Source organism: Bombina bombina, chromosome 2 (assembly GCF_027579735.1).
Source record: "Bombina bombina isolate aBomBom1 chromosome 2, aBomBom1.pri, whole genome shotgun sequence".
NCBI classification, from domain to species: domain Eukaryota; kingdom Metazoa; phylum Chordata; class Amphibia; order Anura; family Bombinatoridae; genus Bombina; species Bombina bombina.
The window spans coordinates 799,969,588-800,113,766 of record NC_069500.1 but is presented as its reverse complement, the minus strand read 5'-3'; the positions used below and the strand labels follow the sequence as shown (position 1 = coordinate 800,113,766).

Below are 144,179 nucleotides of genomic sequence, written 5' to 3'. Positions count from 1 at the left end.
GGCGTGAAGTTTTTGAAGCGCTATACGCGGTTTGCCCACCTTCCACACAAAGCGGGTTATAGCTCTTGTGAGCATCCGCAAGTCCGTTTTGGTCATGAGGAACGGTAGCATGAGCAGCGGGTAAAGTAATTTCGGCAAGATAGTCATTTTTACCAGGCCGACACGTCCCGATAGTCCCAGGGGTAGTTTAATCCAACTCGAGAGTTGAGATGCAAGCTGAGTACATTTGTCAGATATGTTCAATTTATATATTTTTAAGGGATCTCTATGGAGATGAATTCCCAAGTATGTGAGGTGTCCCCTCGCCTCTACGAAGGGGTAATCATGTCTGGTGTTTGGGTGTTTGTGTAACCACAGCACCTCCGACTTAGTGGTGTTAATTTTGTAGCCAGAGAAGCTACTGAAGTCTGCGATGGTACGAAGTATTTGCGGTATGTGTGTCTGTGGAGAATCCACAAACAGCAGCATATCATCCGCGTAAAGAGCCAAGTGAAGAGGACTATTCCCCACACGGATACCAGGGAAAACTTGTCGAAGTTTCAACGCTAGCGGTTCCAGCGCTAGGTTGAATAATAGAGGCGAGAGGGGACAACCTTGTCTGGTTCCCCTCTGCAAGCGGAAGTCTTCTGAGAAGAGTCCGCCAACTAGAACCCGAGCAATCGGGCCTGTGTATATCTTACCGATAGCTTCCAGGAAAGGGCCCTCGAAACCAAATCTCTGCATGGTGTCCCGTAAGTGTGCCCACTCCACTCTATCGAAGGCCTTCTCTGCGTCTAACGACAGCAGGAAGGCCTCCGACTTGTCCTGTGGAGCCCCGTCTTCTCCCTGGGACCAGTAATGGTCAATAACCTGAAGTACTCTCCGCAGGTTTACCACGGAGGTGCGTTTGAAGACAAAGCCCGTTTGGTCCGGGTGCAGTAGATCCGGGAGTATCAATTTCAGCCGGTTCGCCATAATCTTAGTGAATAACTTGTAATCGACGTTTAGCAACGATATTGGTCTATAGGACTCTGGCATGGAATGATCCTTGCCTGTTTTGGGGATAAGGGTGATGTGGGCTGAGGTGAAATTTTCCGAGGGGGTCGCTGCAGTGAAAAGCAAGTTATTGTACAATCTAGTAAGAGTAGTAGTGATTTGTGGTTGCATTGCTTTATAAAATTCGGCAGGTAAGCCGTCAGGGCCTGGGGCTTTACCCGCCGGTAGGCTCTGCAGTGTGTGCGTGAGTTCCTCTACAGTGATGGGGGTGTTTAGACTATCCAGGTGGTCTGAGGAGAGTTGAGGTAAATTAACTCCATGCCAGAATGTTGCCTGGATGTCCATGGAGGACTGGGCCTGTCGGGTATATAAGTGCTCATAAAACTGGGCAAATCCCTTCACGATGGCTTCCGGATCAGTGTGAGTCTTATTATTCCATTTTAGTGCTGCGGGTTTTGTTTTCACTGTCTGAGGCTTTGTCAAGGTTGCCAGCATTCTGCCAGCTCTGTCCCCGTATCTATAGAATTTGCCTGCAGATTTCAGCAAACCCGCAGCAGCTTGTTGTTTTGCAAAGGCCTCTATCTCCAATTTAGCGGCTATATAAGCGTCATAGTAGGGTTTCGATTTGTTCGAGAGATACAGTTGATAAGTTTGGCCTAATTGCTTTTGTAATGTCCTCTGTCTACTTTGCGTGTTGTGTTTCTCTTTGGCAGTGTATGAAATTATGTGGCCCGCTAACACTGTTTTCGCCGTCTCCCATAAAAGTTGGGGATTATCCGTGTGTGTTGCATTGTCTGTCATGAAGTCTGTCCAAGAGTGTTGTAAGAATTTGACGAATGTTTCTGATTTGATAAGATATGTAGGAAATCTGAGTATGTTTCTATTCAATCTTGGTCCAACTGTGCCTATCACTAATTCGACTGGAGAGTGATCCGATATTATTATGTCATGTATTATACTGCGGCTGATTTGATTTAACAGAGTCCCGGCTACCAGAAACAGGTCTATTCTAGACAGCGTGTGTTTAGCTTTAGAGAGGCAGGTGTAGTCCCTATCTTCTGGGTGAAGAAGTCTCCAAATGTCACATACACCCAAGTCACTATCAAACATGTCAAAGATCTTTGTCTCGTATCTGGCTTTATAGTTTCGTCTGGGGTCTTTAATCTTAAACGTCTCCAGCCATTGTCTATCTAGGTGGTGCGTGGGGGAGATATTGAAGTCACCTCCAATAATTAGTTTCGCGCCAATGTATGGGGCCAGGTTCTTTATCAAGTCCCTCCAGAATCCTAGATTTCTATGATTGGGGGCATAAAGGTTGCAGAAGACATAGTCGGTCGAGTCTACTTTAGCGCAGGCTATCATGTATCTATGTTCGGGATCCAGATATGTATGGCCCATTGGGACCTTAATTCTTTTTCCAAACGCTATAGCCAGTCCACGACTAGCACTAGTGTGTGAAAGGTAGGTCACCTGTCCCACCCAGTCCCTCTGTAGCTTTTGATGTTCGGTGTCAAGTAAGTGTGTCTCTTGAAGGAGCGCGATGTCTGTGCCTAGTTTTCTCAAATGGGTGAGGACAGTCTTACGTTTTATGGGGGAGTTAAGCCCTCCCACATTCCATGTCACTATCTTTAATGCCATGTCTATCTAGTATGCTCTATTTGTAGCACCATATGAAAGAAAAGAAAAAAAAAAAAAAAAGGGGGGGGGGGAAGAGGGAAGTGGGAGGGAGGGTATGAAAGAACCCTTGATATGAAACATATCCCAGCTGCTGTAGTTTGAGAGCAGTTAGATGTAGTAACCAAATTCTATTACTTAACCATACATTGAGCATTGTCTCGCTTGCCCTCTGTGACCTTACACCCTTGGATGTGTGTGTCAGTAATAAAAAAACATGTAACATGTCAAAATATAACTTTTTCCTTTGTCTCTTTTTTGTTTGGACTATCCCTTGGTGCGGGGCTAGCTCTATTAGTAGTAGTTTAAGAGCAGAAATTTGCATTAACCAAATCATAATGACTAACAATACTTTTAACATCACCCTGTTTGTCATCTGTAATCATACATCTTTGGATAAGTGTGGCAGTAATAAGAAAAAAAAAACAAAAAAAAAAAAACATAAAAACATAACATTTCAAATTATAACTTTGCAACATAAATACATAACAATTTAACATTACCCTGGAGGTCTGGATCGACCTCCACCTCCATTCTCTCCAAGTCCAGGCATTTCCACTGTCTTTAAGAGTGTCAATAGACATGGGGCACCCAGCCATCAATGACTGCGTTTGTTGATTTAATAGTCACAGGGTCAAAAGTGAAGCCTGTCGGCCTCTATCAAGGAGAAGATGACACTGGTCATGATGGATGTTGTTTCTGTTCCGTGGCCAGATAGCTCGTTAATGCTTGTGGGGAATGGAAGAATTTGACTCCATACGGTGTTTGCAGTCGAAGCTTCGCTGGGTACAATAAGGCAACTTGTCTTCCCTGTTCATGCAATTGGGAGCACATTGGGGCAAATTCTTTCCTTTGTTTGGATATCTCCATGGAGAAATCTTGGAAGAGTAGAAGCTTTCCGCCTTCATATAGGATCTCTTTGCGTGCCCTATAGGCTCTCAGGATCTTCATCTTCTCCTGAAAGTTCAGGCATTTAAATATGACCTGTCTGGGTCTAGCCCTGGCCTGATCTAGATTTCTTTCGGGCCCCACACGATGTGCCCTTTCAACGTCGATTGGGAGGATGTCAGGGTGCAGCCCCAAGAGTTTGGGGAATGTCAATGCTGTGAATTCTAATAGATCCTTGCCTTTGATGCTTTCAGGCACCCCTACTATGCGCAAATTGTTGCGTCGACTTCGATTCTCCAAGTCGTCGATGCGGTCCTGAAGAATCTGTGTTTTTTTGACCAGTTGCTTGACCGTGGTGTCTGTCATAGATTGTCTGTCCTCTATCTCCGAGATGCGGTTTTCTGCTGTTGTCATACGTGAGGAAAACTGTCTGACCTCACAGGTCAGGGTGTCAACTCCCGCTTGTAGTGAATCCATTTTGGGGAGAAAGAAAGTTTTCAATTCGTGGAGTAAAGCTGAGTGATCCACATTCTGGGCCGGAGTCTGATCTGGGGGGGATGAAGGTTCTATGTGTATCTCCGCTGCACGTTTTTGTTGTTTTTTATTGTCCGCATTCCTAGATCTATATGGCATGTCTGCAGCGGAGGCAGGAGAGAGTTTATAGAGAAATTTATCCAATTTCATGAGCCGGAATAGGGCCAGTCCACTTATTGAGATTTGAGTGCAACAGTCCGTAGGAGGTTATAAGATAGCAACCACGTGGGGGGGGGGGGCGCCTTTCAAAGTGCTTAATTAAGGCCAGCTAAGTTGGAAGGTTATGGAGAGAATTATGCAATCAAAAAGTTATGGAGGCCGGGCTGCAGTGCATTGAATCGTTTCCTAGCCTCTCCTTCCTCTTTCTTTTTATTGTGCTTTGAAAGTATTAGCTCACTCTCATAGATAGGGAGACAGCCCTCCTCCACTTATCCCTTCTATGTTAACACTCTGCTATCAGCATCAAAATGGAGTATGCCACGTGGTGGTGTGTATGTCAAAGCCGTTGTCAGGGCACACACGGCTGGAGTAACAAAACTATCTCCAGGTGGGGTACACTTTATCTCGGTTATCCTTGTGCAGTATGAGGGTATAGAGGTATTCAGGGTTTAGCGTGTAGATAGGTATTGATTCTTATTACCCTTATGTGTTTCACCCGAACCCCAGCAGGCCTTTGAATGTTTTTCTCCTTTTTCCCCTCTTTTCCTCCCCCAAGTTTAGCAGCTGTGCCCAATATTATGTGTGTTGTTTAGGGGATGTAATCAAAAGAGGCCCCAGCTAGGCAACTACGTGTATTTGCAGGCCCGTGTGCAGGCAAGATATCACTAGGGCGACTGTACTATTAGAGACGGTGGTCCCCTTATACCTGGCCTCCTTCGGCTCACCCTGTCAGGTGCAGTTGATTGCGGAATCCGCGGCTCTCCCCGGAGCGTGATGTGGGCACTACGGGTGTAGCTTCTGTGCCCCTCTGCTGTTGCGGGCCTTTACCCAGCGTTTAGTGCACTTTAGGCAGGTTTGTATAAGCCCGTATCTCCAGGCCCGTTGTGTTGCGCGGTCTGATCGTTCCGGCGGCCAGGACGAAAGGTGTAAATCCTGCACACTTCGTTAGACAGCCAGCGAGGGATATGTTCTCCTGGCAAGTCAGTTGTGTGGGGTTGAGCAGGGTTTTTCTGAAGTTTTTACCCCGAATTCTCTCCAAGGTACGGAGCTCTAGTGAGATGCGACTGCTCACTTCCTCCGCCTACCGGAACTCTCGAATTTTATAGAATATTCGTTCTTACCGACATTCGAATTTATAATTCGAATTTCGATAATAACATTCGTTCTATTTTATTTTCGAAATTCGAAATTTTACACATTCGCCCATCCCTAACCTCTACCATTGACATACAAAAATATAATCTTAGTTTCAAATTATTTCATATATGTTAATCCAATATAAGAAGAAGAAACCGCTGGGAGTATTCCAGTAATTATGATTCTTTTATATTTGCCCAGAGTACTGATATAAGACGTGATTTGGGATTACTATTGAACTAGAAAGAATAAATTGAACTATTTACATGTAAAATTTGAAATTTAACTCTTTAAAGTAGTATAAATTTGTTGTAATTATAAAATACTAAACATTTTCCTTTTACTAATGTTATGATATTCATTTAATCACAGAGGAAGGATTTTACTTTTATTTTTTTAAATCATTTATGCATACAGCAAATTATTGCAATTTGTTATTCTTATCAATATTGACTTCCTGCTCTTCCTTTTACCCATTTTTAAAAACGTTTTCATTGTATGATACTTGTTTTAAGAAGAAAGGCACTGCTGAGATTCAAACTCAGGATCTCCTATTTACTAGACAGGCGCTTAAATCAACTAAGCCACAGCACCTGCTAGAATGCTGTGCTGTTTTCGTCTTAGAGGCTGATATTGAACAAGATATTTAGTTAAAAAAACATACCTTGTTATTTGTGTTTTTACTTCATTTTGTATAACCCTAACAACTTATATTACACTGCTAATCAGTATAAATTTATTTTTTGTTATAATTTCTGAGAAAGAGTCAGCAGCTTTTTTTCTTCTCTAATCAGAAGTACATTTCTGGAAAGGCTTAGGGTGAAATCTTATACATTTAAGAATAAAGCAATAATGAAAATGTTGTCCACGGGATTACAATCAGATTTTTATGAAGATTTTTAGTTGTTTACTACATACATTAAAAAAAATAAATTTAAATGTTACTCTAAGCAATTCATATGTGTATACATTAAAATCTCAAACTTTACAAAATCATCTTGTTCCAGTGAGTACTAATGTCAATAATGATTCAACTTTTATCAAAATGTGCTTGAGTAACATTTATCGAAGTGGGTCAGATTTTTATGAAGATTTTTAGTTGTTTACTACATACATTAAAAAACTAAATTTAAATGTTACTCTAAGCAATTCATATGTGTATACATTAAAATCTCAAACTTTACAAAATCGTCTTGTTCCAATAAGTACTAATGTCAATAATGATTCAACTTTTATCAAAATGTGCTTGAGTAACATTTATCGAAGTGGGTCAAATGAACGTGACATTTTTAAACCTCTACCATTGACATACAAAAATATAATCTTAGTTTCAAATTATTTCATCTATGTTAATCCAATATAAGAAGAAGAAACTTCTGGGAATATTCCTGTTATTAGGATTCTTTTATATTTGCCCAGAGTATTGATATAAGACATGATTTGGGATTACTATTGAACTAGAAAAAATAAGTTGAACTATTTACATGTAAAATTTGATAGGTAACTCTTTAAAGTAGTATAAATTTGTTGTAATTACAATATACTAAACATTTTCCTTTTACTAATGTTATGATATTCATTTAATCACCGAGGAAGGATTTTACTTTTATTTTTTTAAAGTATTTATGCATACAGCAACTTATCGCAATTTGTTGCTCTTATCAATATTGACTTCCTGCTCTTCCTTTTACCTATTTTTAAAAACGTTTTCATCGTATGATACTTGTTTTAAGAAGAAAGGCACTGCTAAGATTTGAATTCAGGATCTCCTGTTTATTAGACAGGCCCTTTAACCAACTAAGCCACAGCACCTGTTAGTACTAGTTGCTGTTTTGGTCTTAGAGGCTGATATTGTACAAGATATTAAGTAAAAAAAAAACATACTTTGTCGTTTGTGTTTTGACTACATTTTGTATAACCCTAACAACTTATATTATCATGTAATTTAAAAGACGCTATATTTATCCTCAGATGTGATTTAGAGAAGTTTTCAAATAAGTTAAATTGATCGAAGGTGCTGCTGAGATTCGAACTCAGGATCTCCTGTTTACAAGACAGGCGCCTTAACCAACTAAGCCACAGCACCCCATAAAAAAGAAATCCTTGAATGTTTTTGAAGGAGTGGTTTTAGACCTCTAAATAAAAATACATTAGATGTTTTTTTGTGTGTCCAGGACTTTAGTACGTTTGTTAAGTTTACAAATGAATGATATATCAGATTGTTTGTTTTTTCTGTAAAAATAGCATGTGATATTTTCTTTAAAAAAAGTTTGTAGTTTAGTGGATTTTCTTTAAACCATGTTTTACAAATTAACAATAAATCAGATGGTTTGTATTTTCTGTAATAACTGCAGATAATACTTTTTGGTAAAAGATATTTGATTGTTAGAGGCTACGATTTGAACCAAGTTTTTATTGTGTTTAGAATCACCTAAAAGTTTTTATTTCTAGACACTGCTAATCAGTATAAATTTATTTTTTGTTATAATTTCTGAGAAAGAGTCAGCAGCTTTTTTTCTTCTCTAATCAGAAGTAAATGTCTGGAAAGGCTTAGGATGAAATCTTATACATTTAAGAATAAAGCAATAATGAAAATGTTGTCCACGGGATTACAATCAGATTTTTATGAAGATTTTTAGTTGTTTACTACATACATTAAAAAATTAAATTTAAATGTTACTCTAAGCAATTCATATGTGTATACATTAAAATCTCAAACTTTACAAAATCGTCTTGTCCCAGTGAGTACTAATGTCAATAATGATTCAACTTTTATCAAAATGTGCTTGAGTAACATTTATCGAAGTGGGTCAGATTTTTATGAAGATTTTTAGTTGTTTACTACATACATTACAAAATTAAATTTAGATGTTACTCTAAGCAATTCATATGTGTATACATTAAAATCTCCAACTTTAAAAAAGTTGTCTTGTTCCAGTGAGTACTAATGTCAATAATGATTCAACTTTTATCAAAACGTGCTTGAGTAACATTTATCGAAGTGGGTCAGATGAACATGACATTTTAAACCTCTACCATTGACATGCAAAAATATAATCTTAGTTTCAAATTATTTCGTCTATGTTAATCCAATATAAGAAGAAACTTCTGAGAATATTCCAGTTATTATGATTCTTTTATATTTGCCCAGAGTATTGATATAAGACATGATTTGGGATTACTATTGAACTAGAAAGAATAAGTTGAACTATTTACATGTAAAATTTGAAAGGTAACTCTTTAAAGTAGTATAAATTTGTTGTAATTACAATAAACTAAACATTTTCCTTTTACAAATGTTATGACATTCATTTAATCACCGAAGAAGGATTGTACTTTTATTTTGTTAAAGTATTTATGCATACAGCAACTTATCGCAATTTGTTACTCTTATCAATATTGACTTCCTGCTCTTCCTTTTACCTATTTTTAAAAACGTTTTCATTGTATGATACTTGTTTTAAGAAGAAAGGCACTGCTAAGATTTGAGTTCAGGATCTCCTATTTACTAGACAGGCACTTTAACCAACTAAGCCACAGCACCTGCTTGTACTATGCGCTGCTTTGGTCTTAGAGGCTGATATTGTACAAGATATTAAGTTAAAAAAAAACATATCTTGTTGTTTGTGTTTCTACTACATTTTGTATAACCCTAACAACTTATATTATCATGTAATTTAAAAGACGCTATATTTATCCTCAGATATGAGTGAGAGAATAAGTTAAATTGATTAAAGGTGATGCTGAGATTAGAACTCAGGATCTCCTGTTTACGAGACAGGCGATTTAACCAACTAAGCTACAGCACCCCGTAATAAAGCAGTCCTTTTTGAATGTTTTTGAAGGAGTGGTTTTAGACCTCTAAATAAAAATACATTAGAGGTTTTTTGTGTGTACAGGACTTTGGTACATTTGTCTATTTAAATTTAAATGTTACTCTAAGCAATTCATATGTGTATACGTTAAAATCTCAAACTTTAAAAATCGTCTTGTTCCAGTGAGTACTAATGTCAATAATGATTCAACTTTTATCAAAATGTGCTTGAGTAACATTTATCGAAGTGGGTCAGATGAATGTGACATTTTTAAACCTCTACCAAGATATTAAATTAAAAAAAACATACCTTGGGGGCGTGTCCGGGCGGCGGCCCTGATAGGACGCAAAAACTAGTAGCTCCGAAATCAAGATAGATAAACTGCCAATTATCTCCAATTATACCAGCAATCCGTTGTTATATATGCCAGTAAAGCAAGTAAGAGAAGTCTGGATATCGAACAACACTTTTATTTTTGCTTTTTACACAAGTAGGAGCCCTAGTCTGGACCGTTAGAAACTAAAGTGGCGGCCTAGTTATACAGATTTCTAAACCCCCCCCCCCCGGTTATCCTGGTTGTGCAGTTCATTGGAAACTGCTATCACTGTGCTGCTCTACAATTTACAACATCAATCACCTAACTCCTTCTCTACTCAGGCAGGAATCCCCGGTTTGGTCAGCGACAGAGATCGCATCATGGCGGAGGCTGTGGAGGCCTGTGGGGCTAAAGTCCAAGCACTACTAACAGAACACTTCCAGAGTCTAGAACGGAATCTAAATGTAATATTGACTCTGGCATACCAGAAGAGTGACCGAACTATATACTACAAAAGGAGACACATGGAGGAACCTGCTATTGCACCTGATGGAGTGGTTTCAGGGGAAATTAACCGTTTGCCGACACCTGCAGATAACCCCCCACTGACTATACAACAGATGCATGGTTTCTTCCCACATGGAGAGCAGAGACCTAAGGTTGTTGGTCCCAGGGCATACGGGATGTATGCAAACTAGAAGACAGCTAAAAGTTCTGATCCTCCTGATCGTCTGTTTGAGGAAACTGCTTAAATCCTAGTTGAGCCATCGACTCTCAAAGAGACACTATCAAACCAAAGGGGATCCTGGCGATGTATTCGCCACTTACATCATGGGACTGATAAGGTAAAAGATGAGCAGTTCCTCACTTTACTAGCAAGCGTCTCCAATATAAGAAGCAAAGAGGATTATAACACAGAGATCACCAAACTTACAATTGCTTCTCTGAACTCCCCGAACTCCCAAGCCTCATGGAATTCTACTATCCTCCCTGATTAGCAAACTGTCATGCCTCCGGTAATTTATATGGTATGCCTTAGACGTTCTGGAATAGGATAGCTGTATTGAATCCTGTTTGCTCACCCTATAATGTTTAGCTTATACTTTGTTTCATGTTGGACGTTTGTGACTTTTTTTCAATCATAATTTAGCCAGCTCTTTTTGATGCCAATGTGTTCCCTGGGGCACTGTATATCTGGGACATTCTGCACCACCTGATACATAAAAGGAATAAACCCTCTGTGACGAACCAAGGTTATCCAACCCTGCGCCAGTCACTTATTTGGCACAGAAAGGGTTTTCAGCCCCCTTTTCAGGTCACAATCTAGCCACACCAGGCAAGCTTGTGATTCAGTTTAGTGGGTGCAAGAGTTAACCGCACTCCCTTAATCTGTACTAGACGTAAGAGAAATGCCCAACACTCCCTTTTAATGCCACCCACAATAAACTATAAATCCTATAGCTCCAATACTGCCACAACTTAACATTTATTAAAGGCAAAATCCTAAGGAAAAACCCAGACTTTACACATTAACTCTAGAAATACAATTTAGCAGAAAATAACCTAAATTATACAGTTCTAATATTCCAGTCTCTTTCAGTAACGTGGTTCAATTATTAGACAAAGGCCAAACTTAATAAAGGAATTATTTATTATGCCAAAAATATTATGCACAATGCATTATTAATAAAAAGTTGTTACAAATAAAATTACACACGCAAACAGTGTTTTAAAATAAAAGGAGAAAAACAGAATTGAATACTTTCCTAGTCTTCAAGATCTGCGCCAGGGGCTGGCATGAAAATGATGGCTCCTTACTTCTGTACAGCAGCTCCACTTGTAAGAATGACAATCTTATTGTTAACAAATAAGATTCTTAAACCTATTTTTCAGAGATCAGGTTGCTTAACTACACCCTCCTGGGCGGGCTAAGAAACCCCCCTGTCTTTATGACCTTCAATAGACTAATTTCTTGCCTGAAATTATACAATCCAGTATAATTTCTGCTAGGTAAGAAATTTCTATATTTACATATCTAGAACCTTTTAGTTTTATTGGGAGAATCGGTTTGATATCAAATATGCCATAGGTTGTCATATTTACCTTCCTTTAAGGTTATAACAGTTTTAACCCACATATGTACATAATATACCAATGTCCTGTCAGTGACCTGGTCAGTTTTTGTAATGAAAGGCCTGTTTTGCATCAGGCATTCTATTGACAGCTTATGTGATAATTTTGTCTCACCAAACTTCAGAGAAAATTTAATAAAAAATAAAATAAATGGAATGTAGCTCTATTCTTGTAAACAGCTAGTAAATATAACTTGTTCTACTAGCATGTACAAGGTGAGCATTTACTTTTAGTAATTGAAGTGAAAAGTATGGTTTAAACCTCTATGAATGATTATAATAAATCTTATGAGAGATACTTATTAAGTCTCTATAATATAAGCAATGATTCATTAATATTGTCAAAAAAGAAAAATTGAGAAAAAATCCTTTATATTCAGGATAAGAAACGAAGTGATAGAGTTCAACTCTAGATAAAGTAATGTTCAAATATCTTTCCTTAAGTTTCACGCACTCACACAAACACTCTAAAATATATATACAAAGTTCCAGCACACACGCAATATTGACCAGCAAGGAGGAGGTTAATTCAGTGTAATACACCTCAGGTAAGTAAAAACACTTAGCGTTATTTTTGGAAACCTTATGATTTGTATACAATACGATACCCAAACCAGCGTGGTGACAAGACCAGATTTTCCCAGGAGCGATGGTGTAGCGTGGAGAGCGGTAATAACAGCAGAGAAAGTGCTAAACCGGAGATTAGTAGAGAGCGGCGTTCCGGTAGCAGCTTGTGTGAGTGCGGCTTCAGCCGCGTGTGATAGAGTTCCGGTAGCGTAGGGATACGATTAGAAGTATCAGTCCAAAAGAATCAGGAAAGAAGTGCAGCAAACTTTGAGATACAAACAGCCTTCAAAAAATAAAATACTTATGACCTGAAAGGGAAAAGTAAACTGCTTGGAAAGAGCAGTAGCACAGGATGAGAGAATCCACTTTAATTTTCAGGCACTGAGTAATGGAAAAGCACTTCCTTAAATAGGAGGAAGTGCTGATAGTCAGAAAGTCTTAAAGGGATATCACATCCCCCCCTTCTCAGGGAATCACCCCCGGGGATTCCAGACCAGGTTTAAGGGGGTAACGATGATGAAATGACTTCACCAGACGAGGGGCATGAACTTCTGAATGAAGATGCCAGGAATCATCCTCTGGACCATAACCCTTCCATCTGATGAGATATTCTAATCTTTGTCGTCGAATCCTAGAATCCAGTATTGATTCAACTTCAAATTCCTCTTGAAGATCCACTGAGATAGGAGGCGGAAGATCAACTGCCGTGCATGTCATTGAATGAAAAGGTTTCAATAATGAAATATGGAAGGTGGGATGAAACTTGTAATCCTTGGGTAACGTGAGCTTGACCACATTGAGATTTATTATCTGCTCTACAGGGTAAGGTCCCAGAAACTGGTTATCCAATTTCTTGCTAGGGACCTGAAGTTTGAGGTTTTTAGTAGAGAGTAACACTAAGTCACCTATTTTATATTCAGGTCCAATCGAATGTTTCCGATCATAGTATTTCTTTTGGTATTCCTTAGCCTCAGCTAGATGTGTTTTCAATACTTTCAATCGATCTTGAAGTTTGGAAGAAAAATCTAAAGCTGAAGGGGAATTCACTGTTTTGTGGGACAAGGTTATAGTGTTAGGATGGTACCCATAAGTTGCGAAAAAGGGGGATGTTTTGGTTGAGGAACACAATGAATTATTATGAGTAAATTCTGCCATAGGAAGGTAAATTAGCCAGTCATCTTGTAAATGTGAAATATAACAACTTAAAAAGTGTTCAATGGTCTGGTTAAGTCTTTCTGTCAACCCATTTGTCTGTAGATGGAAAGCAGTAGTGTAGCGATGATCAATTTTCAGTAGCTTACACAAAGATCTCCAGAAGGAAGAGGTGAATTGGGTACCCCTATCAGTAATAATATTAGAGGGTAAACCGTGTAGTCTTACAACCTGATCAAGAAATACTTTAGCTGTAGTCATGGCAGTTGGTAATCCCTTGAGTGGAATAAAATGAGCCAGTCTTGTTAAATGGTCGACTACTACCATGATAGTGTTATATTGTTGTGATGCAGGTAACTCCACTATAAAATCCATGGCAATAGTACTCCATGGTTTATCTGGAATGGGCAGAGGTCTGAGTAACCCTATGGGTTTTTTATGTTCAATTTTATTTCTAGCGCAATTCTCACACCTAGAGACGTAATCATAAATATATTTATTCATCCCTGGCCACCAAAACTTACGACGGGTAAGTTCAATGGTTTTCTGTATCCCTGGGTGACCAGATATGGTGTCATCATGGGTGTGTGTGAGAATGGAAGATCTTATTTTTTCAGGTACGTATAACTTTTCCTCATGATAAAAAAGACCTGTAGTAGGATCTTTTGAACAATTCTGTAGTGGTATTGAATTATGTTTTAGAGCAGTGTAAATCTCTTCTTCTAAGGGTGTTAAGGTACCTATTATCTTTTCTGGAGGGATAGTGAAGTTAGGTTGTTCATGAGGAAGTAACTCATGAATACGAGAAAGTGCATCTGCCTTTGTGTTTTGACTCCCTGGTTTATAAGTTATTAAAAAGTTAAAGCGATCTAGAAAAAGTGACCACCTTGCTTGTCTAGCTGTTAAAGTCTTATTCTTCTTTAAGTATTCTAAATTTTTATGATCAGTATAAATAAGAAATGGAATTACTGATCCTTCTAGTAGGTGTCTCCATTGTTCTAGTGAACACTTAATAGCAAGGAGTTCTTTATCTCCAACACTATAGTTAGCTTCAGCACAAGTCAAAGTTCTTGAATAGAACGCAATGGGATGAACTTCACCTGTCTCCTTATTTTGTTGGGAAAGAATAGCCCCAATGCCTGTGTTCGATGCATCAACTTCCAACAGGAATTGTTGATCAAATTTAGGCAGTGTTAGTATTGGAGCTGTTGTGAACATTTCCTTAAGACTATCAAAAGTCTTCTGGGCTTGTTCAGACCACTTAAAGCGATGTTTTATACTAGTTAATTGTGTTAATGGTCTTATCACTGAGGAGAAGTTTTTAATAAATTTACGGTAATAGTTTGCGAAACCAATAAATCGCTGTAATGCTTTTACTGTAGTGGGTATAGGCCAGTCTTTAATTGCGGCTACTTTTTCAGGATCCATTTCTATCTTGTTTGGGGTAATTATATAACCCAAAAACTTTATTTTCCAGCTTTGCATATAACTTATGCTCCTTGAGACGAGTAAGAACCCACCTAACATGTTTTTCATGTTCTATGGAAGATTTCGAATAAATCAGAATATCATCTAGATATATGATGACACAGATATCCATTAGATCATGAAAAATCTCGTTGATAAAATGTTGGAAGGTTGCGGGAGCATTGCTTAGACCAAAGGGCATTACGTTATACTGGAAAAGACCATAACGGGTTCTGAACGCGGTTTTCCATTCGTGTCCTTCCTTTATGCGAATAAGATTATAAGCGCCCTTTAGATCTAATTTTGAGTAGATCGTGGCCTCATTTAATCTTTCTAGTAACTCTGGTATGAGAGGTAGAGGATACCTATTTTTAATTGTTATTTCATTCAATGCCCTGTAGTCAATAATAGGTCTTATTGTTCCATCTTTGTTGCGTACTAAAAACAGTCCTGCAGCAGCAGGGGATGTTGAGTGTGAGATGAACCCTTTTCGCAAGTTTTCATCTAAATATGATCTTAGATATACCAATTCTTCTTGTGAAAGAGGGTAAATCTTTCCATGTGGTATTTGAGATCACGGTATTAAATCAATGGGACAGTCAAATTCCCTATGTGGTGGGAGGTTTTCTGCCTCCTTGAGGTCAAACACCTCTGCCAGGTCCTGATAAATTTGAGGCAGCTCATGTTCTATAGTAGAGATTACCTGATATGGAAAACAAGTCTTTATACAATAGTCAGAGTCAAAGTTTACTTTTGGTGATGACCAGTCAATATGAGGATTATGTATTTGTAACCAGCTAAATCCTAAAATGATAGTATGCATGTAGATAGGTATGAGGTCAAAAGTAATATATTCAGAATGTCCTTGGTCAGTTGTTATGAGTAAAGGGATTGTTTGATGGGTAATGGGGCCCTGTTGTATAATAGAACCATCAATAAGTTTAACTAAAACAGGATGTGTTTTGACAACAGTTGGAATTTTATTGAGCTTAACATATGCTATATCTATATAATTTCCTGACGCCCCAGAATCAATCAAAGCGTTAGATCGCACGTTTTTCTGATCCCACTGTAAAGAAAAGGTGAGAGTGAGATGTGGATTTTGGGTAATGTGAAAAATTTTGTGATTGAAACTACCCTTACCCTTTTTCTGTCTCAATAGAGATGGACAATTTGTGACGGAGTGGTCTTTTTGTCCACAATAAAGACAGAGATTTTCTAATCTGCATCTGGTTTTTTCTTCTGGGGTTAGAGGACCCCTTATAGTTCCAATCTCCATAGGAACCTGGTTTGAAACAGCTTTTTCCATGGTTGTAGAACAGGGATAGGAACGTCTGGGCACAACTTCATAGGAAGCTCTTTCAGCCTTTCTTTCACGTAACCTTCGGTCCAAAGTGGTGCTTAATTTCATCAACCCATTCAGTGTGTCAGGCATCTCTAATCGTGACAATTCATCTTTAAGGGATTCAGAGAGACCCAATCTGAATTGGTTCTTTAAGCTGATCTCGTTCCATTGAGAGTCATCTATCCACATTTGAAATTCAGTAATATATTCTTCAATGTTTCTTTTCCCCTGTCTCATAGATCTTAATTTATTTTCAGCTGTTATTTGAGTGTGGGAATCCTCATACAAGGCAGTCATAGCTAGAAAAAATTCTTCAAGCGAATCTAATATTGGATGTTCACTTTCAAAGAATCTATTGGCCCAGGAGCGTGGTTCCCCCTGGAGGAAGGAAATAGTGGTACAGACCTTTATCCTTTCACTATGGTATGTTTTAGGTCTAAGTGAGAAAAGAAGTTTGCATGCACTTTTAAAATCCCTGAAATTGCTGCGCTTGCCAGAGAAGGGTTGTGGGTATTGTATGTGAGGTTCAGCAATTCCTGCTTCTTTCCCTGATATACAATCTTTTATTAAGGTTTTGAGAGCTTTATTTTCAGTTTGTACCTCTGTTAAGGCTCTAGCAAGATATTCTAGTTTTTGATGAATATTAGAAAATTCATTTTTAATTTCATTTGGATCCATCTTCCAAAAAATAAAAAAAATAAACTTTATTTTTGAGGCCTGAAAATTCTGTGATAATTTTGTCTCACCAAACTTCAGAGAAAATTTAATAAAAAATAAAATAAATGGAATGTAGCTCTATTCTTGTAAACAGCTAGTAAATATAACTTGTTCTACTAGCATGTACAAGGTGAGCATTTACTTTTAGTAATTGAAGTGAAAAGTATGGTTTAAACCTCTATGAATGATTATAATAAATCTTATGAGAGATACTTATTAAGTCTCTATAATATAAGCAATGATTCATTAATATTGTCAAAAAAGAAAAATTGAGAAAAAATCCTTTATATTCAGGATAAGAAACGAAGTGATAGAGTTCAACTCTAGATAAAGTAATGTTCAAATATCTTTCCTTAAGTTTCACGCACTCACACAAACACTCTAAAATATATATACAAAGTTCCAGCACACACGCAATATTGACCAGCAAGGAGGAGGTTAATTCAGTGTAATACACCTCAGGTAAGTAAAAACACAGCGTTATTTTTGGAAACCTTATGATTTGTATACAATACGATACCCAAACCAGCGTGGTGACAAGACCAGATTTTCCCAGGAGCGATGGTGTAGCGTGGAGAGCGGTAATAACAGCAGAGAAAGTGCTAAACCGGAGATTAGTAGAGAGTGGCGTTCCGGTAGCAGCTTGTGTGAGTGCGGCTTCAGCCGCGTGTGATAGAGTTCCAGTAGCGTAGGGATACGATTAGAAGTATCAGTCCAAAAGAATCAGGAAAGAAGTGCAGCAAACTTTGAGATACAAACAGCCTTCAAAAAATAAAATACTTATGACCTGAAAGGGAAAAGTAAACTGCTTGGAAAGAGCAGTAGCACAGGATGAGAGAATCCACTTTAATTTTCAGGCACTGAGTAATGGAAAAGCACTTCCTTAAATAGGAGGAAGTGCTGATAGTCAGAAAGTCTTAAAGGGATATCACAGCTTAAGACATAAACTTTATCCTGTGTATCTCTGTGACTAAGAGCTTCAGTGACTTTATGACTCAATGCATACACACTAACATTTGGTGGGCTATTTAGGGGGCTTCTGGCACTTCAAAGAAAATACAAACACAATTCTTCTTGACAACAAATAACTGTTTTGGAGTTCAAGCTACACAAAGTTAACTCCTTAGCAGCTGAATCCTGAGATATTCGTGACACCTCCCCCAATAAGAGACGCAAAAGGGGGTGGGTACGAGCCACTCCCGATGCATATCAAAAGGAGCTTCCCCTTGCGGTGAGAACACCATTGCCAGACAGATTGCACCTAGCAGTTTTGGCAGCAGGATGCCCTCCTTTTAAAAGTGACACACTAGTTGCTCTACCCAACCGATTGAATATATTGCAGGGTCCCTCCCATGCAGCCTCTAGTTTGTTCTGTCTCATGGGCATGAGTACAAGAACATTATGGACCATCTCACACACTCCCTCTCTGGCAGTAAACTCCTGCAACTGTTTTTGTGTGAATATGGCATCTCTGGGTTTTGCAGGTACCTCCCCCAATAAGGTTTGCATCTTATCCATGAATAACACATCATCCCCTGTTACAGAGGGGTCTGTGAAACCTAGTGTCTTGCTACCTATGGTGTGCTCTCTAAACATATTGTGTGCTGTCAGTTGCTGCTTAACTACCATAGGCTCTTGCCCTCCCACTGGAGTAGAATTCCTGTACTCCTGCACTCTGTTATGGTTGGTAGGTTGTTGACTAACTGCCCCCCTCCACCTCACTGTGGGTTCTAACTGCTGAGCCTGCTGGGGACACTGATGCTGCACATCTATCAGTGTATTTGCTGAATTGCACTGTGGGGCTGTGTAAATACACTTCTCTGTACTCCTCCCCCCTGTGCCTGCAGTCTGTGTCAGTCTCTGTCCCCAAGCCTGTGCAGTCTGTTTATAGGTCACAGCTGAGGTTACTGGGGTCTCTGTCACCCACAATCTTTCACACTCACTCTGGGGGTCCCTCAAAGAGTATCCTGTACCCTCCTCCCCCACACACTCTGAAATCTGTGGCTTTGCTGCTTCTGTCATAGAGTGGGCTAGTTTGCCCCCTGCTCTCTCTCACAGTCAGTCTGCCACTTTGCATAATCACACAGAATCTGGGATCCTTTTGACACTGGTGCAGACAAGCACACATCTTCCTTCTGCCATGTATCCCAACTATTGTGTCTTTTCACAAGGTATGGAATTGTCCCTGGCAGAGACTGGCACACATCATCCAGCTGCCCAGTCACCCAGTCATTCTCTCCCCCGTCAATCTCACCTCCTTCTATAGAATCCACTGATTCAATCACAGGCAGACACGCACCCCTCATCTGCCTTCTCTCACAGACAAGTTCTTCCCGTACAGCTAAACTTGGTTCAGGCACAGTCTCACCCTGTACAGCTAATGGTAATTCTGCCGATACTGCTGGTTTAAGTACAGGAAGACACACACCGTCTGTCTGTCGTTCTCCCCAGTCATTATCTCCTCTTACAGATTCACCTCTCAGCACAGACATCCCCAGTTCAGGCACAGCCCTGCGCACACATGCACTCTGTCCTCCCTCCTGGTCATAATGTCTCTGAGCATTTGTACACACAGCCCTTTCCACATAAGTGTCTGCAACTAATGTCACTAGGTCACATGTAGCATTGTCAGGCACATAAAGAGATAACAATCTACCCAAATCAGTACCCAGTAAGACATCATTAGGAATATTTTCAGATAACCCCACATTTCTTAAACCTCTCCCCACTCCCCAATCAAGATATACACGTGCCATAGGCACTGCAACTTTCATTCCCCCAATCCCTTTAACTGCTAGAGTCTTTCCAGGGATAATGTTCTCAAAGTTCACTAGCTTTGTATGCACCATAGTCACTTCTGCACCTGTGTCCCTTAGCCCTAAGGTTACCTTATCTCCAACAGTCACAGGTTGCAAGTTCTCATGGTTGTTTTCCTCTGGACAGGTAACAAACAAAACAGATGCTGGAACTTCTGAGGGATTACTCCCTCCAGCTGATTGCCCCAAGTTAATCCTCTCTGGGCAAGTGGAGCTGATGTGGCCCACTTTGTTGCAAACAAAACATCTGCAAGTATCCCCCTGCCCAGATGCAGCACCCGCCCCTCCTTTCCTAGAGGGAGCAGACACACTGGATAAAGGCACAGCAGGTTTTGTGAAGGGGGTCGTGTAGCAGCTCCTTTACAGGTGGATCCCCCCTTAGAAAAGGATTTCCTCCCATTCTCTGGAGACCTTTTAGCAGTGTAAAAATCAGCCAGCTCGCCAGCTTCCAATGCGGTTATGGGCTTCCAATCTAAAACCCATTCTTGAACTCCGGCTGGGCACAGCTGCATAAATTGCTCCTTCACCATCAAATCTTCCAGCTCCTCCATAGTGGCAACTTTTAATCCTCTGACCCACTGTTTAAAGGCTGTCATCAAGTTCCCAACAGCTGTAATATAGCTCTCTGACAAACCTTTCTGCAGAGAATGGAATTTCTTTCGATACACCTCAGGAGTAAGATTGTATCTCCTCTGCAGTGCAGCTTTAATGGAATCATAGTCGTGATCAAACTCTGGGGGTAGTTCAGCAAACGCCTCCAGTGCAGGACCTTTTCCCTTGGCAACTGGAACTGTCTGCAAACTTTCTCAAAGCTACACAGGAATACATCCACATCTCCATCTTTCTCCAGGGTGGGAGAATTCTCTGCACGCACTCTGGGAGCAGGGGGGTCTCTAGGTTCCCTAACAACAGGTGAGACCATCCCTCTCTCCAACCATGCAAGCTGTAGCTGATACTCTCTCTCCGCCTGTCGTTCAGTAGCCTGTCTTTCAGCAGCCTGTTTCTCAGCTGCCAGAGACGCCTGTCGTTCAGCAGCCTGTCTTTCATAAAACTTTGTAATCAGTTCCATGCGCAAACTTGCATCCACTGAGCCCATATGTTTAAAAACAGTTTGCAAATAATAGTCCAATGGATCCCCAGATCCTGATGAATCACCGCCCACAGCTGCAGACATCTCTCCTGGGACTTCAACTGGTGTGATTTGGCTGTTATCATATTCAACAAGAGCTTGTATTAGTAAATCTTTGTTCTTTGAACATATTGGAATATCCCGCTCCTGGCATAGGAGTATAAGTGCCTCTCTAGATCGCTGCTCGTATGCCTCCATAGCAAAAATAAAATAGAAAAGAAAAACAGAGAATAGGGAAGGGGACTGTTTGCAATGTGTGACTATATAATGCACTGAGTTTTAGCCTTTGGAAATTGTAAGAAACAATTTATTTTAGTACCGGGATTTTCACACTAGCAAATCCACAAGCACTAAAATCTAATAATAAAAATTTGTATCTACACCGCTGCCCACCAATTTGTGACGAACCAAGGTTATCCAACCCTGCGCCAGTCACGTATTTGGCACAGAAAGGGTTTTCAGCCCCCTTTTCTGTCACCAACAGGTCACAATCTAGCCACACCAGGCAACCTTGTTATTCAGTTTAGTGGGTGCAAGAGTTAACTGCACTCCCTTAATCTGTACTAGACGTAAGAGAAATGCCCAACACTCCCTTTTAATGCCACCCACAATAAACTATCAATCCTATAGCTCAAATACTGCCACAACTTAAAATTTATTAAAGGCAAAATCCTAAGGAAAAACCCAGACTTTACACATTAACTCTAGAAATACAATTTAGCAGAAAATAACCTAAATTATACAGTTCTAATATTCCAGTCTCTTTCAGTAACGTGGTTCAATTATTAGACAAAGGCCAAACTTAATAAAGGAATTATTTATTATGCCAAAAATATTATGCACAATGCATTATTAATAAAAAGTTGTTACAAATAAAATTACACACGCAGACAGTGTTTTAAAATAAAAAGGAGAAAAACAGAATTGAATACTTTCCTAGTCTTCAAGATCTGTGCCAGGGGCTGGCATGAAAATGATGGCTCCTTACTTCTGTACAGCAGCTCCACTTGTAAGAATGACAATCTTATTGTTAACAAATAAGATTCTTAAACCTATTTTTCAGAGATCAGGTTGCTTAACCACACCCTCCTGGGCGGGCTAAGAAACCCCACTGTCTTTATGACCTTCAATAGACTAATTTCTTGCCTGAAATTATACAATCCAGTATAATTTCTGCTAGGTAAGAAATTTCTATATTTACATATCTAGAACCTTTTAGTTTTATTGGGAGAATCGGTTTGATATCAAATATGCCATAGGTTGTCATATTTACCTTCCTTTAAGGTTATAACAGTTTTAACCCACATATGTACATAATATACCAATGTCCTGTCAGTGACCTGGTCAGTTTTTGTAATGAAGGGCCTGTTTTGCATCAGGCATTCTATTGACAGCTTAAGACATAAACTTTATCCTGTGTATCTCTGTGACTAAGAGCTTCAGTGACTTTATGACTCAATGCATATACACTAACATTTGGTGGGCTATTTAGGGGGCTTCTGGCACTTCAAAGAAAATACAAACACAATTCTTCTTGGCAACAAATAACTGTTTTGGAGTTCAAGCTACACAAAGTTAACTCCTTAGCAACTGAATCCTGAGATATTCGTGACACCCTCTTGAAACGATGAGGCCATAGGCTGCTTGATTTGATTGCAATTATTCATATTGCTCCCTTAGGGCTGTCAAGCTGAAGATCCTAGTTAAATTTCACTATATAAAAGTTACATCTTAGAATAACTATATTTTGTACTATATGAGTGTTAATGTTCTAATTTCAGTGTTGAAAAGTGTTTGAGTAACTACACTCTAGAACCAGTATGTTATATACCCTGTGAATGTCACTGTTGTAGTCTCAGCCTAGAAAACTGTCATTATGTAATGTATGAGTCACAATCCAGGATGCCTAGGGTTCACCTTCTAATGCCTAATTAATGTGGACACCCCATATGCTATATACCTCTGGGCCTTCTGCCCTATTTTGATCCAATATATTCTTACCTTTAGATGCACCTGTAGTGTTATGCTAAACCAGTCCTTCATTGTCTGCGGCCATGGCAATGAGGCACATTCAATTAAGAAGAAACCCAGAATGGGGAAATGTTTCAATTTCAATAACAGTTAATTGGATCTTATAGTTATGAACTTCGGATGATACAAAACATATGCCAGCTGAACCCTAACACTGAGATAGTTCTGTGATATTCAATACATATAGTACGGACAGCTGTTACTGGTTTACAGTCCCTTAGGCACAGAAAGGAATCATTTAGTTAATTTACCTCTACACAAAACAGATATGTCCCTTTGTAAGGCTATATATTGCAATTTTCCATTAATTAACAAAAGTTCTTATTGGATTTATATTCTTACTCTTATACCCTTAAGCCGCCTACCAGCTCTCTTAGCTTAACATCTCAGGATTGGTAGCATAGACCACCCCCTTGTCCTATTTTAAGTTATACAGAAAGTTGCTTGTCATAATCAGATGACAGTTATACCCTATGGGAGAGTAGCACAGTTCATTACCGTATATCACTTTAATTTTTCACCTCCAGTTATGTAAGATCTATCACACGGGTTCGAGAGTAGCCCATACATTAGTTGGGAGGTTCATACAAGTATATATTTTTCTAGTTTACCTCCGTCAATTCTGGATATTATGTACAGGTCCAAGAGTGGCCTACCACTAGCTTAGGAGGTTCCTATAAATATATAAAAGGAGGTTTATGTTGTGTTTGCCTATAATTTCTTAGTTTACAGGTTATTATTTGAATATGTTTGTTTTGTAGCACCTTTGCTGCTATACATGGCGACTATGTTCCCACCAATGTACATGTTTTCTCATTATGGTATAAAAATTGTTCTTATACCTGTTTGTTTTGAACTGTGGCAAATTTTATCTGTGATGTAATTGTTACTACAAACCTCAATAAAATATTTAAAGTAATTTAATAGGGAAATCGATAGCTAGGCTAGTGTATTCAGTGTCCACTACAGTCCTGAAGGACTCATCTGATCTCTGCTGTAAGGACAGCACCCCAAAAAGCCCTTTTTAGGGCTACATCAGTCTTTTTTTTTCTTTGCAATCTAATAGCAGTTGCCAGCCTGCCACTGCCAGCCTGTGTGTCAGGCTCACAGCATATACTGTGCCTACTTGCTCAGTGCCACCACTCATATCTGGTGTAACATTAGTGTAAATTTAAAAAACAACAACTTTTACATCAGTCTGCTAGTGTAATCTAATTTCAGTTGCCTGCCAGCCTGCCACTGCCAGTCTGTGTGTCAGGTTCACAGCATATACTGTGCCTACTTGCTCAGTGCCACCACCAGTCATATCTGGTGTATCAGTAGTGTAAATTTAAAAAAAAAAACTTTTACATCAGTCTGCTAGTGTAATCTAATTTCAGTTGCCAGGCCAGCCTGCCACTGCCGGCCTGTGTGTCAGGCTCACAGCATATACTGTGCCTACTTGCTCAGTGCCACCACTCATATCTGGTGTAACATTAGTGTAAATTTAAAAAAAAAACCTTTTACATCAGTCTGCTAGTGTAATCTAATTTCAGTTGCCTGCCAGCCTGCCACTGCCAGCCTGTGTGTCAGGCTCACAGCATATACTGTGCCTACTTGCTCAGTGCCACCACCAGTCATATCTGGTGTATCAGTAGTGTAAATTTTAAAAAAAAACTTTTACATCAGTCTGCTAGTGTAATCTAATTTCAGTTGCCAGGCCAGCCGGCCATTGCCAGCCTGTGTGTCAGGCTCACAGCATATACTGTGCCTACTTGCTCAGTGCCACCACTCATATCTGGTGTAACAGTAGTGTAAATTTACAAAAAAAACTTTTACATCAGTTTGCTAGTGTAATCTAATAGCAGTTGCCCACCTGCCACTGCAAGCCTGTGTGTCAGGCTCACAGCATATACTGTGCCTACTTGCTCAGTGCCACCACTCATATCTGGTGTAACATTAGTGTAAATTAAAAAAAAAAAAAACTTTTACATCAGTCTGCTAGTGTAATCTAATTTCAGTTGCCAGGCCAGCCTGCCACTGCCAGCCTGTGTGTCAGGCTCACAGCATATACTGTGACTACTTGCTCAGTGCCATCCACTCATATCTGGTGTGACAGTAGTGTAAATTTACAAAAAAAAAACTTCTACATCAGTTTGCTAGTGTAATCTAATAACAGTTGCCCACCTGCCACTGCCAGCCTGTGTGTCAGGCTCACAGCATATACTGTGCCTACTTGCTCAGTGCCACCACTCATATCTGGTGTAACATTAGTGTAAATTTAAAAAACAAAACTTTTACATTAGTCTGCTAGTGTAATCTAATTTCAGTTGCCAGGGCAGCCTGCCACTGCCAGCCTGTGTGTCAGGCTCACAGCATATACTGTGCCTACTTGCTCAGTGCCACCACTCATATCTGGTGTAACAGTAGTGTAAATTTAAAAAAAAAAAACTTTTACATCAGTTTGCTAGTGTAATCTAATAGTAGTTGCCCGCCTGCTACTGCCAGCCTGTGTGTCAGGCTCACAGCATATACTGTGCCTACTTGCTCAGTGCCACCGCTCATATCTGGTGTAACAGTAGTGTAAATTTAAAAAACAACAACTTTTACATCAGTCTGCTAGTGTAATCTAATTTCAGTTGCCTGCCAGCCTGCCACTGCCAGCCTGTGTGTCAGGCTCACAGCATATACTGTGCCTACTTGCTCAGTGCCACCACCAGTCATATCTGGTGTATCAGTAGTGTAAATTTAAAAAAAAAAACTTTTACATCAGTCTGCTAGTGTAATCTAATTTCAGTTGCATGCCAGCCTGCCACTGCCAGCCTGTGTGTCAGGCTCACAGCATATACTGTGCCTACTTGCTCAGTGCCACCACCAGTCATATCTGGTGTATCAGTAGTGTAAATTTTAAAAAAAAACTTTTACATCAGTCTGCTAGTGTAATCTAATTTCAGTTGCCAGGCCAGCCGGCCATTGCCAGCCTGTGTGTCAGGCTCACAGCATATACTGTGCCTACTTGCTCAGTGCCACCACTCATATCTGGTGTAACAGTAGTGTAAATTTACAAAAATAACTTTTACATCAGTTTGCTAGTGTAATCTAATAGCAGTTGCCTACCTGCCACTGCAAGCCTGTGTGTCAGGCTCACAGCATATACTGTGCCTACTTGCTCAGTGCCACCACTCATATCTGGTGTAACATTAGTGTAACTTAAAAAAAAAAAAACTCTTACATCAGTCTGCTAGTGTAATCTAATTTCAGTTGCCAGGCCAGCCTGCCACTGCCAGCCTGTGTGTCAGGCTCACAGCATATACTGTGACTACTTGCTCAGTGCCATCCACTCATATCTGGTGTGACAGTAGTGTAAATTTACAAAAAAAAAACTTCTACATCAGTTTGCTAGTGTAATCTAATAACAGTTGCCCACCTGCCACTGCCAGCCTGTGTGTCAGGCTCACAGCATATACTGTGCCTACTTGCTCAGTGCCACCACTCATATCTGGTGTAACATTAGTGTAAATTTAAAAAACAAAACTTTTACATTAGTCTGCTAGTGTAATCTAATTTCAGTTGCCAGGGCAGCCTGCCACTGCCAGCCTGTGTGTCAGGCTCACAGCATATACTGTGCCTACTTGCTCAGTGCCACCACTCATATCTGGTGTAACAGTAGTGTAAATTTAAAAAAAACAAACTTTTACATCAGTTTGCTAGTGTAATCTAATAGTAGTTGCCCGCCTGCTACTGCCAGCCTGTGTGTCAGGCTCACAGCATATACTGTGCCTACTTGCTCAGTGCCACCGCTCATATCTGGTGTAACAGTAGTGTAAATTTAAAAAACAACAACTTTTACATCAGTCTGCTAGTGTAATCTAATTTCAGTTGCCTGTCAGCCTGCCACTGCCAGCCTGTGTGTCAGGCTCACAGCATATACTGTGCCTACTTGCTCAGTGCCACCACCAGTCATATCTGGTGTATCAGTAGTGTAAATTTAAAAAAAAAAACCTTTTACATCAGTCTGCTAGTGTAATCTAATTTCAGTTGCATGCCAGCCTGCCACTGCCAGCCTGTGTGTCAGGCTCACAGCATAAACTGTGCCTACTTGCTCAGTGCCATCCACTCATATCTGGTGTGACAGTAGTGTAAATTTACAAAAAAAAAACTTCTACATCAGTTTGCTAGTGTAATCTAATAACAGTTGCCCACCTGCCACTGCCAGCCTGTGTGTCAGGCTCACAGCATATACTGTGCCTACTTGCTCAGTGCCACCACTCATATCTGGTGTAACATTAGTGTACATTTAAAAAACAAAACTTTTACATCAGTCTGCTAGTGTAATCTAATTTCAGTTGCCAGGGCAGCCTGCCACTGCCAGCCTGTGTGTCAGGCTCACAGCATATACTGTGCCTACTTGCTCAGTGCCACCACTCATATCTGGTGTAACAGTAGTGTAAATTTAAAAAAAAAAAACTTTTACATCAGTTTGCTAGTGTAATCTAATAGTAGTTGCCCGCCTGCTACTGCCAGCCTGTGTGTCAGGCTCACAGCATATACTGTGCCTACTTGCTCAGTGCCACCGCTCATATCTGGTGTAACATTAGTGTAAATTTAAAAAAAAAAACTTTTACATCAGTCTGCTAGTGTAATCTAATTTCAGTTGCCTGCCAGCCTGCCACTGCCAGCCTGTGTGTCAGGCTCACAGCATATACTGTGCCTACTTGCTCAGTGCCACCACCAGTCATATCTGGTGTATCAGTAGTGTAAATTTAAAAAAAAAACTTTTACATCAGTCTGCTAGTGTAATCTAATTTCAGTTGCCAGGCCAGCCTGCCACTGCCGGCCTGTGTGTCAGGCTCACAGCATATACTGTGCCTACTTGCTCAGTGCCACCACTCATATCTGGTGTAACATTAGTGTAAATTTAAAAAAAAAAACCTTTTACATCAGTCTGCTAGTGTAATCTAATTTCAGTTGCCTGCCAGCCTGCCACTGCCAGCCTGTGTGTCAGGCTCACAGCATATACTGTGCCTACTTGCTCAGTGCCACCACCAGTCATATCTGGTGTATCAGTAGTGTAAATTTTAAAAAAAAACTTTTACATCAGTCTGCTAGTGTAATCTAATTTCAGTTGCCAGGCCAGCCGGCCATTGCCAGCCTGTGTGTCAGGCTCACAGCATATACTGTGCCTACTTGCTCAGTGCCACCACTCATATCTGGTGTAACAGTAGTGTAAATTTACAAAAAAAACTTTTACATCAGTTTGCTAGTGTAATCTAATAGCAGTTGCCCACCTGCCACTGCAAGCCTGTGTGTCAGGCTCACAGCATATACTGTGCCTACTTGCTCAGTGCCACCACTCATATCTGGTGTAACATTCGTGTAAATTAAAAAAAAAAAAACTTTTACATCAGTCTGCTAGTGTAATCTAATTTCAGTTGCCAGGCCAGCCTGCCACTGCCAGCCTGTGTGTCAGGCTCACAGCATATACTGTGACTACTTGCTCAGTGCCATCCACTCATATCTGGTGTGACAGTAGTGTAAATTTACAAAAAAAAAACTTCTACATCAGTTTGCTAGTGTAATCTAATAACAGTTGCCCACCTGCCACTGCCAGCCTGTGTGTCAGGCTCACAGCATATACTGTGCCTACTTGCTCAGTGCCACCACTCATATCTGGTGTAACATTAGTGTAAATTTAAAAAACAAAACTTTTACATTAGTCTGCTAGTGTAATCTAATTTCAGTTGCCAGGGCAGCCTGCCACTGCCAGCCTGTGTGTCAGGCTCACAGCATATACTGTGCCTACTTGCTCAGTGCCACCATTCATATCTGGTGTAACAGTAGTGTAAATTTAAAAAAAACAAACTTTTACATCAGTTTGCTAGTGTAATCTAATAGTAGTTGCCCGCCTGCTACTGCCAGCCTGTGTGTCAGGCTCACAGCATATACTGTGCCTACTTGCTCAGTGCCACCGCTCATATCTGGTGTAACAGTAGTGTAAATTTAAAAAACAACAACTTTTACATCAGTCTGCTAGTGTAATCTAATTTCAGTTGCCTGTCAGCCTGCCACTGCCAGCCTGTGTGTCAGGCTCACAGCATATACTGTGCCTACTTGCTCAGTGCCACCACCAGTCATATCTGGTGTATCAGTAGTGTAAATTTAAAAAAAAAAACTTTTACATCAGTCTGCTAGTGTAATCTAATTTCAGTCGCATGCCAGCCTGCCACTGCCAGCCTGTGTGTCAGGCTCACAGCATATACTGTGCCTACTTGCTCAGTGCCACCACCAATCATATCTGGTGTATCAGTAGTGTAAATTTTAAAAAAAAACTTTTACATCAGTCTGCTAGTGTAATCTAATTTCAGTTGCCAGGCCAGCCGGCCATTGCCAGCCTGTGTGTCAGGCTCACAGCATATACTGTGCCTACTTGCTCAGTGCCACCACTCATATCTGGTGTAACAGTAGTGTAAATTTACAAAAAAAACTTTTACATCAGTTTGCTAGTGTAATCTAATAGCAGTTGCCCACCTGCCACTGCAAGCCTGTGTGTCAGGCTCACAGCATATACTGTGCCTACTTGCTCAGTGCCACCACTCATATCTGGTGTAACATTAGTGTAAATTTAAAAAAAAAAAAAACTTTTACATCAGTCTGCTAGTGTAATCTAATTTCAGTTGCCAGGCCAGCCTGCCACTGCCAGCCTGTGTGTCAGGCTCACAGCATATACTGTGACTACTTGCTCAGTGCCATCCACTCATATCTGGTGTGACAGTAGTGTAAATTTACAAAAAAAAAACTTCTACATCAGTTTGCTAGTGTAATCTAATAACAGTTGCCCACCTGCCACTGCCAGCCTGTGTGTCAGGCTCACAGCATATACTGTGCCTACTTGCTCAGTGCCACCACTCATATCTGGTGTAACATTAGTGTAAATTTAAAAAACAAAACTTTTACATCAGTCTGCTAGTGTAATCTAATTTCAGTTGCCAGGGCAGCCTGCCACTGCCAGCCTGTGTGTCAGGCTCACAGCATATACTGTGCCTACTTGCTCAGTGCCACCACTCATATCTGGTGTAACAGTAGTGTAAATTTAAAAAAAAAAAACTTTTACATCAGTTTGCTAGTGTAATCTAATAGTAGTTGCCCGCCTGCTACTGCCAGCCTGTGTGTCAGGCTCACAGCATATACTGTGCCTACTTGCTCAGTGCCACCGCTCATATCTGGTGTAACATTAGTGTAAATTTAAAAAAAAAAACTTTTACATCAGTCTGCTAGTGTAATCTAATTTCAGTTGCCTGCCAGCCTGCCACTGCCAGCCTGTGTGTCAGGCTCACAGCATATACTGTGCCTACTTGCTCAGTGCCACCACCAGTCATATCTGGTGTATCAGTAGTGTAAATTTTAAAAAAAACCTTTTACATCAGTCTGCTAGTGTAATCTAATTTCAGTTGCCAGGCCAGCCTGCCACTGCCGGCCTGTGTGTCAGGCTCACAGCATATACTGTGCCTACTTGCTCAGTGCCACCACTCATATCTGGTGTAACATTAGTGTAAATTTAAAAAAAAAAACCTTTTACATCAGTCTGCTAGTGTAATCTAATTTCAGTTGCCTGCCAGCCTGCCACTGCCAGCCTGTGTGTCAGGCTCACAGCATATACTGTGCCTACTTGCTCAGTGCCACCACCAGTCATATCTGGTGTATCAGTAGTGTAAATTTTAAAAAAAAACTTTTACATCAGTCTGCTAGTGTAATCTAATTTCAGTTGCCAGGCCAGCCGGCCATTGCCAGCCTGTGTGTCAGGCTCACAGCATATACTGTGCCTACTTGCTCAGTGCCACCACTCATATCTGGTGTAACAGTAGTGTAAATTTACAAAAAAAACTTTTACATCAGTTTGCTAGTGTAATCTAATAGCAGTTGCCCACCTGCCACTGCAAGCCTGTGTGTCAGGCTCACAGCATATACTGTGCCTACTTGCTCAGTGCCACCACTCATATCTGGTGTAACATTCGTGTAAATTAAAAAAAAAAAAAACTTTTACATCAGTCTGCTAGTGTAATCTAATTTCAGTTGCCAGGCCAGCCTGCCACTGCCTGCCTGTGTGTCAGGCTCACAGCATATACTGTGACTACTTGCTCAGTGCCATCCACTCATATCTGGTGTGACAGTAGTGTAAATTTACAAAAAAAAAACTTCTACATCAGTTTGCTAGTGTAATCTAATAACAGTTGCCCACCTGCCACTGCCAGCCTGTGTGTCAGGCTCACAGCATATACTGTGCCAACTTGCTCAGTGCCACCACTCATATCTGGTGTAACATTAGTGTAAATTTAAAAAACAAAACTTTTACATCAGTCTGCTAGTGTAATCTAATTTCAGTTGCCAGGGCAGCCTGCCACTGCCAGCCTGTGTGTCAGGCTCACAGCATATACTGTGCCTACTTGCTCAGTGCCACCACTCATATCTGGTGTAACAGTAGTGTAAATTTAAAAAAAAAAAACTTTTACATCAGTTTGCTAGTGTAATCTAATAGTAGTTGCCCGCCTGCTACTGCCAGCCTGTGTGTCAGGCTCACAGCATATACTGTGCCTACTTGCTCAGTGCCACCGCTCATATCTGGTGTAACAGTAGTGTAAATTTAAAAAACAACAACTTTTACATCAGTCTGCTAGTGTAATCTAATTTCAGTTGCCTGCCAGCCTGCCACTGCCAGCCTGTGTGTCAGGCTCACAGCATATACTGTGCCTACTTGCTCAGTGCCACCACCAGTCATATCTGGTGTATCAGTAGTGTAAATTTAAAAAAAAAAACTTTTACATCAGTCTGCTAGTGTAATCTAATTTCAGTTGCCAGGCCAGCCTGCCACTGCCGGCCTGTGTGTCAGGCTCACAGCATATACTGTGCCTACTTGCTCAGTGCCACCACTCATATCTGGTGTAACATTAGTGTAAATTTAAAAAAAAAAACTTTTACATCAGTCTGCTAGTATAATCTAATTTCAGTTGCCTGCCAGCCTGCCACTGCCAGCCTGTGTGTCAGGCTCACAGCATATACTGTGCCTACGTGCTCAGTGCCACCACCAGTCATATCTGGTGTATCAGTAGTGTAAATTTAAAAAAAAAACTTTTACATCAGTCTGCTAGTGTAATCTAATTTCAGTTGCCAGGCCAGCCGGCCATTGCCAGCCTGTGTGTCAGGCTCACAGCATATACTGTGCCTACTTGCTCAGTGCCACCACTCATATCTGGTGTAACAGTAGTGTAAATTTACAAAAAAAACTTTTACATCAGTTTGCTAGTGTAATCTAATAGCAGTTGCCCACCTGCCACTGCAAGCCTGTGTGTCAGGCTCACAGCATATACTGTGCCTACTTGCTCAGTGCCACCACTCATATCTGGTGTAACATTAGTGTAAATTTAAAAAAAAAAAAACTTTTACATCAGTCTGCTAGTGTAATCTAATTTCAGTTGCCAGACCAGCCTGCCACTGCCAGCCTGTGTGTCAGGCTCACAGCATATACTGTGACTACTTGCTCAGTGCCATCCACTCATATCTGGTGTGACAGTAGTGTAAATTTACAAAAAAAAAACTTCTACATCAGTTTGCTAGTGTAATCTAATAACAGTTGCCCACCTGCCACTGCCAGCCTGTGTGTCAGGCTCACAGCATATACTGTGCCTACTTGCTCAGTGCCACCACTCATATCTGGTGTAACATTAGTGTAAATTTAAAAAACAAAACTTTTAAATCAGTCTGCTAGTGTAATCTAATTTCAGTTGCCAGGGCAGCCTGCCACTGCCAGCCTGTGTGTCAGGCTCACAGCATATACTGTGCCTACTTGCTCAGTGCCACCACTCATATCTGGTGTAACAGTAGTGTAAATTTAAAAAAAAAAAAAACTTTTACATCAGTTTGCTAGTGTAATATAATAGTAGTTGCCCGCCTGCTACTGCGAGCCTGTGTGTCAGGCTCACAGCATATACTGTGCCTACTTGCTCAGTGCCACCGCTCATATCTGGTGTAACAGTAGTGTAAATTTAAAAAAAAACTTTTATATCAGTCTGCTAGTGTAATCTAATTTCAGTTGCCAGGCCAGCCTGCCACTGCCAGCCTGTGTGCCAGGCTCACAGCATATACTGTGCCTTCTTTCTTAGTGCCACCACCAGTCATATCTGTTGTAACAGCAGTGTAAAAATTTTTTAAAAAAACATTTACATCAGTCTGCTAGTGTAATCTAATTTCAGTTGCCAGGCCAGCCAGCCACTTCCAGCCTGTGTGTCAAGCTCACATCATATACTGTGCCTACTTGCTCAGTGCCACCACTCATATCTGGTGTAACAGTAGTGTAAATTGAAAAAAAAAAAATTACATCAGTTTGCTAGTGTAATCTAATAGCAGTTGCCCGCCTGCCACTGCCAGCCTGTGTGTCAGGCTCACAGCATATACTGTGCCTACGTGCTCAGTGCCACCACCAGTCATATCTGGTGTATCAGTAGTGTAAATTTAAAAAAAAAACTTTTACATCAGTCTGCTAGTGTAATCTAATTTCAGTTGCCAGGCCAGCCGGCCATTGCCAGCCTGTGTGTCAGGCTCACAGCATATACTGTGCCTACTTGCTCAGTGCCACCACTCATATCTGGTGTAACAGTAGTGTAAATTTACAAAAAAAACTTTTACATCAGTTTGCTAGTGTAATCTAATAGCAGTTGCCCACCTGCCACTGCAAGCCTGTGTGTCAGGCTCACAGCATATACTGTGCCTACTTGCTCAGTGCCACCACTCATATCTGGTGTAACATTAGTGTAAATTTAAAAAAAAAAAAACTTTTACATCAGTCTGCTAGTGTAATCTAATTTCAGTTGCCAGGCCAGCCTGCCACTGCCAGCCTGTGTGTCAGGCTCACAGCATATACTGTGACTACTTGCTCAGTGCCATCCACTCATATCTGGTGTGACAGTAGTGTAAATTTACAAAAAAAAAACTTCTACATCAGTTTGCTAGTGTAATCTAATAACAGTTGCCCACCTGCCACTGCCAGCCTGTGTGTCAGGCTCACAGCATATACTGTGCCTACTTGCTCAGTGCCACCACTCATATCTGGTGTAACATTAGTGTAAATTTACAAAAAAAAAACTTCTACATCAGTTTGCTAGTGTAATCTAATAACAGTTGCCCACCTGCCACTGCCAGCCTGTGTGTCAGGCTCACAGCATATAACATTAGTGTAAATTTAAAAAAAAAAAACTTTTACATCAGTCTGCTAGTGTAATCTAATTTCAGTTGCCAGACCAGCCTGCCACTGCCAGCCTGTGTGTCAGGCTCACAGCATATACTGTGCCTACTTGCTCAGTGCCATCCACTCATATCTGGTGTGACAGTAGTGTAAATTTACAAAAAAAAAACTTCTACATCAGTTTGCTAGTGTAATCTAATAACAGTTGCCCACCTGCCACTGCCAGCCTGTGTGTCAGGCTCACAGCATATACTGTGCCTACTTGCTCAGTGCCACCACTCATATCTGGTGTAACATTAGTGTAAATTTAAAAAACAAAACTTTTAAATCAGTCTGCTAGTGTAATCTAATTTCAGTTGCCAGGGCAGCCTGCCACTGCCAGCCTGTGTGTCAGGCTCACAGCATATACTGTGCCTACTTGCTCAGTGCCACCACTCATATCTGGTGTAACAGTAGTGTAAATTTAAAAAAAAAAAAACTTTTACATCAGTTTGCTAGTGTAATATAATAGTAGTTGCCCGCCTGCTACTGCGAGCCTGTGTGTCAGGCTCACAGCATATACTGTGCCTACTTGCTCAGTGCCACCGCTCATATCTGGTGTAACAGTAGTGTAAATTTTAAAAAAAACTTTTATATCAGTCTGCTAGTGTAATCTAATTTCAGTTGCCAGGCCAGCCTGCCACTGCCAGCCTGTGTGCCAGGCTCACAGCATATACTGTGCCTTCTTTCTTAGTGCCACCACCAGTCATATCTGTTGTAACAGCAGTGTAAATTTTTTTTAAAAAAACATTTACATCAGTCTGCTAGTGTAATCTAATTTCAGTTGCCAGGCCAGCCAGCCACTTCCAGCCTGTGTGTCAAGCTCACATCATATACTGTGCCTACTTGCTCAGTGCCACCACTCATATCTGGTGTAACAGTAGTGTAAATTGAAAAAAAAAAAATTACATCAGTTTGCTAGTGTAATCTAATAGCAGTTGCCCGCCTGCCACTGCCAGCCTGTGTGTCAGGCTCACAGCATATACTGTGCCTACTTGGTCAGTGCCACCACTCATATCTGGTGTAACAGTAGTGTAAATTTAATTTTTTTTTTTATATCAGTCTGCTAGTGTAATCTAATTTCAGTTGTCAGGCCAACCTGCCACTGCCAGTCTGTGTGTCAGACTCACAGCATATACTGTACCTTCTTTCTCAGTGCCACCACCAGTCATATCTGGTGTAACAGTAGTGTAATTTAAAAAAAAAAAAAAAACTTTTACATCAGTCTGCTAGTGTAATCTAATTTCAGTTGCCAGGCCAGCCTGCCACTGCCAGCATGTGTGTCAGGCTCACAGCATATACTGTGCTCACTTGCCCAGTGCCACCACTCACATTATCTTGTTTAATAGTAGTGTAAGTGTACATTTAAAAATAAAAAAAAATTTGACTGTGAAACATCAGTCTGCTTTTTTGTGTCAGGCTCACAGCATATACTGTGCCCACTTGCCCAGTGCCACCACTCATATTATCTTGTTTTATAGTAGTGTAAGTGTACATTTTAAAAATAAAAAAACTATTTTGACTGTGAAACATCAGTCTGCTTTTTTGTGTCAGGCTCACAGCGTATACTGTGCCCACTTGCCTAGTGCCACCACTCATATTATCTTGTTTAATAGTAGTGTAAGTGTACATTTAAAAATAAAAAAACTATTTTGACTGTGAAACATCAGTCTGCTTTTTTGTGTCAGGCTCACAGCGTATACTGTGCCCACTTGTCCAGTGCCACCACTAATATTATCTTGTGTAATAGTAGTGTAAGTGTACATTTTAAAAATAAAATAACTATTTTGACTGTGAAACATCAGTCTGCTTTTTTGTGTCAGGCTCACAGCGTATACTGTGCCCACTTGCCCAGTGTCACCACTCATATTATCTTGCTTAATAGTAGTGTAAGTGTACATTTAAAAATAAAAAAACTATTTTGACTGTGAAACATCAGTCTGCTTTTTTGTGTCAGGCTAACAGCATATACTGTGCCCACTTGCCCAGTGCCACAACTCATATTATCTTGTTTAATAGTAGTGTAAGTGTACATTTTAAAAATAAAATAACTATTTTGACTGTGAAACATGTCTGCATTTTTGTGTCAGACTCACAGCGTATACTGTGCCCACTTGCCCAGTGCCACCACTCATATTATCTTGCTTAATAGTAGTGTAAGTGTACATTTAAAAATAAAAAAACTATTTTGACTGTGAAACATCATTCTGCTTTTTTATGTCAGGCTAACAGCATATACTGTGCCCACTTGCCCAGTGCCACAACTCATATTATCTTGTTTAATAGTAGTGTAAGTGTACATTTTAAAAATAAAATAACTATTTTGACTGTGAAACATAAGTCTGCTTTTTTGTGTCAGGCTCACAGTGTTTACTGTACCCACTTGCCCAGTGCCACCACTCATATTATCTTGTTTAATAGTAGTGTAAGTGTACATTTTAAAAATAAAAAAAATATTTTGACTGTGAAACATAAGTCTGCTTTTTTGTGTCAGGCTCACAGCGTATACTGTGCCCACTTGTCCAGTGCCACCACTCATATTATCTTGTTTAATAGTAGTGTAAGTGTACATTTAAAAAAAAAAAAAAAATTGACTGTGAAACATCAGTCTGCTTTTTTGTGTCAGGCTCACAGCGTATACTGTGCCCACTTGTCCAGTGCCACCACTCATATTATCTTGTTTAATAGTAGTGTAAGTATACATTTTAAAAATAAAAATAACTATTTTGACTGTGAAACATCAGTCTGCTTTTTGTGTCAGGCTCACAGCGTATACTGTGCCCACTTCACCAGTGCCACCACTCATATTATCTTGTTTAATAGTAGTGTCAGTGTACAATTAAAAATAAAAAATAAATTTTTGACTGTGAAACATCAGTCAGGCTCACAGCGTATACTGTGCCCACTCACAGTAGCTTGCACGCATAGTAGCACTAATTTAAAAAAAAAATGACAGGCAGAGGCAGGCCAACCCGCAGGGGCCATCGTGGTTGTGGTGCTGTGATTCCCTTTGGCCATAGAATAATGTCTGATGAAATAGTTGACTTTATAACACAGGACACCCAATCTTCTACAGCTTCCGCTCGTAACCTTTACGCACCATCCTCCTCCTCTAGCTTAGCTTCGGGCACCTCTCAACTTACCACTCGCCCGCCTGCCACCACCACCGACACTAGCACCAGAGCTGCCTCACTTGATCTGTCAGAGGAGTTATGTACACCTCAGTGTGAAGAAATAAGTGATGCGCAACCATCATTGACAGAGGATGTGGATAACTGTGATATGTCTCAGTCAGGCAGCATTACAGACATGGACGATGCACGGTGTGATGATGATGATGTTGTACTCGCCGTTGCTTCCGTTGTTGAGTTGTCAGATACAAGTGAAGGGGTTGATGATGACGATGCGTCCGTGGATGTCACGTGGGCGCCCGTTAGAAGAGAAGAAGAACAGGTGGAAAGTTCAGATGGGGAGACAGAGAGGAGGAGAAGATGAGTTGGAAGCAGGGGGAGGTCGTCGCAAGGCTAGTGGCACAGTCAGACAGCATGCATCGGCACCCGGGGTCAGCCAGACAGCACGCCAATCAATGCATGCTGTTGCCACCACCAGAATGCCATCATCGCAGAGCTCAGCAGTGTGGCATTTTTTTATGTGTCTGCCTCTGACAACAGCAATGCCATTTGCAACCTGTGCCAAAAGAAACTGAGTCATGGGAAGTCCAACACCCACCTAGGTACAACTGCTTTGCGAAGGCACATGATCTCACATCACAAACGACTATGGGATGAACACATGAGGACAAGCAGCACACAAACTCAAAGCCGCCATCCTCCTCCTGGTCCAGCATCTTCAGCCACGTCAACCACTGCTGTGTTCCTTGCCCCCTCTCAACCATCCGCCAATCCGTCTCTCTTCCGGAGCAGTTCCTGCTCATCTGCCCACAGTCAGGTGTCTGTCAAGGACATGTTTGAGCGTAAGAAGCCAATGTCACCAAGTCACCCCCTTGCCCGGCATCTGACTGCTGGCTTGTCTGAACTGTTAGCCCACCAGCTTTTACCATACAAGCTGGTGGAGTCTGAGGCGTTCAAAAAATTTGTAGCTATTGGGACACCGCAGTGGAAGGTACCCGGGTGAAATTTCTTTGCACAAAAGGCAATCCCCAACCTGTACTTGATTGTGCGAAAGGAAGTAATGGCATGTCTGGCACACATTGTTGGGGCAAGGGTCCATCTGACCATTAATAGCTGGTCTGCAAAGCATGGTCAGGGCAGGTATATCACCTACACTGTGCATTGGGTAAACCTGCTGACGGCTGCCAAGCATGGAATGCCTGGTTCTGCAGAGGAGTTGGTGACACCACCACGACTTGCATGCAGGCCTGCTGCCACCTCCTCTACTCCTCCTACTCCATCCTCTTCCATAACCTCCTCGGCTGAGTCCTCTTCTGCTGCTGCATCTTGCTCCACATCAACGGCACCCCCCAGCTCCCCAGGTACTTTTCCACATCCCGGATACAGCAGTGTCACGCCGTCTTGGGGTTGACTTGCCTGAAAGCAGAGAGTCACACCGCAGCAGCACTCCTGTCCGCCCTGAATGCACAGGTGGATCAGTGGCTGACTCCGCACCAACTGGAGATCGGCAAAGTGGTTTCTGAAAATGGAAGTAATTTGGTGGCGGCATTGAAATTGAAATTGGGCAAGTTGACACATGTGCCGTTAATGGCACATGTGTGTAATCTGATTGTACAATGCTTTGTGCAAAAGGTCCCAGGCTTACAGGACGTCCTGAAGCAGGCCAGGAAGGTGTGTGGCCATTTCAGGCATTCCTACACGGCCAATGCGCACTTATCCAGCGGCAAAACAACCTACCAGTGAGGCGCTTGATTTGCGACAGCCCAAGACGTTGGAATTCAACACTCCTAATGTTCGACCGCCTGCTCCAACAAGAAAAAGCTGTTAATGAGTATTTGTATGACCGGGGTGCTAGGACAGCCACTGAGGAGCTGGGGATTTTTTTGCCACGTTACTGGACGCTCATGCGCAATGTCTGTAGGCTCATGTGTCCTTTTGAGGAGGTGACAAACCTAGTCAGTCGCACCGAAGGCACCATCAGTGACATCATACCATTTGTTTTCTTCCTGGAGCGTGCCCTGCGAAGAGTGCTGGATCAGGCCGTAGATGAGCGTGAAGAGGAAGAGTTGTGGTCTCCATCACCACCAGAAACAGCCTTATCAGCATCGCTTGCTGGACCAGTGGCAATGCAGGAAGAGGATTGTGAGGAAGAGGAGTCAGAGGAGGAATGTGGCTTTGAGGAGGAGGAGGAGGAGGAAGACCAAGCACAACAGGCATCCCAGGGTGCTCGTTGTTGTCACCTATCTGGTACCCATGGTGTTGTACGTGGCTGGGGGGAAGAAGATACCTTCAGTGAGATCAGTGTGGACGAGGAACGGGACATGAGTACCTTGTGCAAATGGGGTCTTTCATGCTGTCATGCCTGTTGAGGGACACTCGTATAAAAAAGCTAAAGGAGAACGAACTGTAGTGGGTGTCCACGCTACTAGACCCCGGTATAAGCATAAAGTGACTGAAATATTACCGAATTCCTGCAAGTCGGAAAGGATGGAGCAGTTCAAAAATAAATTAAAAAGTATGCTTTACACAGCGTATAAGGGTGATGTCACAGCACAACGGGAATCTAACAGGGGAAGAGATGAAAGTAATACTCCTCCTCCCAAGACCACGTCGGCAAGGACAGGACGCTTTCCAGATGTGTTGTTGATGGAGGACATGCGGACCTTTTTAACTCCTATGCATCGCCACAGCCCTTCGGGATCCAGCCTCAGAGAACAACTCAACCGACAGGTAGCAGACTACCTCGCATTAACTGCAGATCTCGAAACTCTGAGGAGCGATGAACCCCTTGACTACTGGGTGTGCAGGCTTGACCTGTGGCCTGAGCTATCCCAATTTGCAATCGAACTTCTGGCCTGCCCCGCTTCAAGGGTCCGGTCAGAAAGGACCTTCAGTGCAGCAGGAGGTATTGTCACTGAAAAGAGAAGTTGCCTAGGTCAAAAAAGTCTTGATTATCTCACCTTTATTAAAATGAATGAGGGATGGATCCTGAAGGGACTGACATTGGGCGATACATTCAAGTAAAAAAGGCATGATGAGATGAGCTGCCTTGGGCTAAAAATGGTCCACACGCTGCTGTATTTTATCTTCGAATGCCAGATGACTTGCGTGACTTATCCGCCAACAACTAGGGTTCAAGCCGCAATCTTTTAGGGCACTTTCTAACTGTCAAACAAACATCAATTTTTCTGGCCGCAAACATCAATTTTTCTACAGCAGCGGCTGCAACAATACCTAATTTTTCAGGCATGTGTACATGCCTAATTTTTCTGGCCTCTGCTGCTGCACTGTGGCTTCAAAACCCAAACCAAAAAAATGGCACATAACAGGGATTAAACTGCTAAGAATAGTACTACTTAACACACCACTCATATCTGGTGGCACAGTAGATTGCATACGCAGTGCCCCAAATTTGAAGTAGGAGGTCCGACCAAGCATCTTTTTCCATCTCCCGGTTCCTAAAATCCATGCCATATACACGTCCCCTGATAGGGGACACCGCAGTGGAAGGTACACGGCTGAAATTTCTTTGCACTAAAGGCAATACCCAACCTGTACTCGATTGTGCAAAAGGAAGTAACCTTACCATGGGTCCAAGACCGCACGTCTTGTAAAATTCTCTGTCTGGGAAATTATCTATCTATCAAATCTATCTATTTATCTATCAAATCCTAAAAACAATGCCATACCTGTACTCGATTGTGCAAAAGGAAGTAATGGCATATGCGGTCTTTCATGCTGTCGTGCCTGTTGAGGGTCGGGGACCCTCGTATATAAAGGCTGAAGGAGAACGACCTGTACTGGGTGTCCAAGCATCTTTTTCCATCTCCCGGTTCCTAAAAATTATCTCCGGGTTCCTAAAATCAATGCCATACCTGTACTCAATTGTGCAAAAGAAAGTCATGGCATATGGGGTCTTTCAAACTGTCTGGCCTGTTGAGGGTGGGACCCTCGTATAAAAAGGCTGAAGGAGAACGACCTGTACTGGGTGTCCAAGCATCTTTTTCCATTTCCCGGTTCCTAAAATTATCTCTGGGTTCCTAAAATCGATCCCATACCTGTACTCGATTGTGCAAAAGGAAGTAATGGCATATGGGGTCTTTCATGCTGTCTTGCCTGTTGAGGGTCGGGACCCTCGTATAAAAAGGCTGAAGGAGAACGACCTGTACTGGGTGTCCAAGCATCTTTTTCCATCTCCCAGTTCCTAAAATCAATGCCATATACACATCCCCTGATAGGGGACGTAACAGGGATTAAACTGATAAGAATAGTACTAGTTAACACACCACTCCTATCTGGTGGCACAGTAGATTGCACGCGGTGCTCTGACAAAATGCAGAAGGACATTTGGCAGACGGACATTTGGCAGACGGACATTTGGCCGACAGACAGAAAGCTAAAGAATATTCTGATTTCGGCCGAGGGCAGATACACAGAGTGCTCTGCTATAATCAGAGCCTTGGGCGCCGCAACTGCCTCTGGGAACCTTACCATGGGTCACAGACCGCCCGTCTTGTAATTCTCTGTCTGGGAAATTATCTATCTATCTATCAAATCTATCTATTTATCTATCAAATCTATCTATCGTATATATCATCAAATGTATCTATTGCATCTATTGATCTATCTATCTAATCTATGTATCTATCTATCTATCTCGTGGCCAGACCGACCAAGCATCTTTTTCCATCTCCCGGTTCCTAAAATCATCTCCGGGTTCCTAAAATCGATGCCATATACACGTCCCCTGATAGGGTACGTAACAGGGATTAAACTGATAAGAATAGTACTAGTTAACACACCACTCCTATCTGGTGGCATATTAGATTGCACGCGCAGTGCCCCAAATTGGAACTTGGAAGTAGGAGGACCAACCAAGCATCTCATCTCTGTGTGATTCCTGTTCTTGTAGGACAGTTAATGGGTCAGTCATGTTGCACAGCTCCTCAATGTGACAAATCTTCCTGGTTAGCTCGTCGTTCTCTTTTTCCCAGCTGCTGGATCAAATCAGAGATTGTGAGTAAAACCTGCTCCTGCTGCCGGGTGATCTCACTCAGGACTCGCTTCTCTAGGTCTTCCAGCTGTTTCCTGATGTCCCTAATCAGGGCAATGAGTCTCTCTGTTATGCCAGTTGCTTTCTCTTGCACCCCTCTGCTGTGCTTCTGCAGACTCTGGACTCTTTTCTCAGTCTCCTCTCTCTTTGTGGTCAGTTTCTGCAGAACATTTCTCAGTTTCTTTTTCTTCTTCTCAGAAGCCTCATTCAGCAGCTCGACCTGGTGTCCCCTGTGCTCTCCGGCCAGGGAGCAGGACACACAGATACAGGCAGCATCCTCAGTGCAGTAATATAATAGGAGCATCTTGTGGGTGGAGCATTTTCTGTTACCCCAGGAAGTGATTGCACGCGCAGTGACATCAGTGAGGACAAGGAACGGACATGGCTAGCTTGGTATCCAACCTTGTGCAAATGGGGAGTTTTGCGGTTGTGCAAATGGACTGTTTGCGGTTGTTTGCGGTGCGTTAAACGTGAAGTTTGGTCTGTCACTGTGAAGCGTGCGTAACCCTTACACTACATGAACGATACAACATCATTCCTGATGTTTTAAAGCACGTTATTCCAAACAATTTAGGAATTTTAGGTGATCTATGCCCTTTATGGATTAACAGACTCTGCATCAACTATGTAATTTTCCATGGGAGTTTTGCCATGGATCCCCCTCCGGCATGCCACAGTCCAGGTGTTAGTCCCCTTGAAATAACTTTTCCATCACTTTTGTGGCCAGAAAGAGTCCCTGTGGGTTTTAAAATTCGCCTGCCTATTGAAGTCAATGGCGGTTCGCCCGGTTCGCCCGTTCGCAAACTTTTGCAGAAGTTTGCGTTTGCTGTTTGCAAATGCAAAATTTTAGGTTCGCGACATCACTAATTAGCATGTAATTTAAAAGACACTATATTTATCCTCAGATATGATTTAGAGTAGTTTTCAAATAAGTTGAACTTGATCGAAGGAGCTGCTGAGATTCGAACTCTGGATTTCCTGTTTATGAGACAGGTGCTTTAACCAACTAAGCCACAGCAGCCCATTATAAAGCAATCCGTGAATGTTTTTGAAGGAGTGGTTTTAGATCGCTAAATAAAAATACATTAGAGGTTTTTTTGTGTGTCCAGGACTTTGGTACGTTTGTCTAGTTTACAAATGAATGATATATGAGATTGTATTTTCTGTAAAAATAGCATGTGATATTTTCTTTAAAAAAAGTTTGTAGTTTAGTGGATTTGCTTTAAACCATGTTTTACAAATTAACAATAAATCAGATTGTTTGTATTTTCTGTAATAACATTTATCGAACTGGGGCAAATGATCGTGACATTTTTAAACCTCTACCATTGACATACAAAAATATAATCTTAGTTTCAAATTATTTCATATATGTTAATCCAATATAAGAAGAAGAAACTTCTGGGAATATTCCAGTTATTATGATTCTTTTATATTTGCCCAGAGTATTAATATAAGACATGATTTGGGATTACTATTGAACTAGAAAGAATAAGTTGAACTATTTACATGTAAAATTTGAAAGGTAACTCTTTAAATTAGTATAAATTTGTTGTAATTACAATATACTAACCATTATTCTTTTACTAATGTTATGACATTCATTTAATCACCGAAGAAGTATTTTACTTTTATTTTTTTAAAGTATTTATGCATACAGCAACTTATCGCAATTTGTTGCTCTTATCAATATTGACTTCCGGCTCTTCCTTTTACCTATTTTTAAAAACGTTTTCATCGTAAGATACTTGTTTTAAGAAGAAAGGCACTGCTGGGATTTGAACTCAGGATCTCCTGTTTACTAAACAGGCACTTTAACCAACTAAGCCACAGCACCTGTTAGTACTATGTGCTGTTTTGGTCTTAGAGGCTGGTAATGTACAAGATAATAAGTTAAAAAAACATACCTTGTCGTTTGTGTTTTTACTACATTTTGTATAACCCTAACAACTTATATTATCATGTAATTTAAAAGACGCTATATTTATCCTCAGATATGATTTAGAGAAGTTTTTAAATAAGTTAAGTTGATCTAAGGTGCTGCTGAGATTCAAAATCAGGATCTCCTGTTTACAAGACAGGCGCTTTAACCAACTAAGCCACAGCAACCCATAATCAAGCAATCCTTGAATGTTTTTGTAGGAGTGGTTTTAGACCTCTAAATAAAAATACATTAGAGGTTTTTTTTTTTTGGTACATTTGTCTATTTAAATTTAAATGTTACTCTAAGCAATTCATATGTGTATACATTAAAATCTCAAACTTTACAAAATCGTCTTGTTCCAGTGAGTACTAATGTCAATAATGATTCAACTTTTATCAAAATGTGCTTGAGTAACATTTATTGAAGTGGGTCAGATGAATGTGACATTTTTAAACCTCTACCAAGATATTAAAGGGACAGTAAAGTCAAAACTAAACTTTCATGATTCAGATAGGGCAGCAATTTTAAACAACTTTCCAATTTACTTTTATCATCAAATTTGCTTTGTTCCCTTGGTGGTATTTTTGAAAAGCTAAAACTAGTTAGGCTCAAACTGATTTCTAAGCAGTTGAAAACCGCCTCCTAGCTCAGAGTATTTTGAAAGTTTTTCACAGTTAGACTGTGCAAGTTCACATGTGTCATATAGATAACATTGTGCTCACTCCCGTGAAGTTATTTAGGAGTCTTCACTGATTGACTACACTGCATGTCTGTCAAAGGCACTTAGATAAGGAGGCTGTCTGCAGAGGCTTAGATACAAGGTAATCACAGAGGTAAAAAGTATATTAATATAACTGTGTTGGTTATGCAAAAACGGGGAATGGGTAATAAAGGGATTATCTATCTTTTTAAATAAGAAAAATTTTGGTGTAGACTGTCCCTTTAAGTAAAAAAACCATATCTTGCCATTTGTGTTTTTACTACATTTTGTATAACCCTAATAACTTATATTATCATGTAATTGAAAAGACGATATACTTATCCTCAGATGTGATTTAGAGAAGTTTTCAAATAAGTTAAATTGATCGGAGGTGCTTCTGAGATTCGAACTCAGCATTTCCTGTTTATGAGACAGGTGCTTTAACCAACTAAGCCACAGCACCCCATAATAAAGCAATTCTTGAATGTTTTTGTAGGAGTAGTTTTAGACCTCTAAATAAAAATACATTAGGGGTTTTTTTGTGTGTCCAGGATTTTGGTACCTTTGTCTAGTTTACAAATGAATGATATATGAGATTGTTTGTATTTTCTGTAAAAATAGCATGCAATATTTTCTTTTAAAAAAGTCTGCTGTTTAGTGAATTTGCTTTAAACCATGTTTTACAAATTAACAATAAATCAGATGGTTTGTATTTTCTGTAATAAAAAAAGCGAGCAGCTTTTTTTTCTTCTACTTTCAGAAGTAAAATTCTGGGAGGTTTAGGGTGAAATCTTATACATTTAAAGAAAAAAGCAATAGGGAAAATGCTGTCAACTGGATTCAAAAGGGCTTTTTAAGAAGATTTGTAGACCTCTACCATTGACTTAAACAGCTGTAAACAAACAAAAATGTAATCTTAGTTTCAAATCATTTCATCTATGTTTTGAAAGTTTATCTAATATATCAATACAAAACGTCTGGGAATCTTTATTATTCTTTTATATTTGGACAGAATATTGATAAAGGACATGATTTGGGATTACTATTGAACTAGGAAGAATAAGTTGAACTATCTACATGTAAAATTTGAAAGGTAAGTCTTTAAAGTTGAAGAAATGTATTGTAATTACAATATACTAACCATTATTCTTTTACTAATGTTATGATATTCATTTAATCACTGAAGAAGTATTTTACTTTTATTTTTTTAAAGTACTTATGCATACAGCAACTATCTCATCCCAATTTGTTACTCTTATCAATATTGATGTCCTGCTAGACCTTTTATGAATTTTTAAAAACCTTTTTATCATATAATGCTTTTTAAATAAAGGAAAGGCACTGCTGAGATTTGAACTCTTGATCTCCTGTTTACTAGACAGGTGTTTTAACCAACTAAGCCACAGCACCTTGTAGTACCTGGTGGGTTTTTTGTCTCAGAGGCTGACATAGAGTGAAATATTAAGAAAAAAACACATTCTATGTCATTTACATTTTAACATCCAACAACTTATATTATCATGTAATTTAACACACATTTTAATTATCCTTCATTATATTTTAGAGACCTTTATTCTTTATTTTATATCAATTAAATATGACAATTTTAGAGAAGGCACTGCTGAGATTCGAACTCAGGATCTCCTTTTTACAAAGCAGGCGCTTTAACCAACTAAGCCACAGCGCCTGACAATTAAGTAACTCTGGATGGTTTTTGTAGGAGTTGTTTTAGACATCTAAATAATAATGCATTTGAGGTTTTTTGTGTGTTCTGGGCTTTGGTACGTTTGTCGAGTGTTACATATAAATGATAAATCAGATGGATTGAAATTTCTGTAAAATTTGCAGGTAATATTTTTTTTGCTAAAAGAGATTTGATCATTAGTGGCTTCGTTTTGGACCATGCTTTTTGTGTTCAGCCTCATCTAATAGTTTTTATTTGTAGACACTATTGATCAGTAGAAATTTATTTTTATATTATAATTTCTGAGAAAAAGCGAGCAGCTTTTTTTTCTTCTACTTTCAGAAGTAAAATTCTGGGAGGTTTAGGGTGAAATCTTATACATTTAAAGAAAAAAAGCAATAGGGAAAATGCTGTCAACTGGATTCAAAAAGGCTTTTTAAGAAGATTTATAGACCTCTACCATTGACTTAAACAGCTGTAAACAAACAAAAATGTAATCTTAGTTTCAAATCATTTCATCTATGTTTTGAAAGTTTCTCTAATATATGAAGACGAAACGTCTGGGAATCTCAGGATCTCCTGTTTATGAGACAGGCGCTTTAACCAACTAAGCCACAGCGCCTGACAACAAACTAAATCTGGATGGTTTTTGTAGGAGTTGTTTTAGACATCTAAATAATAATGCATTTAAGGGTTTTTTGTGTGTTCTGGGCTTTGGTACGTTTGTCGAGTGTTACAAATGAAAAATATATGAGATTTTTTTTATTTTTTATAAAATTAGCATGTGTTATTTTCTTTAATAAAGATTTGTAGGTTAATGGATTTGCTTTAAACTATATTTTACAAATAAATGATAAATCAGATGGATTGAATTTTCTGTAAAATTTGCAGGTAATATTTTTTTTTGCTATTTTGCTAAAAGAGATTTGATCATTAGTGGCTTAACTTTTGACAATGCTTTTTGTGTTCAGCCTCATCTAAAAGTTTGTATTTCTAGACACTATTGATCAGTAGAAATTTATTTTTATATTATAATTTCTGAGAAAAAGCGAGCAGCTTTTTTTTCCTTCTACTTTCAGAAGTAAAATTCTGGGAGACTTAGGGTGAAATCTTACACATTTAAAGAAAAAAGCAATAGGGAAAATGTTGTCAACTGGATTCAAATATGCGTTTTAAGATGATTTGTAGGCCTCTACCATTGACTTAAAAAGCTGTAAACAAACAAAAATGTAATCTTAGTTTCAAATCATTTCATCTATGTTTTGAAAGTTTCTCTAATATATGAAGATGAAACGTCTGGGAATCTTCCAATTATTATTATTCTTTTATATTTGCCCAGAATATTGATTAAAGACATGCTTAGGGTGAAATTTTATACATTTAAAGAAAAAAGCAATAGGGAAAATGCTGTCAACTGGATTCAAATAGGCTTTTTAATAAGATTTTATGTTGTTTACTGCATACATTAAAATATTAAATAAAAATTTTATTCTGTGCAATTAATGATGTTTATACATTAAAATCTCAAAGTTTAAAAAATCTTCCTATTCCAGTGAGTACTCATATCAATAATGATTCAACTTTTATCAAAATATGCTTGAGTAACATATATCGAAGTGGGTCAGATGATTGTGAAATTTGTAGACCTCTACCATTGACTTAAACAGCTGTAAACAAACAAAAATGTAATCTTAGTTTCAAATCATTTCATCTATGTTTTGAAAGTGTATCTAATATATGAAGAAGAAACGTCTGGGAATCTTCCAATTATTATTATTCTTTTATATTTGCCCAGAATATTGATAAAAGACATGATTTGGGATTACTATTGAACTAGGAAGAATAAGTTGAACTATCTACATGTAAAATTTGAAAGGTAAGTCTTTAAAGTTGTAGAAATGTGCTGTAATTACAATATACTAACCATTATCCTTTTACTAATGTTATTAAATTCATTTAATCACTGAAGAAGGGTTTTACTTTTATTTTTTTAAAGTACTTATGGTTATGCATACAGCAACTTTCTTATTCCAATTTGTTACTCTTAACAATATTGATGTCCTGCTAGACCTTTTAAGAATTTTTAAAAACCTTTGTATGATATAATGCCTTTTAAATAAATGAAAGGCACTGCTGAGATTCAAACTCAGGATCTCCTGTTTACGAGACAGGCACTTTAACCAACTACGTACCAAAGCCCAGAACACACAAAAAAGCTCAAGTGCATTATTATTTAGATGTCTAAAACAACTCCTACAAAAAGCGCCTGTCTCGTAAACAGGAGATCCTGAGTTCGAATCTCAGCAGTGCCTTCTCTAAAATTGTTTAATTGATATAAAAAAAAGAATAAAGGTCTCTAAAATACAATGAAGGATAATTAAAATGTGTGTTAAATTACATGATAATATAAGTTATTGATTGGATGTTAAAATGTAAATGACATAGAATGTGTTTTTTTCTTAATATTTCACTCTATGTCAGCCTCTGAGACAAAAAAAACACCAGGTACTACAAGGTGCTGTGGCTTAGTTGGTTAAAGTGCCTGTCTAGTAAACAGGAGATCCTGAGTTCAAATCTCAGCAGTGCCTTTCATTTATTTAAAAAGCATTATATGATAAAAAGATTTTTAAAAATTCATAAAAGGTCTAGCAGGTCTAGCAGGACATCATCCTAGTTCAATAGTAATCCCAAATCATGTCTTTTATCAATATTCTGGGCAAATATAAAAGAATAATAAAGATTCCCAGACGTTTTGTATTCATATATTAGATAAACTTTCAAAACATAGATGAAATGATTTGAAACTAAGATTACATTTTTGTTTGTTTACAGCTGTTATAAAAGCATTATATGATAAAAAGATTTTTAAAAATTCATAAAAGGTCTAGCAGGACATTAATATTGATAAGAGTAACAAATTGGGATAAGATAGTTGCTGTATGCATAAGTATTTTAAAAAAATAAAAGTAAAATACTTCTTCAGTGATTAAATGAATATCATAACATTAGTAAAAGAATAATGGTTAGTATATTGTAATTACAATACATTTCTACAACTTTAAAGACTTACCTTTCAAATTTTAAATGTAGATAGTTCAACTTATTCTTCCTAGTTCAATAGTAATCCCAAATCATGTCTTTTATCAATATTCTGGGCAAATATAAAAGAATAATAAAGATTCCCAGACGTTTTGTATTCATATATTAGACAAACTTTCAAAACATAGATGAAATGATTTGAAACTAAGATTACATTTTTGTTTTTTTACAGCTGTTTAAGTCAATGGTAGAGGTCTACAAATCTTCTTAAAAAGCCTTTTTGAATCCAGTTGACAGCATTTTCCCTATTGCTTTTTTCTTTAAATGTATAAGATTTCAACCTAAACCTCCCAGAATTTTACTTCTGAAAGTAGAAGAAAAAAAAGCTGCTCGCTTTTTCTCAGAAATTATAATATAAAAATAAATTTCTACTGATCAAAAGTGTCTACAAATAAAAACTTTTAGATGAGGCTGAACACAAAAAGCATGGTCCAAAACGAAGCCACTAATGATCAAATCTCTTTTAGCAAAAAAAATAGTACCTGCAAATTTTACAGAAAATTCAATCCATCTGATTTATCATTTATTTGTAAAATATAGTTTAAAGCAGATCCACTAACCTACAAATCTTTATTAAAGAAAATAACACATGCCAATTTTAAAAAATAAAAAATATCTCATATAATTTTCATTTGTAACACTCGACAAACATACCAAAGCCCAGAACACACAAAAAAGCTCAAATGCATTATTATTTAGATGTCTAAAACAACTCCTACAAAAGCCATCCAGATTTAGTTTATTGTCAGGCGCTGTAGCTTAGTTGGTTAAAGCGCCTGTCTCGTAAACAGGAGATCCTGAACACAAAAAGCATGGTCCAAAACGAAGCCACTAATGATCAAATCTCTTTTAGCAAATAAAATAGTACCTGCAAATTTTACAGAAAATTCAATCCATCTGATTTATCATTAATTTGTAAAATATAGTTTAAAGCAGATCCACTAACCTACAAATCTTTATTAAAGAAAATAACACATGCTAATTTTATAAAAAATAAAAAAAATCTCATATATTTTTCATTTGTAACACTCGACAAACGTACCAAAGCCCAGAACACACAAAAAAGCTCAAATGCATTATTATTTAGATGTCTAAAACAACTCCTACAAAAACCATCCAGAGTCAGTTTATTGTCAGGCGCTGTGGCTTAGTTGGTTAAAGCACCTGTCTTGTAAACAGGAGATCCTGAGTTCAAATCTCAGCAGTGCCTTCTCTAAAATTGTCATATTTAATTGATATAGAAAAAAGGTCTCTAAAATACAATGAAGGATAATTAAAATTTGTGTTAAATTACATGATAATATAAGTTGTTGATTGGATGTTAAAATGTAAATGACATAGGATGTGTTTTTTTCTTAATATTTCACTCTATGTCAGCCTCTGAGACAAAAAAACACCAGGTACTACAAGGTGTTGTGGTTTAGTTGGTTAAAGCACCTGTCTAGTAAACAGGAGATCCTGAGTTCAAATCTCAGCAGTGCCTTTCATTTATTTAAAAAGCATTATATGATAAAAAGATTTTTAAAGGGGGCGGAGCCAACTGCCGAAGAGACCAGACGTGCCTGAGCAGAGCTCCTGGCATATAGACTAAAGTATGGGATATACCTAGACCTTTTACCCTCCAATCCCTTATTTTATTATCCTAAAGATAAGAGACATTCACCTCAAGACAAAGGGTAGGCGAGAGCTCTATATAGGGGTCATACATAAAATTTTTTGGCCCTTCCACTTCACCATGTGGTGAACGCTGTCATTTTGTTCACTGAGCCCTGGGGCAGCTGGGACAAATATCGCTTGAGGATTCAGAGGGACACACTATTTATCCTCCCCAGGCATACGGGCCAGCTTAGCCACGGTCACTCTGCAGCTTTCAGAGCAGCGGTGGTTCCCTTAATAAGAAGTTCAACTACTACACTTGTGGCGCAGCATGGATATGGAGGCCTGGGAACGACATGGGCGGCAGCTCATTGACGAGTACTTCCAGAGCCTTGAAATACACCTTACTGCGTGGGTTTCTGCCCTATTAGTACGACCGCTACAGAATCTAAATACCTTGCCCTCCCAGCAGAAAGAAGATGTTGGGGCCGCATCTACAGGGTCACTGCAGGAGGTACGGGAGACGCAGCATACTGTGCAGGCTTCTGAGATCAGCCCAATTTTGAGAGCCGGAGATGCAAGGAGAGATGGGGAGAGGGCTGACAGGGCTGATGTTAAACTGAAGCGAGCACCTGTTACCGGCCTATCTATACATCGCGTGGAGGCTTCACTTGGTCCGACCGCATTCAGTGAGCTGGAGAGTGATTGCAATGACATTGATGCGGTGAGTTACTACCTTCTAGCGGCTACAGCAAACGGTGACTGCAACAGTGATACCATCAGAGTGGGGCACCTTGCATTCATCTTTTTGGGCTCCCAATATAGTATAACTGACTGTACAGAAACAAGCACTGGAGAGCCCTTCCACCCTGAAGCTGGGGTTCCCAGGACTAGAGACTTTTCTGTATCATTGAGCACCGGAGTGGGGTAAATTTACTTATTATGGACTCAGAACTACATATTATGCATGTTTTCCTCGCTGACTTAACTGTCTAGGACCTTATTCCTCTGCATTACCTGTTCACCTCTACCCTCTTATATGTTTTGCAGCCTCCCAAAGATTATTATAGTTTTGCCTTACCGTTGTTACTCTACAGCATGTATTGATGTTTATGAGTAGAAGTGGACCCCACGTCTTGCCATCCTGCCATACTTTGCAGTCCACATGTACATTGCACCAGCAAAATGCTTCAGAAGATCTATAAAAATCTGGTCTTGGTTGTACTTGCTGCGACAGTTCAAAGGGGTCTCCATAGCAAGGACCCTGCTTGCACTAGCGTTTCAGTAAGGCTTCAGAATATTAAGGCTAAAATTAACCCTTGTGACTGTATTCCTAGAATCATTTTTTAAAAAAAAGCTGTATTTGTTTCTTTGTTCAACAATATGCTTGCTAAAGGTTAAATATTATATGCAATAATAGCTTTAGGTATATGTGGGATGGTGAGTGGAGAACTTGCACATCAATTGCTAATGCTAGTCAATGAGATGAGGTTCTATATGTTATTCCACTCACTTACATTGTACATATGTTTTTTGTCACCTCTTGTTTGCATCTATTTAGCAGCCTAATAGCTATCCATACATGTGCTGCACTCTACGTCAATGCGGATTTTATTCCCCCAGTTAGTGGCAAAACTGTTGATGTCAGCACAGGGCAATTTAGGAGCCAGTATACAAATATATTTATAGCTAATTTGGTGATGACCTTTCTTATCATAGACAACTCTTACAGACAGTTGATATGTTTATTATATTTTTGCTGCAGGAGTTATCCTGAAGCTATTTAGTATTAACCCCCTATGTATTCTCATATATATCTGGTTGGATTTCTTGAGCACGCATTTGAGACTACCCTGCCTGTATTACCTAACCTTATTAAAATTCCCCACACACCTTTTTACTGCCGTAGAGATTCTGGTTCAGAGGTCTAAGTTATATGTCTCTTTTTTTTATTCCATTGGAATGCCTGTACACTAATGTTAATAATCTTTCTGTTCGGGGGACGTGCTGCCAGCGGCCGAGGCGGTAAGTCCCCCTTTCGCACGATTCCAACGGAGTGTAAGCTCTCACATTTAATGGAGACTTTTGTATTAGGCCTAGGTGTACACACCATATAGGTACTATTAGGGCCCCTATAGCAGCCATTAAGTTTATGGGCCACATCCCATTTGTCTCACCCAAATTCTCGCCTCCCCCCCTCCCCTACTGTAATACACCCCCCCTTCCCTTTAATTGTTGTATCCCCACAAAAATTAACACTAGTATTTACTATAAGCACTCGCATAGGCCTCCTATCCCTAGAGCCACATTTTGGTCTCACCATGTGATCCAAATGGTTAATATTTCATTCCTTCCCCTACCCTTTAGTTGATATATGGCTGTTAGGGTGTCACTGAACGCTGGTATGTTTTTCTCAATAACATCCCCTACACCTGACTTACTAACATCCCTTAAGCTTCAATTTTCCCAAATATATCTCTTATCTAGTCAGGTCAGCAGGACTGATCATCATTATTAGTCAGATGAGTCTATAATCCACATACACTCCCTATGTTTTTTACAACCCCACTAATTTTTCTCCTTAACATAGTAACATCATAATTGATGCCCGGTATTTCAAAAGGTTCCTTTGGCATATATTATATTCATCGCATTTACTTTACCACCTCCCCCCCCTCTATGTAATGCATCTCCTAACCAAGGAGAACTAACCAAGCGGTTTCTCTTACTTATACCGCACCCTCCTTCACTCCATTAGTACTCTCTCCTACTTTACATAATACCACAATGCGGGTCCTACCTTTTTCATTTAGACCAGTAGGCCTCCTTAAACAGTTCTATCGAGTTTTTCTCCATACAGTATATTTTAGAGACCTTTTGGGAGTCCGAATCAAAAGCAGCAAATGCCTTCAGGTACTGGTTGGAAGGCTTCACAGTGGATTCTATTTGCTACTAAGGGAGTTTAGAATATATTATAGCATATTATTTTACCTTTATATTGATACTTTTCATATAACAAGAAAAAAAAAAAAAAAAAGAGGTTTTTCAATAGGGACCCATAAGTGGCCCCCCTTAAGTCATGTCTACCTACTCTGTATTCTGTTCACGGTAAATCTAGGTGACCCAACAGTGGTCGCTTACATCAGGTAGTAGGTGTCCAGTTAATATAGCACTTATCGTATAGTATGTGAAAGTAATTTGTCATCCAACTCTTGGGTATATTCATTTGACATGTGTCAGCAGTTTACCTTGTATTAATCTTTGTTTGTCATGATGTGTATTGGCAATTACTAATTGTTTGTTTTGACAAAAAAACCTCAATAAAAATATTTAAAAAAAAAAAAAAAAGATTTTTAAAAATTCATAAAAGGTCTAGCAGGACATTAATATTGATAAGAGTAACAAATTGGGATGAGATAGTTGCTGTATGCATAAGTATTTTAAAAAAATAAAAGTAAAATACTTCTTCAGTGATTAAATGAATATCATAACATTAGTAAAAGAATAATGGTTAGTATATTGTAATTACAATACATTTCTACAACTTTAAAGACTTACCTTTCAAATTTTACATGTAGATAGTTCAACTTATTCTTCCTAGTTCAATAGTAATCCCAAATCATGTCTTTTATCAATATTCTGGGCAAATATAAAAGAATAATAAAGATTCCCAGATGTTTTGTATTCATATATTAGATAAACTTTCAAAACATAGATGAAATGATTTGAAACTAAGATTGGTAGAAGATTTGTAGACCTCTACCATTGACTTAAACAGCTGTAAACAAACAAAAATGTAATCTTAGTTTCAAATCATTTCATCTATGTTTTGAAAGTTTATCTAATATATGAATACAAAACGTCTGGGAATCTTTATTATTCTTTTATATTTGCCCAGAATATTGATAAAAGACATGATTTGGGATTACTATTGAACTAGGATGATGTCCTGCTAGACCTGCTAGACCTTTTATGAATTTTTAAAAATCTTTTTATCATATAATGCTTTTTAAATAAATGAAAGGCACTGCTGAGATTTGAACTCAGGATCTCCTGTTTACTAGACAGGCGCTTTAACCAACTAAGCCACAGCACCTTGTAGTACCTGGTGGTTTTTTTGTCTCAGAGGCTGACATAGAGTGAAATATTAAGAAAAAAACACATTCTATGTCATTTACATTTTAACATCCAATCAACAACTTATATTATCATGTAATTTAACACACATTTTAATTATCCTTCATTGTATTTTAGAGACCTTTATTCTTTTTTTTATATCAATTAAATATGACAATTTTAGAGAAGGCACTGCTAAAATTCGAACTCAGGATCGCCTGTTTATGAGATAGATGCTTTAACCAACTAAGCCACAGCACCTGACAATAAACTAAATCTGGATTGTTTTTGTAAAAATCTTTTTATCATATAATGCTTTTTAAATAAATCAAAGGCACTGCTGAGATTTGAACTCAGGATCTCCTGTTTACTAGACAGGCGCTTTAACCAACTAAGCCACAGCACCTTGTAGTACCTGGTGGTTTTTTTGTCTCAGAGGCTGACATAGAGTGAAATATTAAGAAAAAAACACATTCTATGTCATTTACATTTTAACATCCAATCAACAACTTATATTATCATGTAATTTAACACACATTTTAATTATCCTTCATTGTATTTTAGAAACCATTATTCTTTTTTTTTTTTTTTTTTTTTTTTTGCAAGCAGGAAAATATTCTTAATAAGAATGGATTTACAATTCTACAACAAAAAAGCTTGGTATCCAACGGTGACTGCAAACAGGAAAATATGCTCAATAAGAATAGATTTACAGTTCTACAAGAAAATAGTTTGGTATCCAACGGTGACTTCAAAAAGGAAAATATTCTTAATAAGAATGGATTTATAATTCTTCCTTCTACTGAAAAAGATAATTTAACAAATAATAGTACAGATGCACATATCTGTACGCAGTTTGCTAAAAATATTGGGGGCCGTACCATGGACCTGTTTAAAAACAAAATATTTTCAGCACTTTTTGTTGCAATTTTACTTTTAGGCATTGGGGGATTTGCTCCTTCACTTTTATTAGAAGATGTAGCAAAATGTTCAAATATTGATCCAGAATCAATGATAGTGCCTTTAGTTTCAATTACTGGTTTTATGATGGCTATTGGAAAGCTTGTTTTAGGATTCCTTGCTGACTTTAAATGGATAAATACACTATATTTATATGTACTTACTTTACTAGGAACTGGGGTGGTCCTGATTGCAGTGCCCTTTGCAAAGTCTTACCCTGCTCTTGCAATTCTTGCTGCTTTACTAGGTTTTTTATCTGGTAACTGGTCAATTTTTCCATATGTAACAACAAATACAGTGGGACTCGATAAGCTAACGCATGCCTATGGGATACTGATGTTTTTTGCTGGACTTGGAAATTGTCTTGGACCGCCTCTATTTGGTAAGATTTTTTAAATCATTCAAATGTTATTAACTATATATATTTAGTAGTTTACATCAACTTCTCAACTGGAGTCCTCTAGTAGCCCTTACAGGCTAGGTTTTTTTTTATTTTAAAGAAAGTGTTTTTATATTTGCACATTTTACATATGCTTTTATGTTTTTACGGCTCATGTTTTTTTTTTTGTTTTTTTTTACAAATATGAAAACTTTACTTGTACAGAGTATGTGATATCTCTATGTCTCTTATCTACTGCAAGTAGATGACTTCTTCACATGTGTCTAATGAGAGGAAATAAAGAAGAGAGCAGAAAGAGGAGAGAGAAAGAAAGAGAGAGAAGAGAAAAAAGGAAAAAGGAAAGGAACTTTTGAAAGTAGATAGAAAAGAAATAATAAGTTCTATTGCAGAACACCATACCCTGAGGCAAGAAACCTTAACTAATGCGTCAGTGCCATCTCCGTTGACGAGGTAGCAACAAAGGGATCTACTACAGCAAGCCAGCCATTGTAGAACAGACTAAATAGGGTATGAGGGAGATTATGGAAGTGGGCGTTGGGGAAAGGTAGATTCTACGTCATGGTGGGAGGGTCAGTCTTTTGTCTAGTTAACAGGTCCTCCCATAAAAATTTGATGTCAGCGAAAAGGTTCAGTTTCTTCTTCTTAAAATAAACATATTCTTCCAGTGTCAGGATGTCTGTAACTCTATTAACCCATTCCTCATGTGTTGGTGTGTGTTGTGTTTTCCAGTGCCGAGCTATAAGGATTTTGGCACCATTAATTCCCATTTGTAATAGTCTAAGCCTTAGTTGGCAGGGGAATGGAGGGAGGTCATTAAGTAGGGCCGTGCTTGGGGTCAGTGTAAACTCGTCCGTCAATAGCTGTCGATAAAAGGATTCAATCTTATGCCAAAAAGGCTTAATCCTCTCGCACTCCCACCACATGTGAAGGTAATGTCCTTTTGATGTACATCCCCTCCAACAATTACTGTTTGCTCCTGGGTAAATTGAGTGGATTCGAGAGGGAGTCAGGTACCACCTCATCATAACCTTGAAATTTAGTTCAAGGAATTGAGGGGATCCCGAAGACCTCCTTGTATTACGAAATATCCTGGACCAGTCCTCTCCTGTTAGAACTGTGCCCAGCTCTTCCTGCCACCTCGTTGTATATGTGGGGAGTGTGTGTGTGTGTTCTGACTGAAGGAGCCGTCTAGAGAGGGATAGTGTGTGTCGTAGTGTATCCTTACTTGTGCATAAGTTTTCGAATGGTGTCAACACCCTAAGGTAGTCTGCTTGAAACGGGGATGTGTGTATAAAATGGGCCAGTTGAGAGTGTTTCAACCAGGTGGAATATCTCCCGCCTGCTACTAGTTTCAGGTCCTCTCTATCTGCCAGTTTCCCTGCCCGTGTAAACTCTTTTAGTGGCAATGTATACCCCCACTCCCCCAACCTCTGGAGACCGCTGTCTAAACCACCTATCATCTCAGCGTTCATAGGAATGGGAAAAAGGGGTGAGCGGGTTCCCGTGATGTGTGGTCGCTGGATCTTGATAGTTTCCCAAGTGTCAAACACATGTTTATGTATCGCCAGTGCGTTACATTGGGGTGGTCTGAGGGATCTCGGGACCCAGCACAGTGCGCCTACCGATGGGACTCTGAGTATGTGCGAGTCTAGGGACACCCATGCCTTCGTGTCTCCTGCCCTGTGCCAATCCAGTATTCTTTGCAATGTTATAGCATTGTAATATGTTGTTAAGTTGGGTACTCCCAATCCCCCGTGTATTGTCGCCCTGTACATGGAGTCCCTGTTGATCCTGGGTTTAGTTTTCCCCCAGATAAATGAATTGATCTGCCTTTGAAGTTGGGAAAGGAACCACTTCGGGAGGGGTATGGGGGCTGCTTGGAGAATATATAAGATTCTAGGCAGTGTGGTCATTTTGATGCATTGGGTACGTCCCCACCAAGAGATGGGTTTTAGGGCCCAGGTGTGTAGGTCATGTCTTGTTGCATTTAGAAGTTTAGTGTAGTTCTCAGTAAATAACAGTGGGAGGGTAGGGGTTAGATAAATTCCTAGGTATTTGATTGATTTGTTTCTGGGTATCATTGGGCATATGTTCGATAGTGTTCGGAAGTCTGATGGTGTCATAGAGATATTTAGAATTTCCGATTTCTGGGTGTTTACTGAGAAATTCGAGAACTGGCCGAAAGTGTTTATCTCGTCTAAAATTATGGGTATGGTGTGAAGTGGATCTGTGACTGTAAATAAAACGTCGTCTGCATATAATGCTATCTTAAAGTCGTGTGGGCCTATCTCAATACCTTTCACCTTTTGATTTTGTCTAATGTGAGCCGCGAAGACTTCCATAGTGAGGATAAAGAGTATTGGTGACAATGGGCATCCCTGTCGTGTACCATTCTGAATTCTAAAGTGATTAGATAACATCCCATTTGCCTTGACCTTTGCTGTGGGATTCATATAGAGGCTAAAAATGCGTGTGATTGTGGGTGGGCCGAACCCCATTGCTTTTAAAGTTTCTCTTAAGAACCCCCAACTTATCCGGTCGAACGCCTTCTCTGCGTCGGTAGTCAGGAGGGCAGCTGGTATTTTATTATGTTTAACGTAGGAAATGAGGGTTATCGCTCTAATGGTGTTATCCCGTGCCTCCCTCCCTGGGACAAATCCCACCTGATCAGTGTGAACTAGGGTCTGTAATACGGAGTTGATTCTTTTGGCCAAGATTTTTCCCAGGATTTTAATGTCCGTATTCAGTAAGGATATTGGTCTGTAACTGCTAGGGTTGGAGAGGTTTTTTTGGGGTTTGGGTATGACCGAGATATGGGCTGTCAGCATCTCTTGGGTGAGAGAACCCTCTTCCTCCAGTGTGTGGAAAAGCTTAAGTAAGTGTGGGGCCAGAATTTCCTTAAATGATTTATAATAGGCATTAGTGAAACCATCTGGGCCTGGGCTTTTGCCTGATGGCAGGTCTTTTATAGCTATAAGAATCTCTGATAGGCTGATGGGGTTGTCTAATGTTGCCCGCTGATCTGGCTGTAACTTGGGAAGGTTGGCTTCTTTTATTTAATTCCGCAAACCCTCTTGGTGTTCGGGTGTTTCATTCCGTTCTAAATTATATAGTCTGGAATAGTAATCCCTAAAGTGATTAGCAATTCCCTCACTATCTATGATGTCTGTGTTTTCTGGGGTGGTTAATTTATGTATTTGTGATTTTAATGCTTGGGCTTTTAACGCTCTGGCTAACAGCGAGCCGGCTCTATTGCCTTCGAAGAAATAGAGTTTTCTAAGCATAATTGCCCTTCTCTGTGCTTCCTTCGTTAAAATCTTATTAAGTTCTTGTCTAGTCTCAGTCATTTGTAGGAGGAGGGTGTTGTCTGTCGGTGAGTTTTTATGTGTCAGTTCCAAGTGGTTTAGTTGTGTGGTCAGTCTGTCCATTGTTTGATTATAAGTCTTCTTTCTGTGGGCTGTATGTTTAATGCACTCCCCTCTGATCACCGCTTTATGGGCCTCCCACACTGTGTGTGGTGAAATATTTGATGATGTATTTAATAGGAAGTATTCTTTTATGGATTTCGCTATCTCATCGGTGGTGTGTGGTTGGTGTAACAGAGATTCATCCATTCTCCAGATAAATGGTATTATGGGGTGGTTTGGCCATTGTAATTGTGTACACACCTGTGAATGGTCCGACCAAGAGGTCGGTTGGATATCTGAATCCCGCAGCAAGGAGAAATGATTTCTATCTAACAGGATATAGTCTATTCTGGTATATGCTGCCCAGGGGTATGAGTAGAAGGTGTAATTTCGTTGGGTTGGGTGCCTTATCCTCCATGTGTCTAGTAGGCCTAAATATGCGAGGCATTTAAATACAGAGTTAGGGGGTCTTGTTTGGGCGTTAGGTCTGTTAGAGGAAGCATCCAGGGAAGGGTCTAGTGTGACATTAAGGTCTCCCCCTAGTATAAGTGTACCTATTTTGTGTTCAGTGATTAGGTTTTGTAGGGATTGGAAGAATTGGGCTCTTCTGCTGTTGGGGGCATATACGTTGACTAAAGTCACCGGTCTATGAAACAGGAGACCTATTAGAATGAGTATTCTGCCTTCTGTGTCTGTCACCTTTCTCTGGAGTTGGAATTGGAGGTTCTTGTGCAATAGTGTGCATACTCCATTTTTTTTAACTACTCCTGAGCTATAGTACCCCAGTGTGTAATCTTTCGAACAAAATTTGGGTTCCTTATCTCTAACAAAGTGTGTTTCCTGTAAGAAAACAATTTAATTTTTTTGGCTAGCTAAACTTCGTAAGGCTATCGCTCTCTTTGTGGGTGAATTAAGACCCTTTGTGTTCTGTGATATAATATTTATTACGGGGGTAGCCATTTGTATGTGTGTTTAGTTAGAATTTGCTGTAGTCTTACCCTCCTTAGTCCAGTCGATGGTCGGAGTTGGAATTTCCTGTCTAAAGGGAGGGAGCATGCTAAGTAAAGAGCGTTAGTAGGGTAGTCCGGTTTCTGCCTTCCAGGGTTGGTGGCTGCTAGAGTAATAAAAGGAGCATTGGTTTCTGAGCTGCAATAGATAAATAACAGGTATAAACATAACAAAAAAGCAATAAACGTACAACAATAACTTTTCAAACAATAAACTGTATGATGCTTTCGCATCTTTCTAGAGGTGAGTCTTAGGAAGGGAAGGGAGGGGAGAAGAGAAACGTGTATTCCCAGCGGATAATAGAGTAAGCAAGGAATAGAATCTAGTTACTGGCGGGGGTGTGAGGCAGCATACATGCCTGTCCACATGTACAGTTACTTGAGTGGTTAATGTATCAAGATAGGGAGGGGGAGATTAAGATAGTATAAAAGAGGGAGGAGTGGAGAGAGGTAGGGGGACTCTAAACAAGAGGGCCCTCTAAGGGGGTTCAGCATTGACTGTGTCCATGATGCAGTCTAATTCGGCAAGAGATTCGGGTCTATAACCCGTTGCAGTCTCTGGTAATTTAATGTCCCAAAATTGTGCCATGCAATCTTCTTCAAGGTGGTTCAATGTCTGTGTCTCTAGCCTGTGATGAGGTTGGGGTAGTGTTTCTTTTCTTTTTGGGCATAGTAGACCATTCGGATTGTTGGTTGTTGTTTGGGAGCTTCCTTTGTGTCGGTTTGTCTACCATTAAATATTTAATAGAAGGCAGAGAGGGTTGTGGGATGCCTAGTTGTAGACAGAATGATTCCAGGTCTTCTGGGTCTTTATATATTAAAGTCTTATCATTTTTGACGACTCTGATGGAGAATGGGAAACCCCATCTGTATGGGATATCCAGGTCTGTCAGATGTAAAGTCAAATATCTTGCCTCTTTCCTTTTTGCAAGGGTGAGGGGACTGAGGTCTGCAAAAATCTGGAGGGAGTCTTCGCCAAACCTAATGGGGGATTTCTTTCTTGCTGCCATTAGGATAGCTTCTTTGTCTGTAAATTTGTGGCAGCAAAGGATTATGTCCCTAGGTGGTGCTGATGGCGATGGTCTGGCTCTGAGAGCGCGATGCGCTCTGTCTAAGAGTATGGTATCTTCTCTTTCTGGTCCCAGCAGGAACTTAAATAAATTTTGTAAGTAGGACGGTATCTGTGGCGGTAATATTTGCTCAGGTACTCCCCTGATTCTCAAATTCTGTCGTCTCCCCCTATTATCTAGGTCTTCTACTTGGGATTGAAGCTGTAATATAGTGGAGTTCTGCTGTTGTAGGGTTATGGCCATGTCGTCAGAAGATTTAGCACTTTCGTCTGCCTGTTCTTCCAGATGGAGAACCCTGTGGCCTAGGGCGTTTATGTCTTTTTTAACATCTGCCAAGCCATCCTTTATAAGTTTGCTGACTTGGGTCATAAAAGAGTTCAGGTCCTCTTTCGTGGGCAGTGAGCGCAAATCTGCTCTGGTGATGGGGGTTGGGTCTGCGGGGTAATCTGTAGAGTCCATGCTATCTGTCTGTGATGCTTCAATTATAGCCTGGGACCCACTCTCAAATGTTTTAAAGAAGGAGTTTAGTTTCCCGCCGCCTGAGGCAGTTTGTTTCTGTATTTTATCTGGTTTTTGTTTTCTGGCTGCCATAGCTAGGTAATGTGTGGCGGTCAAAACTGATTTTCTGGAGAGCTCTTTCTGTGAGCCCAAGTGTGTATTCCCCTTATTTTAACTGTTGATCTGAAGGCAAATAGTGGTTGTTATGTAGCAACAGTCGATGGAAAGTCTTTATCAGCCAATCCTTTTATTTTATAAAAAGTAGCTCTGTTGCTGTATTCCCCTTTGTGTCTGGGCCCCAGCTTGGTTTAAGTGTTGGTTTAAGTGTTCGTTTTCCACTGGCCCCCTATTAAGCCCTTCGGCACACTAACCTTTTACACAGCGGATCAGGTAGTTACCGCTCCGAGTCTTGGGTGACTTGAATCTGTGCACCGTCTCTTTCTCTGCGTGTGGTAGGCCTGGCAGTCCATAGTAGTGACATGGTCACTCACGTTGCATGATCCGTTAGCGAGTTCTGGTTCTTAATGGTGCCGTGGTCTGTCGATGTCCGGTTTCATTCAAGCACAGAGGATGGCTGTTAGGTTGGTGTGACCCCAGTTAGGAGCTGCGTATGTGGTTCCGTTCCTCTGCACCAGGCCTCTGATGCGGCTCATCTAATTCCTGCTCTCCGGTAGTTCTAATCGGCACCCACTGCTCTCCAGTCTCTCCTCAGATGTTAGTTTTTGTGATATGCTTTGAGTCTTAGCGTTTTTCTCCCCTTATCTTGTAGCTTTCAGTGGACAGAATCAGAGCTTCAGATTTATGCAGCCATGCTCTTTCTCGGCCGGCTCCGCCCCCCTAACCTATTCTTTTTTTATATCAATTAAATACGACAATTTTAGAGAAGACACTGCTGAGATTCGAACTCAGGATCTCCTGTTTACCAGACAGGCGCTTTAACAAACTAAGCCACAGCGCCTGACAATAAACTAAATCTGGATGGTTTTTGTAGGAGTTGTTTTAGACATCTAAATAATAATGCATTTGAGCTTTTTTGTGTGTTCTAGGCTTTGGTACGTTTGTCGAGTGTTACAAATGAAAAATATATGAGATTTTTTTTATTTTTTATAAAATTAGCATGTGTTATTTTCTTTAATAAAGATTTGTAGGTTAGTGGATCTGCTTTAAACTATATTTTACAAATAATTGATAAATCAGATGGATTGAATTTTCTGTAAAATTTGCAGGTACTATTTTATTTGCTAAAAGAGATTTGATCATTAGTGGCTTCATTTTGGACCATGCTTTTTGTGTTCAGCCTCATCTAAAAGTTTTTATTTGTAGACACTATTGATCAGTAGAAATTTATTTTTATATTATAATTTCTGAGAAAAAGCGAGCAGCTTTTTTTTCTTCTACTTTCAGAAGTAAAATTCTGGGAGGTTTAGGTTGAAATCTTATACATTTAAAGAAAAAAGCAATAGGGAAAATGCTGTCAACTGGATTCAAAAAGGCTTTTTAAGAAGATTTATAGACCTCTACCATTGACTTAAACAGCTGTAAACAAACAAAAATGTAATCTTAGTTTCAAATCATTTCATCTATGTTTTGAAAGTTTATCTAATATATGAATACAAAATGTCTGGGAATCTTTATTATTCTTTTATATTTGCCCAGAATATTGATAAAAGACATGATTTGGGATTACTATTGAACTAGGAAGAATAAGTTGAACTATCTACATGTAAAATTTGAAAGGTAAGTCTTTAAAGTTGTAGAAATGTATTGTAATTACAATATACTAACCATTATTCTTTTTCTAATGTTATGATATTCATTTAATCACTGAAGAAGTATTTTACTTTTATTTTTTTAAAATAGTTATGCATACAGCAACTATCTCATCCCAATTTGTTACTCTTATCAATATTAATGTCCTGCTAGACCTTTTATGAATTTTTAAAAATCTTTTTATCATATAATGCTTTTTAAATAAATCAAAGGCACTGCTGAGATTTGAACTCAGGATCTCCTGTTTACTAGACAGGCGCTTTAACCAACTAAGCCACAGCACCTTGTAGTACCTGGTGGTTTTTTTGTCTCAGAGGCTGACATAGAGTGAAATATTAAGAAAAAAACACATTCTATGTCATTTACATTTTAACATCCAATCAACAACTTATATTATCATGTAATTTAACACACATTTTAATTATCCTTCATTGTATTTTAGAGACCTTTATTCTTTTTTTTATATCAATTAAATACGACAATTTTAGAGAAGGCACTGCTGAGATTCGAACTCAGGATCTCCTGTTTACGAGACAGGCGCTTTAACCAACTAAGCCACAGCGCCTGACAACTAACTAAATCTGGATGGTTTTTGTAGGAGTTGTTTTAGACATCTAAATAATAATGCATTTGAGCTTTTTTGTGTGTTCTGGGCTTTGGTACGTTTGTCGAGTGTTACAAATGAAAAATATATGAGATTTTTTTATTTTTTATAAAATTAGCATGTGTTATTTTCTTTAATAAAGATTTGTAGGTTAGTGGATCTGCTTTAAACTATATTTTACAAATAAATGATAAATTAGATGGATTGAATTTTCTGTAAAATTTGCAGGTACTATTTTATTTGCTAAAAGAGATTTGATCATTAGTGGCTTCGTTTTGGACCATGCTTTTTGTGTTCAGCCTCATCTAAAAGTTTTTATTTGTAGACACTATTGATCAGTAGAAATTTATTTTTATATTATAATTTCTGAGAAAAAGCGAGCAGCTTTTTTTTCTTCTACTTTCAGAAGTAAAATTCTGGGAGGTTTAGGTTGAAATCTTATACATTTAAAGAAAAAAGCAATAGGGAAAATGCTGTCAACTGGATTCAAAAAGGCTTTTTAAGAAGATTTATAGACCTCTACCATTGACTTAAACAGCTGTAAACAAACAAAAATGTAATCTTAGTTTCAAATCATTTCATCTATGTTTTGAAAGTTTATCTAATATATGAATACAAAATGTCTGGGAATCTTTATTATTCTTTTATATTTGCCCAGAATATTGATAAAAGACATGATTTGGGATTACTATTGAACTAGGAAGAATAAGTTGAACTATCTACATGTAAAATTTGAAAGGTAAGTCTTTAAAGTTGTAGAAATGTATTGTAATTACAATATACTAACCATTATTCTTTTACTAATGTTATGATATTCATTTAATCACTGAAGAAGTATTTTACTTTTATTTTTTTAAAATAGTTATGCATACAGCAACTATCTCATCCCAATTTGTTACTCTTATCAATATTAATGTCCTGCTAGACCTTTTATGAATTTTTAAAAATCTTTTTATCATATTATGCTTTTTAAATAAATCAAAGGCACTGCTGAGATTTGAACTCAGGATCTCCTGTTTACTAGACAGGCGCTTTAACCAACTAAGCCACAGCACCTTGTAGTACCTTGTGGTTTTTTTGTCTCAGAGGCTAACATAGAGTGAAATATTAAGAAAAAAACACATTCTATGTCATTTACATTTTAACATCCAATCAACAACTTATATTATCATGTAATTTAACACACATTTTAATTATCCTTCATTGTATTTTAGAGACCTATATTCTTTTTTTTATATCAATTAAATACGTCAATTTTAGAGAAGGCACTGCTGAGATTCGAACTCAGGATCTCCTGTTTACGAGACAGGCGCTTTAACCAACTAAGCCACAGCGCCTGACAATAAACTCAATCTGGATGGTTTTTGTAAGAGTTGTTTTAGACATCTAAATAATAATGCATTTGAGCTTTTTTGTGTGTTCTGGGCTTTGGTACGTTTGTCGAGTGTTACAAATGAAAAATATATGAAATTTTTTTTTTTATATATAAAATTAGCATGTGTTATTTTCTTTAATAAAGATTTGTAGGTTAGTGGATCTGCTTTAAAATATATTTTACAAATAAATGATAAATCAGATGGATTGAATTTTCTGTAAAATTTGCAGGTACTATTTTATTTGCTAAAAGAGATTTGATCATTAGTGGCTTCGTTTTGGACCATGCTTTTTGTGTTCAGGATCTCCTGTTTACGAGACAGGCGCTTTAACCAACTAAGCTACAGCGCCTGACAATAAACTAAATCTGGATGGTTTTTGTAGGAGTTGTTTTAGACATCTAAATAATAATGCATTTGAGCTTTTTTGTGTGTTCTGGGCTTTGGTACGTTTGTCGAGTGTTACAAATGAAAAATATATGAGATTTTTTTATTTTTTATAAAATTAGCATGTGTTATTTTCTTTAATAAAGATTTGTAGGTTAGTGGATCTGCTTTAAACTATATTTTACAAATAAATGATAAATTAGATGGATTGAATTTTCTGTAAAATTTGCAGGTACTATTTTATTTGCTAAAAGAGATTTGATCATTAGTGGCTTCGTTTTGGACCATGCTTTTTGTGTTCAGCCTCATCTAAAAGTTTTTATTTGTAGACACTATTGATCAGTAGAAATTTATTTTTATATTATAATTTCTGAGAAAAAGCGAGCAGCTTTTTTTTCTTCTACTTTCAGAAGTAAAATTCTGGGAGGTTTAGGTTGAAATCTTATACATTTAAAGAAAAAAGCAATAGGGAAAATGCTGTCAACTGGATTCAAAAAGGCTTTTTAAGAAGATTTATAGACCTCTACCATTGACTTAAACAGCTGTAAACAAACAAAAATGTAATCTTAGTTTCAAATCATTTCATCTATGTTTTGAAAGTTTATCTAATATATGAATACAAAATGTCTGGGAATCTTTATTATTCTTTTATATTTGCCCAGAATATTGATAAAAGACATGATTTGGGATTACTATTGAACTAGGAAGAATAAGTTGAACTATCTACATGTAAAATTTGAAAGGTAAGTCTTTAAAGTTGTAGAAATGTATTGTAATTACAATATACTAACCATTATTCTTTTACTAATGTTATGATATTCATTTAATCACTGAAGAAGTATTTTACTTTTATTTTTTTAAAATACTTATGCATACAGCAACTATCTCATCCCAATGTGTTACTCTTATCAATATTAATGTCCTGCTAGACCTTTTATGAATTTTTAAAAATCTTTTTATCATATAATGATTTTTAAATAAATCAAAGGCACTGCTGAGATTTGAACTCAGGATCTCCTGTTTACTAGACAGGTGCTTTAACCAACTAAGCCACAGCGCCTGACAACTAACTAAATCTGGATGGTTTTTGTAGGAGTTGTTTTAGACATCTAAATAATAATGCATTTGAGCTTTTTTGTGTGTTCTGGGCTTTGGTACGTTTGTCGAGTGTTACAAATGAAAAATATATGAGATTTTTTTATTTTTTATAAAATTAGCATGTGTTATTTTCTTTAATAAAGATTTGTAGGTTAGTGGATCTGCTTTAAACTATATTTTACAAATAAATGATAAATTAGATGGATTGAATTTTCTGTAAAATTTGCAGGTACTATTTTATTTGCTAAAAGAGATTTGATCATTAGTGGCTTCGTTTTGGACCATGCTTTTTGTGTTCAGCCTCATCTAAAAGTTTTTATTTGTAGACACTATTGATCAGTAGAAATTTATTTTTATATTATAATTTCTGAGAAAAAGCGAGCAGCTTTTTTTTCTTCTACTTTCAGAAGTAAAATTCTGGGAGGTTTAGTTTGAAATCTTATACATTTAAAGAAAAAAGCAATAGAGAAAATGCTGTCAACTGGATTCTAAAAAGGCTTTTTAAGAAGATTTATAGACCTCTACCATTGACTTAAACAGCTGTAAACAAACAAAAATGTAATCTTAGTTTCAAATCATTTCATCTATGTTTTGAAAGTTTATCTAATATATGAATACAAAATGTCTGGGAATCTTTATTATTCTTTTATATTTGCCCAGAATATTGATAAAAGACATGATTTGGGATTACTATTGAACTAGGAAGAATAAGTTGAACTATCTACATGTAAAATTTGAAAGGTAAGTCTTTAAAGTTGTAGAAATGTATTGTAATTACAATATACTAACCATTATTCTTTTACTAATGTTATGATATTCATTTAATCACTGAAGAAGTATTTTACTTTTATTTTTTTAAAATACTTATGCATACAGCAACTATCTCATCCCAATTTGTTACTCTTATCAATATTAATGTCCTGCTAGACCTTTTATGAATTTTTAAAAATCTTTTTATCATATAATGCTTTTTAAATAAATGAAAGGCACTGCTGAGATTTGAACTCAGGATCTCCTGTTTACTAGACAGGCGCTTTAACCAACTAAGCCACAGCACCTTGTAGTACCTGGTGGTTTTTTTGTCTCAGAGGCTGACATAGAGTGAAATATTAAGAAAAAAACACATTCTATGTCATTTACATTTTAACATCCAATCAACAACTTATATTATCATGTAATTTAACACACATTTTAATTATCCTTCATTGTATTTTAGAGACCTTTATTCTTTTTTTTATATCAATTAAATACGACAATTTTAGAGAAGGCACTGCTGAGATTCGAACTCAGGATCTCCTGTTTACGAGACAGGCGCTTTAACCAACTAAGCCACAGCGCCTGACAACAAACTAAATCTGGATGGTTTTTGTAGGAGTTGTTTTAGACATCTAAATAATAATGCATTTGAGCTTTTTTGTGTGTTCTGGCTTTGGAAACTAACTCTGGATGGTTTTTGTAGGAGTTGTTTTAGACATCTAAATAATAATGCATTTGAGCTTTTTTGTGTGTTCTGGGCTTTGGTACGTTTGTCGAGTGTTACAAATGAAAAATATATGAGATTTTTTTTATTTTTTATAAAATTAGCATGTGTTATTTTCTTTAATAAAGATTTGTAGGTTAGTGGATCTGCTTTAAACTATATTTTACAAATAAATGATAAATCAGATGGATTGAATTTTCTGTAAAATTTGCAGGTACTATTTTATTTGCTAAAAGAGATTTGATCATTAGTGGCTTCGTTTTGGACCATGCTTTTTGTGTTCAGCCTCATCTAAAAGTTTTTATTTGTAGACACTATTGATCAGTAGAAATTTATTTTTATATTATAATTTCTGAGAAAAAGCGAGCAGCTTTTTTTTCTTCTACTTTCAGAAGTAAAATTCTGGGAGGTTTAGTTTGAAATCTTATACATTTAAAGAAAAAAGCAATAGGGAAAATGCTGTCAACTGGATTCTAAAAAGGCTTTTTAAGAAGATTTATAGACCTCTACCATTGACTTAAACAGCTGTAAACAAACAAAAATGTAATCTTAGTTTCAAATCATTTCATCTATGTTTTGAAAGTTTATCTAATATATGAATACAAAATGTCTGGGAATCTTTATTATTCTTTTATATTTGCCCAGAATATTGATAAAAGACATGATTTGGGATTACTATTGAACTAGGAAGAATAAGTTGAACTATCTACATGTAAAATTTGAAAGGTAAGTCTTTAAAGTTGTAGAAATGTATTGTAATTACAATATACTAACCATTATTCTTTTACTAATGTTATGATATTCATTTAATCACTGAAGAAGTATTTTACTTTTATTTTTTTAAAATACTTATGCATACAGCAACTATCTCATCCCAATGTGTTACTCTTATCAATATTAATGTCCTGCTAGACCTTTTATGAATTTTTAAAAATCTTTTTATCATATAATGCTTTTTAAATAAATCAAAGGCACTGCTGAGATTTGAACTCAGGATCTCCTGTTTACTAGACAGGCGCTTTAACCAACTAAGCCACAGCACCTTGTAGTACCTGGTGGTTTTTTTGTCTCAGAGGCTGACATAGAGTGAAATATTAAGAAAAAAACACATTCTATGTCATTTACATTTTAACATCCAATCAACAACTTATATTATCATGTAATTTAACACACATTTTAATTATCCTTCATTGTATTTTAGAGACCTTTATTCTTTTTTTTATATCAATTAAATACGACAATTTTAGAGAAGGCACTGCTGAGATTCGAACTCAGGATCTCCTGTTTACGAGACAGGCGCTTTAACCAACTAAGCCACAGCGCCTGACAACAAACTAAATCTGGATGGTTTTTGTAGGAGTTGTTTTAGACATCTAAATAATAATGCATTTGAGCTTTTTTGTGTGTTCTGGGCTTTGGTACGTTTGTCGAGTGTTACAAATGAAAAATATATGAGATTTTTTTTATTTTTTATAAAATTAGCATGTGTTATTTTCTTTAATAAAGATTTGTAGGTTAGTGGATCTGCTTTAAACTATATTTTACAAATAAATGATAAATCAGATGGATTGAATTTTCTGTAAAATTTGCAGGTACTATTTTATTTGCTAAAAGAGATTTGATCATTAGTGGCTTCGTTTTGGACCATGCTTTTTGTGTTCAGCCTCATCTAAAAGTTTTTATTTGTAGACACTATTGATCAGTAGAAATTTATTTTTATATTATAATTTCTGAGAAAAAGCGAGCAGCTTTTTTTTCTTCTACTTTCAGAAGTAAAATTCTGGGAGGTTTAGTTTGAAATCTTATACATTTAAAGAAAAAAGCAATAGGGAAAATGCTGTCAACTGGATTCAAAAAGGCTTTTTAAGAAGATTTATAGACCTCTACCATTGACTTAAACAGCTGTAAACAAACAAAAATGTAATCTTAGTTTCAAATCATTTCATCTATGTTTTGAAAGTTTATCTAATATATGAATACAAAATGTCTGGGAATCTTTATTATTCTTTTATATTTGCCCAGAATATTGATAAAAGACATGATTTGGGATTACTATTGAACTAGGAAGAATAAGTTGAACTATCTACATGTAAAATTTGAAAGGTAAGTCTTTAAAGTTGTAGAAATGTATTGTAATTACAATATACTAACCATTATTCTTTTACTAATGTTATGATATTCATTTAATCACTGAAGAAGTATTTTACTTTTATTTTTTTAAAATACTTATGCATACAGCAACTATCTCATCCCAATTTGTTACTCTTATCAATATTAATGTCCTGCTAGACCTTTTATGAATTTTTAAAAATCTTTTTATCATATAATGCTTTTTAAATAAATCAAAGGCACTGCTGAGATTTGAACTCAGGATCTCCTGTTTACTAGACAGGCGCTTTAACCAACTAAGCCACAGCACCTTGTAGTACCTGGTGGTTTTTTTTGTCTCAGAGGCTGACATAGAGTGAAATATTAAGAAAAAAACACATTCTATGTCATTTACATTTTAACATCCAATCAACAACTTATATTATCATGTAATTTAACACACATTTTAATTATCCTTCATTGTATTTTAGAGACCTTTATTCTTTTTTTTATATCAATTAAATACGACAATTTTAGAGAAGGCACTGCTGAGATTCGAACTCAGGATCTCCTGTTTACGAGACAGGCGCTTTAACCAACTAAGCCACAGCGCCTGACAACAAACTAAATCTGGATGGTTTTTGTAGGAGTTGTTTTAGACATCTAAATAATAATGCATTTGAGCTTTTTTGTGTGTTCTGGGCTTTGGTACGTTTGTCGAGTGTTACAAATGAAAAATATATGAGATTTTTTTTATTTTTTATAAAATTAGCATGTGTTATTTTCTTTAATAAAGATTTGTAGGTTAGTGGATCTGCTTTAAACTATATTTTACAAATAAATGATAAATCAGATGGATTGAATTTTCTGTAAAATTTGCAGGTACTATTTTATTTGCTAAAAGAGATTTGATCATTAGTGGCTTCGTTTTGGACCATGCTTTTTGTGTTCAGCCTCATCTAAAAGTTTTTATTTGTAGACACTATTGATCAGTAGAAATTTATTTTTATATTATAATTTCTGAGAAAAAGCGAGCAGCTTTTTTTTCTTCTACTTTCAGAAGTAAAATTCTGGGAGGTTTAGGTTGAAATCTTATACATTTAAAGAAAAAAGCAATAGGGAAAATGCTGTCAACTGGATTCAAAAAGGCTTTTTAAGAAGATTTATAGACCTCTACCATTGACTTAAACAGCTGTAAACAAACAAAAATGTAATCTTAGTTTCAAATCATTTCATCTATGTTTTGAAAGTTTATCTAATATATGAATACAAAACGTCTGGGAATCTTTATTATTCTTTTATATTTGCCCAGAATATTGATAAAAGACATGATTTGGGATTACTATTGAACTAGGAAGAATAAGTTGAACTATCTACATGTAAAATTTGAAAGGTAAGTCTTTAAAGTTGTAGAAATGTATTGTAATTACAATATACTAACCATTATTCTTTTACTAATGTTATGATATTCATTTAATCACTGAAGAAGTATTTTACTTTTATTTTTTTTAAATACTTATGCATACAGCAACTATCTCATCCCAATTTGTTACTCTTATCAATATTAATGTCCTGCTAGACCTTTTATGAATTTTTAAAAATCTTTTTATCATATAATGCTTTTTAAATAAATCAAAGGCACTGCTGAGATTTGAACTCAGGATCTCCTGTTTACTAGACAGGCGCTTTAACCAACTAAGCCACAGCACCTTGTAGTACCTGGTGGTTTTTTTGTCTCAGAGGCTGACATAGAGTGAAATATTAAGAAAAAAACACATTCTATGTCATTTACATTTTAACATCCAATCAACAACTTATATTATCATGTAATTTAACACACATTTTAATTATCCTTCATTGTATTTTAGAGACCTATATTCTTTTTTTTATATCAATTAAATACGACAATTTTAGAGAAGGCACTGCTGAGATTCGAACTCAGGATCTCCTGTTTACGAGACAGGCGCTTTAACCAACTAAGCCACAGCGCCTGACAATAAACTAAATCTGGATGGTTTTTGTAGGAGTTGTTTTAGACATCTAAATAATAATGCATTTGAGCTTTTTTGTGTGTTCTGGGCTTTGGTACGTTTGTCGAGTGTTACAAATGAAAAATATATGAGATTTTTTTTATTTTTTATAAAATTAGCATGTGTTATTTTCTTTAATAAAGATTTGTAGGTTAGTGGATCTGCTTTAAACTATATTTTACAAATAAATGATAAATCAGATGGATTGAATTTTCTGTAAAATTTGCAGGTACTATTTTATTTGCTAAAAGTGATTTGATCATTAGTGGCTTCGTTTTGGACCATGCTTTTTGTGTTCAGCCTCATCTAAAAGTTTTTATTTGTAGACACTATTGATCAGTAGAAATTTATTTTTATATTATAATTTCTGAGAAAAAGCGAGCAGCTTTTTTTTCTTCTACTTTCAGAAGTAAAATTCTGGGAGGTTTAGGTTGAAATCTTATACATTTAAAGAAAAAAGCAATAGGGAAAATGCTGTCAACTGGATTCAAAAAGGCTTTTTAAGAAGATTTGTAGACCTCTACCATTGACTTAAACAGCTGTAAACAAACAAAAATGTAATCTTAGTTTCAAATCATTTCATCTATGTTTTGAAAGTTTATCTAATATATGAATACAAAACGTCTGGGAATCTTTATTATTCTTTTATATTTGCCCAGAATATTGATAAAAGACATGATTTGGGATTACTATTGAACTAGGAAGAATAAGTTGAACTATCTACATGTAAAATTTGAAAGGTAAGTCTTTAAAGTTGTAGAAATGTATTGTAATTACAATATACTAACCATTATTCTTTTACTAATGTTATGATATTCATTTAATCACTGAAGAAGTATTTTACTTTTATTTTTTTAAAATACTTATGCATACAGCAACTATCTCATCCCAATTTGTTACTCTTATCAATATTAATGTCCTGCTAGACCTTTTATGAATTTTTAAAAATCTTTTTATCATATAATGCTTTTTAAATAAATCAAAGGCACTGCTGAGATTTGAACTCAGGATCTCCTGTTTACTAGACAGGCGCTTTAACCAACTAAGCCACAGCACCTTGTAGTACCTGGTGGTTTTTTTGTCTCAGAGGCTAACATAGAGTGAAATATTAAGAAAAAAACACATTCTATGTCATTTACATTTTAACATCCAATCAACAACTTATATTATCATGTAATTTAACACACATTTTAATTATCCTTCATTGTATTTTAGAGACCTATATTCTTTTTTTTATATCAATTAAATACGTCAATTTTAGAGAAGGCACTGCTGAGATTCGAACTCAGGATCTCCTGTTTACGAGACAGGCGCTTTAACCAACTAAGCCACAGCGCCTGACAACTAACTAAATCTGGATGGTTTTTGTAGGAGTTGTTTTAGACATCTAAATAATAATGCATTTGAGCTTTTTTGTGTGTTCTGGGCTTTGGTACGTTTGTCGAGTGTTACAAATGAAAAATATATGAGATTTTTTTTATTTTTTATAAAATTAGCATGTGTTATTTTCTTTAATAAAGATTTGTAGGTTAGTGGATCTGCTTTAAACTATATTTTACAAATAAATGATAAATTAGATGGATTGAATTTTCTGTAAAATTTGCAGGTACTATTTTATTTGCTAAAAGAGATTTGATCATTAGTGGCTTCGTTTTGGACCATGCTTTTTGTGTTCAGCCTCATCTAAAAGTTTTTATTTGTAGACACTATTGATCAGTAGAAATTTATTTTTATATTATAATTTCTGAGAAAAAGCGAGCAGCTTTTTTTTCTTCTACTTTCAGAAGTAAAATTCTGGGAGGTTTAGTTTGAAATCTTATACATTTAAAGAAAAAAGCAATAGGGAAAATGCTGTCAACTGGATTCAAAAAGGCTTTTTAAGAAGATTTATAGACCTCTACCATTGACTTAAACAGCTGTAAACAAACAAAAATGTAATCTTAGTTTCAAATCATTTCATCTATGTTTTGAAAGTTTATCTAATATATGAATACAAAATGTCTGGGAATCTTTATTATTCTTTTATATTTGCCCAGAATATTGATAAAAGACATGATTTGGGATTACTATTGAACTAGGAAGAATAAGTTGAACTATCTACATGTAAAATTTGAAAGGTAAGTCTTTAAAGTTGTAGAAATGTATTGTAATTACAATATACTAACCATTATTCTTTTTCTAATGTTATGATATTCATTTAATCACTGAAGAAGTATTTTACTTTTATTTTTTTAAAATACTTATGCATACAGCAACTATCTCATCCCAATTTGTTACTGTTATCAATATTAATGTCCTGCTAGACCTTTTATGAATTTTTAAAAATCTTTTTATCATATTATGCTTTTTAAATAAATCAAAGGCACTGCTGAGATTTGAACTCAGGATCTCCTGTTTACTAGACAGGCGCTTTAACCAACTAAGCCACAGCACCTTGTAGTACCTTGTGGTTTTTTTGTCTCAGAGGCTGACATAGAGTGAAATATTAAGAAAAAAACACATTCTATGTCATTTACATTTTAACATCCAATCAACAACTTATATTATCATGTAATTTAACACACATTTTAATTATCCTTCATTGTATTTTAGAGACCTTTATTCTTTTTTTTATATCAATTAAATACGACAATTTTAAAATAAATACGACAATTTTAGAGAAGGCACTGCTGAGATTCGAACTCAGGATCTCCTGTTTACGAGACAGGCGCTTTAACCAACTAAGCCACAGCGCCTGACAATAAACTAAATCTGGATGGTTTTTGTAGGAGTTGTTTTAGACATCTAAATAATAATGCATTTGAGCTTTTTTGTGTGTTCTGGGCTTTGGTACGTTTGTCGAGTGTTACAAATGAAAAATATATGAGATTTTTTTTATTTTTTATAAAATTAGCATGTGTTATTTTCTTTAATAAAGATTTGTAGGTTAGTGGATCTGCTTTAAACTATATTTTACAAATAAATGATAAATCAGATGGATTGAATTTTCTGTAAAATTTGCAGGTACTATTTTATTTGCTAAAAGAGATTTGATCATTAGTGGCTTCGTTTTGGACCATGCTTTTTGTGTTCAGCCTCATCTAAAAGTTTTTATTTGTAGACACTATTGATCAGTAGAAATTTATTTTTATATTATAATTTCTGAGAAAAAGCGAGCAGCTTTTTTTTCTTCTACTTTCAGAAGTAAAATTCTGGGAGGTTTAGGTTGAAATCTTATACATTTAAAGAAAAAAGCAATAGGGAAAATGCTGTCAACTGGATTCAAAAAGGCTTTTTAAGAAGATTTGTAGACCTCTACCATTGACTTAAACAGCTGTAAACAAACAAAAATGTAATCTTAGTTTCAAATCATTTCATCTATGTTTTGAAAGTTTATCTAATATATGAATACAAAACGTCTGGGAATCTTTATTATTCTTTTATATTTGCCCAGAATATTGATAAAAGACATGATTTGGGATTACTATTGAACTAGGAAGAATAAGTTGAACTATCTACATGTAAAATTTGAAAGGTAAGTCTTTAAAGTTGTAGAAATGTATTGTAATTACAATATACTAACCATTATTCTTTTACTAATGTTATGATATTCATTTAATCACTGAAGAAGTATTTTACTTTTATTTTTTTAAAATACTTATGCATACAGCAACTATCTCATCCCAATTTGTTACTCTTATCAATATTAATGTCCTGCTAGACCTTTTATGAATTTTTAAAAATCTTTTTATCATATAATGCTTTTTAAATAAATCAAAGGCACTGCTGAGATTTGAACTCAGGATCTCCTGTTTACTAGACAGGCGCTTTAACCAACTAAGCCACAGCACCTTGTAGTACCTGGTGGTTTTTTTGTCTCAGAGGCTGACATAGAGTGAAATATTAAGAAAAAAAGACATTCTATGTCATTTACATTTTAACATCCAATTAACAACTTATATTATCATGTAATTTAACACACAATTTAATTATCCTTCATTGTATTTTAGAGACCTTTATTCCTTTTTTTATATCAATTAAATACAACAATTTTAGAGAAGGCATTTGAGCTTTTTTGTGTGTTCTGGGCTTTGGTACGTTTGTCGAGTGTTACAAATGAAAAATATATGAGATTTTTTTTATTTTTTATAAAATTAGCATGTGTTATTTTCTTTAATAAAGATTTGTAGGTTAGTGGATTTGCTTTAAACTATATTTTACAAATAAATGATAAATCAGATGGATTGAATTTTCTGTAAAATTTGCAGGTACTATTTTATTTGCTAAAAGAGATTTGATCATTAGTGGCTTCGTTTTGGACCATGCTTTTTGTGTTCAGCCTCATCTAAAAGTTTTTATTTGTAGACACTATTGATCAGTAGAAATTTATTTTTATATTATAATTTCTGAGAAAAAGCGAGCAGCTTTTTTTTCTTCTACTTAAATCAATTAAATACAACAATTTTAGAGAAGGCACTGCTGAGATTCGAACTCAGGATCTCCTGTTTACGAGACAGGCGCTTTAACCAACTAAGCCACAGCGCCTGAAAATAAACTATATCTGGATGGTTTTTGTAGGAGTTGTTTTAGACATCTAAATAATAATGCATTTGAGCTTTTTTGTGTGTTCTGGGCTTTGGTACGTTTGTCGAGTGTTACAAATGAAAAATATATGAGATTTTTTTTTATTTTTTATAAAATTAGCATGTGTTATTTTCTTTAATAAAGATTTGTAGGTTAGTGGATCTGCTTTAAACTATATTTTACAAATAAATGATAAATCAGATGGATTGAATTTTCTGTAAAATTTGCAGGTACTATTTTATTTGCTAAAAGAGATTTGATCATTAGTGGCTTCGTTTTGGACCATGCTTTTTGTGTTCAGCCTCATCTAAAAGTTTTTATTTGTAGACACTATTGATCAGTAGAAATTTATTTTTATATTATAATTTCTGAGAAAAAGCGAGCAGCTTTTTTTTCTTCTACTTTCAGAAGTAAAATTCTGGGAGGTTTAGTTTGAAATCTTATACATTTAAAGAAAAAAGCAATAGGGAAAATGCTGTCAACTGGATTCAAAAAGGCTTTTTAAGAAGATTTGTAGACCTCTACCATTGACTTAAACAGCTGTAAACAAACAAAAATGTAATCTTAGTTTCAAATCATTTCATCTATGTTTTGAAAGTTTATCTAATATATGAATACAAAACGTCTGGGAATCTTTATTATTCTTTTATATTTGCCCAGAATATTGATAAAAGACATGATTTGGGATTACTATTGAACTAGGAAGAATAAGTTCAACTATCTACGTGTAAAATTTGAAAGGTAAGTCTTTAAAGTTGTAGAAATGTATTGTAATTACAATATACTAACCATTATTCTTTTACTAATGTTATGATATTCATTTAATCACTGAAGAAGTATTTTACTTTTATTTTTTTAAAATACTTATGCATACAGCAACTATCTCATCCCAATTTGTTACTCTTATCAATATTAATGTCCTGCTAGACCTTTTATGAATTTTTAAAAATCTTTTTATCATATAATGCTTTTTAAATAAATGAAAGGCACTGCTGAGATTCGAACTCAGGATCTCCTGTTTACTAGACAGGCGCTTTAACCAACTAAGCCACAGCACCTTGTAGTACCTGGTGGTTTTTTTGTCTCAGAGGCTGACATAGAGTGAAATATTAAGAAAAAAACACATTCTATGTCATTTACATTTTAACATCCAATCAACAACTTATATTATCATGTAATTTAACAGACATTTTAATTATCCTTCATTGTATTTTAGAGACCTTTATTCTTTTTTTTATATCAATTAAATATGACAATTTTAGAGAAGGCACTGCTGAGATTCAAAATCAGGATCTCCTGTTTATGAGACAGGCGCTATAACCAACTAAGCCACAGCACCTTGTAGTACCTGGTGTTTTTTTTGTCTCAGAGGCTGACATAGAGTGAAATATTAAGAAAAAAAACACATTCTATGTCATTTAAATTTTAACATCCAATCAACAACTTATATTATCATGTAATTTAACACACATTTTAATTATCCTTCATTGTATTTTAGAGACCTTTATTCTTTTTTTTATATCAATTAAATATGACAATTTTAGAGAAGGCACTGCTGAGATTCAAAATCAGGATCTCCTGTTTACGAGACAGGCGCTTTAACCAACTAAGCCACAGCACCTAACGGTAAACGAAATCTGGATGGTTTTTGTAGGAGTTGTTTTAGACATCTAAAAAATAATGCATTTGAGCTTTTTTGTGTGTTCTGGGCTTTGGTACGTTTGTCGAGTGTTACAAATGAAAAATATATGAGATTTTTTTTATTTTTTATAAAATTAGCATGTGTTATTTTCTTTAATAAAGATTTGTAGGTTAGTGGATCTGCTTTAAACTATATTTTACAAATAAATGATAAATCAGATGGATTGAATTTTCTGTAAAATTTGCAGGTACTATTTTTTTTGCTAAAAGAGATTTGATCATTAGTGGCTTCGTTTTGGACCATGCTTTTTGTGTTCAGCCTCATCTAAAAGTTTTTATTTGTAGACACTATTGATCAGTAGAAATTTATTTTTATATTATAATTTCTGAGAAAAAGCGAGCAGCTTTTTTTCTTCTACTTTCAGAAGTAAAATTCTGGGAATTTTTGGTTGAAATCTTATACATTTAAAGAAAAAAGCAATAGGGAAAATGCTGTCAACTGGATTCAAAAAGGCTTTTTAAGAAGATTTGTAGACCTCTACCATTGACTTAAACAGCTGTAAACAAACAAAAATGTAATCTTAGTTTCAAATCATTTCATCTATGTTTTGAAAGTTTATCTAATATATGAATACAAAACGTCTGGGAATCTTTATTATTCTTTTATATTTGCCCAGAATATTGATAAAAGACATGATTTGGGATTACTATTGAACTAGGAAGAATAAGTTGAACTATCTACTTGTAAAATTTGAAAGGTAAGTCTTTAAAGTTGTAGAAATGTATTGTAATTACAATACACTAACCATTATTCTTTTACTAATGTTATGATATTCATTTAATCACTGAAGAAGTATTTTACTTTTATTTTTTTTAAATACTTATGCATACAGCAACTATCTCATCCCAATTTGTTACTCTTATCAATATTAATGTCCTGCTAGACCTTTTATGAATTTTTAAAAATCTTTTTATCATATAATGCTTTTTAAATAAATGAATGGCACTGCTGAGATTCGAACTCAGGATCTCTTGTTTACGAGACAGGCGCTTTAACCAACTAAGCCACAGCACCTTGTAGTACCTGGTGTTTTTTTTGTCTCAGAGGCTGACATAGAGTGAAATATTAAGAAAAAAACACATTCTATGTCATTTACTTTTTAACATCCAATCAACAACTTATATTATCATGTAATTTAACACACATTTTAATTATCCTTCATTGTATTTTAGAGACCTTTATTCTTTTTTTTATATCAATTAAATATGACAATTTTAGAGAAGGCACTGCTGAGATTCAAACTCGGGATCTCCTGTTTACGAGACAGGCGCTTTAACCAACTAAGCCACAGCGCCTGACAATAAACTTAATCTGGATGGTTATTGTAGGAGTTGTTTTAGACATCTAAATAATAATGCATTTGAGCTTTTTTGTGTGTTCTGGGCTTTGGTACGTTTGTCGAGTGTTACAAATGAAAAATATATGAGATTTTTTTTTTTTTAATAAAATTAGCATGTGTTATTTTCTTTAATAAAGATTTGTAGGTTAGTGGATCTACTTTAAACTATATTTTACAAATAAATGATAAATCAGATGGATTGAATTTTCTGTAAAATTTGCAGGTACTATTTTTTTTTGCTAAAAGAGATTTGATCATTAGTGGTTTCGTTTTGGACCATGCTTTTTGTGTTCAGCCTCATCTAAAAGTTTTTATTTGTAGACACTATTGATCAGTAGAAATTTATTTTTATATTATAATTTCTGAGAAAAAGCGAGCAGCTTTTTTTCTTCTACTTTCAGTAGTAAAATTCTGGGAGGTTTAGGTTGAAATCTTATACATTTAAAGAAAAAAGCAATAGGGAAAATGCTGTCAACTGGATTCAAAAAGGCTTTTTAAGAAGATTTGTAGACCTCTACCATTGACTTAAACAGCTGTAAACAAACAAAAATGTAATCTTAGTTTCAAATCATTTCATCTATGTTTTGAAAGTTTATCTAATATATGAATACAAAACGTCTGGGAATCTTTATTATTCTTTTATATTTGCCCAGAATATTGATAAAAGACATGATTTGGGATTACTATTGAACTAGGAAGAATAAGTTGAACTATCTACATGTAAAATTTGAAAGGTAAGTCTTTAAAGTTGTAGAAATGTATTGTAATTACAATATACTAACCATTATTCTTTTACTAATGTTATGATATTCATTTAATCACTGAAGAAGTATTTTACTTTTATTTTTTTAAAATACTTATGCATACAGCAACTATGTAATCCCAATTTGTTACTCTTATCAATATTAATGTCCTGCTAGACCTTTTATGAATTTTTAAAAATCTTTTTATCATATAATGCTTTTTAAATAAATGAAAGGCACTGCTGAGATTCAAACTCAGGATCTCCTGTTTACTAGACAGGCGCTTTAACCAACTAAGCCACAGCACCTTGTAGTACCTGGTGGATTTTTTGTCTCAGAGGCTGACATAGAGTGAAATATTAAGAAAAAAACACATTCTATGTCATTTACATTTTAACATCCAATCAACAACTTATATTATCATGTAATTCAACACACATTTTTTTTTCCACTTTTATTTATAGCAAAGAAAATACATTACAATAATCAAATATAAAATAGTGCATCACAGTGAATAAATTATTCCATATAAAATTTAAGAAATAACAATCAGTGTCAAGGTAAGGGTCGAAAATCCCCCTTACATTAGTATATGACATAATAAAAGACAATACCGAAAATAGAAAACCAGCCAAAATTAGCCATATATATGCCGATTCCAGATAACATACTACACTTGTGACGTATTTGTGATCGTTCTTCTCCTTTACTTATTTTAACAATTAATATCTCTCCAGACATACAAACAAAAAAATTAATAAAAAAAAATATATAAATAAAAAAAAAAAATTACTAATGTATCCAACTCTCTCATCTCCCCGCCCCCCCCCCGATCACCTCACCCAGCATCTGTCATCCACTCTCCAGGGAAGTGGCCTGCTAGAATGTTTACCATGACATACTCCGTATCTCTGAAAGGTTTAATTAGTTTTTTTTTGAAGTACAAGGGGAAGAGATCTCACAAATGTTTCCCATTTTTTGAAAAATGCAGGCAGATATTTATCTTGTGGAAAGGGGGTGTTGAATTGCTCAATTGTAAAATGATTAATCATAGCGCTTTTAAATTGTGTCATTGTGGGCGCGGAAGAAGCTTTCCACAGTTTAAAAATAATATTACGAGCTGTTAAGATTATAGTGTTTATCAAATTGTAATTCTTGGTTATTCCCTGAAATTTCACCAAAAAGAAAATATCCATTGGAGATAATTTATGATCCAATTTCAGGATTACAGTCAACCAATGGGATATTTTCCTCCAGTATTGGCGTATTTTAGGGCAACTCCATATACAGTGAAATAGATCTGTATCTGATGACGAACATCTAGAACAAAGAACTCTTGTCTTGTACCATTTGGAGAGAGCAGCAGGATTAAGATATCTTTTAAGACCAATTTTTATCTGTGACTCTCTCCACGAGGTCGGAACCCAGCTTTGTTGAATTATTTGGAAACTCCCAGTAATAGTCTGTTCGTTTATATCTGGGAAGTATGTGTCCCACATTGTCACCATGTCGTTCACCTGCGTCTTTGACGCTTTCTGATTTATGAGGAGATATAATGGGGAAATTGTATAGATTCCTGCCGCATACAGAGAGATCTTGGCCTGTAGCTCATCCCAGGACCAATTATTTCCGTATTTTGAGCACAGCTCTTGAAGATAGTGCCTAACTTGGAGATAAGCGTAAAATTCGTGTGAATGTAGGTCAAATTGTGATGCAATATCTTCAAACAGTAGCGGATATCCATCTGCGTCCTGTAGTTGGCTCATATTTTGAAGACCCTTTAACGCCCAAACTTTAAATATCTGATTGGTGAGGCCGGGCCCAAACTCGGGATTACCACATATAGTTAAATATTGCGAGATGTAAGGGGAGCAATCGTTTTCCGCACATAGCCTCTGCCAGGCCACTATGACGTTCTTAAAGGTGGTCATATAAAATATATTAGAAGGAAGAGAAGTAAGAGGGCAATGTAAGAGCGCCTTCAAGCTAAATGGGGCCACAATTTGATTTTCCCAAATAACCAAGGAAATTTGGTCTTTCCCAGTTAACCAGTCTAAAGCAAATCTGGCTATAATGATCAGATTATATGTTTGAATGTTAGGGAGAGCAAGGCTTGCTGACAGTTTAGAATTCATAAGTCTATGGGGCGCAATGCGTGGTCTCTTTCCATTCCATAAAAATTGGGAACATGCCCTATTATACATGATAATATCTTTTTTATGTAAAAAGCACGGGGTATTCTGAAAAATGTAAAGAAGTTTTGGAAAGAGGACTGATTTAATTAAAGTCACGTGAGCCGTTAATGATATAGGCAACAAGGTCCACTCCTCTAGTTTCCTTTTACAATAAACCAAGCCCGGCGTATAATTTATCTTGTACCACTCTTCTGGATTTCTAGATAAACAGAGACCAAGATAGGTAATCTGGGAGACCTCAAGAAAGGGATGATTACAATAATAGGGGGGATTTCTATATAGCCACATTAATTCTGATTTTGAGATGTTTATCTTAAATCCAGAAATCTCCCCAAATTCTTGGATAATCGCTTGAAAAATAGGTAAAGTAACCTTAAGATTGGAGAGGAATATTAGAAGGTCATCCGCATATAGAAGCAACACTAGCTTTTCATCTGCCAATAGGATCCCATCCAGTTCTTGTCTTAATCGGATGGCAAGAGGTTCTACACTCAGATTAAATAGGAAAGGGGAAAGAGGACATCCTTGTCTAGTCCCTCTAAATAGCTTGAAACGTTGGGTAGATGCATTATTTATGATGACCGCCGAGGAAGGAGTACTATAGATTAGCCGAATATAATTAGTAAAATATTCAGGGAATCCGAACCGATCTAGCGCAGAAAACAGATGGTCCCAGCCGACGCGATCGAACGCTTTCTCCGCGTCGATCGTTAAAATAGCCTTATCTTCAGTTTCAAGTGCCCTAAAGGACTTATACCTATTCCAAAAAGATTCAATCAGGATTAGTAACTTCCTCGTATTTCTCACGGGATTCTGGCCCGACATAAAACCGGATTGATTCTCATGGATTAAATCACCCATGTATGGTTTCAGTCGGGAAGCTATTATAGCTGCAAGCAGCTTATAGTCGGTGTTAAGGACAGAGATCGGTCTATAAGAGCTAGGCAATTCGGGGTCTTTACCCTTTTTTAAAATTAACGAAATATTCGCAGTTGTAAAGGAGGGAGAACAATTAGTGTTCTCTGAAAAGTAAGAATTAAATAGCTTATTCAGTATTGGAGTCACCTGTGTCTGTAAAATCCTATAGTACTCAATGGGGAGGGCATCGGGTCCAGCCGTTTTATTGGTTTTTGCATTCTTAATTACCAATGTGATTTCCTCCTCAGTGATAGTAGCGTTGATCACATCTCTGGCCTCAGAGGATAATCTTGGCATCTTAATTTTTTCCCAAAATACCGATTTCTTAACGGGGTTAATAGGATCTCTTTTGTATAGATCTTGAAAAAAGTCAAAGAATACTCTTTCAATATCAGAATGTTTGGTATATCTCGTATCTCCCCGCTTAATAGTGGATATTGGATGTCTGGGAGAAGATTTAGTTAGTCTGGCCAAAAATTTCGCCGATCTACCTGTAAAGCCCCCGTATATTGCTTTCATTCTCATTTCTTCCTGAACACTATTTTGTTTAATATGTGTGTCGCGGAGAGTTTTTACAGCCACATATGCATCCCAGCATTCTTTAGTGTGATTTATAACATAAGCTCTATATGCATTTTTAACCTGGTTAGCAAGTTGTCTAGCTGCCAGGCTCCAATTTTTTTTCAAATGTAAGGAGTAGGATTTAATTTCCCCTCGTAGAACGGCCTTAGAGGCCTCCCAGAACACTTCAATTTTATCTATATAGTTATAATTATTATTATAGTATTCATCCCATTTTAAACGTAACTGGTTCTGAAACTTGATATTATTGCTCAGATGCTTTGGAAAATATATATGATTCTTACCTCGATATCCACCATTCATATCACACCTCAACACGATCACAGCGTGATCGGAGATGACAATATCCCCAATTCCAGACACCCAGTTCCAGTTAAGCAAGGATTCAGAAATTAAAAAATAATCGATCCTGGAAAAGGACTGCTGGACTTGAGATAAGCAAGTATAGTCTCGGGCATCCGGGTTCTGAACCCGCCATATGTCAACCAGCCCCAGATGAGAACATAATTTTTGAAAGGTCCGAGATTTCCTATCCCTATTTTTTAAAGCCTTTTTATTTGAACTATCCAGAAAGGGATCTGCCGTCAAATTTAGATCTCCCCCAATAATTAGATTCGACCCAATATATTTATGTAGTTTAACTGAGAGAACTGACCAAAATTTGCGATCAATTTGGTTAGGACCGTATATATTACACAATATGTACTTCATATGTTTGATTTCCAATTCCACAATTAAGAATCTGCCCTCAGGATCAGCTTCGGTGTTAATTATCTGATATTCCAATTTCCGATTCACTAAAATTGCCACCCCCCTCTTCCTAGATGTAAAAGGGGCCGCCAGAACTTCACCCACCCATTTAGATTTCAATTTAGGGATTTCAAGAGCGTTGAGGTGTAATTCCTGTAAAAAAACTATATCAGGGTTAAATTTACCCAGGTATTTTATTATAGCTTTCCTTTTAATTGGGGAGTTAATACCACCGATAGTCCAAGACAATAGGTTGAAATTAATAACCAGTGAATCTATTTGTCTCTAAACCCATAGATATATACGCAAATAAGCCCACTATATATACACTCTCAGGCAGCCGGGGAAGCGAGCCCGAAAGAGAGGGCGACAATCCCCTAGGTGGGGAGAGAGGGAAAGGGACGAGAGAGATGGCGAGAGAAGACAAAAAAAAAAAAAAAAACACACACCCCATTTATACAATTTCTGTCTCCCATACTCTTCAGGAAATATGAAAGAACCATATTGACTCTTATTTCTCATAAATAGCACCTCTATATTACCTAAATAGCAATACACAGACTTTAGAATCATAGAACCCCTATCTAATAATAGCAAATGCATACTAAGGTACCCCTGATTCTCTACAGAAAGATTCAGCCTCCATAACATTATTCAGTATATGCGTAGTGCCTTCCTTCAATACCACTAACTTTGCAGGATACAGGAGCTTGATATTGTAATTTTCCCTCTGAAGTCTACCATAAAAGAAAGACATATCCCTTCTCTTCGCCAAGGTTTCAGAAGAAAAATCCTGAAACATCAACAGCTTGTGTTGGCCTAAAGAGAAAGGATTACATTTCCTGAAGTGTCTGAGATACAACATTTTATCCTGGAAATTCACAAATTTAAAAATCACAGGTCTGGGTCTCTGGGTCTCACTATACTCACGTTGCTGACCTATCCTATGAACTCTTTCAATCTGAAAGGGCATAGCAGGAGCTGGAATCTGCAAGGCCTGTGGTAATGTAGAAGAAACAAAGGTCATTAGATCTTGAAATTCAGGAGTTTTCGGGGAGCCCAATCACTTTTAAGTTATTACGCCTTGAGCGGTCCTCAAGGTCCTCGATCTTGGCTTGCAAAGAAGTGATAGTTTTACCGTAAGTATCTATAGATGGATCTAATACATTAAACCTATCTTCCAGGTCCGAGATTCTATTCTCAATTTCATCTATTCTAGATGGAAATTTTCTAACTTCTATGGTGAGATTAGATATCTCGTTTCTGATCACCAGTTTGATCAAATCAAATTGGGGTGTCAGAATTTTAGCTACTTCGGCTGCAAATTGTTAAACTACAATGGGTCAAGGGAAAAAAAAAAAAGGGGAAAGCCCCGCAATAAGTGCAAGACCTTCCTGATTAATTTAATGGCCTCTGACCACGTGTTATTGTGCACGTTATTCCCTAATACTACTACAGCTAAGGTGCTTATATAAATGCTGCCTTATTGACCCTGCAGAAATTATTCCTACGGTATCTATATATCTAAGATTTATCTCGTGTAACTCTTCACTCAACTAGAAAGACCTCCTTGTGATATCTATCGTGCATATAATTCTATAAAAATACTAATACTAAAATACCAAAAACAACAATTGTAAGATAGCAATTACCTTAATTCAATAAAAAGGCCAATTTCAGTGCGAGGGGAAAAAAAAATTCCTTAAAGTGTATGTGCTTTTAGCCTTCAATTTGCTTTCCCTAAGAAGGAGAAGAGCAAAGTGTAAAGAAAAAGAAATTAGAAATGCTTATACTATTCTATCAGGTGGAACCTTGTTCCATGAATTCTTTATTCATTAGCTACAACGTAATTTCAGAGTGCAACAGTTTAACCTATATAATCCCTAAAAAGTTTAGATCCACTTAGGAGAAGACCCAACAGGCGCTTCAGTAAATCTTAACGAGGATTCACCTCTAACCAGATCTATATTTATTTCCCTAAAAAATTAGATATACATTCAGGGAGACCCAATGCTAAATTATCTTGGGATAATCAATAAAGTGGGGCAGTATCCCTAAATGAAGAGAAAGAAAAGTAGATAGGGAGAGCAAAGTAACAAAAGATACAGTAAAAAGAGACTTATTGCTACAACCGTTTGAGTGTAACCAGCAAGCAGCAAACTTATATCTTAATTCAAACACTGTAGAAATGTAACCATGGTATTCAGATAATAAGATGGGGGGACAGGACAAAAAGACATAAAAGAACAGAACATATAATTAGCATTCCTTCAAAAAAATGTACAAAAAAGAAAAAAAAAAGAACAAAACATAAAGTTAGCATGTCTTCAAAAAAAAAAAAAGAAAAAAAAAAGCAAAAACAAAAGAAAAAAAAAACTGCACCCAGGGTAGAATATATAAATAAGTCTACAGCTCAGGGGCTGTGGAGTTCCTTTTTGCCCCCTGACTGCTTATAAAACAGGCTGCGTGAAGGAAGTCTATACAAGAAATTGTCAAACTGGTTCAGAGTATCACATAGGGCAGTCAGGGCAGGGGAAAAAAAAACACAGAGTACCAGCCTTCAGCCTGCTTAGCATTAACAATACTGGCAGTTCAGTATTATAGGTGCCCAGCTTCTGCGGGAGCTCTATACCGCGTCTATGTCCCTTGTAGCCAGCCGTGGCCGCCCACGACTTACCAAGCACTCTGATAACTTTTGTGTCCGCAAGTTCTCCCCAGATATACCGAGGAACAGTACCTGATGTAGAGTGCCCACGAAATCCAGTGATGATCCTGTGCTCCTTGCTTTGTAGGCCCAGAAACCAATTCTTCAGGCGAAAGGCTGAGCGGTAATACAACGATGCTGAAATCACTCCGCCACAAGAAGGTCCGCCAGCCCGACAAGGGTAGATAGCACTAGGATCAAGCCGCCCAAGTGCCTTCCATGAGCTGACTCAAAGTATGGACAAAAAGCCGAACAACACCCCGCTCTGACACACGCCGCGGTGTCTCAGGCTGCTCCGGTATCCTCGAGAGGCAAGAAAGAGTGCTGCTTAGGATGATGGCCCATCCAGGCGGGCCGGAGATGAGTAGTTTTCTCCGTGCTCCTAGTCGGCCCTTCACCGCACACAAAGGAGTGACATATAGCCCAACCAGGTGAGCAGTCCAGGAGTGCCACTTCCCATAATCAATCAGTTATTCTACTAATAGGGGTGTCTCCTGGTTCCTTTTATTATCCCACCAGGTCATCTAGGGAACCACATTAGCCCTCCATACATTCCAAGATACAGACTGCAGAGCTAGAGTGTAAGGGGGTTCCCAGGTGGCCGGGGAAGCAGTAATTGCTATATGTGTTGGTTTAAAGAGTCTCAGGGGAGCTAATGCTCCAATTCAGAGGAGAATGTCAGCAGCGTTCCACCAGGGTCCGGTACAGGAAAGCTAAATTAGCCACAGAGAGCCAACAGACCTCTTGTGGATGTCCATCATCTGAGTACTGATACACCTGAAGATTTTTAGCAGAAGTGGTGTGCACCAGCTATCGTGCACCATTAAGCTAATTAGGTGAACTTCCCAGGCAGGATCGAAACCCAAACTCCCAAGCCTGCAAACGGCCAAGGGAAAAAAGCATGTGCTGGAGATAGAATAGGCCTCTCGTAGAGGTGCAGAGCTTTCCCAGGTACACCTGCAGCTACCTGCAGTTACCTGCCAGCCCTGCCTCCAGCAGGAAGGCAGATCTCAACACACATTTTAATTATCCTTCATTGTATTTTAGAGACCTTTATTCTTTTTTTTATATCAATTAAATATGACAATTTTAGAGAAGGCACTGCTGAGATTCGAACTCAGGATCTCCTGTTTACGAGACAGGCGCTATTACCAACTAAGTCACAGCGCCTGACAATAAACTAAATCTGGATGGTTTTTGTAGGAGTTGTTTTAGACATCTAAATAATAATGCATTTGAGGTTTTTTGTGTGTTGTTACTCTTATCAATATTAATGTCCTGCTAGACCTTTTATGAATTTTTAAAAATCTTTTTATCATATAATGCTTTTTAAAGGCACTGCTGAGATTCGAACTCAGGATCTCCTGTATACTAGACAGGCGCTTTAACCAACTAAGCCACAGCACCTTGTAGTACCTGGTTATTTTTTTTTCTCAGAGGCTGACATAGAGTGAAATATTAAGAAAAAAACACATTCTATGTCATTTACATTTTAACATCCAATCAACAACTTATATTATCATATAATTTAACACACATTTTAATTATCCTTCATTGTATTTTAGAGACCTTTATTCTTTCTTTTATATCAATTAAACACGACAACTTTAGTGAAGGCACTGCTGAGATTCGAACTCATGATCTCCTGTTTACGAGACAGGCGCTTTTACCAACTAAGTCACAACACCTAACAATAAACTAAATCTGGATGGTTTTTGTAGGAGTTGTTTTAGACATCTAAATAATAATGCATTTGAGCTTTTTTGTGTGTTCTGGGCTTTGGTGCGTTTGTCGAGTGTTACAAATGAAAAATATATGAGCTTTTTTTATTTTTTATAAAATTAGCATGTGTTATTTTCTTTAATAAAGATTTGTAGGTTAGTGGATCTGCTTTAAACTATATTTTACAAATAAATGATAAATCAGATGGATTGAATTTTCTGTAAAATTTGCAGGTACTATTTTTTTTGCTAAAAGAGATTTGATCATTAGTGGCTTCGTTTTGGACCATGCTTTTTGTGTTCAGCCTCATCTAAAAGTTTTTATTTGTAGACACTATTGATCAGTAGAAATTTATTTTTATATTATAATTTCTGAGAAAAAGCGAGCAGCTTTTTTTTCTTCTACTTTCAGAAGTAAAATTCTGGGAGGTTTAGGTTGAAATCTTATACATTTAAAGAAAAAAGCAATAGGGAAAATGCTGTCAACTGGATTCAAAAAGGCTTTTTAAGAATATTTGTAGACCTCTACCATTGACTTAAACAGCTGTAAACAAACAAAAATGTAATCTTAGTTTCAAATCATTTCATCTATGTTTTGAAAGTTTATCTAATATATGAATACAAAACGTCTGGGAATCTTTATTATTCTTTTATATTTGCCCAGAATATTGATAAAAGACATGATTTGGGATTACTATTGAACTAGGAAGAATAAGTTGAACTATCTACATGTAAAATTTGAAAGGTAAGTCTTTAAAGTTGTAGAAATGTATTGTAATTACAATATACTAACCATTATTCTTTTACTAATGTTATGATATTTATTTAATCACTGAAGAAGTATTTTACTTTTATTTTTTAAAAATACTTATGCATACAGCAACTATCTCATCCCAATTTGTTACTTTTATCAATATCCTGCTAGACCTTTTATGAATTTTTAAAAATCTTTTTATCACATAATGCTTTTTAAATAAATGAGAGGCACTGCTGAGATTCGAACTCAGGATCTCCTGTTTACTAGACAGGCGCTTTAACCAACTAAGCCACAGCACCTTGTAGTACCTAGTGGTTTTTTTGTCTCAGAGGCTGACATAGAGTGAAATATTAAGAAAAAAACACATTCTATGTCATTTACATTTTAACATCCAATCAACAACTTATATTATCATGTAATTTAACACACATTTTAATTATCCTTCATTGTATTTTAGAGACCTTTATTCTTTTTTTTATATCAATTAAATATAACAATTTTAGAGAAGGCACTGCTGAGATTGGAACTCAGGATCTCCTGTTTACGAGGCAGGCGCTGTAACCAACTAAGTCACAGCGCCTGACAATAAACTAAATCTGGATGGTTTTTGTAGGAGTTGTTTTAGACATCTAAATAATAATGCATTTGAGCTTTTTTGTGTGTTCTGGGCTTTGGTACGTTTGTCGAGTGTTACAAATGAAAAATATATGCGATTTTTTTTTTTTTTATAAAATTAGCATGTGTTGTTTTCTTTTTTTTTTTTTTTTTTTTTTTTTAGTTTCAAAAGCTTTATTGAAAATATAAACATAACAATCATGGCAAATGTTTCAATATGATCTGATGATTTCACAAAAGGTATCTATTAAATGTCTGTAGTGTCCAGTATCCAATCATCATCTCCTGAGTTAACACCAAAGGTGCTTAGTTAGTTCCATATCATTGTCTCAGTATTGAAATGCTATGCAAGCAATAATCTAGGATACAAAAGTGCGTTCAACAAGTTCCAGAAATATGTACATTGCTTATTCCCTGATAAAAATTGTATGTAAGAAGAAGGTAAGAAAAAGAAAGAAAAGAGGAGCGGAGAGGGGAGTCCCAGCGGCAAGCTTGAGTGTATGTGTCTCTATAGTCGCCTAGTGTCTTATTCTGTGGGGAGTGTTTCTCCATTTGCCCAGGCTGATAGCATAAGCTCGTGTATATCAGTGGTGTCCTGCACTAAGTGGTGGTACCTTTCGAGTTGGAGTAACAAGGTGACCTGCGCTTTCCAATCTGACAGTGTCGGGACAGTGTGTGTTTTCCAGTTCTTAGGGATTAATATTTTAGCACTATTCAGCATGATCATCATTAATGCCCTGTAATCTTTGCCCTCAATCCTTGGCAGCGAGAGATACAGAAGAATTTTGGGGTCATTAGGCAGAGTACAGCCTAATACGTTTTTAATGTGAGAGAGGACTTCCACCCAGTATGTATCTAGTCTGGGGCATTCCCACCAGATGTGTAGCAAAGAACCCTCTCCCCCACAATTTCTCCAACATTTCCCAGAAGATGACCTATATATATGCTGTATTCTAATTGGGGTGAGGTACAATCTCAAGAGAAACTTGTAGTTTGACTCTTGAATTCTGGCCGAGATTGATGATTTTTTAGTAGCTTGAAAGGCTGACTGCCATTCTTGGTATGTTATGGCTGTGTTCAGCTCTTTTTCCCACGTCTTAACAAAGGAGGGTAGTGTTTCTGGTTCTCCCAAGAGGAGGATTTTATACAGTCTCGAGATTGCGTGTCGTGTTTTTGTTTTTTGCAAGCATAGTGATTCAAAGGGGGTGTGTGATCTTATGAGTTGTTGCCTATGCTGATGTGTAGTCAGGTAGTGAGATATTTTAGCATGTGTGAACCAATTCATAGGTAGTTCAGGTATTTGCTCCTTAATGTCCCCAATTTCCTTGAGTTTGTGCTTCTCTATTAGTGCGGAGAACACTCTCTTGTCTAGACTCGCTATTTGGTTCGATCTAGTTTCCCTGAAGTCCCAAGGCAGGTCTGGATTATTGCAGATAGGGGTGAGAGGTGATGTTATCCCGGATACGTGTGTTGAAGTGTTAATAATCCTGTCCCATGCCTGATAAAACTCCACCAGGAGAGGATAGTCCACTACCATCTTTGGCCTATATTTCTTGTTAACCCAAGCTGTCAAGCCTACGTTGTTTGTATTCATGATGTCGCAGTCTAATTGAACCCAATTTTTGTTTGGGTCATTTTGGCACCAGTCCAGTAGTCTGTGTAACACTATTGCTTGTTTGTATGTGGCTATGTGTGGTACCCCTAGCCCTCCCTTGTCTCTGGGTAAGTATAATGTGCATCTTGCTACCCTTGGTTTAATTTCTCTCCAAATGTACTGATCGATGAGTCCTTGTATCCTGTCCAGATAGTGTGCTGGAAGGGATATAGGGGTTGTTTGAAGCAGATAGAGTAGCCTGGGCAAGATATTCATCTTCACCACATTGATGCGTCCCAGCCAGGAGATAGATTTATTTCTCCAGCTGGACAGGTCAGCAACCAGGTTGTGCTCCAGCTGTTTGTAATTAGCCTGAAACATCACCTGTGGGTCTGGGGACAAGTAGATCCCCAGGTACTTCATTTTTGTCTGTTGTTTTTTCAGGGGGCAATTTAAAAGGAGCTTGGGTAGCTCGTCAGGTTTGTACGTGATGTTTAAAAACTCGGATTTGCTAAGATTAAGGTGGAAGTTGGAGACCCTGCCAAAGTCTGCGAATGTTTCAAGCGCCTTGGGTATTGATAAGCCTATGTCAGTGAGGGTAAGTATGACATCGTCGGCGTATAGCGCCAGTTTGTGTTCATGTGTGGTAGTGTGTATACCCTTAATCTGCTTATTTGATCTAATAGTTTGCGCCAGAGCCTCGATTGTAATGGCAAATAATACAGGTGAGAGTGGGCAGCCCTGTCTCGTACCGTTTTGGATACTAAATTTATCGGAGAGGATGCCATTTACTTTGACTCGCGCAGTTGGTTTGCTATAGAGCGAGAAAATTAAGGCTATAAAGTGTTTGCTAAAATTCATCTTGGACAGGGTCGCTTCCAGAAACTGCCAGCGCACCCTGTCAAACGCCTTCTCCGCGTCTGTAGAAATTAGCGCTAATGGGATTTGTTGGGCCTGTGCGTGTGACATGAGTTGTAGAATCTTTAAAGTATTGTCTCTGGCTTCTCTTCCGGGTACAAAGCCCACTTGGTCAGGATGGATCAGGGCGGGAAGGATTTTATTTATCCTAGTAGCTAAGATTTTGGCGTATATTTTGACGTCCGAATTCAGTAGTGAGATGGGCCTAAAATTTTCGGGGCTGTCTGGGGATTTGCCTGCTTTAGGGAGGACAGTGATGTGTGCTTCCAGCAGACTTTCTGTAAAACCTCCCTCTTTCAAGGTTGAGTTGAATAGGGAGGTCAGTGGTTGTAATATGTGGTGTAGGTATGTCTTGTAGTATTTTATACTCAGTCCGTCGGGGCCTGGGCTTTTTCCGTTGGGCATACTCTTTATGGCTAATTTGGTTTCCTCCATGGTGATTGGTGCATCTAGAAATTCCACATCCCCCTCTGTCAGCTTATTAAGTTGAAGGGTAGCTAGATAGTGGTCTATGTCCCCCTGGCTGCTGTTGTTATCCAAGTTGTATAGTGTTTCGTAGTATAGTCTGAAGGTCTCAGCTATCTTTTTGCTGTCTTTGAGCACTGTTCCTCCTCTGTCTTTTATGGTGTGTACATGTGTGTTCAGCTGTTTCCTTTTAATGGCTTTCGCCAGTGACGAACCTGCTTTATTGTTAAGATCATAATATTTCTGTTTCAAGAAGGCAGCCTTTCTCTGGTACATTTTGGTAAGATGGCTATGTAGGTCTTTCCTAGCTTGTGTGAGGGATAACAGTGTAGAAGAGGCGTCAGGATGTCGCTTATGTTCTTGTTCCCAATATCTGATCTGAGCTAGGGTGGAGTTTAAGAATTGTCTGTTATTTCTATTGTCTTTAGCTTTAATTTTAATAAACTCCCCTCTTACTACGCATTTGTGGGCCTCCCATACTGTTGTGTGGGAGATGTCATCTGTTGTGTTTTCCCTAAAATAGTGTCCCAGGGCTGCGTCAATGTCTGACCTAGTTATCTGATTTTCCAGCATAGTTTCATCTAATCTCCATATAAAGGGTATTACCGGTGCAGATGGCCAGAGAACTTTACATTGCACCGGGGCGTGATCAGACCAAGTGAGAGGTAGTATCGTAGAGTTATCGATCATGGATAAGCCCATTTGGTCGCTGAGAATATAGTCTATTCTAGAATATGAGCCGTGTGGGTGGGAATAAAAGGTGTAGTCTCTTTTACTTGGGTTAATAGTTCTCCATATGTCGTGCATTTTCAAGAGTTGAATCTGTGTGTTAACCGCTTTAATAGTTCGTTTTGGTGTGCATGATATGCCGGTGGAGGTGTCTATTGTAGGGTCTAGTGGAAGATTGAAGTCCCCTCCCAAAAAAAGTGTACCTTTTGTGTGCTCAAGCAGTAACTGGGATATTTGTTTAAAGATAATAGATTGTCCAGTATTTGGGAGATATATGTTTGCAAATGTCACAGGGTTATTGTAAAGGAGGCCCGAGATAATTATGTATCTGCCGTTGGGGTCTTTGATCGTGTGTTTGGGCTGGAAGCTGATATTGTTTCTGAATAGAATTCCTACTCCTCCCTTTTTCTCCCTGCCTGATGCCAAGTAGGCTGATTTATACCTATGGTGGAGGGTTGTGGGTTCCTTTCCTATTTGAAAATGTGTCTCCTGAATAAAGATTATATCTCCTAATGCATGATTGAGTTGATTGAAAGCTACTGATCTTTTCTCTGGGCTATTCAGTCCCTTTGCGTTAATAGTGATTAATGTAATAGGCCTAGCGCCATTGCCAGGGATGTCTGCCATGTTTAGTCTGTTGCTTATTTGTCTATATGTTTGCTATAGAGAGTGAGCAGTGTCACGTGTTATTTTGTACAATTCTTATCGAATGAGAGTGTGCAGGTAGAGTGTAAAAATGCTTACCAAGCGCTGGGACCCCCAGCAAGTGTGTTGAAGATGTTGGAAATGTCACACAATTCAGAACTGCATGCAGTTAGTAGATATACAATTTAGTCTGAGTTTAGTCTGAAAGAAGAAGATTGTTAGATTATTTTTGGTAAAAGAGATAGAACACAACAATTCTTAAAGCAAGTCAAAAAAGTTTTAACAGTAATAAGGTGGGTAATATCCCACAACTGTGTTCCCACACAGAATTATAAACATATATAAACAAGTAAAAACTTACAACCTGTAGCCAAGTTCAAAGATAAAGGGGTTTAATAACCCAGCAGGGGGCAGTTATGGGTTATCTGGTATCCTTGCTGATGCCTGGGTCGCTGCTGGTAGGGACTGTAGTGGAAGTGTCAATGTCCCTGCGGCCTTCTCTTGACAGTGAATGACTCCTCCTAATAGGCGAGTGATCTACCGCTGTGTTGCGGGTTTGTGACTCCATAGTTCTGATGTCAATCTGTAAAGCCTCACAAAAATTTGATAAGTCTTCCTTGGATCTGTATACAGCCGTTGTGTCTCCTTTAGAGGCGATAATGCTCACCGGAAATCCCCATCTGTATTGGATGTTTTGATCTCGTAGTGATGTAGTAATATGACTAAGGTCTCTCCTCTTCTGTAAGGTAGTGGGGCTGAGGTCTGCAAATATCTGTATTCTGCATCCCGCATGTGTGAAGTCTTTTTTCTGCCTGGCATATTTCATTATTTCCTCTTTGTCTTTAAAGTGTAAAAGTTTCAAGATGACATCTCTTGGGGGGGCCTTTGGTGGAGGTTTAGCACGCAGAGCTCTGTGCGCCCTTTCAATGTTGATATCTGGGGCTCCTTCATTTCCTTTGAGGGTCTTAAAAAGGCTTTGCAGACATCCCTCCAGAGCTGTTGGTTGTATACTTTCTGGAATTCCTCTAATGCGGAGATTATTCCTTCTGCCCCGGTTGTCAAGGTCTTCTACTTTTTCAAGCAGGTGGTGGATTGTTTCTTCTTGTTCGTATGCCAGGCGGGATACATGTTGAATGTCATTGAAGGTGGTATTGTGGTTCTCTTCCAAGTTTGTGACTCTCTGTGCTACCCTTGTAAGGTCTTTCTTTAGTTCCCCATACCAATTTTTGACCTCATGCATCATTTCCTTCACATCGTCTTTAGTGCAAAGAGATCTCAAATCTTCTCTAGTAAAGTCGGCAGTATTCATAGTTTGGCTGGGTTTATGCTGCATTTCAGCTTTGTGGGCGCTTTGTTGATGAAGTTCTCCTGAGTTCTGATTTGACTCATTTTGCTTTAGGTAGTTTTGCATTGTTCTAGTGTTAGGTAGGTTATCTGTCTTATGCGATTTTTTCCCTGGCATGACCCGTGTATGTATCTGAGGTGTTCCCCCTCTTTAGTAATATAGGGTAGTCAAATGCTTTATATAATGGTTGGCTGATCTCTCACTTTCTTGCAAATGTTTCTGCTACTGTAGTTCCGTGTATCAATCAGTTTGCCATATTAAATCTAGCCCAGTAAAAAGGCCTCTGTTCTCCGATTTTTATTTGCGTGTTACTCTTCTGTAAGACATCCACTTGTGATATAGTAAATGTTGTAAATGTTCATTTGGGCACCAAAGGAAGCCTGTGTAAATTGCTCCTGCCGGAGCTCTGTCTGATGTGGTGCTATGCTCTCTTTTGGCGGTACTTTGGTTTCATATAGCTGTGTGTGTATTTCTTATTGCCCCTTGTATGAGCTTACTGTGCTGAAATTAAAAGTCTTTCTGGCTATATGTTTTAGGCAAACACTTCTATAAGTGGGGTGCAATGCTTGTATTGCAGGTATACCGATATGTTATGGCGTCTATCTCCCCCAGCGTGTGCCCACGAGGTAGTGTCAGGCAAAGCAGTGAGAAGTGTGCGCTGCCAAGATCCTGCGGTCTCTATATGGCTGTATATTTAGTGCCTTGTGCTATTTCAGGCTTACCGCTCCTGTTGCTCGCTCCTCTGTCCTTCTGATATGCCCCTGAGTCAAGGGTGTAAAGAGGTCACTAATATGGCGCTACTCCTCTACTCCAGCGCGCGTGTATGGCTGAACCGGGAGGGGATCCGGTGTGCAAATGTTCCGTGTCGGCTCTCTTTTTCCTCTCGATATTTCGCTCCGCAGCTTCTTGCAAGTTATGCCCCCTGCCAGAAGCGTTAAAATAGGTTGTATATGGCTATTTTTATCGGGAATCACAGGTGTGGGCCTAGGAGCTACACAATCACACGACCATCTCTCTAAGCGGTCAAGCTCCGCCCCGTGTTGTTTTCTTTAATAAAGATTTGTAGGTTAGTGGATCTGCTTTAAACTATATTTTACAAATAAATGATAAATCAGATGGATTGAATTTTCTGTAAAATTTGCAGGTAATATTTTTTTTGCTAAAAGAGATTTGATCATTCGTGGCTTCGCTTTGGACCATGCTTTTTGTGTTCAGCCTCATCTAAAAGTTTTTATTTCTAGACACTATTGATCAGTAGAAATTTATTTTTATATTATAATTTCTGAGAAAAAGCGAGCAGCTTTTTTTTCTTCTACTTTCAGAAGTAAAATTCTGGGAGGTTTAGGGTGAAATCTTATACATTTAAAGAAAAAAGCAATAGGGAAAATGCTGTCAACTGGATTCAAAAAGGCTTTTTAAGAAGATTTGTAGACCTCTACCATTGACTTAAACCTCTGTAAACAAACAAAAATGTAATATTAGTTTCAAATCATTTCATCTATGTTTTGAAAGTTTATCTAATATATGAATACAAAACGTCTGGGAATCTTTATTATTCTTTTATATTTGCCCAGAATATTGATAAAGGACATGATTTGGGATTACTATTGCACTAGGAAGAATAAGTTGAACTATCTACATGTAAAATTTGAAAGGTAAGTCTTTAAAGTTGTAGAAATGTATTGTAATTACAATATACTAACCATTATTCTTTTACTAATGTTATGATATTCATTTAATCACTGAAGAAGTATTTTACTTTTATTTTTTTAAAATACTTATGCATACAGCAACTATCTCATCCCAATGTGTTACTCTTATCAATATTAATGTCCTGCTAGACCTTTTATGAATTTTTAAAAATCTTTTTATCATATAATGCTTTTTAAATAAATCAAAGGCACTGCTGAGATTCGTACTCAGGATCTCCTGTTTACTAGACAGGGGCTTTAACCAACTAAGCCACAGCACCTTGTAGAACCTGGTGGTTTTTTTGTCTCAGAGGCTGACATAGAGTGAAATATTAAGTAAAAAACACATTCTATGTCATTTACATTTTAACATCCAATCAACAACTTATATTATCATGTAATTTAACCCTTTAAGGACACAGCTTTCAGTTTGCTCAATTGTTTTATGACGGAAAAATTCTGTCATATGTCCTTAAGAGGTTAAAACACATTTTAATTATCCTTCATTGTATTTTAGAGACCTTTATTCTTTTTTTTATATCAATTAAATATGACAATTTTAGAGAAGGCACTGCTGAGATTCGAACTCAGGATCTCCTGTTTACGATACAGGCGCTTTAACCAACTAAGCCACAGTGCCTGATAATACACTAAATCTGGATGGTTTTTGTAGGAGTTGTTTTAGACATCTAAATAATAATGCATTTGAGCTTTTTTGTGTGTTCTGGGCTTTGGTACGTTTGTCGAGTGTTACAAATGAAAAATATATGCAATTTTTTTATTTTTTATAAAATTAGCATGTGTTATTTTCTTGGTAGAAGATTTGTAGACCTCTACCATTGACTTAAACAGCTGTAAACAAACAAAAATGTAATCTTAGTTTCAAATCATTTCATCTTTGTTTTGAAAGTTTATCTAATATTTGAATACAAAACGTCTGGGAATCTTTATTATTCTTTTATATTTGCCCAGAATATTGATAAAAGACATGATTTGGGATTACTATTGAACTAGGAAGAATAAGTTGAACTATCTACATGTAAAATTTGAAAGGTAAGTCTTTAAAGTTGTAGAAATGTATTGTAATTACAATATACTAACCATTATTCTATTACTAATGTTATGATATTCATTTAATCACTGAAGAAGTATTTTACTTTTATTTTTTTAAAATACTTATGCATACAGCAACTATCTCATCCAAATTTGTTACTCTTATCAATATTAATGTCCTGCTAGACCTTTTATGAATTTTTAAAAATCTTTTTATCATATAATGCTTTTTAAATAAATGAAAGGCACTGCTGAGATTCGAACTCAGGATCTCCTGTTTACTAGACAGGTGCTTTAACCAACTAAGCCACAGCACCTTGTAGTACCTGGTGTTTTTTTTGTCTCAGAGGCTGACATAGAGTGAAATATTAAGAAAAAAACACATTCTATGTCATTTACATTTTAACATCCAATCAACAACTTATATTATCATGTAATTTAACACACAATTTAATTATCCTTCATTGTATTTTAGAGACCTTTATTCTTTTTTTTTATATCAATTAAATACGAAAAGGCACTGCTGAGATTCGAACTCAGGATCTCCTGTTTACGAGACAGGCGCTTTAACCAACTAAGCCACAGCGCCTTAAAATCAACTGAATTTGGATGGTTTTTGTAGGAGTTGTTTTAGACATCTAAATAATAATGCATTTGAGCTTTTTTGTGTGTTCTGGGCTTTGGTACGTTTGTCGAGTGTTACAAATGAAAAATATATGCGATTTTTTTTTTTTATAAAATTAGCATGTGTTATTTTCTTTAATAAAGATTTGTAGGTTAGTGGATCTGCTTTAAACTATATTTTACAAATAAATGATAAATCAGATGGATTGAATTTTCTGTAAAATTTGCAGGTAATATTTTTTTTGCTAAAAGAGATTTGATCATTCGTGGCTTCGCTTTGGACCATGCTTTTTGTGTTCAGCCTCATCTAAAAGGTTTTATTTCTAGACACTATTGATCAGTAGAAATTTATTTTTATATTATAATTTCTGAGAAAAAGCAAGCAGCTTTTTTTCTTCTACTTTCAGAAGTAAAATTCTGGGAGGTTTAGGGTGAAATCTTATACATTTAAAGAAAAAAGCAATAGGGAAAATGCTGTCAACTGGCTTTTTAAGAAGATTTGTAGACCTCTACCATTGACTTAAACAGCTGTAAACAAACAAAAATGTAATCTTAGTTTCAAATCATTTCATCTATGTTTTGAAAGTTTATCTAATATATGAATACAAAACGTCTGGGAATCTTTATTATTCTTTTATATTTGCCCAGAATATTGATAAAAGACATGATTTGGGATTACTATTAAACTAGGAAGAATAAGTTGAACTATCTACATGTAAAATTTGAAAGGTAAGTGTTAGGGGTAATATGAACCTGACGGCAGCCATCTTGTTCCTCGCAGCCATTTTGTAATGATTAAACTTTATTATACTGGGTTATTATGTAGTGGGAATTATGTGCATGTTATGATAGTTTCCTTAGCTGTTCGGCCTTGTCAATGTACTCTGGCTATACGCCCAGAAGAAGATAATGTCAATAAGATGGTTCAGAAACATTGCTGTCTCCGCAGATGTTAGCGTATTATGACTATGACATGATTGTTATGAGCTGGTGAATTCCCAGAATCACACTGTGCTCTACTGTGTAAAACTGTGTAAGATGACGCCGTTCTAACGTGTCATCCCCTTAACCCTGTATGCTGTTATAAGAAATGCTTGCACTGTGCAATAAACAGGATTGGCTTTAGATCATATTTGCTTCGTGGTCTGAGTCATTCTAAGGGGCCCTTATCAGATAATCTACATATGCCTCAGGTGGTACACTGGGCCCGTGGCTTCGGCCTGACCTGACACTTACCCCCCAGGGGAAACACCTAACAATTTTGATGTCAGTTTGTGGGATTCGCCGTGGGTAAGTATGAGTGCTTTTACCATGCTTTCCTTCTGTGAATCTGAACCTAAATTTAGTCTGGTAATAGGTGTTGATAATATATGATAAAGGGTTAAAGGGTTTCCTGTGGTTGATGCACAGGTTTGCGGAGGTTATAGTCCTGCCGGCAGTTGTGATACCCCTCCTTACAGGTAATCAGTCCTGTGCTGGGATACGACAGGTATTGTGAGTCCTGTCTGTGATAAGCGCGCAAGAAATATATGAATGCCAGTTGACGGAGATCTTTTAAGCTAAGCACCTCCAGGCAAGGTGGCAGTGAGTGAGTCTCGCGTGTGTTAAAGTTTCCCATGTTCATTCCCATAATAGAGTTTTGTTACCCACCTGAAGCTCATGTTGATATCTGATGCTTGCTTTGTTTGTGTTGCTGCTATATAATTGTGTAGAAAATTTTAAGTGGCTATGCATGTTGATATTGTGGCTATTATTGTGTTGAGAAATGGGATCTGCTTATGGATAAGAATGCACAGAGAAAATTACATGTATAAGGTCGAAAAAAAGAAGAGTTAATAGTTTCTGCAAAAGACAGAAATATTTTTAAAACACTGTCAGTGAGTACTGCTGTGTGGTAAATAGAGAAATCTCTGTGTTAAAGAATGTAGCAGGCAAAGAAGGGGGGCCACCACTGAGCGCGCACATAGATCAGAAAAAAAAAGAAGCGAAAGAAACCTGTTACAGCAGCTCCGTTTGTAAGACTTTTTGTTTGCTTGCAGTAATGAAAAGGAAATTTTGTCATGCTCTGAGATGCATAGTGTGTGATGGTCTGTAGGTTCTCACTGTGGTATGCGTGTAACAGATTTACTTTAAACCAAAAAACAGAATGTATTATTTGAAAATGATTGTTCCCAATCCGTGCAAAAGTGGCCATTTTGCGTGGGATTCGGAAAGAAAAATACATTTTGAACTTGGTGACAAGTTAATCTTGTGGTCTTTTTATATTTGGTATTTGGTACGCTATGAAATAGATGTTTTTCTGAGAAAGGAAAAAAAAAGGGAGTGAATCTCTGGTATGCAAGATGAAATTAGCTTGTGTGTCTGTTTCTGTATCGCTGTAAAAATGTTTCTTTCTGTTTCTCTGCTGGGAAATCAGACATTTTAAGAAGATATTTTGTAATGTTATTTTATATACCTGTATTTTAAAGTAAGCAGCATGTTTTAAGGATGTGGTATTAATAAGCAGTTTTAGTTTTAAGTGATAATTGTTTTTCAGGCATGTAAGGATATGATATTGTTTTTGCAAGTGAAGTAACGGCTTTGAAAGTGGCTTTGAAAGTGCGAGGGTGTGTGTGATTTTTTGTCACGCTCTGGTAAATATGAAACTGTTTCTAGTATGATTAATGGGTTACCGTATGTTGTATTTGTAAGGTCTGTGCATGGCGTTGTTGCACACAATGAAATATATTTATAGGCTGTAATTGAAAGTTTATCTAAAAGTGCGTCCGTTTTTGTTGCAAGTAAATTAATCTGCAGGTCATGCTACAGTACAGAGGTGAAATTTGTGTGGTAAATCATACAAGCAGCCTAAATTATGGTTGGGATATATATATGTAATTTACGTGATGAATGGTTAGTCCTTAAAGGGAAAGTCCACTGTAATAAGGTGTTGCTATTAATGTATTGTCCATGACTTGTTATACAAGCTGCATAGTATAAAATATTGGAGAAATTGCATTTGCAAGTTTATTTGTATATATATGAAGTAGCTGGTTTTATGCTTTCAAAACACAGTTGATTGCAATGGGTTGAATTTTAGATAATAATAATATCTCATTATCTTATATTTGTCTGTAAAATCAGAGCTCAGTGCGTAGACAGAGCAATAGAAAATTGTAATTTTCTTATTTAAAGGACCAGTGCAATAACACTGTATTAGTAGTTTGCTAAATATATTTTAAGAGACCTTTCTTTGTATATATTTATTTTAAATCTGCTGTTTAGATAGCAGATATTTCTTTTTGCAGTATAACTTAATTCTCTCTGTAATGCAAACTGAAGTGATAAGTTGGCTACAATTTTAGTGTAGCGATCTGTGAGACTAAAAAAAAAAACGAGAAAAACAGAGGAGTGAAAATATTTAAAGGGATACAGGCAAACTTATATAACATCTGAGAATTTAAGGGAATATTTACAGAAAAGACAATGAGGTTTACTGTGAGCCTAACACTAGTATATTTCACTGTGTTAGCAGTTTCAATTAAAGATTATTTTTTAGTTTGGGTAAAATGTCCCTTTAACTAGCCTGCATCTCACTGTGAGTGCGTTCTTATGCTGCTTATGCTTGCTTAGGCTATTTAATGAACGTCAGTATACATTTTTTTTTATTATAAGGATCATTGGGAATAATTTAAAGGGGAAATCGTATTATTATTCTTTTGTAGAAAGCTTATTTTTTGTGTTATATGCGGTTGTTATATTTGGCTGGAGAGCTGCAGAATGGTGAATATCAAATTATACACAACGTTAAATCCAATAATTTTGTTGTGATTAAACTAATTAGCATTTATCACGTTTTCGTGTGAATTTTATATTCTTAAGCAGTAAACAGTGTTTTTCCTTTAAGTAAAAATGAAACTTTGAGCTTGCCTCACTATCCTTGAGAAGACTGATAACACTGTGCATGTTTTGCTTTTCTTTTAAAAAAAAAAAAAAGTTCTCTCTTGTGTTTGGCTTCCTCGCAGAGAGAAAGATTTGTACTTTACATTAAGGCCTAGATTTAGAGTTCGGCGTTAGCCGTGAAAACCAGCGTTAGAGGCTCCTAACGCTGGTTTTAGGCTACCGCTGGTATTTGGAGTCAGTGATTAAAGGGTCTAACGCTCACTTTTCAGCCGCGACTTTTCCATACCGCAGATCCCCTTACGTCAATTGCGTATCCTATCTTTTCAATGGGATCTTCCTAACGCCGGTATTTAGAGTCGTTTCTGAAGTGAGCGTTAGAGCTCTAACGACAAAACTCCAGCCGCAGGAAAATAGCAGGAGTTAAGAGCTAGGTAGGAATATTCTGATTGGCTGATGGAATCAGCCAATCAGAATCAAGTTCAATCCTATTGGCTGATCCAATCAGCCAATCAGATTGAGCTCGCATTCTATTGGCTGTTCCGATCAGCCAATAGAATGCGAGCTCAATCTGATTGGCTGATTGGATCAGCCAATCGGATTGAACTTGATTCTGATTGGCTGATTCCATCAGCCAATCAGAATATTCCTACCTTAATTCCGATTGGCTGATAGAATCCTATCAGCCAATCGGAATTCGAGGGACGCCATCTTGGATGACGTCCCTTAAAGGAACCGTCATTCGTCGGGAGACGCCGGAAGAAGAGGATGGATCCGCGTCGGAAGCTTCAACATGGACCCGCTCCACACCGGATGGAAGAAGATCGAAGATGCAGCTTGGATGAAGATGTTTGCCGGTCCGGATGTCCTCTTCTTGCCGGATAGGAGGAAGACTTTGGAGCCTCTTCTGGACCTCTTCAGCACCGGATGCCAGGACGGATCGGTGAACCTGGTATGGTGAAGACAAGGTAGGAAGATCTTCAGGGGCTTAGTGTTAGGTTTATTTAAGGGGGGTTTGGGTTAGATTAGGGGTATGTGGGTGGTGAGTTGTAATGTTGGGGGGGGGGTATTGTATGTTTTTTTTTACAGGCAAAAGAGCTGATTTTCTTGGGGCATGCCCCGCAAAGGGCCCTGTTCAGGGCTGGTAAGGTAAAAGAGCTTTTAAATTTATTAATTTAGAATAGGGTAGGGAATTTTTTTATTTTGGGGGTCTTTGTTATTTTATTAGGGGGCTTAGAGTAGGTGTAATTAGTTTAAAATTGTTGTAATATTTTTCTTATGTTTGTAAATATTTTTTTATTTTTTGTAACTTAGTTCTTTTTTATTTTTTGTACTTTAGTTAGTTTATGTAATTGTAGTTATTTGTAGAAATTGTATTTAATTTATTTATTGATAGTGTAGTGTTAGGTTTTATTGTAGGTAATTGTAGGTATTTTATTTAATTAATTTATTGATAGAGTAGTGTTAGGTTTAATTATAACTTAGGTTAGGACTTATTTTACAGGTAATTTTGTTATTATTTTAACTAGGTAACTATTAAATAGTTCTTAACTATTTAATAGCTATTGTACCTGGTTAAAATAATTACAAAGTTGCCTGTAAAATAAATATTAATCCTAAAATAGCTACAATGTAATTATAATTTATATTGTAGCTATATTAGGATTTATTTTACAGGTAAGTATTTAGCTTTAAATAGGAATAATTTATTTAATAAGAGTTAATTAATTTTGTTAGATTAAAATTATATTTAACTTAGGGGGGTGTTATTATTAGGGTTAGACTTAGCTTTAGGGGTTAATCCATTTATTATAGTAGCGGTGAGCTCCGGTCGTCAGATTAGGGGTTAATAATTTAAGTTAGGTGTCGGCGATGTTAGGGAGGGCAGATTAGGGGTTAATACTATTTATGATAGGGTTAGTGAGGCGGATTAGGGGTTAATAACTTTATTATAGTAGCGCTCAGGTCCGCTCGGCAGATTAGGGGTTAATAAGTGTAGGCAGGTGTCGGCGACGTTGAGGGGGGCAAATTAGGGGTTAATAAATATAATATAGGGGTCGGCGGTGTTAGGGGCAGCAGATTAGGGGTACATAAGGATAACGTAGGTGGCAGCGCTTTGCGGTCGGCAGATTAGGGGTTAATTATTGTAAGTAGCTGGCGGCGACGTTGTGGGGGGCAGGTTAGGGGTTAATAAATATAATATAGGGGTTGGCGGTGTTAGGGGCAGCAGATTAGGGGTACATAGGGATAATGTAAGTTGCGGCGGTTTACGGAGCGGCAGATTAGGGGTTAATAATAATATGCAGGGGTCAGCGATAGCGTGGGCGGCAGATTAGGGGTTAATAAGTGTAAGGGTAGGGGTGTTTAGACTCGGGGTACATGTTAGAGTGTTAGGTGCAGACGTAGGAAGTGTTTGCCCATAGGAAACAATGGGGCTGCGTTAGGAGCTGAACGCTGCTTTTTTGCAGGTGTTAGGTTTTTTTTTCAGCTCAAACAGCCCCATTATTTCCTATGGGAGAATCGTGCACGAGCACGTTTTTGAGGCTGGCCGCGTCCGTAAGCAACTCTGGTATCGAGAGTTGCATTTGCGGTAAAAATGCTCTACGCTCCTTTTTTGGAGTCTAGCGCAGCATTTTTTGGGACTCTCGATACCAGAGTTAATTTTATGGTGTGGCCAGAAAAAAGCCTGTGTAGCGTTAACAGCCCATCTACCGCCAAACTCCAAATCTAGGCCTAAAAGCGGTAGTACTGGTGTTCTATGTTATAAAAAAAAAAATGATAAATATAAATTGTTCACTACACAGAAACCGGTATTTATATTATATTCTGCTGTCAAACTGTATTTCACAGATATTACAAAACTCTTTGCTATTAAAATAACCCCCACTGCGCTCAATAAATAAATGAGATATTATTTAATGAAGTGATTTCAGTGACACTTATATATATAGGTATTTGGATACTAACTAGTCTACCACTATAATTGCAATGAGTTTGATTGCTGCTTACCAGCTAAGCCGTGGTCTATAATGTGTCTACAATAAACATCCTTATATTAAGGCAATCGGGGATGGCAAACAAATGATGCACAATTTATCTGATTCTACTGCATTTATATAACTGGCTGATTTATCTGATTATAGTTTTAGTTTTATTTATATGGCTTACGTGTATTTTGTCTCTTGGTGTTGCAAAGAGATTTAAACAGCCTGTGATAAGAGGCAGCCTGCAAAGGCTTAAAAATTAGCATATGAGCCTACCTATGTTTGGTTTAATCTAGGAAAGTTGGTTAACATTAAAAGTCCTATTTGAATAATGAAATTTTCATTTATACTAGTATGTCCCTTTAACAGTGGATTTGCTTGGTGCATGCGGCAGGAGAACTGCCATGGTTATCTGATTGTTCCCAAATAAGCGCAATTTTATTTGTACAATATGCAACTGAAGTTTCTTGGGCATCTGCTGTGATTGTACAGAGTGGATGTTTTTAATTGTTTGTAGTGTTTTGCGAGTATTGCATTTCAATAAATGTCAGAATATGTGTTGCATTTTTGGTTAATTGTGATTGTTTGAAATTTGTGTCGGCATCTAAAGTTTTGTTTTGTGAAAGACAAGAACAATTGGTTTTCCATGTTTGTTTGTTATGTTTTTCTCTTTTGTGCCTGCGTGTGGAAGCGTGCTGTATGGACAGCATATGGAATTGTGAAGTGTATTTGATTTTGCTTGCTATTGAGAATTGTCTCTGCATGAGTGGAGTGCATGATTTGTCGTTTAGTCTCTTGTTATGTGGTGTTTGCGTGTCACATGAGATGTTTCGCGCAAACAAGGGGGAAGTGTTGATGAGTATTGATGAATATCTTTATGTAATGGGGGTGATTGTTTTTAGGAGGTGAACCTAAAACGTTTTGAATCTCCTCTTACAATGTTATTGCCTAACCACCAGCTGTGCCCTAAATTTCCTTGTCTTACCCCTATGCAGGATGCACTACGTCCCTAGGATTGTCTAGAACTTTCCTTCATTGGGAATCTGGCCACGGACATCATCTACCTTGATGGCCACCCCGGTCGTAGCCTGTACACCCAGACCCCACTCTTTTTTTTCCCTCCCTGGTGGATTAGATCATTTTATTGTCTTTCTGTGTTTTATTTTGCTCTCATATTTCGGATGCCTAAAATGTTTTATTTTTCTATTTGGTTCTTAACACTATATTTGTATTTGCAGGATGAGAGTATGCACCTGTCTTCAGAGATTGAAAGACACTAACTGAATTATTTTTGAGTTTCCATATTTAGGTAAAATCTGTACAGGCAAAATTCCATAAGTGCACTCTTCAAAAGATTAAAGATTGAAAGCAAGTAAACCTTTAAAGAAAGAAAAGATGAAGATGAAAAACCTTTTGTCAAGCTTGTTTTAACCACCATACTGCAGTAAAAGTTGCAGAACTATCTTTGGATCCATTCTTTGCTTTGCATGCTGGTACCAGCCCCAGAACTGGACTCTGGGTAATCCATGACTGTTTCCTCTGATGTGTGTCTTCAGGACATAAAGACTATCCTTCTCTGGACTGTGCCTTACCGCTCGATATGGAGGACCTGTTATGCTGTTACAGGGTCAACCAATTAAATAAGGGGAGTATTGTTTTAACTCCATTCCTTATATTGCTTGTTTTGTATTCTCTGGTATTTGTTTTATTTTTATTGATCATATTTGGTATAAGAAATCATATGCTTCATTGATATTAGTGCACATTGTAGTTTATGTGCTTAACAAAGTAACCCTTTAGATAAATGTAACTGTGAACTTCGCAGTATTGTACCCTATTGAATGGCCCACTGAGTATAAAAATATGTTTAAGGAAAATGCTGCAATATATCATAATATTTTAGACCCTTCACCCTTTAGAACAAAAGGAGGACACGTCTAAGCTAGGAGTTTATATTAAATATATACGGAGAAATGTTTGTTTGGGGAATAGCATCATTATAGTTTATGAAAGCAAATGTATTTTTCCCTTTTATTAATTAGTATGGTATCTGCAAAGTGAATTTGGTCATTCCTGATGTTTGTCAAAGAGAGTAATTCTTACCATAAAGATGTGTTTACCTTTAAAAGAGTTTGTAGTTTTAAATGATGTTCTGTTTGTAGGCGTTCCTCATACAGGAGTGTGAGAGAATTTAGGTTGCATAAAATAATTAGGAAACTAGTAGTGTTTATATCAGATGAGATTGTTGAATATTAGGATCATGGTTGGAGAATTATAAACATTATAGATAGCAGCCATGCAGAATAAAGCAACACGAGGTTCTTTTATTTTTTTAGAAGTTCAAAGTGACACTGTAAAGAAATTCATTTATTTTTATTGACTGTTTTCTTTTTTTCCATTTTTGCTACAGGGCAGGCCTTAGCATAAGTTTTGGCATAACCCTTCAAGCCCTTGATGAAGTCTGGCAGGTTTTCACTTGCTTAGTATTCATGAAGTATCATTTAAAAGTGTATAGAGAAGTTGTAAATTATTCTCTGAGAAATATCAATGTATTTAGTTTGTATTATATATCAACAATGTTTTGTTTGATTTTAAATGACATAGGATGAAAGTGACGTTTTATTTGGAGATAACTGTGATTGTATTGCGGTGTGTACTCATCCTGTACTGTTTCTGTTTGCTTCCTAGACTCCCTGTGACTCGAGTGTTTGCTTGCCATGGGTATCCACTGGTTGCCTTGTCTAACCCATGAACAAACCATCAGATTTCCAGTGTCTCCCTGCGGAAGAACCGTGGATTAGCACCCCTACTGCAAATGAACTGTTGGAGAACTGTATTATAGCAAAGTGTCAAGGTGCAGCGCTCTCAAATGGACAAAGACTGTTCTTAAAGTGTTCAGAGGCCATCTAGAGACAGTTGTGCTGTTGCTATGTCATGCTTTACTGTGGAGAAGGAACTGTTGGACATATTGGGGGGTGCTAGCAATGCAGGTGGAGAAATAAACGATGCAGCATTGTTTGGGGGTAGATGGGGGGCTGGTTGGGTCTCTGTGCCGGTAGACCGGTAGTTTTTGGGAAGGCTGGAAGTTAGATGGAAGGTATTGGAGGGGCTGTACCTATATGCAGTTACAATTAGCCTATAAAAGTATATCACGACACAGGAATATTTTTCTCTTTAGTATTCTCACAGAGTTCTGTTACCATAATATAAGGCTTTCCTAATTTTCTATGCCTGTCTATTTTTATGTTATTCTGATAGAATAAAAGGATGGTATGTTAGGGGTAATATGAACCTGATGGCAGCCATCTTGTTCCTCGCAGCCATTTTGTAATGATTAAACTTTATTATACTGGGTTATTATCTAGTGGGAATTATGTGCATGTTATGATAGTTTCCTTAGCTGTTCGGCCTTGTCAATGTACTCTGGCTATACGCCCAGAAGAAGATAATGTCAATAAGATGGTTCAGAAACCTTGCTGTCTCCGCAGATGTTAGCGTATTATGACTATGACATGATTGTTATGAGCTGGTGAATTCCCAGAATCACACTGTGCTCTACTGTGTAAAACTGTGTAAGATGACGCGGTCCTAACGTGTCATCCCCTTAACCCTGTATGCTGTTATAAAAAATGCTTGCACTGTGCAATAAACAGGATTGGCTTTAGATCATATTTGCTGCGTGGTCTGAGTCATTCTAAGGGGCCCTTATCAGATAATCTACATATGCCTCAGGTGGTACACTGGGCCCGTGGCTTTGGCCTGACCTGACACTTACCCCCCAGGGGAAACACCTAACAGTAAGTCTTTAAAGTTGTAGAAATGTATTGTAATTACAATATACTAACAATTATTCTTTTACTAATGTTATGATATTCATTTAATCACTGAAGAAGTATTTTACTTTTATTTTTTTAAAGTACTTATGCATACAGCAACTATCTCATCCCAATTTGTTACTCTTATCAATATTGATGTCCTGCTAGACCTTTTATGAATTTTTAAAAACCTTTTTATCATATAATGCTTTTTAAATAAATGAAAGGCACTGCTGAGATTTGAACTCAAGATTACTAGACAGGCGCTTTATCATTCATTGTATTTTAGAGACCTTTATTCTTTTTTTTTTATATCAATTAAATACGACAATTTTAGAGAAGGCACTGCTAAGATTCAAACTCAGGATCTCCTGTTTACGAGACAGGCGCTTTAACCAACTAAGCCACAGCACCTGACAACAAACTAACTCTGGATGGTTTTTGTAGGAGTTGTTTTAGACATCTAAATAATAATGCATTTGAGCTTTTTTGTGTGTTCTGGGCTTTGGTACGTTTGTCGAGTGTTACAAATGAAAAATATATGAGATTTTTTTTTATTTTTTATGAAATTAGCATGTGTTATTTTCTTTAATAAACATTTGTAGGTTAGTGGATCTGCTTTAAACTATATTTTACAAATAAATGATAAATCAGATGGATTGAATTTTCTGTAAAATTTGCAGGTACTATTTTATTTGCTAAAAGAGATTTGATCATTAGTGGCTTTGTTTTGGACCATGCTTTTTGTGTTCAGCCTCATCTAAAAGTTTTTATTTGTAGACACTATTGATCAGTAGAAATTTATTTTTATATTATAATTTCTGAGAAAAAGCGAGCAGCTTTTTTTTCTTCTACTTTCAGAAGTAAAATTCTGGGAGGTTTAGTTTGAAATCTTATACATTTAAAGAAAAAAGCAATAGGGAAAATGCTGTCAACTGGATTCAAAAAGGCTTTTTAAGAAGATTTGTAGACCTCTACCATTGACTTAAACAGCTGTAAACAAACAAAAATGTAATCTTAGTTTCAAATCATTTCATCTATGTTTTGAAAGTTTATCTAATATATGAAGACAAAACGTCTGGGAATCTTTATTATTCTTTTATATTTGCCCAGAATATTGATAAAGGACATGATTTGGGATTACTATTGAATTAGGAAGAATAAGTTGAACTATCTACATGTAAAATTTGAAAGGTAAGTCTTTAAAGTTGTAGAAATGTATTGTAATTACAATATACTAACCATTATTCTTTTACTAATGTTATGATATTCATTTAATCACTGAAGAAGTATTTTACTTTTATTTTTTTAAAGTACTTATGCATACAGCAACTATCTCATCCCAATTTGTTACTCTTATCAATATCGATGCCCTGCTAGACCTTTTATCAATTTTTAAAAACCTTTTTATCATATAATGCTTTTTAAATAAATGAAAGGCACTGCTGAGATTCGAACTCAGGATCTCCTGTTTACTAGACAGGTGCTTTAACCAACTAAGCCACAGCACCTTGTAATCCCTGGTGGGTTTTTTGTCTCAGAGGCTGACATAGAGTGAAATATTAAGAAAAAAAAACATTCTATGTCATTTACATTTTAACATCCAATCAACAACTTATATTATCATGTAATTTAACACACATTTTAATTATCCTTCATTGTATTTTAGAGCCCTTTATTATTTTTTTTATATTATTTAAATATAACAATTTTAGAGTAGGCACTGCTGAGATTCGAACTCAGGATCTCCTGTTTACGAGACAGGCGCTCTAACCAACTAAACCACAGCGCCTAACAATTAATAAAATCTGGATGGTTTTTGTAGGAGTTGTTTTAGACATCTAAATAATAATGCATTTGAGGTTTTTTGTGTGTTCTGGGCTTTGGTACGTTTGTCGAGTGTTACAAATGAAAAATATATGAGATTTTTTTTATTTTTTATGAAATTAGCATGTGTTATTTTCTTTAACCCCTTAATGACAACTGACGTACCAGGTACGTCATGCATTAACAAGCAGTTAATGACAATGGACGTACCTGGTACGTCAGTTGTCTAACAGAGTGCTGGAAGCGATCACAAATGCTTCCAGCAGCTCTGAGGGTATTGCAGTGATGCCTCGATATGGAGGCATCCTGCAATACCACTTTACAAGCCCCCGATGCAGAGAGAGCCACTCTGTGGCCCTCTCTGCACCGGTAGCGATAGTGCCGGGTGTGAGGGTGCGTGTGCACGATGCGTGCGCGCGTGCACGATGCGCGTGTGTGCACGTGAGCATGCATGAGCATGCATGTGCACGCGTGCACGTGCGCTCGTGCACATGCACCCATTAGCCACACTGACACCAATGAATGAGGGCAGAAAGGGGGAAAAAAAAGGGATTTTTTTAAAAAAAAAATATAAAAGGATCTGGGGGGGGGGGGGGGGGGGGGGTCTGGGGGGGGGCTGCTACACTACAGAAATAGTTTTTTTAAGTAAAAATAAAATAAAAATACTTTTTGGGGGGTTTTTGGGGCCAAACTGGGTACTGGCAGACAGCTGCCAGTACCCAAGATGGTGGTAATTAGGTAGGGGAGAGGGTTAGAGAGCTGGAGGGGGGATCAGGGAGGTTGGGGCTAAGGCAGGGGTCCATCACAGCTAAAATACTTTATTATTTTTATTTAAAAAAAAAAAAAAACCTCTTTTATTTAGTACTGGCAGACTTTCTGCCAGTACTTAAGATGGCGGGAACATTTGTGGGGTGGGGGAGGGAAGAGAGCTGTTTGGGAGGGATCAGGGGGTGGGATGTGTCAGGTGGGAGGCTGATCTCTAAAATTAACCCTGCAAGCTCCCTACAAGCTACCTAATTTAACCCCTTCACTGCTGGGCATAATTAACGTGTGGAGCGCAGCAGCATTTAGCGGTCTTCTAATTACCAAAAAGCAACGCCAAAGCCATATAAGTCTGCTATTTCTGAACAAAGGGGATCCCAGAGAAGCTTTTACAACAATTTCTGCCATAATTGCACAAGCTGTTTGTAAATAATTTCAGTGAGAAACCTAAAAATGTGAAAAATGTTGTTTTTTTTTTTATTTGCTCGCATTTGGCGGTGAAATGGTGGCATAAAATATACCAAAATGGGCCTAGATCAATACTTGGGGTTGTCTACTACACTACACTAAAGCTAAAATTAACCCTACAAGCTCCCTACAAGCTTCCTAATTAACCCCTTCACTCCTGGGCATAAAACACGTGTGGTGCGCAGCGGCATTTAGCGGCCTTCTAATTACCAAAAAGCAACCCAAAAGCCATATAAGTCTGCTATTTCTGAACAAAGGGGATCCCAGAGAAGCTTTTACAACAATTTCTGCCATAATTGCACAAGCTGTTTGTAAATAATTTCAGTGAGAAACCTAAAAATGTGAAAAATGTTGTTTTTTTTTTATTTGCTCGCATTTGGCGGTGAAATGGTGGCATAAAATATACCAAAATGGGCCTAGATCAATACTTGGGGTTGTCTACTACACTACACTAAAGCTAAAATTAACCCTACAAGCTCCCTACAAGCTTCCTAATTAACCCCTTCACTCCTGGGCATAAAACACGTGTGGTGCGCAGCGGCATTTAGCGGCCTTCTAATTACCAAAAAGCAACCCAAAAGCCATATAAGTCTGCTATTTCTGAACAAAGGGGATCCCAGAGAAGCTTTTACAACAATTTCTGCCATAATTGCACAAGCTGTTTGTAAATAATTTCAGTGAGAAACCTAAAAATGTGAAAAATGTTAATTTTTTTTTTTTATTTGCTCGCATTTGGCGGTGAAATGGTGGCATAAAATATACCAAAATGGGCCTGGATCAATACTTGGGGTTGTCTACTACACTACACTAAAGCTAAAATTAACCCTACAAGCTCCCTACAAGCTTCCTAATTAACCCCTTCACTCCTGGGCATAAAACACGTGTGGTGCGCAGCGGCATTTAGCGGCCTTCTAATTACCAAAAAGCAACCCAAAAGCCATATAAGTCTGCTATTTCTGAAAAAAGGGGATCCCAGAGAAGCATTTACAACCATTTGTGCCATAATTGCAGAAGCTGTTTGTAAATAATTTCAGTGGAAAAACTAAAGTTTGTGACAAATTTTGTGAAAAAGTGAACTTTTTTTTTATCGCATTTGGCGGTGAAATGGTGGCAAGAAATATACCAAAATGGGCCTAGATCAATACTTTGGGTTGTCTTCTTAAAAAAAAATATATACATGTCAAGGGATATTCAGGTATTCCTGACAGATATCAGGGTTCCAATGTAACTAGCGCTAATTTTGAAAAAAAGTGGTTTGGAAATAGCGAAGTGCTACTTGTATTTATTGCCCCATAAATTGCAAAAAAAGCAAAGAACATGTAAACATTGGGTATTTCTAAACTCAGGACAAAATTTAGAAACTATTTAGCATGGGTGTTTTTTGGTGATTGTAGATGTGTAACATATTTTGGGGGTCAAAGTTAGAAAAAGTGTGTTTTTTTTCCATTTTTTTCCTCATATTTTTTTTTTTTTTTTTTTAGTAAATTATAAGACATGATAAAAATAATGGTATCTTTAGAAAGTCCATTTAATGGCGAGAAAAACGGTATATAATATGTGTGGGTACAGTAAATGAGTAAGAGGGAAATTACAGCTAAAACACAAACACTGCAGAAATGTAAAAATAGCCATTGTCATTAAGGGTAAGAAAATTGAAAAATGGTCCGGTCATTAAGGGGTTAATAAAGATTTGTAGGTTAGTGGATCTGCTTTAAACTATATTTTACAAATAAATGATAAATCAGATGGATTGAATTTTCTGTAAAATTTGCAGGTAATATTTTTTTTGCTAAAAGAGATTTGATCATTAGTGGCTTCGTTTTGGACCATGCTTTTTGTGTTCAGCCTCATCTAAAAAATTTATTTGTAGACACTATTGATCAGTAGAAATATATTTTTATATTATAATTTCTGAGAAAAAGCGAGCAGCTTTTTTTTCTTCTACTTTCAGAAGTAAAATTCTGGGAGGTTTAGGGTGAAATCTTATACATTTAAAGAAAAAAGCAATAGGGAAAATGCTGTCAACTGGATTCAAAAAGGCTTTTTAAGAAGATTTTTAGACCTCTACCATTGACTTAAACAGCTGTAAACAAACAAAAATGTAATCTTAGTTTCAAATCATTTCATCTATGTTTTGAAAGTTTCTCTAATATATGAAGACTAAACGTCTGGGAATCTCAGAATCTCCTGTTTACGAGACAGACGCTTTAACCAACTAAACCACAGCGCCTGACAATTAATTAAATCTGGATGGTTTTTGTAGGAGTTGTTTTAGACATCTAAATAATAATGCATTTGAGCTTTTTTTGTGTGTTCTGGGCTTTGGTACGTTTGTCGAGTGTTACAAATGAAAAATATATGAGATTTTTTTATTTTTTTATAAAATTAGCATGTGTTATTTTCTTTAATAAAGATTTGTAGGTTAGTGGATCTGCTTTAAACTATATTTTACAAATAAATGATAAATCAGATGGATTGAATTTTCTGTAAAATTTGCAGGTAATATTTTTTTTGCTAAAAGAGATTTGATCATTAGTGGTTTCGCTTTGGACCATGCTTTTTGTGTTCAGCCTCATCTAAAAGTTTTTATTTGTAGACACTATTGATCAGTAGAAATTTATTTTTATATTATAATTTCTGAGAAAAAGTGAGCAGCTTTTTTTTCTTCCACTTTCAGAAGTAAAATTCTGGGAGGTTTAGGTTGAAATCTTATACATTTAAAGAAAAAAGCAATAGGGAAAATGCTGTCAGCTGGATTCAAAAAGGCTTTTTAAGAAGATTTGTAGACCTCTACCATTGACTTAAACAGCTGTAAACAAACAAAAATTTAATCTTAGTTTCAAATCATTTCATCTATGTTTTGAAAGTTTATCTTATATATGAATACAAAACGTCTGGGAATCTTTATTATTCTTTTATATTTGCCCAGAATATTGATAAAAGACATGATTTGGGATTACTATTGAACTAGGAAGAATAAGTTGAACTATCTACATGTAAAATTTGAAAGGTAAGTCTTTAAAGTTGTAGAAATGTATTGTAATTACAATATACTAACCATTATTCTTTTACTAATGTTATGATATTCATTTAATCACTGAAGAAGTATTTTACTTTTATTTTTTTTAAGTACTTATGCATACAGCAACTATCTCATCCCAATTTGTTACTCTTATCAATATTGATGTCCTGCTAGACCATTTATGAATTTTTAAAAACCTTTTCATCATATAATGCTTTTTAAATAAATGAAAGGCACTGCTGAGATTTGAACTCAGGATCTCCTGTTTACTAGACAGGCACTTTAACCAACTAAGCCACAGCACCTTGTAGTACCTGATGGGTTTTTATTGTCTCAGAGGCTGACATAGAGTGAAATATTAAGAAAAAAACACATTCTATGTCATTTACATTTTAACATCCAATCAACAACTTATATTATCATGTAATTTAACACACAGTTTGATTATCATTCATTGTATTTTAGAGACCTTTATCCTTTTTTTAAATCAATTAAATATGACAAATTTACAGAAAGCACTGCTGAGATTCAAACTCAGGATCTCCTGTTTACGAGACAGTCACTTTAACAAGATTTGTAGGTTAGTCGATCTGCTTTAAACTATATTTTACAAATAAATGATAAATCAGATGGATTGAATTTTCTGTAAAATTTGCAGGTAATATTTTTTTGCTAAAAGAGATTTGATAATTAGTGGCTTCGTTTTGGACCATGCTTTTTGTGTTCAGCCTCATCTAAAAGTTTTTATTTGTAGACACTATTGATCAGTAGAAATTTATTTTTATATTATAATTTCTGAGAAAAAGCAAGCAGCTTTTTTTTCTTCTATTTTCAGAAGTAAAATTCTGGGAGGTTTAGGGTGAAATCTTATACATTTAAAGAAAAAAGCAATAGGGAAAATGCTGTCAACTGGATTCAAAAAGGCTTTTTAAGAATATTTGTAGACCTCTACCATTGACTTAAACAGCTGTAAACAAACAAAAATGTAATCTTAGTTTCAAATCATTTCATCTATGTTTTGAAAGTTTCTCTAATATATGAAGACGAAACGTCTAGGAATCTCAGGATCTCCTGTTTACGAGACAGGCGCTTTAACCAACTAAGCCTCAGCGCCTAACAATTAATTAAATCTGGATGGTTTTTGTAGGGGTTGTTTTAGACATCTAAATAAAAGTGCATTTGAGGTTTTTTGTGTGTTCTGGGCTTTGGTATGTTTGTCGAGTGTTACAAATGAAAAATATATGAGATTTTTTTATTTTTTATAAAAGTAGCATGTGTTATTTTCTTTAATAAAGATTTGTAGGTTAGTGGATCTGCTTTAAACTATATTTTACAAATAAATGATAAATCAGATGGATTGAATTTTCTGTAAAATTTGCAGGTAATATTTTTTTTGCTAAAAGAGATTTGATAATTTTTTTTTAATATTTATTTATTGTTTTCTCTTTAACAACAACATCAAATCACAGAAAATCAATAACAATAACACCTTGAAAAATATATCATACATTGGATTTCCATAAAAAAACAAGTTCAAACATATGCAAGAGTCCAAACTCCCGTAATAGCTTTACCTTATATATATAAAAAAAAATCACCATAAATACCTAACCAACTGGATAGGATACTCTTTAATAGGCAATAAACTAATACGGGTCTCGAGTTCCAACTCCTTTCCTAATCCTTCCTTAGGAAATTATATGCATCAACAGATAAATCGCCATGAAATAAAACAAGACAGTGACAAAACAAGACATACACAAAAAAAATAAAAAAATAAATAAATAAATAAATAAATAAATAAATAAATATTATAATATAGATTTCCCCTCTCCTCTCCCCCGCGCCTCACCACCTCCGCCTCCGCTACCCCTGATGAAATGCCCCACAAAACTATACTATCCATTCATTTGGGAAAATATTCAATAGTGTAAGTTCCGCAAAACTCACTGATGATAGAAAGGGAGAAAGGATCAATTTTTGGAGCGTATTTGGATAAGATAAAATTACCGGAGACCATCTCCAAAGAAATTTCTTAATACTATTCTCGGAAGCATCATGGAGATGGTGTGATTCAAAAAGGATTTGATCTTGATGTATTTTAAAAACCGTGGCTAATCCTGGTACATATCTAGCTTTCCAATTTTTAAGTATGCCATATCTAACAGCCAGAATTATTGTATTTAGACTATTTATGGTACTACTATTGAAAGCATCTTTTCGCGGGCATAAAAAAATAATATCCTCCGCAGATAGTCCTATTGTAACTTTAGGGCATGATCAGAACATATGCAGTGTATCTGCTCTAATATGTGCACAACGTGGGCATATATTAGCTGAGGAGGGATAAAACTTAGCTAGTTTCCATGGAGAGAGATTAAAATTATTAATTAGTTTCATATGTGATTCATTCCAAGATACCGGGATTTTACATTTGCATATTGACTCAAAGCTCTGTTTAATTGTTCCATGATCTATCGCAGGAATTAGGGGAGACCAAGATTTACAGATATTGTCAAAGATAAGCAAGCTCTGCTTATTCAGCATAATGTCATACATCAAAGAGATCGAAGAGTCCCCTGTTGTGAATTTTTGTATACAAGACTTAATCTCCGCCCAGGCTGAAAAATAGGGAGCATACCAATTCTGCTCTGAAATGAAATGACGGATTTGAAAAAAGGCAAATAAACTAGATCTAGATAATCCGAATTTACTGAAGATAGCTTCCGCCGATAACATTTGATAGTTTTCATCAAGAAGGTTGTTTTACATGGCATAACCCTTTTTAGGCCCAGTTTTTAAAAACTTTCTGATATAAACCCGGAAGAAAGCTTGGATTATTTAAAATCAGAAGAAATTCAGAGACAGAGTGATCTAACTCTAAAATTCCACAAAATTTTTGCCAAGCGTGTACTATATGTTTGATAGAGATAAGACAGCTCACATTCTGCGGCAGTTTCTGTACTTGTACATGTAGGATAGCTTTTAGAGAAAACGGGGCAATTAGAGAAGATTCTATTTCTTCAGATGCTACTATATTAGAACCGGTGAGCCAATCTATCGCTGTTTTGACCATGGCAGCTAGATTATACAGTTTAACATTAGGAAGAGCAAGTCCTGCTGCTCCAGTACTTTGCATTAATCTTACAAGAGCAATTTGAGGCTTTTTTTTATTCCAAATGAATTTGGAAAAAAGGGCATTAATTAATTTCAGATCCTTATTTAGTATAAATAGAGGAAGATTCTGCAAAGGATATAGCAAGCGAGGAAAGATGATAGATTTAATTAGGTTAACTTGTGCTATCAAAGATAATGGGAAACGCTGTCCAAAGTTGTAAGTCAGCTTGAATCTTTTGAAATAGAGGCCCAACATTATCTTTATACCAAAAAGTAGGGTTTTTATGCAAGACTAAACCTAAATATTTAATAGCATTGACGCGTTTAAAGGGAACATTGGTAGCTACTATCTCTGTGTTATTAAAACACAATAATTAGCTTTTTTCAAGATTTATCTTGTACCCAGAAAAAGAGCTAAAGCTTTTCAAAATTTTTAACACAGTCGGTATAGCCTGTTGCAAGTTAACTATGAAAACTAGCACATCATCCGCATATAACAATGTTTTAAGGTACTGTGTACCAAATGGAATTCCACATAATGCTTCTCTAAATCGTATTGCTAGTGGTTCCAAAGCAATATTGAAAAGAACAGGGGGCAGGGGACACCCCTGTCTAGTGCCTCTCTGTAATATTATTTTAGGAGATAATGAACCATTAATAAGTAAGAAAGAAGTTGGATTATGATACAACCTATGGATAAAATGTACAAACTCTCCATTAAACCCAAACTGTTCTAATACCCTAAATAGATACTCCCAAACAATAGAATCAAATGCTTTAACAGCATCCAGGGAAAGAATAGCCAGATCTTGCCATAAATTTTTTTTATTACCCTTGTCAGCATTCCAAGCGTAATCTAAAACATTAATTAATTTACGAATATTTTTTGTTGGGTTTCTATTAGTCATAAAACCAGTTTGATCTGGATGTATAAATTTTATGTATACACATAGACACTCTCGAAGCAATGATAGACATTAATAGTTTGTAATCTATATTTAGAACAGAGATCGGTCTATAAGAGGCCGGGTCTTCAGCATTTCTATCTTTCTTTAAGATAAGTGAGATATTTGCCACTGAAAAGTAATTTGAGATAGGATTCTGTGTACATAAATAAAAATTGAAAAGTTTTTCTAACATCAACAGAATATCTTCACCTAAGCATCTATAAAATTCAGCAGGGAATCCATCTGGTCCTGCAGCCTTATTCAACTTTAAATTATCTATGGCTTTTCTAATTTCTTCCGATGAAATTGGAGCATTTATTGCTAATAGATCCTCAGCCGAGAGTTTGGGTATCTTTATCATATTCAGAAAACTATCTTGATTCGTAATATCGGTTTCCACTGTGGAATAAAGCTGTTGGTAATGTGCATAAAAAGTTTCTAGAATGTCTTTAGTTTCCGTAGACCTACCTTTATCTGTTTGAATAGCGAGGATCAGATTCTTCTTTTTTCTAGCTTTAATAAGTCTGGCCAAATATTTGGCCGAGCAACCATGGACACCTCTAAAATAAAGATTTATTTTGGCTTCTTCCTCTACAAGTTTTGTTTAAGAAAAAGATCTCTTTCCTTTCTCTTGTCTCTATACTTTCCCCAATAGGCCGCCGTATGGTTTAAACAAAACTTTCTATACGAATTTCTAACTTGATTTGTGATTTGAATTTCTCGTGCTCTCCTCTTTTTTTTTCCTATACTTACAAACGACTGAATCTCTCCCCGTAATACTGCCTTATATGCCTCCCAGAAAATTTCCGGTTTATTAAGATAATGTATGTTCTCAATATAGTATCGCTGCCAAGATGCTTTCAAGTAACTAATACATTTGGGATTAGTGTATAGATAACGGGGGAAAACAAATCTAGCTGTTTTAATCCTTTCCTTATTACCTAGGGGAAAAAATACTGATACTATGATATCCTGAATCTCTAATTCCTGTATAGATAATATTTCAGAGATTTAAAAAAAATCTATTCTAGAAAAGGTTGCATGTGTTTTCGACTCACATGTGAATGACAGCTTATCTGGGTTTTTTAATCGCCAAATGTCTACTAATTTTAGACTGGTATACAATTGTTTTAAGAATTTTGCATTTCTATCATAGTCTGGTCTATTTTTCTTGGAAAATCTGTCCAAAACTGGACAGAGTGTAGCATTAAAGTCTCCCCCGAGTATTAAATTCTCAGTAGAAAATGGAATTAGTTTCAGTTTTATTTTTCCCAGAAATCTCTGGAGAAGTTATTAGGGGCGTATAAATTACGTATCACAAGCTTTATATTATTTAGTTGGATTTGGAGTCCGCATTTTCTGGTTCGCACCGGCAGTAGAAATGACTTCGCCTACCCACTTTTTCCTCAATTTTGCTGCTTCTTGCTCGTTAGATGGGTCTCTTGCAGGAGAACCATATTAGGATTATGCTTCGCTAGTGTTTTTAATAACGAGTTTACGCTTAATGGGGGAAGTTATTCCCCCAATATTCCAAGATAATATTCTAATTCCCTCACCCATCTGTCCACAAAAATTCAACAAAGATTAGGACAAAAGGGCTTTCCGGAGAATAACCCAAAATACTACACAGGGACGGAGAGTATAGGAGGGAAGGGGCGGGAGAGAGAGAAGGAGAAAAAGAAAAAAAAAAAAAAGACATCCCAAATAGGGCCACATAACATATATTCAAAATCACTAACACTAACTAATATAAACATCATAATATCCCTATATAAAAGGTCTGATCAGGGTTTACCTATTTACTCTATCTTGTCAGCTGACATACACCGTGAGAAAATCTATATGGTCTCCAGGTATGTTTTGACTTCTGAGACGTCTTCAAAAGAACGTCTGGTGCCTTGATCTTCAACAATAATCCATGCAGGATAGATCATCCGTGCTTTTAACCCCTTATTTATTAATTGTGTACAGTATGGGGCCATTGATCTTCTTTTAGAAGAGGTCTCAGAAGAAAAGTCCTGGAACATTAATATCCTGGAATTACCAAATAACGGGGGGTCAGCAGCTTTAAAATAACCTCAAGAGTTCCAGTTTATCTTGGTATTTTAAACATTTGAACAGGCAAACTCTATTCTTTAAGGCTCCATCTGGAGAGGTTTTTCCTAGGACCCAGTCTATTTGCCCGTTCAATCATAAGTGGTAAAAGATGGAAGACATCCCTAGTGCCAGGGGTAAGTAGTGAAGTGAATTTTAGTAGATCTTCATATTCTAATACTTCCGGGAGACAAACTAATCTGATATTGTTGCACCTGGAGCGATCTTCAAGATCCTCCAGGCGCAGCTGCATGTTTTTTAATTTTGGTCTCCTGTTTCTGTGTTATCTCGGTAAGTGTATGAGTTTGATCTCTACATCAGAGATTCTAGTCTCTGCCTCTGCTAGTCTGGGCTGAAAATTGTCTCACTTCAGATGACAGTGTACCTAGGTCAGTAGAAATTGAGCCTAATTCTTTTTTAAAAAATTCAAATTGAGGAGAAAATATAGCTGAAATTTTGGATATGAGTTCTTGCAGGCCAAGAGAGAGCTCTTGCTAGTCTCAATTGAACTATCAAGTCTGGTATCAGATATTTTTATTATTATTTTTTTCTTCATTTTTGCAGGCATTATGGGTGAATTAGCTTTCACCTGAGTGATATATTTTTCCATAAAAAAGTGCATTAATTTGAAAAAAAGAGAAACCTGAAGGCCAGAAAAAATCTGGCTGCACACACGTAATCTATACAACCTGTGTATATCTAAATACAACTGTGTGGGACCCACCCCATTTAACATCCATCGTTCTAATAAAAAAAAAAAATTATATATGTGATATATATGTGCAAGAGAAAAAAAAAGAAAAAGAAGGGCCTGCGAAGCACCAAGCGCAACTGGCCAGTTCAAGAGTATACTCTCAGACTTCTATCCCTCTAATCCTTTTTTAGCAAAGTATTTAAGATAGGTATACAAAAAGATAGCTTTTCACTTCCTAATGATATTTTCTAACACAGAAATAATGTCTTACAGTATAATCCGAGGGACTATTTTGTAGTAAATATAATTGGATGGCACTTGACTAAAGCATCCCTAAACCAATTTCAGTATAATAAATGAGTTAACTAGCATTACCAACCAACTTGCACCTGATACAAAAAAAAATATAGCCCAGTGTTACACATACAACTATAACATAACTTCATCTGTATATATATCTCTTACAGAAAAGGACACCCTATTGTGCCCACACACTAATCAGAATATTACTTAACATTGACTCTACATATCCTAGCTAGCAGTGTCTTCTTACTCTTCAACATTCATAAGGACAGGCATAAATGAAATCTCTAGGCAAGGGAAAACTCCAAGCTTGACACTAAAGTCATAAGTATATTTAGGCGGACTACGCCCAAAAAGATCCTCCTGAAATTGACTTTGATTGGGTGTTTGTATCATCCAGTAGAAAAACAGAAGAAAAAAACAAACCTCAGCCTCGAATTTTACTTTCTTTAACAAGCAGGAGCCATTCTTATAAAGAGCTTGCTATATTGATAATGCGAGGCATAACAAGGCTAGAGGGGCTACCAAAAAGTTCAGGTATAGAACTATTTGCTGCTCTGGAAAAAATGCCTTCTTATGATGAGATTGTAAATAAGTCAAATTATAACGTCTTTCCACAAAGGCAGGCTTGCAAATCACAAAGTTTCAGTGTCTATAAAACAAGGGGTGTACAAAGATTTATAATTGCACTCACAATAAATCTCCTTGGTTGCGTGGTATTGGGATCTGGAAACCTCCCCAAAATAGCTGCCTTCAATCTTTCAGCAATACCGCTCGTTCTCCTTCTGAGGCTAGAGGTCTCCTTTACTCCTCGCGCGTCTGCAGCGCTACAATGTATCTAGCCTGCTGTATCAGGATGTTTCACCACACCCTCTCCATCCCATTAGATGATTCTGAGGGCTCGTCTGCACCGTGCTCCCTGAGTTGGACACCGGACTTTCACTGAACTCATCCACCTCCTGTAGCTGCAAGGATCTGAAGGGCTCTCGCGGTCCCGTGGCGGAAAAAAGCACAAAGCAGGTAACAATGCCCTAGGAGGTCTTATAACCCCACAACGGGCATACCGCGCTCTCGTTCCGCAAACAGTCTGGCAGAAGATTTCTTGGTTGCAGGGCTTGCGGGGTTCCGGACTGTGCAACCAGGCACACATCTGTTGGAAACCAGTAAGAGAGCCCAAGCTCACTCCATATGAGGGTCGCAGATATATCCTGTATAATAGTAGGTTTCACCCTTATTAGGACACTGGGAAATTGTTCTCAGCTATAGCAAAATTGTGGCTCTGTCACCTGAGGGCCTATATTATATCAACCGGGGGGTGTAACTGCGAGGGCCTGGTTAGAATAGCCCGTCTCTCTAGGGGGCAGTCCGCATCAGCAACGAGAGCAACGCATGTGGGATTAGCTACAGAGGCAGGCTGGCTGAGCTCCACTCTACACGCCGACTTTCTGCGTGGTGCTCTACTCAGCACAGCTCCTCCCACTGGAAACACCTTCCCCCGCCAGCCAGTCGAGGTCATGATGAGATTTGATCATTAGTGCTTCGTTTAGGACCATGCTTTTGTGTTTAGCCTCTTCTAAAAGTTTTTATTTGTAGACACTATTGAGCAGTAGAAATTTATTTTTATATTATAATTTCTGAGAAAAAGCGAGCAGCTTTTTTTTCTTCTACTTTCAGAAGTAAAATTCTGGGAGGTTTGGGTGAAATCTTATATATTTAAAGAAAAAAGCAATAGGGAAAATGCTGTCAACTGGATTCAAAAAGGCTTTTTAAGAAGATTTGTAGACCTCTACCATTGACTTAAAAAGCTGTAAAAAAAAAAAAATGTAATCTTAGTTTCAAATCATTTCATCTATGTTTTTGAAAGTTTCTCTAATATATGAAGACGAAACACCTGGAATCTCAGGATCTCCTGTTTACGAGACAAGGCGCTTTAACCAACTAAGCCACAGCGCCTGACAATTAATTAAATCTGGATGGTTTTTGTTGGAGTTGTTTTAGACATCTAAATAATAATGCATTTGAGGTTTTTTGTGTGTTCTGGGCTTTGGTACGTTTGTCGAGTGTTACAAATGAAAAATATATGAGATTTTTTTTATTTTTTATAAAATTAGCATGTGTTATTTTCTTTAATAAAGATTTGTAGGTTAGTGGATCTGCTTTATACTATATTTTACAAATAAATGATAAATCAGATGGATTGAATTTTCTGTAAAATTTGCAGGTAATATTTTTTTTGCAAAAAGAAATTTGATCATTAGTGGCTTCGCTTTGGACCATGTTTTTGTGTTCAGCCTCATCTAAAAGTTTTTATTTGTAGACACTATTGATCAGTAGAATTTATTTTTATATTATAATTTCTGAGAAAAAGCGAGCAGCTTTTTTTTCTTCTACTTTCAGAAGTAAAATTCTGGGAGGGTTTAGGTGAAATCTTATACATTTAAAGAAAAAAGCAATAGGGAAAATGCTATCAACTGGATTCAAAAGGCTTTTTAAGAAGATTTGTAGACCTCTACCATTGACTTAAACAGCTGTAAACAAACAAAATGTAATCTTAGTTTCAAATCATTTCATCTATGTTTTGAAAGTTTATCTAATATATGAATACAAAACGTCTGGGAATCTTTATTATTCTTTTATATTTGCCCAGAATATTGATAAAAGACATGATTTGGGATTACTATTGAACTAGGAAGGAATAAGTTGAACTATCTCATGTAAAATTTGAAAAGGTAAGTCTTTAAAGTTGTAGAAATGTATTTGTAATTACAATATACTAACCATTATTCTTTTACTAATGTTATGATATTCATTTAATCACTGAATAAGTATTTTACTTTTATTTTTTTAAAGTACTTATGCATACAGCAACTATCTCAACCCAATTTGTTACTCTTATCAATATTGATGTCCTGCTAGACTTTTATGATTTTTAAAAAACATTTTTTATCATATAATGCTTTTTAAATAAACGAAAGGCACTGCTGAGATTCAAACTCAGGATCTCCTGTTTACTAGACAGGCGCTTTAACCAACTAAGCCACAGCACCTTGTAGTTACCTGGGTGGGTTTTTTTTCTCAGAGCTGACATAGAGTGAAATATTAAGAAAAAAACACATTCTATGTCATTTTACATTTTAACATCCAATCAACAACTTATATTATCATGTAATTCAACACACATTTTTTTTTCCACTTTTATTTATAGCGAAAGAAAATACATTACAATAATCAAATATAAAATAGTGCATCACAGTGAATAAATTTATTCCATATAAAATTTAAGAAATAACAATCAGTGTCAAGGTAAGGGTCGAAAATCCCCCTTACATTAGTATATGACATAATAAAAGGACATACCGAAAATAGAAAACCAGCCAAAATTAGCCATATATATGCCGATTCCAGATACATACTACACTTGTGACGTATTTGTGATCGTTCTTCTCCTTTACTTATTTTAACAATTAAATTCTCTCCAGACATACAAACAAAAAATTAATAAAAAAAAATATATAAATAAAAAAAAAAATTACTAATGTATCCAACTCTCTCATCTCCCCGCCCCCCCACCCCCGATCACCTCACCCAGCATCTGTCATCCACTCTCCAGGGAAGTGGCCTGCTAGAATGTTTACCATGACATACTCGCGTATCTCTGAAAGGTTTAATTAGTTTTTTTTTGAAGTACAAGGGGTAGAGATCTCACAAATGTTTCCCATTTTTTGAAAAATGCAGGCAGATATTTATCTTGTGGAAAGGGGGTGTTGAATTGCTCAAATTGTAAAATGATTAATCATAGCGCTTATTAAATTGTGTCATTGTGGGGCGCGGAAGAAGCTTTCCACAGTTTAAAAATAATATTACGAGCTGTTAAGATTATAGTGTTTATCAAATTGTAATTCTTGGTTATTCCCTGAAATTTCACCAAAAAGAAAATATCCATTGGGAGATAATTTATGATCCAATTTCAGGATTACAGTCAACCAATGGGATATTTTTCCTCCAGTATTGGCGTATTTTTAGGGCAACTCCATATACAGTGAAATAGATCTGTATCTGATGAGACGAACATCTAGAACAAAGAACTCTTGGTCATAGTACCATTTGGAGAGAGCAGCAGGATTAAGATATCTTTTAAGACCAATTTTATCTGTGACTCTCTCCACGAGGTCGGAACCCAGCTTTGTTGAATTATTTGGGAAACTCCAGTAATAGTCTGTTCGTTTATATCTGGGAAGTATGTGTCCCACATTGTCTCCAGGTCGTTCACCTGCGTCTTTGACGCTTTCTGATTTATGAGGAGATATAATGGGGAAATTGTATAGATTCCTGCCGGCATACAGAGAGATCTTGGCCTGTAGCTCATCCCAGGACCAATTATTTCCGTATTTTGAGCACAGCTCTTGAAGATAGTGCCTAACTTGGAGATAAGCTGTAAAATTCGTGTGAATGTAGGGTCAAATTAGTGATGCAATAATCTTAAACAGTAGCGGATATCCATCTGCGTCCTGTAGTTGGCTCATATTTTGAAGACCCTTTAACGCCCAAACTTTAAATATCTGATTGGTGAGGGCCGGGCCCAACTCGGGATTACCACATATAGTTAAATATTGCGAGATGTAAGGGGAGCAATCGTTTTCCGCACATAAGCCTCTGCCAGGCCACTATGACGTTCTTAAAGGTGGTCATATAAAATATATTAGAAGGAAGAGAAGTAAGAGGGCAATGTAGAGCGCCTTCAGCTAAATGGGGGCCACAATTTGATTTTCCCCAAATAACCAAGGAAATTTGGTCTTTCCCAGTTAACCAGTCTAAAGCAAATCTGGCTATAATGATCAGATTATATGTTTGAATGTTAGGGAGAGCAAGGCTTGCTGACAGTTTAGAATTCATAAGTCTATGGGGGCAATGCGTGGTCTCTTTCCATTCCATAAAAATTGGGAACATGCCCTATTATACATGATAATATCTTTTTTATGTAAAAAGCACGGGGTATTCTGAAAAATGTAAAGAAGTTTTGGAAAGAGGACTGATTTAATTAAAGTCACGTGAGCCGTTAATGATATAGGCAACAAGGTCCACTCCTCTAGTTTCCTTTTACAATAAACCAAGCCCGGCGTATAATTTATCTTGTACCACTCTTCTGGATTTCTAGATAAACAGAGACCAAGATAGGTAATCTGGGAGAACCTCAAGAAAGGGGATGATTACAATAATAGGGGGGGATTTCTATATAGCCACATTAATTCTGATTTGAGATGTTTATCTTAAATCCAGAAATCTCCCCCAAATTCTTGGATAATCGCTTGAAAAAAGGTAAAGTAACTTAAGATTGAGAGGAATATTAGAAGGTCATCCGCATATAGAAGCAACACTAGCTTTTCATCTGCCAATAGGATCCCATCCAGTTCTTGTCTTAATCGGATGGCAAGAGTTTCTACACTCAGATTAAATAGGAAGGGGGAGAAGAGGACATCCTTGTCTAGATCCCTCTAAATAGCTTGAAAACGTTGGGTAGATGCATTATTTATGATGACCGCCGAGGAATGGAGTACTATAGATTAGCCGAATATAATTAGTAAAATATTCAGGAATCCGAACCGATCTAGCGCAGAAAACATATGGTCCCAGCCGACGCGATCGACGCTTTCTCCGCGTTCGAACGTTAAAATAGCCTTATCTTCAGTTTCAAAGTGCCCTAAAGGACTATACCTATTCCAAAAAGATTCAATCAGGATTAGTAACTTCCTCGTATTTCTCACGGGATTCTGGCCCGACATAAAAACCGGATTGATTCTCATGGATTAAATCACCCATGTATGGTTTCAGTCGGGAAGCTATTATAGCTGCAAGCAGCTTATAGTCGGTGTTAAGGACAGAGATCGGTCTATAAGAGCTAGGCAATTCGGGGTCTTTACCCTTTTTTAAAATTAACGAAATATTCGCAGTTGTAAAGGAGGGAGAACAATTAGTGTTCTCTGAAAAGTAAGAATTAAATAGCTTATTCAGTATTGGAGTCACCTGTGTCTGTAAAATCCTATAGTAACTCAATGGTGAGGGCATCGGGTCCAGCCGTTTTATTGGTTTTTGCATTCTTAATTACCAATGTGATTTCCTCCTCAGTGATAGGTAGCGTTGATCACATCTCTGGCCTCAGAGGATAATCTTGGCATCTTAATTTTTTCCCAAAATACCGATTTCTTAACGGGGTTAATAGGATCTCTTTTGTATAGATCTTGAAAAAGTCAAAGAATACTCTTTCAATATCAGAATGTTTGGTATATCTCGTATCTCCCCCGCTTAATAGTGGATATTGGATGTCTGGGAGAAGATTTAGTTAGTCTGGCCAAAAATTTCGCCGATCTACCTGTAAAGCCCCGTATATTGCTTTCATTCTCATTTCTTCTGAACACTATTTTGTTTAATATGTGTGTCGCGGAGGTTGTTACAGCCACATATGCACACCCAGCATTCTTTAGTGTGATTTATAACATCATGCTCTAAATGCATTTTTAACCTGGTTAGCAAGTTGTCTAGCTGCCAGGCTCCAATTTTTTTTCAAATGTAAGGAGTAGGATTTAATTTCCCCTCGTAGAAACGGCCTTTGAGGCCTCCCAGAACACTTCAAATTTTATCTATATAGTTATAATTATTATTATAGTATTCATCCCATTTTAAACGTAACTGGTTCTGAAACTTGATATTATTGCTCAGATGCTTTGGAAAATATATATGATTCTTACCCTCGATATCCACCATTCATATCACACCTCAACACGATCACAGCGTGATCGAGATGACAATATCCCCAATTCCAGACACCCAGTTCCAGTTAAGCAAGGATTCAGAAATTAAAAAATAATCGATTCCTGGAAAAGGACTGCTGGACTTGAGATAAGCAAGTATAGTCTCGGGCATCCGGGGTTCTGAACCCGCCATATGTCAACCAGCCCCAGATGAGAACATAATTTTTGAAAGGGTCCGAGATTTCCTATCCCTATTTTTAAAGCCTTTTTATTTGAACTATCCAGAAAGGGGATCTGCCGTCAAATTAGATCTCCCCAATAATTAGATTCGACCCAATATATTTATGTAGTTTTAACTGAGAGAACTGACCAAAATTTGCGATCAATTTGGTTAGGACCGTATATATTACACAATATGTACTTCATATGTTTGATTTCCAATTCACAATTAAGAATCTGCCCTCAGGATCAGCTTCGGTGTTAATTATCTGATATTCCAAATTTCCGATTCACTAAAATTGCCACCACCCCTCTTCCTAGATGTAAAAGGGGCCGCCAGAACTTCACCCACCCATTTAGATTTCAATTTAGGGATTTCAAGAGCGTTGAGGTGTAATTCCTGTAAAAAAACTATATCAGTGGTTAAATTTACCCAGGTATTTTATTATAGCTTTCCTTTTAATTGGGAGTTAATACCACCGATAGTCCAAGACAATAGGTTGAAATTAATAACCAGTGAATCTATTTGTCTCTAAACCCATAGATATATACGCAAATAAGCCCACTATATATACACTCTCAGGCAGCCGGGGAAGCGAGCCCGAAAGAGAGGGCGACAATCCCCTAGGTGGGGAGAGAGGGAAAGGGACGAGAGAGATGGCGAGAGAAGACAAAAAAAAAAAAAAAAAACACACACCCCATTTATACAATTTCTGTCTCCCATACTCTTCAGGAAATATGAAAGAACCATATTGACTCTTATTTCTCATAAATAGCACCTCTATATTACCTAAATAGCAATACACAGACTTTAGAATCATAGAACCCCTATCTAATAATAGCAAATGCATACTAAGGTACCCCTGATTCTCTACAGAAAGATTCAGCCTCCATAACATTATTCAGTATATGCGTAGTGCCTTCCTTCAATACCACTAACTTTGCAGGATACAGGAGCTTTGATATTGTAATTTTCCCTCTGAAGTCTACCATAAAAGAAAGACATATCCCTTCTCTTCGCCAAGGTTTTCAGAAGAAAAATCCTGAAACATCACAGCTTGTGTTGGCCTAAAGAGAAAGGATTACATTTCCTGAAGTGTCTGAGATACAACATTTTATCCTGGAAATTCACAAATTTAAAAATCACAGGTCTGGGTCTCTGGGTCTCACTATACTCACGTTGCTGACCTATCCTATGAACTCTTTCAATCTGAAAGGGCATAGCGAGGAGCTGGAATCTGCAAGGCCTGTGGTAATGTAGAAGAAACAAAGGTCATTAGATCTTGAAATTCAGGAGTTTTCGGGGAGCCCAATCACTTTTAAGTTATTACGCCTTGAGCGGTCCTCAAGTGTCCTCGATCTTGGCTTGCAAAGAAGTGATAGTTTTACCGTAAGTATCTATAGATGGATCTAATACATTAAACCTATCTTCAGGTCCAGAGATTCTATTCTCAATTTCATCTATTCTAGATGGAAATTTTCTAACTTCTATGGTGAGATTAGATATCTCGTTTCTGATCACCAGTTTGATCAAATCAAATTGGGGTGTCAGAATTTTAGCTACTTCGGCTGCAAATTGTTAAACCTACAATGGGTCAAGGGAAAAAAAAAAAGGGGAAAGCCCCGCAATAAGTGCAAGACCTTCCTGATTAATTTAATGGCCTCTGACCACGTGTTATTGTGCACGTTATTCCCTAATACTACTACAGCTAAGGTGCTCTATATAAATGCTGCCCTATTGACCCTGCAGAAATTATTCCTACGGTAATCTATATATCTAAGATTTATCTCGTGTAACTCTTCACTCAACTAGAAAGACCTCCTTTGGTGATATCTATCGTGCATATAATTCTATAAAAATACTAATACTAAAATACCAAAAACAACAATTGTAAGATAGCAATTACCTTAATTCAATAAAAAGGCCAATTTCAGTGCGAGGGGAAAAAAAAATTACCTTAAAGTGTATGTGCTTTTAGCCTTCAAATTTGCTTTCCCTAAGAAGGAGAAGAGCAAAGTGTAAAGAAAAAGAAATTTAGAAATGCTTTATACTATTCTATCAGGTGGAACCTTGTTCCATGAATTCTTTATTCATTAGCTACAACGTAATTCAGAGTGCAACAGTTTAACCTATATAATCCCTAAAAAGTTTAGATCCACTTAGGAGAAGACCCAACAGGCGCTTCAGTAAATCTTAACGAGGATTCACCTCTAACCAGATCTATATTATTTCCCTAAAAAATTAGATATACATTCAGGGAGACCCAATGCTAAATTATCTTGGGATAATCAATAAAGTGGGGCAGTATCCCTAAATGAAGAGAAAGAAAAGTAGATAGGGAGAGCAAAGTAACAAAAGATACAGTAAAAAGAGACTTATTGCTAACAACCGTTTGAGTGTAACCAGCAAGCAGCAAAACTTATATCTTAATTCAAAACACTGTAGAAATGTAACCATGGTATTCAGATAATTAAGATGGGGGGACAGGACAAAAAGACATAAAAGAACAGAACATATAATTAGCATTCCTTCAAAAAATGTACAAAAAAGAAAAAAAAAGAACAAAACATAAAGTTAGCATGTCTTCAAAAAAAAAAAAAGAAAAAAAAAAGCAAAAACAAAAGAAAAAAAAAACTGCACCCAGGGTAGAATATATAAATAAGTCTACAGCTCAGGGCTGTGGAGTTCCTTTTTGCCCCCTGACTGCTTATAAAAACAGGCTGCGTGAAGGAAGTCTATACAAGAAATTGTCAAACTGGTTCAGAGTATCACATAGGGCAGTCAGGGCAGGGGAAAAAAAAACACAGAGTACCAGCCTTCAGCCTGCTTAGCATTAACAATACTGGCAGTTCAGTATTATAGGTGCCCAGCTTCTGCGGGAGCTCTATACCGCGTCTATGTCCCTTGTAGCCAGCCGTGGCCGCCCACGACTTACCAAGCACTCTGATAACTTTTGTGTCCGCAAGTTCTCCCCAGATATACCGAGGAACAGTACCTGATGTAGAGTGCCCACGAAATCCAGTGATGATCCTGTGCTCCTTGCTTTGTAGGCCCAGAAACCAATTCTTCAGGCGAAAGGTGCTGAGCGGTAATACAACGATGCTGAAATCACTCCGCCACAAGAAGGTCCAGCCAGCCCGACAAGGGTAGATAGCACTAGGATCAAGCCGCCCAAGTGCCTCCATGAGCTGACTCAAGTATGGACAAAAAGCCGAAACAACACCCCGCTCTGACACACGCCGCGGTGTCTCAGGCTGCTCCGGTATCCTCGAGAGGCAAGAAAGAGTGCTGCTTAGGATGATGGCCCATCCAGGCGGGCCGGAGATGAGTAGTTTTCTCCGTGCTCCTAGTCGGCCCTTCACCGCACACAAAGGAGTGACATATAGCCCAACCAGGTGAGCATTCCAGGAGTGCCACTTCCCATAATCAATCAGTTATTCTACTAATAGGGGTGTCTCCTGGTTCCTTTTATTATCCCACCAGGTCATCTAGGGAACCACATTAGCCCTCCATACATTCCAAGATACAGACTGCAGAGCTAGAGTGTAAGGGGGTTCCAGGTGGCCGGGGAAGCAGTATTGCTATATGTGTTGGTTTAAAGAGTCTCAGGGGAGCTAATGCTCCAATCAGAGGAGAATGTCAGCAGCGTTCCACCAGGGTCCGGTACAGGAAAGCTAAATTAGCCACAGAGAGCCAACAGACCTCTTGTGGATGTCCATCATCTGAGTACTGATACACCTGAAGATTTTTAGCAGAAGTGGTGTGCACCAGCTATCGTGCACCATTAAGCTGAATTAGGTGAACTTCCAAGGCAGGATCGAAACCCAAAACTCCCAAGCCTGCAAACGGCCAAGGGAAAAAAGCATGTGCTGGAGATAGAATAGGCCTCTCGTAGAGGTGCAGAGCTTTCCCAGGTACACCTGCAGCTACCTGCAGTACCTGCCAGCCCTGCCTCCAGCAGGAAGGCAGATCTCAACACACATTTTAATTATCCTTCATTGTATTTTAGAGACCTTTATTCTTTTTTTTATTTCAATTAAATATGACAATTTTAGAGAAGGCACTGCTGAGATTCGAACTCAGGATCTCCTGTTTCGAGACAGGCGCTATTACCAACTAAGTCACAGCGCCTGACAATTAAACTAAATCTGGATGGTTTTGTAGGAGTTGTTTTAGACATCTAAATAATAATGCATTTGAGGTTTTTTGTGTGTTGTTACTCTTATCAATATTAATGTCCTGCTAGACCTTTTATGAATTTTTAAAAATCTTTTTATCATATAATGCTTTTTAAAGGCACTGCTGAGATTCGAACTCAGGATCTCCTGTATACTAGACAGGCGCTTTAACCAACTAAGCCACAGCACCTTGTAGTACCTGGTTATTTTTTTTTCTCAGAGGCTGACATAGAGTGAAATATTAAGAAAAAACACATTCTATGGTCATTTACATTTTAACATCCAATCAACAACTTATATTATCATATAATTTAACACACATTTTAATTATCCTTCATTGTATTTTAGAGACCTTTATTCTTTCTTTTATATCAATTAAACACGACAACTTTAGTGAAGGCACTGCTGAGATTCGAACTCATGATCTCCTGTTTACGAGACAGGCGCTTTTACCAACTAAGTCACAACACCTAACAATAAACTAAATCTGGATGGTTTTTGTAGGAGTTGTTTTAGACATCTAAATAATAATGCATTTGAGCTTTTTTGTGTGTTCCTGGGCTTTGGTGCGTTTGTCGAGTGTTACAAATGAAAAATATATGAGCTTTTTTTATTTTTTATAAATTAGCATGTGTTATTTTCTTTAATAAAGATTTGTAGGTTAGTGGATCTGCTTTAAACTATATTTTACAAATAAATGATAAATCAGATGGATTGAATTTTCTGTAAAATTTGCAGGTACTATTTTTTTTTGCTAAAAGAGATTTGATCATTAGTGGCTTCGTTTTGGACCATGCTTTTTGTGTTCAGCCTCATCTAAAAGTTTTTATTTGTAGACACTATTGATCAGTAGAAAAAAAAAAATTATATTATAATTTCTGAGAAAAAAGCGAGCAGCTTTTTTTTCTTCTACTTTCAGAAAGTAAAATTCTGGGAGGTTTAGGTTGAAATCTTATACATTTAAAGAAAAAAGCAATAGGGAAAATGCTGTCAACTGGATTCAAAAAGGCTTTTTAAGAATATTTGTAGACCTCTACCATTGACTTAAACAGCTGTAAACAAACAAAAATGTAATCTTAGTTTCAAATCATTTCATCTATGTTTTGAAAGTTTATCTAATATATGAATACAAAACGTCTGGGAATCTTTATTATTCTTTTATATTTGCCCAGAATATTGATAAAAGACATGATTTGGGATTACTATTGAACTAGGAAGAATAAGTTGAACTATCTACATGTAAAATTTGAAAGGTAAGTCTTTTAAAGTTGTAGAAATGTATTGTAATTACAATATACTAACCATTATTCTTTTACTAATGTTATGATATTTATTTAATCACTGAAGAAGTATTTTACTTTTATTTTTTAAAAATACTTATGCATACAGCAACTATCTCATCCCAATTTGTTACTTTTATCAATATCCTGCTAGACCTTTTATGAATTTTTAAAAATCTTTTTATCACATAATGCTTTTTAAATAAATGAGAGGCACTGCTGAGATTCGAACTCAGGATCTCCTGTTTACTAGACAGGCGCTTTAACCAACTAAGCCACAGCACCTTGTAGTACCTAGTGGTTTTTTTTGTCTCAGAGGCTGACATAGAGTGAAATATTAAGAAAAAAACACAATCTATGTCATTTACATTTTAACATCCAATCAACAACTTATATTATCATGTAATTTAACACACATTTTAATTATCCTTCATTGTATTTTAGAGACCTTTATTCTTTTTTTTCTATCAATTAAATATAACAATTTTAGAGAAGGCACTGCTGAGATTCGAACTCAGGATCTCCTGTTTACGAGACAGGCGCTTTAACCAACTAAGCCACAGCGCCTGACAATAAACTAAATCTGGATGGTTTTTGTAGGAGTTGTTTTAGACATCTAAATAATAATGCATTTGAGCTTTTTTGTGTGTTCTGGGCTTTGGTACGTTTGTCGAGTGTTACAAATGAAAAATATATGCGATTTTTTTTTTTTTTTATAAAATTAGCATGTGTTGTTTTCTTTTTTTTTTTTTTTTTTTTTTTTTAGTTTCAAAAGCTTTATTGAAAATATAAACATAACAATCATGGCAAATGTTTCAATATGATCTGATGATTTCACAAAAGGTATCTATTAAATGTCTGTAGTGTCCAGTATCCAATCATCATCTCCTGAGTTAACACCAAAGGTGCTTAGTTAGTTCCATATCATTGTCTCAGTATTGAAATGCTATGCAAGCAATAATCTAGGATACAAAAGTGCGTTCAACAAGTTCCAGAAATATGTACATTGCTTATTCCCTGATAAAAATTGTATGTAAGAAGAAGGTAAGAAAAAGAAAGAAAAGAGGAGCGGAGAGGGGAGTCCCAGCGGCAAGCTTGAGTGTATGTGTCTCTATAGTCGCCTAGTGTCTTATTCTGTGGGGAGTGTTTCTCCATTTGCCCAGGCTGATAGCATAAGCTCGTGTATATCAGTGGTGTCCTGCACTAAGTGGTGGTACCTTTCGAGTTGGAGTAACAAGGTGACCTGCGCTTTCCAATCTGACAGTGTCGGGACAGTGTGTGTTTTCCAGTTCTTAGGGATTAATATTTTAGCACTATTCAGCATGATCATCATTAATGCCCTGTAATCTTTGCCCTCAATCCTTGGCAGCGAGAGATACAGAAGAATTTTGGGGTCATTAGGCAGAGTACAGCCTAATACGTTTTTAATGTGAGAGAGGACTTCCACCCAGTATGTATCTAGTCTGGGGCATTCCCACCAGATGTGTAGCAAAGAACCCTCTCCCCCACAATTTCTCCAACATTTCCCAGAAGATGACCTATATATATGCTGTATTCTAATTGGGGTGAGGTACAATCTCAAGAGAAACTTGTAGTTTGACTCTTGAATTCTGGCCGAGATTGATGATTTTTTAGTAGCTTGAAAGGCTGACTGCCATTCTTGGTATGTTATGGCTGTGTTCAGCTCTTTTTCCCACGTCTTAACAAAGGAGGGTAGTGTTTCTGGTTCTCCCAAGAGGAGGATTTTATACAGTCTCGAGATTGCGTGTCGTGTTTTTGTTTTTTGCAAGCATAGTGATTCAAAGGGGGTGTGTGATCTTATGAGTTGTTGCCTATGCTGATGTGTAGTCAGGTAGTGAGATATTTTAGCATGTGTGAACCAATTCATAGGTAGTTCAGGTATTTGCTCCTTAATGTCCCCAATTTCCTTGAGTTTGTGCTTCTCTATTAGTGCGGAGAACACTCTCTTGTCTAGACTCGCTATTTGGTTCGATCTAGTTTCCCTGAAGTCCCAAGGCAGGTCTGGATTATTGCAGATAGGGGTGAGAGGTGATGTTATCCCGGATACGTGTGTTGAAGTGTTAATAATCCTGTCCCATGCCTGATAAAACTCCACCAGGAGAGGATAGTCCACTACCATCTTTGGCCTATATTTCTTGTTAACCCAAGCTGTCAAGCCTACGTTGTTTGTATTCATGATGTCGCAGTCTAATTGAACCCAATTTTTGTTTGGGTCATTTTGGCACCAGTCCAGTAGTTCTGTGTAACACTATTGCTTGTTTGTATGTGGCTATGTGTGGTACCCCTAGCCCTCCCTTGTCTCTGGGTAAGTATAATGTGCATCTTGCTACCCTTGGTTTAATTTCTCTCCAAATGTACTGATCGATGAGTCCTTGTATCCTGTCCAGATAGTGTGCTGGAAGGGATATAGGGGTTGTTTGAAGCAGATAGAGTAGCCTGGGCAAGATATTCATCTTCACCACATTGATGCGTCCCAGCCAGGAGATAGATTTATTTCTCCAGCTGGACAGGTCAGCAACCAGGTTGTGCTCCAGCTGTTTGTAATTAGCCTGAAACATCACCTGTGGGTCTGGGGACAAGTAGATCCCCAGGTACTTCATTTTTGTCTGTTGTTTTTTCAGGGGGCAATTTAAAAGGAGCTTGGGTAGCTCGTCAGGTTTGTACGTGATGTTTAAAAACTCGGATTTGCTAAGATTAAGGTGGAAGTTGGAGACCCTGCCAAAGTCTGCGAATGTTTCAAGCGCCTTGGGTATTGATAAGCCTATGTCAGTGAGGGTAAGTATGACATCGTCGGCGTATAGCGCCAGTTTGTGTTCATGTGTGGTAGTGTGTATACCCTTAATCTGCTTATTTGATCTAATAGTTTGCGCCAGAGCCTCGATTGTAATGGCAAATAATACAGGTGAGAGTGGGCAGCCCTGTCTCGTACCGTTTTGGATACTAAATTTATCGGAGAGGATGCCATTTACTTTGACTCGCGCAGTTGGTTTGCTATAGAGCGAGAAAATTAAGGCTATAAAGTGTTTGCTAAAATTCATCTTGGACAGGGTCGCTTCCAGAAACTGCCAGCGCACCCTGTCAAACGCCTTCTCCGCGTCTGTAGAAATTAGCGCTAATGGGATTTGTTGGGCCTGTGCGTGTGACATGAGTTGTAGAATCTTTAAAGTATTGTCTCTGGCTTCTCTTCCGGGTACAAAGCCCACTTGGTCAGGATGGATCAGGGCGGGAAGGATTTTATTTATCCTAGTAGCTAAGATTTTGGCGTATATTTTGACGTCCGAATTCAGTAGTGAGATGGGCCTAAAATTTTCGGGGCTGTCTGGGGATTTGCCTGCTTTAGGGAGGACAGTGATGTGTGCTTCCAGCAGACTTTCTGTAAAACCTCCCTCTTTCAAGGTTGAGTTGAATAGGGAGGTCAGTGGTTGTAATATGTGGTGTAGGTATGTCTTGTAGTATTTTATACTCAGTCCGTCGGGGCCTGGGCTTTTTCCGTTGGGCATACTCTTTATGGCTAATTTGGTTTCCTCCATGGTGATTGGTGCATCTAGAAATTCCACATCCCCCTCTGTCAGCTTATTAAGTTGAAGGGTAGCTAGATAGTGGTCTATGTCCCCCCTGGCTGCTGTTGTTATCCAAGTTGTATAGTGTTTCGTAGTATAGTCTGAAGGTCTCAGCTATCTTTTTGCTGTCTTTGAGCACTGTTCCTCCTCTGTCTTTTATGGTGTGTACATGTGTGTTCAGCTGTTTCCTTTTAATGGCTTTCGCCAGTGACGAACCTGCTTTATTGTTAAGATCATAATATTTCTGTTTCAAGAAGGCAGCCTTTCTCTGGTACATTTTGGTAAGATGGCTATGTAGGTCTTTCCTAGCTTGTGTGAGGGATAACAGTGTAGAAGAGGCGTCAGGATGTCGCTTATGTTCTTGTTCCCAATATCTGATCTGAGCTAGGGTGGAGTTTAAGAATTGTCTGTTATTTCTATTGTCTTTAGCTTTAATTTTAATAAACTCCCCTCTTACTACGCATTTGTGGGCCTCCCATACTGTTGTGTGGGAGATGTCATCTGTTGTGTTTTCCCTAAAATAGTGTCCCAGGGCTGCGTCAATGTCTGACCTAGTTATCTGATTTTCCAGCATAGTTTCATCTAATCTCCATATAAAGGGTATTACCGGTGCAGATGGCCAGAGAACTTTACATTGCACCGGGGCGTGATCAGACCAAGTGAGAGGTAGTATCGTAGAGTTATCGATCATGGATAAGCCCATTTGGTCGCTGAGAATATAGTCTATTCTAGAATATGAGCCGTGTGGGTGGGAATAAAAGGTGTAGTCTCTTTTACTTGGGTTAATAGTTCTCCATATGTCGTGCATTTTCAAGAGTTGAATCTGTGTGTTAACCGCTTTAATAGTTCGTTTTGGTGTGCATGATATGCCGGTGGAGGTGTCTATTGTAGGGTCTAGTGGAAGATTGAAGTCCCCCTCCCAAAAAAAGTGTACCTTTTGTGTGCTCAAGCAGTAACTGGGATATTTGTTTAAAGATAATAGATTGTCCAGTATTTGGGAGATATATGTTTGCAAATGTCACAGGGTTATTGTAAAGGAGGCCCGAGATAATTATGTATCTGCCGTTGGGGTCTTTGATCGTGTGTTTGGGCTGGAAGCTGATATTGTTTCTGAATAGAATTCCTACTCCTCCCTTTTTCTCCCTGCCTGATGCCAAGTAGGCTGATTTATACCTATGGTGGAGGGTTGTGGGTTCCTTTCCTATTTGAAAATGTGTCTCCTGAATAAAGATTATATCTCCTAATGCATGATTGAGTTGATTGAAAGCTACTGATCTTTTCTCTGGGCTATTCAGTCCCTTTGCGTTAATAGTGATTAATGTAATAGGCCTAGCGCCATTGCCAGGGATGTCTGCCATGTTTAGTCTGTTGCTTATTTGTCTATATGTTTGCTATAGAGAGTGAGCAGTGTCACGTGTTATTTTGTACAATTCTTATCGAATGAGAGTGTGCAGGTAGAGTGTAAAAATGCTTACCAAGCGCTGGGACCCCCAGCAAGTGTGTTGAAGATGTTGGAAATGTCACACAATTCAGAACTGCATGCAGTTAGTAGATATACAATTTAGTCTGAGTTTAGTCTGAAAGAAGAAGATTGTTAGATTATTTTTGGTAAAAGAGATAGAACACAACAATTCTTAAAGCAAGTCAAAAAAGTTTTAACAGTAATAAGGTGGGTAATATCCCACAACTGTGTTCCCACACAGAATTATAAACATATATAAACAAGTAAAAACTTACAACCTGTAGCCAAGTTCAAAGATAAAGGGGTTTAATAACCCAGCAGGGGGCAGTTATGGGTTATCTGGTATCCTTGCTGATGCCTGGGTCGCTGCTGGTAGGGACTGTAGTGGAAGTGTCAATGTCCCTGCGGCCTTCTCTTGACAGTGAATGACTCCTCCTAATAGGCGAGTGATCTACCGCTGTGTTGCGGGTTTGTGACTCCATAGTTCTGATGTCAATCTGTAAAGCCTCACAAAAATTTGATAAGTCTTCCTTGGATCTGTATACAGCCGTTGTGTCTCCTTTAGAGGCGATAATGCTCACCGGAAATCCCCATCTGTATTGGATGTTTGATCTCGTAGTGATGTAGTAATATGACTAAGGTCTCTCCTCTTCTGTAAGGTAGTGGGGCTGAGGTCTGCAAATATCTGTATTCTGCATCCCGCATGTGTGAAGTCTTTTTTCTGCCTGGCATATTTCATTATTTCCTCTTTGTCTTTAAAGTGTAAAAGTTTCAAGATGACATCTCTTGGGGGGGCCTTTGGTGGAGGTTTAGCACGCAGAGCTCTGTGCGCCCTTTCAATGTTGATATCTGGGGCTCCTTCATTTCCTTTGAGGGTCTTAAAAAGGCTTTGCAGACATCCCTCCAGAGCTGTTGGTTGTATACTTTCTGGAATTCCTCTAATGCGGAGATTATTCCTTCTGCCCCGGTTGTCAAGGTCTTCTACTTTTCAAGCAGGTGGTGGATTGTTTCTTCTTGTTCGTATGCCAGGCGGGATACATGTTGAATGTCATTGAAGGTGGTATTGTGGTTCTCTTCCAAGTTTGTGACTCTCTGTGCTACCCTTGTAAGGTCTTTCTTTAGTTCCCCATACCAATTTTTGACCTCATGCATCATTTCCTTCACATCGTCTTTAGTGCAAAGAGATCTCAAATCTTCTCTAGTAAAGTCGGCAGTATTCATAGTTTGGCTGGGTTTATGCTGCATTTCAGCTTTGTGGGCGCTTTGTTGATGAAGTTCTCCTGAGTTCTGATTTGACTCATTTTGCTTTAGGTAGTTTTGCATTGTTCTAGTGTTAGGTAGGTTATCTGTCTTATGCGATTTTTTCCCTGGCATGACCCGTGTATGTATCTGAGGTGTTCCCCCCTCTTTAGTAATATAGGGTAGTCAAATGCTTTATATAATGGTTGGCTGATCTCTCACTTTCTTGCAAATGTTTCTGCTACTGTAGTTCCGTGTATCAATCAGTTTGCCATATTAAATCTAGCCCAGTAAAAAGGCCTCTGTTCTCCGATTTTTATTTGCGTGT

General features: G+C 37.2%; 18 non-coding genes across 18 annotated transcripts; 1 reads left to right on the top strand and 17 right to left on the bottom strand.

The window, feature by feature from the left end:
• Positions 1-7,379: 7,379 nt before the first annotated feature.
• Positions 7,380-7,453, bottom strand: TRNAT-UGU (transfer RNA threonine (anticodon UGU)). The gene has a single exon. It is a non-coding gene; the product is annotated as a tRNA-Thr (tRNA).
• A 37,849-nt stretch (positions 7,454-45,302) lies between these two features.
• TRNAM-CAU (transfer RNA methionine (anticodon CAU)) lies at positions 45,303-45,376 on the bottom strand. Its single transcript has one exon. It is a non-coding gene; the product is annotated as a tRNA-Met (tRNA).
• A 5,456-nt stretch (positions 45,377-50,832) lies between these two features.
• On the top strand, positions 50,833-50,906 carry TRNAT-UGU (transfer RNA threonine (anticodon UGU)). Its single transcript has one exon. It is a non-coding gene; the product is annotated as a tRNA-Thr (tRNA).
• A 12,728-nt stretch (positions 50,907-63,634) lies between these two features.
• On the bottom strand, positions 63,635-63,708 carry TRNAT-GGU (transfer RNA threonine (anticodon GGU)). Its single transcript has one exon. It is a non-coding gene; the product is annotated as a tRNA-Thr (tRNA).
• A 1,303-nt stretch (positions 63,709-65,011) lies between these two features.
• On the bottom strand, positions 65,012-65,085 carry TRNAT-CGU (transfer RNA threonine (anticodon CGU)). The gene has a single exon. It is a non-coding gene; the product is annotated as a tRNA-Thr (tRNA).
• A 1,302-nt stretch (positions 65,086-66,387) lies between these two features.
• Positions 66,388-66,461, bottom strand: TRNAT-CGU (transfer RNA threonine (anticodon CGU)). The gene has a single exon. It is a non-coding gene; the product is annotated as a tRNA-Thr (tRNA).
• Positions 66,462-67,870: 1,409 nt separating this feature from the next.
• On the bottom strand, positions 67,871-67,944 carry TRNAT-AGU (transfer RNA threonine (anticodon AGU)). Its single transcript has one exon. It is a non-coding gene; the product is annotated as a tRNA-Thr (tRNA).
• Positions 67,945-69,247: 1,303 nt separating this feature from the next.
• On the bottom strand, positions 69,248-69,321 carry TRNAT-CGU (transfer RNA threonine (anticodon CGU)). The gene has a single exon. It is a non-coding gene; the product is annotated as a tRNA-Thr (tRNA).
• Positions 69,322-70,712: 1,391 nt separating this feature from the next.
• TRNAT-CGU (transfer RNA threonine (anticodon CGU)) lies at positions 70,713-70,786 on the bottom strand. The gene has a single exon. It is a non-coding gene; the product is annotated as a tRNA-Thr (tRNA).
• A 1,304-nt stretch (positions 70,787-72,090) lies between these two features.
• TRNAT-CGU (transfer RNA threonine (anticodon CGU)) lies at positions 72,091-72,164 on the bottom strand. The gene has a single exon. It is a non-coding gene; the product is annotated as a tRNA-Thr (tRNA).
• Positions 72,165-73,467: 1,303 nt separating this feature from the next.
• On the bottom strand, positions 73,468-73,541 carry TRNAT-CGU (transfer RNA threonine (anticodon CGU)). Its single transcript has one exon. It is a non-coding gene; the product is annotated as a tRNA-Thr (tRNA).
• A 1,303-nt stretch (positions 73,542-74,844) lies between these two features.
• Positions 74,845-74,918, bottom strand: TRNAT-CGU (transfer RNA threonine (anticodon CGU)). Its single transcript has one exon. It is a non-coding gene; the product is annotated as a tRNA-Thr (tRNA).
• Positions 74,919-76,241: 1,323 nt separating this feature from the next.
• On the bottom strand, positions 76,242-76,315 carry TRNAT-CGU (transfer RNA threonine (anticodon CGU)). Its single transcript has one exon. It is a non-coding gene; the product is annotated as a tRNA-Thr (tRNA).
• Positions 76,316-78,030: 1,715 nt separating this feature from the next.
• Positions 78,031-78,104, bottom strand: TRNAT-CGU (transfer RNA threonine (anticodon CGU)). The gene has a single exon. It is a non-coding gene; the product is annotated as a tRNA-Thr (tRNA).
• Positions 78,105-79,408: 1,304 nt separating this feature from the next.
• On the bottom strand, positions 79,409-79,482 carry TRNAM-CAU (transfer RNA methionine (anticodon CAU)). Its single transcript has one exon. It is a non-coding gene; the product is annotated as a tRNA-Met (tRNA).
• Positions 79,483-101,124: 21,642 nt separating this feature from the next.
• Positions 101,125-101,198, bottom strand: TRNAT-CGU (transfer RNA threonine (anticodon CGU)). Its single transcript has one exon. It is a non-coding gene; the product is annotated as a tRNA-Thr (tRNA).
• A 12,431-nt stretch (positions 101,199-113,629) lies between these two features.
• TRNAT-CGU (transfer RNA threonine (anticodon CGU)) lies at positions 113,630-113,703 on the bottom strand. The gene has a single exon. It is a non-coding gene; the product is annotated as a tRNA-Thr (tRNA).
• A 24,359-nt stretch (positions 113,704-138,062) lies between these two features.
• TRNAT-CGU (transfer RNA threonine (anticodon CGU)) lies at positions 138,063-138,136 on the bottom strand. The gene has a single exon. It is a non-coding gene; the product is annotated as a tRNA-Thr (tRNA).
• Between the last annotated feature and the right edge of the window lie 6,043 nt (positions 138,137-144,179).